This window comes from Panthera tigris, chromosome A2 (assembly GCF_018350195.1).
Source record: "Panthera tigris isolate Pti1 chromosome A2, P.tigris_Pti1_mat1.1, whole genome shotgun sequence".
NCBI lineage: Eukaryota > Metazoa > Chordata > Mammalia > Carnivora > Felidae > Panthera > Panthera tigris.
This window is the reverse complement of record NC_056661.1, coordinates 153,270,014-153,414,192: the sequence shown is the minus strand read 5'-3', so window position 1 is coordinate 153,414,192 and position 144,179 is coordinate 153,270,014. Positions and strand designations below refer to the sequence as shown.

Sequence of the window (144,179 nt, the reverse complement as noted above, 5' to 3'; positions counted from 1 at the left end):
TCAGGTATCTCTCTGCATTCTCTGGATTTTATTCTGAGATCTGTTCAGACTCATATTAGGGCCCAATAAATATTTATTGAGTGATTTCATGTATTAGAGGGTATTGGTTTGCCAGGGCTGCTGTAATAAAGTGCCACAAACTGGGTGGCTTAAAACTGGAAATTTCACAGCTCTAGAGGCCAGATGTTTGAAATCAAGGTGTCAGCAAGGCCACATTCCCTTTATGTGCTCTCGGGGGAGGATCCTTCCTTGCCTTCCTCCTCACTGCTGGTGGCTCCAGGCGCTCCTTGGCCTTTGGCAACATAAATGCCTCCAACCTCCGCCTCTCCTCATCTTTAAGAAGACCAGTCGTTAGATTTGGGGCACACTGTGGGTGGCTCAGTTGGTTAAGCGTTCGACTCTTGGTTTCGGCTCAGGTCATGATCTCACAGTTTTTGTGGAATCGAGCCCCACATCGGGCTCTGTGCTGACAGTGTGGAACCTGCCTGGGATTCTCTCTCTCTCTCTCTCTCTCTCTCTCTCTCTCTCTCTCTCTCTCTCTCTCTTTTCTCTGCCCCTCCCCACTCGTGCTGTCTCTGTCTCTCTCCAAGTAAGTAATTAAACTTAAAAAAAAATATTTGGGCACACTATATATTAAAGATGATGTCATTGTAACATCTTTAACTGATTACGTCTTCTAAGACCCTATTTTCACATAAGATCACATCCCGAAGTTCTGGGTGGATGTGAACTTTTGGTGGACACTATTCAACCTATGACCACAGAACTGTTTCAGTTGCCAATTACAGAGAATGCCATCTGAGTAGGTTAAACAAATAAAAATGATAATTGGGACAATTAACAGGAAAGTGTAGGAATATATGGAACTTCAAGAATGGCTTGACCAAGGAGCTCGGTTTCCCTCATTCAGGTCTGTCTTCTGCTATGTTGGCCTCATTCTTAGATTTCATCCTGTGGCTTCTGGCAACTCTATTCTCATATCATCCTTCTTGGTAGCAACCCTGGTAAAAAGTATCTAGTACCTCTTCCTGAATACTAAGTTCAGCAAACATTTCATGTATATCTTCAACCAATCACTATGGCCAGGCCTGACTTTGTATCTCAGCTCTAGAGCCAGGGGCAGATCTAGTTCCAATGAAAGCACACAGAGAATGAAGGAGGGGTTTTCCCCAGAGTGAACTTGGGGTACTATTTCCGGAAGTGTGAGTAGGTGCTAGGTAGTAAAAAGTGTAGTCATCCACTAGAACGTTGGTGACCTTTCTCCATTGTCAAAGAGCTCCTGAAAGGCAACTCTGGTTTTCACATCTGTGTTCCTGAGCCCTGGATAGCAGCAGGCCCTCAAGTAAGTGTTTGCTGAGTTGTTTTGAATTTTTAACATAACTTAGTTTCTGAGGGCTTTATCCACTGTAAACCTGAGACCCAGTTCCTGAACCAGGTGACTCCACCCCATTGAACTACTTACTGCCTTTTGTAAAACCCTATCCAGGTATACCAGTTGGCCGTCTGTTATGAAATTCTTCTTGAAACTTAAAATTCTTCTTCCATGAAAGGGAACAGAAAAAAAAAACAAGGCTCATTTTGGGTCATCATGGCAGCAAAAAAACACAAGTAGTAGATGAAAATAAGGAACAAAGAAATACGTCTCCACCTTCCCCTTTTGTCCCAATATGCACACACAAAATCTCAGTGTCTACAGATGTGGAGTGCTGTTACTCACATACCCTGGAGCCCTGGCGGAGAAAACAAGATTCTGTGTTTAGGCACATGCCATCCAGTGGTTTAGGCTTGAAGTGTTGTACCTTGAACACCCACCGAGGGTGTCCCAAGTGCCAGAGGAGCCATTGCCCAGAGAGTGAAGTCAGACAGCCATTGAGCTAGATGAAGCTGGACTGTGTAACCACACCGTGGAGTTTAATTTGCTGACCTAGATGTAGTTTGCAGCCCACAAAACCTCATACCACAGCAAAGCTTTTCTTGTGCTGAGACAGCTGGCTGAGCACGATGTTGCAATGACTCAGTTCTTAGTAAAGGGTCTGAAGAAATTAGGGGCAGGGCTATGGCCCTGAGACCACAGCTCCAAGAGACCTTCCTGTTTATTCCAGGGCAAGAGAAGGGGAACCTTCTGTTTGTGGGCACTGGTGTTCATCAGAAGGGACGAGGCTGGGGCTTTGGGTTCAAGCTGTGTATACACGGTCCACACATGATGGTCAGACGATTATACTTAGACTGATCATTCAGACTTAACCACACAGGCCAAAAGCATTTTTGGAAAGTGGTCTTCAAACTACGTGAATCAAGTCATATTTCTCCTTGACTTCCATTTCAAAATTGGGACTAGTTTACATGAGGAAGCCTATTTCAATAAAATTAGGGTGGAAAACGTTGGGTTCTGAGGACTTCCCGTTAAACACAGCAGATTGAACATGTCCATCAGCCTCAAGCCTCCTCCCCAAGCTCTGCTAAGATGTGGGTAAAGAGACTTAAAAAAAAACAAACAAAAAAACCATATACCAATAAGAGAGATAAGAGCAGAGAGAGGGGTGAAGAAATCCTAGCTGAAGCCTATTCAAGGGAAATAAACTTACTTTGGATATAACTCCCTATTGTGAAATATATATCTAATAATAAGTTGTTAGACATTGTTACATTGGACAGTGTGCTCTGAAATACTCACCATCTTTGTATGCGTGTGTGTATGTGTATGTTGTTTCGGTGGACACAATTTTACATAAATTTACGCTCTAAAAAGAATACATCTTAGAGTGTGTTAGTAGAAAGAAGGGGAAGGAGATTTAAATACATCCATGTGAGTTTATAATATTTTTAGTATTTATGATATTTATAGCATTTAGTACTATAAATATAAGGATAGTATTATTTAGAGTATTTAGTATTTATATTTACTAAATACATTTAGTGTTTTAGTGTAGATATATATATTTAGTATTTAGTAGTAGTAGTGTTTTTTAAATTACTATTTGAGAGAGAGGGAGAGAGAGAGAAAGAGAGAGAGAGAGAGAGACAGAGAGAGAGAGAGAAAGTGCACAAGCGGGATAGAGGCAGAGAGATAGAGGGAGACACAGAATCCAAAGCAGGCTCCAGAATTTGAGCTGTCAGCACAGACCCCCATGTGGGGCTTGAACTCATGAACCATGAGATCATGACCTGTGCCAAAGTCAGACCGTTAACTGACTGAGCCACCCAATAGTGTTTTTAATAGTATGGTATAGTATTAGCATTTATAGTATTTTTTCAACCCTAGTGGTGCATTGGAATCATCTTTAAGTGCTTATTAAAAATGAGAATGCTTGTTAAAATATATATATATACATATATTTACATATATGTATTTACATATATACATATATATATACACACACACATACACACACACACACACACACATATATATGAATGAATGAAACACTAGGATTGTGGATGGCAGAATTGTCAGGAGTCTGGTTTTCCTTCAATTATTCATTTATTTGTTTATTTTTAAATTTTCTTCAATTTTTTGTTTTGAAAATTTTCAAACATATAGAAAAGTTGAAAGAATACAATACTCACCCCTAAACCTTCCACCTAGCTTTCACGATGATCCCATTCACTACATTAGTTTTTTTTCCTTTCTCACACTTTCTTTGGTTAAAAATCTTTTTTCTGAAATTAGTAAATTTCAGACATCCTGACATTTCACCCTTGTTGTGGGTTGACTTATGTTCCCCCAAAAGACAGCCTGAAGTCCTCAACCCTCGTACCAGTGAACGTGACCTACCTATAAGTAGCACCTTTGCAGATGTAATCAAGTGAAGGTGAGAGCGTACTGGAGTAGGGTGAGCCCTAAATCCAGTAACTGGTATCCTTATAAAGAGAGAGAGATTTGAAGTCACAGAGAGGCACAGGGGGGAGGACACGTGACTTGAAGGCAGCGATTAGAGTGAATGTGGTCCTGAGCCAAGGAACAACAAGGATTGCCAGAGCCCCAGGAGCTGGGGGGAGCAAGGAAGGATCTTCCCCCAGAGGCTTTGGACAAAGCATGGCCCCCGCTGACACCTTGACTTCAGACCTCTAGCTTCCAGAACTGTGAGAGGGCAAGGTTCTGTTGCTGAAAACCACCTGCTTGTGGTTATTTTGTTACAACCATTCTAGGAAACTAAGACAACTTCTACATACAGGTGTTACCAAAATGTGGGTATTTCACAGGAGTAAAGACATACTCCTCATAACCAGTACCATCATCACACCTGCAGAAACTAACAATACTTTTATAATATCCAGTCCATAATCAGAAGGATCTAATTGTCCTCCAAATATCTTTCGTAGATTTTTTTTTTTTTCGTTTTTGGTCAGAATCCAATCATGGTACCTTTTATATTCATTTGATTGTTAAGTCTTTCTAACCTCTTTGATTCTAAAGTAATCCACTTTTTTTTTAAATGACATTAACTTTTTGAAGTGTTAATGAAAAAATTATTGTCAAACGATAACGAAGATTATTGTAATAAGGGAGACAGATTGTGCTCAGCTCTGAAACAAGGACAGGCGGGGATTTATAGCCAAAGAGCAGGATGAGGGCATCGGTGGATGGACAAGTACTAAGAGCAGACATCAGGGGTAAGTGGGATTCTTGCTACACTGGCCTGAAATGACTCGCTGAGGGCAGGTCAGGGACTTAGACATCAAAGCTGGGCGGAAGACCTTGATCCGAAGTCAAGGGTGATCAGATGTCAAGGGTGGGGGATGATTTAGCAAGATTCTTTGCTAAGACTAGCTGGGCAGGCTCAAGACAGAGTGGGGACCAAATTCAAGTCCTAATCAAAAGACATTCAAAGGACCCTGACTAAAGTGTGGTCAAGGAGTGAGCCTTTGTCACCGGTCAGTTGTCTTATGGTCTGTTCCACATTGTGAGTTTATCTTCTTGATTTCTCTTGTTCCTCTATCTCCATCTTTCTCATGTGCTGGAATGTAGTCATGAGGCTTGGTTAGATTCATGGTAGTTACTTTGGCAGGAATAATTCACAAGTGGTATTGTGTATTTCAGATTATATTACATCGGAGGCACCTGGCTGGCTTAGTTGGTTGAGTGTCTGACTCTTGATTTCAGCTCAGGTCATGATCGAGCCCCACACTGGGATCCGCACTGACAGTGCAGAACCTGCTTGAGATTCTCTCTCCCTCTCTCTCTCCCTCTCTCTCTCCCTCTCTCTCTCTTTATCTCTCTCGCTGCCCCTCCCACGCTCTCTCTCAAAATAAATAAACTTAAAAAAAGATTATATTACATCAGAAGGTGCATAATTGTTGTACTATTGGTGATGCTCTGTTTGATTACTCAGTTAAGATACTGACTCCCAGATCTCTCTATTGTAAAGAGAAATTTCCCCCTTGATAATACTTGGGTCCTCTGTGGCAAAGTGAATATCTTACTGTCTAGTAAACTTTTATCCAGTGGCTCCATTGATAAACTTTGTATAAATCACTTATTTTACTGGGGGCTGCAAAATAGTGATATCCAATTCTATTATTCCTTCCATTTTTATTAGTTATTTCCCTTCCTTCCCCTCTTGTTTTGAATATCACTATGGACACATAGAGTTTGTTCTATTCCTTATGTTACCAGTTGTAGTCATTATTCATTTTGGTGCTCTAATTGTCCCAAATTTGGCCAGTAAGAATCCCGTCTATATCTCCTATGTTTTTCAACACTTCCTAGTCTTTTGGCACAAGTTGATGCCTCAGTTTCACTTTCTCTGCCCCAGACAGTGAATCAGCCATTTCTCTAAGGGACAGAAAACATGGTCATCCTTCTCGGTTACCCAGAAGTAAGGTGTCACTTTCCCTATCCATTTAAAAGAAGCTTAAGAATAGCTAATGGATATTAGGTGCTGTGTGCCCGGCACTTTGTTTTCCATGCATCACCTCATTTAATTCATGTGCCAATTCTTTATGGTAAGTACTCTTACTTATCCCCATTTTATAGATGAGAAAACTGGGGCGTGGAGAAGTTAAGCAAATTGTACAGGGCCACTCAGCTAGCAATTAGGGGAGTAAAAAATTAGAATTTAGATCATTCTGATTCTAAAATCAGGCTTGGAACCACCATGCTATATTGCCAGTTTTGCTACCAAAAAAAAAGAGAACTACTTAAAAAGAACGGAACTTCATAATATCTACACTTAAAAACAGAAGCAAAAACCATGCTTGGTGATGACAGGTATTAAGCAAAATTTAAAGAAGGAAATCCTTGATGGGGCACCCAGGTGGCTCAGTCGATTGAGTGTCTGACTCTTGATTTTGGCTCAGGTCATGATCCCAGGGTTGCGGGATCAAATCCCTTGTAGGGCTCCTTGCTGAGCATGGAGCCTGCTTGGGTCTCTCTCTCTCTCTCTCTCTCTCCCTTCCTCTACCCCTCCACCCCCCATTCACTCTCTCTCTCTCTCTCTCTCTCTCTGAAATAAAAAATTACATTAAAAATTAAAATTAAAAAAGAAATCCTTGAGAAATCTGGTACCTTTCTCATGATTTCTAAATTGCCAATAATCACAACTTAGCATAACCTGGGTCAGGCCTGGAACATGATTAGAAAGCTTTCTTACAACTCAACTCAAAGCCTTATCATGGAATGAAATAGAGCAGGGACTTTGGACCAGTTTAGTGTTCAAAGCCTTTCGAGCTTCCCTCACAGCTACCGGTGGTTTTCTCTGCTCCTGGGGTGGTCTATTCAGAGCTCAGGCTGTCCAGGTTATTGAAAGGGAGAGCAAAGGGAGGGAGGAAGGGAGAGCTGCTAGGATTATGTAACTGTCCCTTTTCTCCTGTCCCAGGGTGCTGGGAAGTGAGAGGGCAGCCGCCTGGAGGAAGGGGCCCCTTTCTCTAATCTGCACAAAGGTGCCTTATTGGCTAGCAGGGGCCCTCTGTGACTGAAGTTCTTCCTGTACGAAACTGACTGTTCTGGGTTCAAGGGCGAGTAACTCTCTATTATCTCTTAACGAGAGAAAACTTCCTCCTCCCCACAGGAATTTCCAGTTGTAGTTATTAGCCTAGGTGTAACCTGAAATTTCAATGTAATTACATTTCTCTTAGAGCTAAGGTTGCCCCTGGCAACCTACCAGTTTCCTGCTTTCCTTCTCGGGAGGAGAGTCTTTGGCCTTTTACTCCTTTTGTCCTTTTCCACTTTGACCATAGAGTCCAGTTGAACTTGTGTGTGGGGGGGTGGTGTTTAGTGAGGACGCTTAACCCAGGACACCAAGTCTCCAGCTTGTCCTCCCCCCACCCCCCAGCCCTGAGTCTTTGCCTGGGGCAGCAAGAGAGTGTCCCAGCGGTGGTGAGGTGGGTGGCAAGGAGTAACAGGGAGTGATGGGTGGGGGCCCATTAAGATAAGGAGGAAGAATAAACAGAAGCAGATGTGCCTTCAGCCCAGGTCTGCAGCCCACTGGAAAACAAACAGATGGCAGCTTGTCTCCAGGGCGGGGCCGGCCTCCTTGGAGCCAGGAGCTGGGCTGGGCTCCCTGGTCCTCACCTCTCCACTGGATCTTGTCTTCCTTCCCTGGGGACAGGCCAGAGGAGCTGTCCCTCCACACAATACAATATTCACATTCCATCTATTACCGATGCCAACGACTCCTCTCCATTGGAAAAGATGTGCACACACCGCCCGTCTGTGAACCACAGAGAGAGACACCGTACATATGCACACACTCTTCTGGACTGACATTCACAGCCCCGAGGTGACTTTAATGCCCTGGAGTGACGGACTCCTAAAGTTAGGGGCCCCTCCATAGGATGGACCCTCTGGCTGTAAAGTCCCCTGGCTCTCCAGGCTGTTTTGGGCTACCCACCCCCAATCCAGGAGGGATCAAAGATCCAGGAGGGATAGAAAGTCTGGACATTCAGGCTGTGCAGGGCTGGGGCTGAGGCTGATGATGCTCTGGTTCCACAGCAATGTTTCCCTTTCAGAAGGGACCTGAAACTGACTTAACATTCTCAGTTTTTAATATTACCTAAATAGGTGCAGAGTTAACCCTGGGTATTCACTCTCTGTGCTTGTAAGTAGTCTATAGTCATAAAACTGAAGGAGGGAGAAGGGAGGAGCCAGGGTCTTACGCTCCCAAACCTCAAGGATGTCTCCAGTAGGGGGTTTCTGTTTCTCCCAGACAGACCTGCTGTGACCTACTGTGCTCCCAGCTTCTGCTGGATGACCCCTGGGCTCGGGTAACACTGCCCCATCTTCTGTCCTAGTCTAGGGGGTGATGGTAGCTTCCTGCTGTTGCTCATTGCTGGTTTGCCTCACCGTCCCTACTGGAATTCTGGATTCTTCTATCCTGGCAAGCTTGAGGTGGGAGGCAGTGTTTCATAAAGGTGGGGAACGCAGGGGTCTTAGGTGGGATGTCCCCAAAGCCAATGCTAAGAAGGAGATTTGCAAGCAGAGAGTTTATTGGGGAGCATGCCCCCCAGCAGCAGCTCTTAGAAGTGAGGGAAGCAGAGGGATATGTTGACATGCAACAGTTGCAACAAAAACTCTGAAGCCAGGATGGCCCTTCGGAATTGTCCCAAATTGAGGCAAGGGATTTGATTTTTGTACCCCACCCCCACCCCAGCACGGCTGAGTTGGATGGGGGCCGCCCCAGGAAGGGGCCAGTGTTGGACATGGGGTGGCTCCCTTCAGGCAGGGCTATTCCTGAGGGACTGGCTGTGAGCTGTCATCAGCCCTGAAGGGGAACCTGGACAGAGGCCACAGCGTCCACTTCAAGTTCAAAGTCCACTTCTGCAACTTACTAGTTATGTGACCTTGACCCAATTCCTTATCTTTCTTTAGCTCTGGTTCAGTTTCCTTACCCGTGAACAGGGAAATTGTGAGGATTAGCTGAGACTGGTTCCGTGTTCTGTAGGGGAGAGAAAGTCTCCACCCCTCTGCTGGCTTCCCCCCAGGTCGCTGCTGTAATCTGTTTGGTCAGGATCCAGGATGCTGTTTCAGACACTTTTATGAGGGGGGTGGGGCTCTTGTGCAATAAAGGGTCGTGTGCCCAGGTGTGGCCTTTTCTCTCACTTCCTGCTCCCAGGGGCTGGGTGAGCGTCTCCTCACTGGGGACGGAATGAGGAAGCTGAACCCTGGTCCTGCTGCAGGCTGGCCTCGTTGCCCTCCCTCTTCTTCCTCCCTGGAGCACTGGCTGGTACAGGGAGCTGGGGAGCCAGAGCTCTAAATCCTGGACTGAAGCTGAGCTTCAGTCCTGTCGTTGAGCTCGGAGCCCTGTCCTGAGGTGGCGGTGCATCAGGCTCTGTGCTATAGAGCAGCACCCCAAATTTCTTCAGGGTCCCCCAGGTACATATGGAGACTTGGTATGAATTAGAAAAGGTCCTTCCTCTGGGCAGACACAGCCTCAGGAGTGCTCAGTGTAACAAATAGATAGTGCCTTTGTGTAAACTAGAAAAAGGCCCCCAGTCCTCTTTGTTCAACTTGAGGTGCAGTGCGCAACCTGCCCAACCCTATGGGGTGACCCTGAATGAAGGCTCCACTAGATGCCACAGGTTCTCGCCCTGCCTCTGCTTTGCCAGTTTTCTCAGAACCCACCAGATCTAAGGTGTAGCCCTGGATTCTAAACATTTTGTGTGGTTTATGCGCTTATTCTGGACAATCAAGTTCTATGCCAGAGAGCCTATCTCCCCACACATCCAACCTCTCTGCCTCAGAGCCTCTGATGCTACTTTCAGTGATGGCATTCATAGTTTCCAGTGGGTCCTGGAACTGCAAGGGAGCAGAGAGATTACTGGACATTGCTGAGTGGCAGGGACACAAAATCTGTTCCAGTGGGGACAGACCCCCCAGTCACAGAAGCACCCCAGCCCCGTGAGTCTGTCCCACCGATCAGAGCACATGCCTAGGAACTTGGGTCAAGCGTCTTGTCTGTGAGACATGTTGCTGGAGAGGCGGTGCGGGCAGAGCAGAAGTCAGGAGCCAGATGACTTCAGGCTAGATTTAGCTGGATTTGTTCGATCCAGAACCAAGTGTTGACTCGTATGACTTTCCTTGAAAAAAATCTATATGGGCACGATGGGCCTGCATTCCTTCATGGAAACACTTGACTGGAGCTGAGCAGTGTCTTCCTCAGTAGGATTGTAGGGGTGGCCTTAACCCTGGTTTCATGGGGGAAATGATATACTCCACAGTTAGCCCGAGTTTGAATCCTGGATCACTTATTAGCTGTGGGACCTTGAAAAAGTTATTTCTCTGTGAATCAGTTTTCCCACCTGTCAAATAGGATGATGATATGATAGTACCCATATTACAGGGTTGTTATAAGGATTAAATAAGTACTTACAGCAGCACATGGCACATAATATACATTAGCTATTACAATGACAACAGGTGAGTTTCCACTGAGTAGGCATTTATGTAATGTTTCCACGAACATCATTTTATTATCTTAATGACTTCCAGATTCCCAGTGACAGATTGTAGCTGGCCTAGAGGAACCCAAGTTGGGAAAGTCACTCTTTGATCGATGAGGCCCCCTTCCCCTGAGCAAGGGAATCTTCCAGACCTCCCAAGACATGGGTGGCCTATGGCCATGACTCGTGATCTTTCCTGCTCGGAACTCTGTCCCTTCTGGGGATATGCAGGGAAGCAATGTGAAGTTACGCTTCCTGTCAGCCACTTCTAAGAGCAAATCCTGATATCCCAAGGCATCCTCATTCCTCTTGTAAGTCGTTAAAATCTGTCAACAGCAGTCTTGGTTACTGGGCATTTTTATTTCCCGCCTGATGCCTGCTTGGGGTAATGAGTTCCATGAGCTTACCACCCACGGAGTGAAGTCAGATTTTCTTTTATTCTTCCTAAACAGAATTCTCTCAAGCTTTTAAGCAGGGCACCCTGGTCTAGTTCAGGATTTGGTGAATGCGTTCGTGACCAGCCTCACCTAACATTCATGATCAAACAGATGTGATTCCTTCTTGGCTTCTATCTTCCCAGATGGAAGAACCCTCAACATATTACTCTGTATTTTTATGGTAGCTTCCCTATTTCCTTGACGACTTTGGCTGGCCCTTTTTCTAGGTTCCCACTGTCTTTCTTGAGCTTTAGTAAGCGCACAGGACAGAAATCCCTCCCCCACCGCATACTGACCCGATGCCACATTCTGTTACGCTTGGATGCCCTTCCAGGTACCAAATGAGAATTTCACTTCAGTACATGCAAATTGCAGTCATTTTGCTGAAAACCAGAACAAGAGGGTATTGGGAGTTGGTGAAAGAGAAGAGAGTCAAAGCAGCAAGGAGAGCACAGCCAGAGGATTTGCCGTAGAGGTGTGGGAACAATAAAAGAAGGTGAGATCTTAGAACCCTGACTCAGAACTCCACCCCGAGGCCGCTGTACACAATCCAGTCCTTGCCCCCTCACCATGGCCTTGGGTGCCAGGCTGCATCAGTCAGAGGGATTTCCTTTTCTCAGTTTGCATGAAGCCATCTCATGGACCAGCGGCTGTCCTGCCCAGGATGGGACAGCTGTGTCCTCTAGAGGGGAGGGCAGAAAAAGCCAGGTCAGAGCAAGGCACTGGGTCCTCCTACTCTGACATAAAGTTCTTCTCATCGTTCATCCAGTATTTATTGAGCATCTCTGCGCAGCACTGTTTTAGGTGTTGAGAGGACAGTGGTGAATAAGACAGACATGGTTGCTGCTCTCATGGAGCTTACATTATAGTCAGGGGAAATAAATAAACAAGGTAAATTTAGACATCACAAGCATCACGATGGTCTAGATCAGGGTTGGCAAATCCAGCCCTTGGGTCAACTCCGGCCCTTGGCCTAGTTAGTAAGGCCCATGGGCTAAGAATCATTTATATATTTTTAAGGATTCTAAAACAATACAGACTTCTAGGAGGCATGCAAACCCTCATTATCTACTCTTTTTCATGACAGGAAAAGTTTGCCAAGTACTGGTTTAGACAGTGACTCAAGGTGGTAGGGTGGTCTAGTGACACATCCGCTGCTTCCCCAGCACCCCTCCAAATGTCTCAAACGCATCGTAGCCTTGAGATTTGGGTGGTAGCATGGGGCTTTCACCGCCTAAGCCTACTAATTAGGGTCCTTTGAGCACTGACTGGTTCAGGGTTACCCCAGTTAGTGTGTGGGATTCTCCTGGGCTAAGGGACTGGTTAGGTGAAGTCCGGACTTTCCTTTGAGTGTTGGAGGACAAGAATCTCTCTTTCTGGATGAGGTTGGATATGGATGTGAGGCCAGGGATTGCTGCAGCCATATTGCTGCATGAGCCATTTTGAGCATGAGGATAAAGGTGACCTGTTGAGGGGAGCACCCAGAGAATCACAGAAAAATCCTGACTATACCCTGGCTGGAGCCTGATTTTCTTCTGGACTTAGTTCTACAGCCAATAAACTCCCTTCAATGTTTAAGCCGATTTAGGTTTCTTGTTCCTTTTGACCAAAACATCTTAACCGATATAGATGGTCAAGGAAGAAGGAGGTGATGTTTGAGCTGAGATATGAATGGGAGCAAAGAAGATCTGGACGAAAAACCTTCCAAGCAGAGGAAAATGCAAATGCAAATATCCCAAGATGGGTACGAGCTAGGCACACTGGAGAAGTGGGAAGGTCAGTGAGCCATGGGGAGAATGGTATCCGGCGAGGGAGAGGAGCAGGCCAGGTCTGGCGGCCCAGGAGAGGAGCTTCGCTTTTGCTCTAAATGCAACAGGAACCCACTGTTGGTTTCTTTTTAAATTTTTTAAACGGATTTTTATTAACATATAGCAGTACAGTACACAAGGTTTAAGGGCACAGTTGGATGAAATGAACACCTACGCACATATACATAAATCTCTGTCACCCAGATCAAGAACGTTCTCAGCCCCCACAAACCATGTATGTAATTTAAAATTTTCTAGGAGCCACATGAAAACAAGTAAAAAACAGATGAAATTAATTTCAATAATGTATTTGATTTTAATTCAGTGGATCCCCAATATTCTCTTAAGGCATCATCAGTGTTAAAGGTGTCAGTAAGCTGTTACTTTTCCCAAGTCTTTCAAATCTTTCAAATCTTACATGGACAGCACATTTTGATTTGGACTAGCCACATTTCAGGGCTCAGCATCCACACACGGCTAGTGGCCACTGTAGGAAGAGGGCACGTCTAGAGAGTAAGGAAATGAAGCAAACATGGTCCACTGATCAGAATAGAAGTCATGTAAATGTAAGCCACTGACCTTATCTCGGTTTAGAGTACTGACTCTTTCATTTTATTTTAGTGAAAAAAAGTTCCCACCCATTCTCAGTTCCCTACCCTATATTCCTCCAAGGTCTTATACACGACACAGCATTTTCCTACCATCAGTGGTTTTCGTTCCCTTTTGGGCTCTCGTGAATGGAGCTGTCCTTCTGCTCATTCTCAGGCACTATTAAGTGTGGATAAGGAAGGGAGCCACAGCTGGTGACCCGTGTTCATCCCCCCGTTCTGTTCTTACCTCCAGGACTGGCTTTCCTGGCAGCGAGTCAATGGAACCCCTTCTTCACACACAGGTGTATAATACTGGCGCTCACCTGTGTTGCAAGGGGACGATCTGAAAGAGCAATGACTAAGAAATTAACCTAGTCCTTCTGGATTTCATTCTAATTGTTGGGTGTGTCCTGGGCGCCAGAATCATAAAGCAGGCCTGCTTTCCTTCCTTTGATGTATTTAAAGAGCCCTGGATTTGCAGCCACAACACTGAGTACTAGTCCCACAGCCATCACTAACGGCAGTATCACTTTGGGTGTAGGGTTTAGCTAATCTGAGCATCACTTCCTCTGCTGGTTAAACATGAGTAATAATACCTGTCTTATAGGTTACAGTGATTACCAGATAAATCATACAGTTTGAAACTGTAAAGCATTACACAAATACAAGACGCTAACCTTTACAGCAGGGAACATGATGCAGGACATACAACAGGCGGAAAGGCCCCTCTAAGATGCTCAGGGCAGGAAGCACGTTTCTTCCCCTCTGCCCTCTTGCCTTTGCTCTTTGCCCCCTCACAGTTTGTAATGGCGTGTGTGTGGCTTTACAAGCAGCAGGCGCTCTGATCCAAAAGAATGACTAATTGAACACGCTCCTGGTATTTTGGTCCTTCATACACACCTGTCCTGGGCTCCTGGAAAGGCAACCCCCAAGGGAAGCCTCTTGGCCAGGTGTCCGAAAACGTTTCCTCCGCAGGCGGGTGGCAATTCCTCCGCCGGCGGGTAGGTTTCCATTGGCTCCGGGGGCGGGGGAGGGGGGGTAGGGAAGGGGTCCCCTGCGTCTATCTTTTGTTGGCTGTCTGTAGCTGGGACCAGGAGCCACAGGCCCTGCGCAGTTCACGGCCCCGGAATCCCTGAGGGCTGCTGGCGCCTTTGCTGCCTCCTGTCCCCAGGTGGCCGGTGGGCGCGCCCTCCACGCCCCCTGGGCCCTTCCCGGACTGCTCTTCCAGCCCCAGGCCGGGCACCTACAGCGTCCTCTCAAATCGCCTCCTTGGGGGAACCGTCCCAGGCTAAACCCAGCCATTACCAGTCCCCTAATGGACACATTTCTGGTCCCCCGCTCAGAGGCGGGGCATCGTCCCCGAGCCACGCACACGAGCTCTGCCTTTGTCACTTTCTCAAGCTCCGCCAGCTGCGTTAGAATGCTCAGGCTTCTTAACTCTTCTCCCCGCGAAACACAGGTCGGAGGATGCAGTAAACCTCCTGGCTCCTCCCCGAAGAACTCTGGGACTTCAATGCACTGGGCCCCAGCCAACAACCGAATAAAGTGGAAAATTTTTTCATCACTTACAGAAAGTATTTTCACTCGGCAAAACAGCAGCTCCGGCCCCTCTGAGCAAGCCCGTTTTAGCCGCGCCGGGCAAGAGAGCACCCGTGCAGTTGGCGGCGCTTTCCGGAGGCTGCTCCAACCCCCCTCCCACTTCCCATCCCGCTGTCATTGTTCCCCCGCCGCTCCGGGCCGCGCAGCCCGCAGCCCGCACCCCGCAGCCCGGCCCCGCGCGCCCGGGCGGCCCCCAGCGCTCCGGACCGGCTGCAGCCGCCGCGGCTCGGGGCGCCCCTTCACCAGCCCGGGCCTCCGCAGCTCGGCGGGGGCGCGGGGGCGCAGGCGGGGCCCGAGCTGCCAATCCCCGCGCGGCGCACGTGCGGCACGTCTCCGCATCCGGCCCCCGCCCCGCGCGGGCTCCGCCGGGTTTTCGGGGGTGGGGGGGAGGGTGGGTCCCGAGACAACCCCGGCTGCGCCGGCGAGGGGGGTGCGCAGGGGGTTGGAGGTGGGACCGCGCGGGGGTCGGGAGTGTGCTCGGATTGGGGGGGGGGCTGGGCGGTGCGAGCGGCCCGGCGGGGGGGGGGCGGTCAGTGGGGTGTTGAGAGGCTGTGAACGCGCAGGGGGTAAGGGGGATGCCTAAGGGTCGATGGGGTGGGGATCGCAGGGGGCGGGGGAGTACTGCGCGCCGAGGGAGTACCCCAGGGCCCACCGGAGGGTCCGCCCGCAGCTCGACCACCTCCCTAACCTGTTAGGGGAGCGCCGGGAAATTCCCCAAGCCCTCTCAGCCCGTTTCTGTCCCTCTCTGTCACTAGAAAGTGAGCTACGGACGGGTGCAGAAGGGCCTGTTGTCCACCGCCAGCTTGGCCGAGGGCCCTAGGCAGGAGGGCGGGGGGCCGGCGAGAGGGGGCCTTCAAATGCTGGGCCCAGAGCACCTGTTCAGGAGACAGCAGATCATTTTAGGCCCCTTCTTCACTACCACCCTCCCCACCCCCGCCCCGCTCCCTCACTTCCCTGCATCCCCGCCGTCTCCGCCCCGAGAATAGGGAGCGTTTTATTTCTGGTTGTGACTTTGAAACGCAGCCATCCAATGTGTTAGCGTCTCGGCGGAAGCCCAGGAATCAGAGCTGTGGACTTGACAGAGCGCAGAGCGGGGCACCGCCTGCAGGGGACTGGCCGTCGCTGATGGTCCACTCCGAGATGGAGCTTGCCGATTGCCCCTCAGTGTGCTGGGAAGGAGGAAGGCGGAGGGGCCGACGGTCTGTATACACAGCGACATCTTCATTCCCCCGCTGTGCTGCTTGGACCCCGGAAAGTTCCGCGTCCCAGCGTGGAAGCCAGCTGGATGTCGCTGTACCTCGCTGAGAGTGCCCCCCCCCCCCCCCCCAGCTGCACCGCTGTTTTACCCTCCTTGAAAGGCTGTAACAACTTCCGGAAGAGGGACTCCCTTTGAAGTGTGGGCAGCATTTCGGTTCCTCTGACTTCTCCTTGTCTCCTTTGATGTGGAATGACGCCAGGCTTAGCAGAGACTGGCTCCTGGGGACCCATAGATCAAACGCCACCCCCAAGTTCACCTCCAGCAGGACGGACATATTGAAGGGCAGACTGAAATACTCTAGAATCTTAAAATTTTCCATTTCCTGCTGTTTTTTTTTTTTTAATTAATGCTGTTCATATTTTTCAAATGTATCATTCAATTCTTGATGCCTGTGAAATTACAGTGGAAAACCTTGGGCCCAAGTGCTTTATCTACATTATTTCATTTACTCCTCACAACTACTCTCTCCCATGCGGGTATTATCCCCCACTTTATAGATGGGGAATTGAAAGCCTAGCTGTCTGAGACCCTTTCTTCTTAAAAAAAATTTTTTTTAATGTTTATATATTGTAGAAAGAGACAGCGTGAGCAGGGAAGGGGCAGAGAGAGAGGGAGACACAGAATGTGAAGCAGGCTCCAGGCTCTGAGCTGTCAGCACAGAGCCGGTCGCGGGTCTCGAACCCAGGAACCCCGAGATAATGACGTGAGCTAAAGCTGGACACTTAACCAACTGAGCCACTCAGGCCCCACTCTCTTTTTTTTTAATGTGCTATTTATTTTTGAGAGAGAGCATGAGTGGGGGAGGGGCAGAGGGAGAGGAAGGGACAGAGGACCTGAAGCGTGGTCTGCTCTGAGAGTAGTGAGCCCCATGTAGGGCTCGAACTCATGAACTGCGAGATCATGACCTGACCCCAAGTAGGGCGCTCAACCAACTGAGCCACTCAGGTGCCTCTAGAGCTTTCCTTCTTGAGCACCTCCTCCGCTAAAAGCTAATTGGGTGAATCAAACAAATCGAAACCCACAAAGCACAACAGTGCCTGGCACACAGTAACTGCACAGTGAAAAGTTATTGATTTTTTGGATGACTGTCGCCATTACGAAGAATAAGCATGAAAGTTCTATCGTGATAGCAAGTTCTACAGCAGTCATAGGCAGTAGACCTTGATGCGTTCTTTCAGAAGCATTCAGGGTTTTGTTTTTCCCTGGTGAGGGCTGTCTCTAAATGGTATTGGGAATTGGACTCCAGAACAAGTTGCTCCAAGACAAACTATACTGAAGTTTTCCCACAGAGATTTGCTCCGGACCTGATCTGTCCTTCCTTCCCAACTGGAGACGTTAGCAAAAACACGTTAGCAAAAACATGCCGTTCAGACCTCAGCTGGGTGCTTTGATGCCCTGGAGTTAAAATGGAATGTGTGTGTGTGTGTGTGTGTGTGTGTGTTAATGACATGGAAATGGTAACTTGACTTTGACATTATTTACCAAATCATTTACTTTTTTAAAAAAGTGTTTTGTTTTTTTTTATTTTACAAAGTAATGTTCTTTTTTTTATTTAAAAAATTTTTTTTAACGTTTATTTATTTTTGAGACAGGGAGAGACAGAGCATGAACAGGGGAGGGTCAGAGAGAGGGAGACACAGAATCCGAAACAGGCTCCAGGCTCTGAGCTGTCAGCACAGAGCCCGACGCAGGGCTTGAACTCACGGACCACGAGATCATGACCTGAGCCGAAGTTGGCCGCTTAACTGACTGAGCCACCCAGGCGCCCCCAAAATAATGTTCTTAAAAAACATTTTTTTTTTTTTTTTGAGAGAGAGCACGCGAGCACGAGTTGGGGAGAGGCAGAGGGAGAGGGAAAGAGAATCCCAAGCAGGCTCCCTGCCCAGCAAGGAGCCCTACACGCGGCTCCATCCCACAACCGTGAGATCACGACCTGAGCCGAAATCCAGGGTCCGATGCCCAACCGCTTGAGCCACCCAGGCGCCCCTATGTTTTAAAAGTGCTGCTTTGGCGGGGAGAGGTCCTCCTGAAAGCCCCTGAAGTTAAGAGACTGACTAGGAATCATCTGAGCGGGGCAGTGCGGTGCAGCCTGTCCTGGACCCGGGTGTGCCCTGGGAGAGCCGGGAGGACGGCGAGCTGCCCCACTGCTCGGCGGTTAGCACGGAGAGGGGGCAGGAGCGACAGAAGCACTGATAACCGCACCGTGAAGCAGCCATGAGGCCTCTCTTTAGCCAAAGGCTGGGGGGAGGTCCAGCACAGCCAGGCTTTTGCTCTTAACACAAAAAGATAGAGGAACGTATGACGGAGTCACACGTGGTAATAATAAAAATAATAACAAATGGTATTTACTGAATCCCTACCATGTTCTGAGCACCGCACTCGGGCTTCACAGGCCTCACATCGCTGGACCCCATGAAGTAGGCAGGTGACTGTCAGTCTTCCCACTCGGCAGCTGGGAAGGCAGCTATAGGAAGGTTCAGTTGCCCAGGGCTACGAAGTGGCTCAGCCGGGGCTCCCGCTCGTGGCCGTGTCACCCAGACACGTGGGGATAGAAGCGCTTTGCTCGTTTTTGCTGAGATTCCGTTTCCGAGCCCTTGTGGTGGGGAAACTTAGGGGCTTCCTGGTCCGAATCTACCTGAGAAGAAACTTTTGAAAAGGAGTTGGCCGAATCAGAGGGAAGGGGAGAATAGCTAAGGGTCCCCTGGCCCAGCAGGGATCGGTGAGAGGAAGCAGGACAGATGACACCGTGGGACAGCGTCATGACTGGCATCGTTGTTGGAGGAGCAAGGGTCCTTCCCGTGGTATGTGTTCAGGGGAAAAGTAAGAGAGATGGGGGCCTTGGTGAGTCCATCGGGAGCAGAGGAAGGCAGGTGTCCTAGGAAGGGGTCCACAGTAAGAGGTGGGACCTGCAGGGCGGCCAGTCTGCTTCAGAGTATCCCAGTAACTCCTCATCTCAGTAACACGGTGGTATGGGTTCAGTCGTGTCCTCCTACCCGCTTCATACGTTGAGGTCCTAACTCCCAATACCTCAGGATGTGGCCTTATTTGGAAGTAGGTTCATTGCAGGTGTAATTAGCTAAGTTAGAATGAGGTCGTCCCAGAGGAAGGTGGGTCCTTGATCCCATATGACTGGTGTCCTTACGGAAAGGGGAGATTCGGACACAGACTCGACGCACAGGGAGAACGCCGTGTGGGCATGAAGGCAGGGATCGGGGTGAAGTGTCTCCCAGCCAGGCAGACCACCAGAAGCCGGAAGAGGGGCCTGGAACAGATTCTCCCTCTCAGCCCTCAGAAGAAGCCACCCTTGCCGACACCTTGAGTCCAGGCTTCTGGCCTCCAGAACCGTGAGACAGGGCATTTCTGCTGGCTAAGCCACTCCGTTTGCGGGACTTTGTTGAAAGTAATACAAAGGACAGCACATCGGCTGGCTGTCCTGGGTGCGTAGAGCCCTTCGGTTTTTGAAACCTTGCTTTGTAGAAGCTGAGAGGGCCTGTTTAAAAAAAAAAAAAGTGTTTTTTTAATGTTTATTTATTTTTGAGAGAGAGAGAGAGAGACACAGAGCGTGAGCCGGGGAGGGGCAGAGAGAGGGAGACACAGAATCCAAAGCAGGCTCCAGGCTCTGAGCTGTCAGCACGGAGCCCGACGCGGGGCCCAAACCCGTGAACCGTGAGATCTTGACCTAAGTGCAAGTCGGACGCTTAACCCCAGAGAGGGCCTGTTTTATAAAAAGTCATCTCCTCTCTCTTTAACATAATGATACATGTACATAGTTTAGAAGTAAAATGGAGGGGCGCCTGAGTGGCTCAGTTGGTTAAGCATCTGACTTTGGCTCAGGTCATGATCTTGTAGTGTGTGAGCTTGAGCCCTGCATCTGGCCTGCTTGGGATTCTCTCTCTCTCTCCCTCTCTCTCTCTGCCCCTCTCCCACTTGCACTCTCTCTCTCTCTCTCTCTCAAATAAACTTTTTTTAAAAATTTTTTTTAATGTTTATTTTTGAGAGAGAGAGAGAGAGAGAGAGAGAGAGAGAGAGAGAGAGAAACAGAGCTTGAGAGGGGAAGGGCCAGAGAGAGAGGGAGACACAGAATCTGAAGCAGGCTCCAGGCTCTGAGCTGTCAGCACAGAGCCTGATGCGGGGCTCGAACTCACCAACCGCGAGATCGTGACCTGAGCCGAAGTCGGACGCTTAACTGACTGAGCCACCCAGGCGCCCCTCAAATAAACTTTAAAAAGAAACTGAAATGGAATAAATATTTACCATCATGAAAAGGAACAAACACCCTTTGTCCTCTGGGCTCTCTCCTCTGAGGAAATGACTCTCAACTGGATAGCCTTTTTCCTGGCATTTACCTCTATTTTCCTAAATAATATGTGTATATTACTATTTCTTGATTTTTCAGTTTGGGACATTACCTGTTGACTTCCACCCATGGTAGCTGAGGAGATAGCCCCCTACCATGTCCGTCTATTACAACATTTGATGAAGTGGTCAGTGTACCCATCGTTAGGACTAGACAAATGTTGTCAGCCTCTGACCACACCCCTTTCTCCTACAACCCTTTTCTTATTATGGAGTTATTATCAGCTTTTTTTGTCTTTTCATCTGCCTGATTCTCTTTGACCATCTATGTTGCCCATATGCTCTGCCGTCTCTGCCATATCACTGTCACCAGGTCCTGTGCCCTTCATTTATCCCAGGCAGGGCAGTCCAGGTGCCAGGAAGGAGGAGGGGTTGTCTTTTAAAAGTGGCTAGCAGCTTTCTGGTCTTTTTTTTTGAGGTGGATGTTTCGATTCAACAAATACACTGTTCATCTCACCTGAGTGTAGAGGTTCATCGTTCTGGTTTCAGCACGTTAATCATCTGTTACGAGAAGCCAGGTCTGAATCCGGGGGAACAAATGACTGGAGAGCCAGTGATTTCTAAACTCACTCTTACAGAAACTGGTGTTTTTGTTGTCGTTGTTGTTTTCCCCTTGAGGGGGAAGGAGGTGGGTGGAGAAGGGGTGGAGATTTGCTGCAGGCTGCTTGCAGGAGATGGGGCGAGTGCAAGGGTGCAAGGTGCATTTTCTCCATCTCTGCACAGAATCAGCGCTGGTGGGTCACGTGGGGCGTGGGGGCCGTAGGGCATGGAGGTGGCCCCTCTGACCTGGAGACTTACAGCCTCACCATGGGCACTGTGCCATTAGCAGTGGTGGCCCTGGGGCTCTTAGTGGTGGTTTGGGGGCCATGGATCTCAGCCAGAGAAGTCAGGGCAGAAGGACACAGTCGTGACTGGGACTAATTAGGGAACCCTTTTGAGGACTCCCTGAAAGACCCAGGGGAAACTTTCAGGGATGGGACTGAGCACTGACATTCATCCAGCATCTCAGAATCACTGTGATTTGAAGTAGCAATCTAAAAGGGATCAGATTTCACCCCAGGCTGCTGAAAACTCAGTGCACGTGAATGGTTTCTTCAGAATGATTCAGGAAGACGGACTGGGTATTTTTACCCTTATTTTATGGATGGGGAATCAAAGTCTCAAAGAAGCGTGTCTTTAATTTTTTTTTAATGTTTATTTATTTTTGAGAGAGAGAGATTATTTATTTTTGAGCAGGGGAGGGGCAGAGAGAGAGGGAGACACAGAATCGGAAGCAGGCTGCAGGCTCTGAGCGGTCAGCCCAGAGCCCGGTGTGGGGCTTGAACCCATGAACCATGAGATCAGGATCTGAGCTGAACTGAGCCACCCAGACGCTACTTGAAGAGGCTTGGCTTTAAGCAAGAAATGGACTTGGGCCCCCAGCCCAGTGCTTTTCTATTTTCGTTGAACACAAAATTCAAGTTGCGGGAAGGTACGAGGGGACATAACAGGCCCATCGTACAATTCACTGGTCCTAGGTGCCAGGTATTTATTACATTCAGTATGGGCATCACATTTTAAAAGGCACAAGAGTAAACTCAAGAACTCTCCAGGACTTAAATAAGCTTCACGAAAGCAGATCAAGCCTGACCTTTTCAATGTTACCTCCCATTGCCCAACAAGACCTGGCACGTAGGTGCACAATAATTATTTACTGGACAAATGAATGAATCCTGGGGATGACGAAAGACCTAGAAACCAAGTCATTTGGGAGGTTGCTGGAGGTGCTTAAAGCACTGAGGGGAGGAGGAGAGCACAGGAGAACTGTCTTCAAGTATGAAAAGCCACCGCACGAAAGAGGGATCAGACTGATATGTGTAAGTCCAGATCAGAGACAGCCGGGGGGCAGGACAAGAGCCAGTGGGCAAAAGCTAGAGTGACACCAGTGTTGGCTTAGAGTGACAGGACAACTTATAACACTTAAAACTGTCCAAAGGGAAAATGGAATGTTAGGAGCGACCGTCACAGGCTCTGCTTTGGGAGGTTTCGCTGTGCCACTTGGGGTGCAGGCCGCTGGTGCTGGAGGGTCCCAGGGGCCCATCTCCCCACTCGCTCCTGTGAGACCAGGCTGCGGTGGTCTTCACTGGAACCTTCTGTCTGCCCCCAGGAAGAGCCAAAGATCTGTGGGCCCCGAGAGCCCGTGAGCCCTCCGGACAGAGTGGTGCCCCACCCCGGGGCCCAGGGTGGATTCCTGGAGAAAGGTGCTGGAGGTCGCATCGCTGGCGTCACCGGTGGAGACCAGCTGTGTCAGGAATTGCGTTGAAAAGTGAGCCCAGGGCCAGGCTGCTGGGAAAGGAGTGAAGACATGAAGAATGTCACTAAAGGAACTACAGGACTTGCTGGCTGATTTCATGCTGGGGGAAAGGAATCCTGAACTTTCCAGCCTGGTAGTTGGACCTTCACAGCAGAAATTGGGAAGGAGAGACGTTTCTCAGATACTGACCGAGACAGGTACCTTGGAACCAGCCCGGGGTCTGGGCGAGAAATGGGATGGTGAACTGATGCAGTGTTTGCAACCCGTCAGTGTAGACTGGACGTATGAAACCGTGTGGGCAGAGGGGCTCTGAGATGAGGCGTTGGACAGGGTATGGAGCCGAAGAACACACACAAAAGTCACGGTGTCCCAGAGCCCAGAGTCCCGGCTTCAGGCCTTTGGACACATCCCCGGCCACTGGAGTTATTAGTTTCCCGTTGGGTACTTTCTTAAATACCACAGGTGCTCCGCTGGGACCCCACAAGCCTGGTGTCTTCCCACAGTTGGGCATCGGTCTGTTTCCTGTCTTTCTAGCCTGATTCCCCCTGAAAGCAGAGCCTGAGAAGATGGACTTGCATGCGGGTCACCTCCCCTGGGAAATGATCCCGAGGAACTAGAGAGAGGACCGGGCAAGACACACAGGAAAGGGAAACGTCACCCCAATTGGCTTTGGGTAACCAGGGCCCAGTCCTGCTGGGGGTCTTCCAAGAAGCCGTGAAGACCACGCCTGTGACTTGTTTGCCCAAGCAAAGGGGGTGGAGCCTCCCCACCGGTTCTGGTTTCCTGGTAGTGAGAGCTGCCCCACGGTGAGTGGGTTGCGGCAGGTTACCGATTCCACAGGTGACAGTAGAGAAAAGCCGGGGCAGAAGGCAGGAGATCCGGGGCACAGCTGAGGCAAGGTGCCGTAGGTGACACCCTGTGTGGCTGGTTGCTGTAGCAACAGCTGGAGCGGAAAGAGGATGTGAGGCACGATGTCCCATCCCCGTATTCGGCATCACAGGGGGACCTCCCCCATCCATGCCTACACTACCCGGAAGCAGAGTTCTCTCTAGATTTTCTACATGACGATCTCCATATGCACCACAACATGCTCAGTGCCAGGGGCCTGGGCACCCGTCACCTGCCTCTGGACCACCTCCCATGTGGCTAATCTCCTCCACGGGCTGCAGCCTTAACAATTGAGTTGGTTGCAAATGATTAATGATTAGCTCAGCCTTGTCAGGGAGTAAACTTGCTTTTGGTTGAGTTTCCTAAATTCCGGGACCCATACACTCTCCCTACAGCCCGTCGGTCTCCCTGGCAGCTAGGAAAATGCACTAAGAAGCTGCTGGGTGTCTTCCCGCTGACAGGTGCAATCTCCCCACACCTTGTTCACTCCCAGCACTGGGGCTGGACCAGGAAGGAGGGGCGGACAGGTGCTGGAGGGACTGAAGAGCTAGTGACCTGTGACGGGCTGAGTCTCCCAAGATGCTTCTCCTCAGTGGGAAATGGATGGGAATTTCCTATATTCTGATCTCTTCAGGCAAGACTGAACTTATTGCTGTAATGGGAAACTCTTTTAGTGAAGGCTTGAGCATCCCATCCCAGCGATTTCTACCACTATTGGATTCTAAGCTCTTTATATTTACAGATTTGCTCTGCCTCACTCACGCTACTAAGTGTACTTTTACTGAATTTCTATGAACAGGCTAAGTAGTTTTATTTCCTGACTTCTTGTGATTTTTCAATGACCTCCGTTTGGAGTTCATGATCATACAACTGCAGGGGTTTTCTGAGGTTAAGAGAAAACAGCAGCTTGAAGGCTCAGGAGGTGGATGGACTTTGGGAGTTCTGGAAATAGAGCCCAGACGTAGATTTACAGATCCTTGATGAGCCTGGATTGGCAGCTTGGATGACCTGATCCTCCAAGGATGAGTAATGCTGCTAGATTGGTCTCCTGCCTCTGGAAACACAGCACACAGAAGCTTCGAGAGGATTGGTCTCCTGCCTCTGGAAACACAGCACACAGAGGCTTCAAGAGTGAGTGGAAAGTTGCTGGTCATACCTTCTCAGGTCCAGATATGCATTCCGGGCCGTATAGTTAGGAATCATCCTTATGGTTTAGAGAAAACAGTTGAGATTTCCTGATTTATATCAATTAGTTTAGATTCGGCCACAATAGCAGCTTCAAACAGACATATTAAATTGCTTCTCATGTACACAATCTAGTTCTAATATGTCAGCTTCAGCATTATCAGGGGTACAGGCTCTTTCCAGCCCTCTGTCTGCCCTTTCTAGACTGTGTGTCTCATCCTTCATGGTCCAAAACGATTGCTGGGGTTCCAGCCATCACACCTGACTTCTAAGCAGTAGGAGAGAAGAAAGAAAGAAGGCCCTATACCTTCTTTTAAAGACACTTTCCTGGAAGAACCGTACTGTTTGCTGATACTTCACTGGCTAGAACTTAATGGCCAGACCCAGCTGAAAATTAGTCCATTAGCAGGGGGTAATTCTACTTGGAATAAATTTGGGGTTCTGTTACCAAGCGGGAGAAACAGCATTGCTGTTAGGTTGGGCAGACATCTAGCAATCTCTATCAGAGAAAGCTGTATTTAGTAGCTGTGAAATAAACAGGTTTTTGGGATTTGTAATTCACTTAACTCTGTGTGGCACCGACCCTAGGCAGATCACTTTACTTCTTTGAGCTTCGGCATCTTCACTGAAAAAAGAAAAAAGTTAGACTTCCTGACCAATAGCCGTGGCTGTTAAACTGTGTTCCATGAAGTCCTGGGGTTTCTCGGAGGCGCCTCAGAGGCTAACGGAAGCACCTTGAGCTGAGACAGGAGAGGAGCCCAAGCCAGGACCTGCTCTTTTATTTGCTTTGTTGTGTTACCAGGGATCTCAGCAGTTGTAAAGTTCCATGGCCCCAGGGAGAAACTTCAGGAGCAATGGTGGAAAGTTTCTGGGTTTCAAGAGAAGCAAATTGAACAGGTTATGTGGGCTTAGGTTCTATGGTTCTAGAGATAGAGGCACACATTTCTGTAATTCAGGAAACCCAGGCTCAGCTAAAAAGCTTGGTAATACTTTTATGATTTTGTAGGTAATGAGACATAATTTTCTTTTTTTTTAATGTCTATTTATTTTTGAGAGAGGGAAAGAGGGGGAGGGGCAGAGAGAGAGGGAGACAGAGAGTCCCAAGTAGGCTCTGTGCCGATAGCACAGAGCCCAACGCAGGAGCTGATCTCACGAACTGTGAGATCATGATCTGAGCCAAAACCTAGAGTCAGACGCTTAACGGACTGAGCCACCCAGGCGCCCCCAGACATAATTTTCTTAACTCGGGGACATTAGAATATATTTCCTAAGGGCTGGAGTGAAGAGACAATGAACTTTGGAATAAGATCCAGGCTTGTTCCTCTTCTGTTTTTTGCTGCTTGATACTCAGCCTCTCTGAGCCACAGTGTGCTCATCTATAAAATGGGGATAATAATGTCCACTTGGAGGGCTGCTGGGAGAATTGAATGTAATTGAGTATAGGAAGCTTAGGCCATGAGGAAGTGTTAGTCTTCTTCAGTGTCACCCGTTGAGCAGAGGGTCCCATACTGCCTGGGGTAGCGGGGAGGGGGAGCAGAAGTGATTCAGCCAATTGGTTCCTAAGGCTCAAGATAAAAATGACGACACCCACGGTACCTGGGTGGCTCAGTCAGTTAAGCGTCTGACTTCAACTCAGGTCATGATCTCACAGTCCGTGAGTTCAAACCCTGCGTTGGGCTCTGTGCTGACAGCTTGGAGCCTGGAGCCTGCTTCGGATTCCGTGTTTCTGTCTCTCTCTGCCCCTTCCCTGTTTGCACTCTGTCTCTCTCAAAAATAAATCAACATCTTTTAAAAAAATGGTGACACTGGACCCGGGAGCATCACCCTGATGGTGTCTAGACTGAGCCCCTATCCCGTGGGCGTTTGATGTTCCAGTGCCCTAAAACCAACCAAGTCGCCCTGCTGTTGTTACTCTCTTCCCTAAATCATTAGTCTTTCCCTCTTTACTGGCTTTTCCCCCTCACCATCCATTACATACTTGAGGTCTTTCTCATCTTGAGACAAAATTCCTTCTATTTCTAGGCAGATGACTGTCAATACCTGTGTCCTTCCTCCTTTCGCAGCCATGGCGTTGTCTGCGTGAACCGGCTTCCCTTTCTCTCCACCTCTGCTCTGCCAGCTCTTGGGGAGGGGGTTTGTGCCTGACCTCTATATTGAATCTGTTCCTGCCAAGGTCATGAACATCCCCAGTAACTGGCTTCAGTTCTGCAGCCTGAATGTCCCTAGTTCCTGTGACTTCCTGAGGTCACTCTTTAACAAGGGAAGGTTCAGCATGCAGTTGTAAGTAGAATGTATAAGTGGGGTGTGAGCCCCAATGTTTCCGAGGGAATGTGGTGTGTGTGTGTCTTTAAATTTTTGCAATTTTCTCTCTTAAGTGTTCCCGTCCCAATTCCTGTGGCTGGTCTCAGCCTCACTCTCTGATGCGCGTTATCCCAGATATGAACTCACCTCTTGTCTTCATACCCAAGGACAATGCTCACCCAGTGGCGCTGGGTGGAAGGGACTGTTATTAAAGTCTATAGATGCTTCCTGGGAATTATGGCACGGAGAGCATGAACACTGAGTATCTGAACCCACATTCCTGATGTCCGCTGTCCAGTGAGTCTGTGGAAACTCTTTCCAGCAGCCTCTCTTCTTGACCAGTCTCCTGCCCTGTTGACAGAGCCTTCTTGCTCCCCACGTAGAATTTCCTCCCACATTCATTAGCTTCCCTTCGTGTCAAGGTCCATCCCAGAGTCCTGTCTCTGAGGTCACCAGGGTACCAAGGGCCCGTGAAAATAACCCTTACCTTTCACACTGGGTAATTCCAGTTCCCTTTTGACTCAACTTTCCTTTTGAGGTGAGGGTGGTGACGGTGGGTGCTGGGGGGTGAGCCTCCCCTGCTTTTACACTGTGGGCCCACGAGGCATCTTCCACACCAAAATGCAATCTCCCCTTGGGTCTCCACCTTCAGCCACGCAGAACACTGGCAGAAATTTTGAAGCCGTCTTTTCTTTCATGGAGTCAGTGGTTCCCAAGAATATTCCAGGCTTCTCTCCCCACCAGTAGCGCCTGTGGATGGAGAGTGGAGAGCTTTTCTAGGGCAAACTTGTGGGATTGAGGTTTGTTTGTCTTGTCTCCCCCTTGCATTTATGTGGCCTTTTTGCAGCCTTGACCCCTCAGACCACAAACTTCTGTTTGACTGATGCTCTCCTCCCTGGGCTGTTACCCCCTCATGGTCTGCTGTTTTTCCTCTACCTCCATGCCTGTTCTTTCTGTCTCCTCCTCTGGTGCCTCTCCTGCCTCTTTTCTTTTTTTTTCTTTTCTTTTCTTTTCTTTTCTTTTCTTTTCTTTTCTTTTCCTTTCCTTTCTTTTCTTTTCTTTTCTTTTCTTTTCTTTTCTTTTCTTTTCTTTTCTTTTCTTCTCTTTTCTTTTCTTTCTTCCCTCCCTCCCTTGCTTTCTTGCTTTTTTTCTCTTTTCTTTTAAAATGATTTCAGACTGAGGTGCCTGGGTGGCTCAGTCAGTAGAGCCTGCGACTCTTGATCTCAGGGTTGTAAGTTCGAGCCCCACGTTGGGTATAGAGATTACTTAAAAGTAAAATCTTAAAAAAAAAAATTCAGACAGAGAGAGTATATTTGCACAACCGTGCAAATCTACTTAACGCTGCTGAGTTGTACCCTTAAAAATGGTTAAGATGGGGGGCGCCTGGGTAGTTTAGTTGCTTAAGCATCCGATGCCTGATTTCAGCTCAGGTCACAATCTCATAGTTTGTGGAATCAAGCCCTGCATCAGGCTCTGTGCTGACAGTGCAGGGCCTGCTTGGGATTCTCTCTTTCCATCTCTCTCTGTCTCTCTCCAGCTTGTATATGTATGATCTCTCTCTCAAAATAAATAAATAAATATTTGAAAAAATGGTTAGATGGCAAGTTTAAAGTTATATGTTTTTTTAACCACAGCTTTAAAACAGAATGCTGTTTGAGGGACGCCTGGGTGGCTCAGTTGGTTGAGTGTCTGACTTCGGCTCAGGTCATGATCTCACAGCTCATGAGTTCAAGCCCCACATCAGGCTCACTGCTGTCAGTGTCGAGCCCACTTCAGACCCTCTGCCCCCTTTCGCTTCCCCTCCCCCACTCATGCTTCTCAAAAATAACTAAACATTAAAAAAAAGAAAAGAATGCTGTTTGAAGGCATAGTTACATTGCAAAGGGGAAGGAAGGGGTAGAGATGGAGGTTGAAGTTCTTAGAGAAACAACTAACAAGTCAGTTTTCAACTCCATTTAATAAATATTTAGCACGTAATACAACCTCAAAATAATCTCAGATTTACAGAAAAATGTAAAAGAATGCCACAAAAAATTCCAGTACACTCGTACCCTACTTTCCCAAGTGTTAACTTGTTTTATCATTATCCATCCATCCATCCATATTACTTTTTTCCTGAACTGTAGAGAGTGAATTGCAGACACAATTCTCCTTTGCCCCTAGATACTTCTATTGGTTTTTACTTTCAAGGGCATTCACTTACAAAGTACAATGCTCAAACTCAGAAAAACACTGATATTGTGCTGTTGTCTAATCTGTAAACATTATTCCAAATTTTTCTAATTGTCCCAAAGTCACATTAATGGTAAACTTTTTTTTTCACTTTTTTTTCCTGGTCCAGGTTTTAATCCAGGATTATACACTGAATTCTTTAGTTATTGTGGTTTTTCCTTGGTATCCTTTATTTAAAAAAAAAATTAATGTTAATTTCTTTTTGAGAGAGAGGGAGAGAGACAGAGTATGAGTTGGGGAAGGGGCAGAGAGAGGGAGACACAGAATCTGAAGCAGGATCCAGGCTCTGAGCTGTTAGTGCAGAGCCCAACACAGGGCTCAAACTCACAAGCCGCACGATCACGACCTGAGCCGAAGTTGGATGCTTAACCGACTGAGCCACCCAGGTGCCCCTTCCTTGGTATCCTTTAGTCCAAAACAATTTCTCAGCCTTTCTTTCCTTTTTTTTTTTTTTTTTTTTTTTTTTTTAGCATTCTCTACACCCAACATGGGACTCAAACTCATGACCCCAAGATCAAGAGTCATATACTCCACCAACTGAGCCAGCCAGGCACTCCTCTTTCTTTGTCTTTCATACTCTTGGAATCTTTGAAGGGCCTGCTTGGGATTTGAGCATGGGCTAGTTATTTTGTAGAATGTCCTTCAGTGAGGGTTTGTCTGATGTTCCCTCTTGATTAGACTCAGATCATGCATTGGGGCAGGAATATTACAGAAGTAATGTTGTATCCTTCTTAGTACATCATATCAAGAGGTACATGATGGCTATTTGTCCCATTATTGGCAATAGTTATGCTGATCACTTCTTTTTAAAGTTTATTTATTTATTTTGAGAGAGAGAGAGAGAGAGAGAGAGTCAGAGAGAGAGAGAGAGAGAGTCAGAGAGAGAGAGAGAGAGGAAGAGAGAGAGAATCCCAAACAGGTCCACATTTTCAGTGTAGCACCTGACAAAGGGGCTCGACCTCATGAACTATGAGATCATGATCTGAACCAAAATTCAGAGTTGGACGCTTAACCGACTGAGCAACCCAGGAGCCCCTGGATGACTTGGTTAAAGTGGTGTCTTCCAGGTTTCTCCATCATAAAGTTACTTTTTTCCATCACAATTAATCAGCGTCAGGTGTGGGAGATACTTTGGACTACGTGGAATTTCTGTCTGTCTCTAAATGCTGATCTTTCCTGGGCTCCATCCTTAGCCTCTGCTTTTCCCATTGGATCGTGTTCCTGGCTCCCATTCCTCCTCTCACACTGCTGAGTCTCAGACCTCTGTCTCCGGCCCACATGGCTCCTGGAGACACAGCTCCCTCACCGGATGCCCCTCAGGACCTCTCTCCCTGGCTGTCCTTCCCTGAGCCCTTCCTCCTCTATGCACTGATGTCAGCCCGGGCTGGAGCTCCCCTCCTGGACTTCTCCCTTTCCCTCAGCTTTGTGCACAATCTTAAGTCCTGTGGATTTTATGTTCCTCATACATTTTACTGCTTCCTTGGTTCAGGCCATTATCATCACAGCCTCAGAATCTTGCCACTGTAGCCTCTTCCTGCCAAGAACATTGCCTTCCCTCTGATTCATTCTCCATCTCCATCATGGGAAGCAGGGAGAGCTTCCCAAAGTGTGGATCTGAGCATGAAATTCAGAGCAGGTGAGATGGGTATTACTTAGAATCCCTCAGTGCCTTCACATCACCCTCAGGATACCAACCTACTCCTTCTTTTTTTTTTTTTTCCCTAAAGTCGTCTCCATGCCCAATGTGGGGTTTGAACTCACAACCCTAAGATCAAGAGTCACATGCTCTGCTGACTAAGCCAGCCTGGCACCCCCAACCAACTCCTTCTTGGTGGTCAGGCCTGACTACCTCTCCACCTGCCCTGGTCACGTTGATGATTTTCATTTCCCTTTTGAGTTGCTCTCTCTCCTTGACCTTTCACACATGAGATCTGGAGTGCCCCCTCCCACTTGGACTCATTCACTGGCTCTCACTGTCATTCAGGATTCAGTGTAGACTCACTGTGGAAGACATTCCCTGTGCCCCTGGGCAGGAGATATGCTCTTGCCAGGTGCTGCTCCCATTACCTTGAACTTGCCCCAACCCTACTGTGACGTTGTCTACACTGTTGAGATGAATTAGCTCTACTTTGATGCTTTCTACTGGGCTATGAGCTCCTCTCATCCAGAAACCACGTCTTGCCTATTCCTTGCTGGGAAACCTGAGCTAACATATTATCTAAGATACATGCTTTATAAACATTTGTGAATAGATAAGTTGGGTGAATGAGTGTGGGGGAGGGTGAATGAAGGCAGGACTCTGACATGACTGCAGGGTTTTATTGATCTAGCAAAAGTAACCAAGGCTCAGGGTGCCTGGGTGGCTCAGTTGGTTAAGCATCTGACTTCAGCTCAGGTCATGATCTCCCAGTTTTTGGGTTCAAGTCCCACATTGGGCTCTGTGCTGACAGCTCGGAGCCTGGAGCCTGCTTCGGATTCTGTGTCTCCCTCTCTCTGCCCCTCCCTTGCTTGTGCACTCTCTCTCTCTCTCTCTCAAAAATAAATAAAACATCAACAAAAAATTAAAAAAAAAAAGTAACCAAGGCTCTGGTGACTCAGATACTTGGGTTCTGGAGACAGGGTGGCCGGTTCTCAGAGCCCAGGTCTCCCAGGCCTAGGACACCAGGAACAAGATGAAATATTTCAGAGTACAAAAGACTTAATTAACGCAGGACATTCATCAGATATCCAAGGTGCCCGTGACCCAGGAGGACTGGGTTTCCAAGTTGCAAATGACTCCAAAGGAATAGGTTTCCAAGGCCCAGGTGACTCGGATAGGGTTGGGCTTCGGAGCTCAAAAGGGGAAATGATAGGTAAGAAAGCAATCAGCAAGGTTTCTGCCCAGGTGGCCAACCACATGGCTGAAACCCTCCATTGACTTGGCAGCCAGTTCAGCCTACAGTTTCCTAGGGAACCAAGGGCCAATCTGTAGTGCAGCTCGGCACGGAGCCAGGGACACTTTATGAGGGCCAGATGGCTGGAGTCCGGGCACTGTCAGTGCTGCGGGGTGGGTGGCTGAGGGTCCTGGGGGTAGGACTCAGCCCTGAAGCTGGGAGAGTCTGAAGAGGGCTGGAAACTCACATCAACCACACAGGCAAAGGGCATGGGAACAGATGAGACCAGAAATATGGGTCGGTGTTGAGAGCGTGGAGCCCAAGCCTGGTGAGCAGGCTGGAGCCAGGGGCCATTGCTTCCAAAAGTCAAGAAAGTGAGTTAAATAGGGACTCAGAGTGAGTGACCGACCACATGGTTGGAATCTGGGTCAAAAATATTATTTTGCCCCCTGAGAGCAGGAATCTTGTCATGACCTGGAACAAAAGAGTCACACAGGTCAGACTGAGAGACAGAATCAGGGGGGCTGCTTGAAGGTCGAGGTAATCGTGACTCATTGAGCCCTGGAGGAGAGTTCTGGTGAGAGCACTGGCCATACGGTTTTTAGTTTATTTACTAGGATTAATGGCTACATGAAGCCCTGATGGTTAAAAAAAAAATCATAAGGAATAAACAAGTGACCAGTGATGATACTAGGCATCTTTGCTGGATCCCTAGTACCCTGGACACCTAACCCGGCTGGAGAAGGTGGGGCAGCTTGTCTGGGATGGCCCCTTGCTAAGCGGACCTGGGGCAGCGAGGGGCTTCATGGGAAGCTGAGGAGCCAGGAGCGAACTTCTACCTGACTTGTCCTGAGAAGGCAGGAAATGACTAAAACTGAGCCTAATCACCAGATATCTTCTGTCTTGATTTTACTCAGTAGATATGCCGATGAAAGGCATTCCGAGCATGCGTGCTGGCGGTCTGGTAAGTTAGGCTGAGTTATATAACAGGGAGGAGGACCCGTTTGTGATATGTGGTTGGAGATGGGTGCAAAATGCTCCGTCTGTTGCATTTTTTTTCCCGATGGCAGCAAGAACTGGGATGTAGGCACATCTGGGCAGCGATCTGAGGAGCTAACGGACAGGTGGAAAGGCCAGGACCGCTTACAGTCAGGAACGTGAGCTGGAAGTGCAGGCAGGGAACCCCCGCCTCCAGCAACGAGGGGCTCTGGACTCTGAAGTGAGCGTGGGCCAGGATGCCTCTGATACGCGCGGGATGGGCTGGTTCAGCGCGTAAGGGTAGGGGGGCAGGGAGACAAGTCAGAGAACTGAGCAGACCGGGTACCGGGTAGGAGGCAGGCACGAGAGGGCAGAAGACACGTCAGCTTCTGCTACCATCCCAGACCCTGCCCGTGGTGCCTCATTTTCTGTAGCGTCGTAAATGACTCCTCTTTATGAGTTTCAAGGCTCCTCAGCACCACCACCATCATCATCATCACGGTAGCGTTGACTGAGCACTTCCCATTTGTTTAGTTGCCTCGCTTAGTTCTCATAAAACACTACTGGGGAGGAGTTGGAAATAGGTAAACTGGAGGCTCAGAGAGATTAAATGACTTGCTGAGGGTCCCTGTTATTCCGTCATCACCTTGTAAGTGGCAGAGCCAGATTTTGAATTAAGGTTTGACGGGTTCCAGACTCTATATCGTAGCCTAGAGGTTAGGAACCCCAGCTGTGGACACAGAGTCGCTAGTTGTGTGACCACGGCAACTTAGTTTTCTCATCTGTAAAATGGGGATGATGGTGACAATAGAACTACCTCATGGAGTAAGTGGGGACCTTAAAATATAACTACTTGAGGAACAGGGTTGCCCAGTGTAGCAGATAAAAATACAGGATGCTCAGGGTGCCTGGGTGGCTCAGCCGGTTAAGTGGCTGACTTCGGCTCAGGTCATGATCTCGCAGTTTGTGAGTTCAAGGCCTGCGTCGGGCTCTGTGCTGACAGCTCACGGAGCCTGGGGCCCGCTTCCGATTCTGTGTCTCCCTCTCTGTCTGCCCCTCCCCCATCCATGCTCTGTTCATCTCTCAAGAATAAATACACATTAAAAAAAAATTAAAAAAAAAAAACGGTGGATAATATTTTAGAACAGAAAGTCTTGCAATAATTGGGACACACTTATACTAACAATTATTCTTTGTTTATCTGAAGTTCAAATTGAACTAGGCATCCTGTGTTTTATCTGGCAACCCTGTCGGGGAGGCTCCCTCGGCTGGCCTTGACCCATCGCCTGGTGTGTTTTGCAGGACCCTCTGCTCCAGTGGGACTTGTTTCCTCCCTGGCCTCCCCGCCTCCCTGCTTCTGGTCCTGCTCTTACTGGCCCCCACGCCTTCTCCTCCTTTTCTCCTGGCCTCCTGAGCCTGTCTTTCCCTCCAGTTTCCTCCCGGGGGTCTTCTGAGACTTCACAGCATGCTCCCCCCCTAACAGATCCCACTGAGATCCCCACCATGCCATTTAGCTCCCAGGTATATGGGCCAGGTTCATTTGTCACTCTTCCAGGTGACTGAACCTGCTCTCTCTAACGAGGCTCCATGCACCTATCACAAAGGGCTCTGTCTTCCAAGACCAGAGCGTGGACAGGTGCCAGGAAGTCCTGACTACCGCAGCCGTTGCCCAAACGGACCAGAGGGAGGGAGGGAGGGAGCCGCTTCTGTTTTCCTAGCACGGCTGGGGTTGTACCGTCAGATCAAACCAGAAAGTTTCGGCATCTCCAGAAACCCCGTTCGGCCCTCCTTCCTCCCCAGCCCGCAGCCCGTTTCACTTCTCCTTCCCATGGAGGGTAGAGGCTTGGACAGAAGCTTGTTTTTTTCTCAGCCAAGGAGGTGGCACCCGGTGTGCCTCCCCTTCAACTGCGATAAGGAAGCCACAACCAGCCCGGGACCCTTTGAACGCGGCGAGAAGCAGGATGCCAACAAAGATACTCTTACACCTTTGCCACAGTGCATCTCAGGTGGCATCAGGTGTGTGCTGAGTGTCGGGGCCTGCCTGGCTTCTTCCCCTGGCCCTTGGGCCAGAGTGGACACACCGTGCTCTTGGATGGACACGCTGACCCTTGATACTCTGTCATTCCCACTTTTTGTCTTTTTCTTCCTCCCTGGCCAGGTGCGGGCTCTTGCAAAGGCATGATTCATAGGCTCCCTTGATTCATAGGATCCCTTGCCTCCCACACTTACCGTGCTGTGTTACTAACTCCATGCTTCTCAAACTAGTGAGCCTGAGTCACGGGGAGGGCTTGTGAGAACACATATCACAGGACCCCGCCCCTGGAGTTTCTGATTCAGTAAGCCTGGGCTGGGGCCCGAGAATTTGCATTTCTATGGAGTTCCTAGGTGATGCTGAGGCTGCTGGTCCCAGACCACACCGAGACCCACGGTCTGCAGATCTCTAGGTCAGCGGGAGTGGAGATTCCGAGAGGCCTCTTGACCCTCAGCTCCTGATTTTCAGCATTTGGGGAAGATGAGGCATCCCAAGCCAGCATGACGGTCCCCCGAAGGCCCCTTTATCATGGCTGGCATCCCTGTAGCATAAAGGACTTTGGTATTTGCAGGCCCAGTTGGTAATCCCGTCCAGGGAGGCCTTCAAGAGGCAGGGCCTTGTGAGGGACGCTTCTAGCTGAAAGGGCAAGTCTTTCCCACAACATGCTCATCATCCAATGTGGAAACAAATGAGAAGTACAAAATGAACAAATGATTGTTCATTATGTGACCGTCCCTCTCAGGAGTGGGTTCTGTGAATGCTCTTTCCGCCGCCTGCTGGGAGGAGGTGGCTGATGGCTCTGAGTTGAGTCTCTTTCCAGAAATTGCCGTCCTTGCTCAAGGTCACCCGCCTTCTCCCAGGACTTCCCACATCTACTGCCTGGCGAGTGCTGGGGTGTGGCTCCCTTGCCCCAGTGCTAGACACTGATGGGCCATCCCAGCTCCAGAGCTCCTTTCGGGGGAGCTGAGGCCTTTGTTGTGACCACATCACAGCCCAAAGCCTCCCTAGCCCCGTCCTGTTTCCCTCTGGCCCCACCAGCGATGAACCTTCGGGCATTCCCAATAACCTTCTTGTCTGTCTCAGAGCCCGATTGCCTGGGAACCTGAGACCTAAACCTGTTTGTCCCTAAATCTGGGGAAGCTAGAACAGATAATAAAATCTTCTAGAAGTTAGAGGAGGGTGTTGTCGTCAGCACCTGGTGCTCACCTGCAGGAGGAAGTAGACGGCTGTGGCGGAGTCTGACTGCCTTTCCCCACCTGCTCTTGTAACCTTGGCAGCCTGCTCTGAGGTCCCAGGCTTGCTCTCTCCAGGCCTTTGGCCCAACTTGTCTGCTCACCCCCTTCCACTTGGACTCCTGTTCCCTTCACACCCTTCCTCAACCGTGACCTTTGGTCATTCCCATAAAAGCCACTCAGGTAGACGCCATCTTCAAGAAGAAATGAAAAGAGGGGCACCTGAGTGACTCAGTCAGTTAAGCATCCGACTTCAGCTCAGGTTATGATCTCATAGGTTCATGAGTTCGAGCCCTGCGTTGCGCACTCTGCTGCTAGCATGGAACCCACTTTGGATCCTCTGTTCGCCCCCTCCTCTCCCCCTCCCCTGCTTGCTCTCTGTCTCTCTCAAAAATAAATAAGCATTAAAAAATTGTTTTTAATACAAAAATAAAAAAATATTTTAAAGAAAGAAACGAGAAGAATGTCTGGCAAAAAAAGATACTGAAACTCTGTGGTGAATCTTGGTAAGGGTCCCCTCTAAAGTGCTGTGAGTGTTTGTGAAAGCCAGGAGTGCCTTAAAGTTAAGGGTGAGGTACCCAAAGGACTTCTAGATGTAAGGATCCTTGTCCTTGAGAAGAAGGACTTCTGGGCTCACCTTGGGGAAGTCCCTGAAGGAAATTAGGATAGTAGTCACAGGGGCCTGCAGCAGGCAATCAACAAACACTGGGGGAGGAAATGGCTGCACTGAGCATCTCTCTCAGTCATTTCTTAACGAATAGCACTGATGCTCTCAGCACATATTGGGACTGTAAAAATATTCCCGCATTTGTACAAGGCCTTTGCAAGCCATGACCCTTGATGACTTTAGAGGCCCCCAAGTCCTACGGAAAAGGAAAGAAGGAGGCCAATTTGGAAAGCATATCTGAAAAGGAGTCATCAAATACATCCCCTGAAAACATTCGTAACCCTCCCACTGACGGGCAGACGTAGGCTCTTCTCCCTTTGGGTGGGCACATCCCTGAGTGCCCCCCTCTAAACGCCAGGCCCTGCTGCTCCTATAGCTCTCCAGTGTGCATAATTCCTCACCTGTCTCCCGCACAGCCTGTGAGCTCCTTGGGGTCAGGGGCTGTGTGTGTCCTTATGCCCCCCACCCAGTGCCTGCCACACCGGAGGGACTTAATCGATATTTAGTGAGTGAGCAAACAAATGACATGTATTTGTTCTAGAAATAATCTAGCATGGGAAAGATAGGGCAATCAATTTTAGTTTGGACAAAACCTCATTCTGCCGAAATCCTTGAAGGTGATGAAAAAGAAACAAAAAAGGCAGAAATTTATGTTAGTGGCAGCACCAAAACAAGACTAATTAGAGCTGTGGGAGAAAAAAAGAAAAAAAAAAAAAAGATGTTCTCTGTGAATCTGGGTTCATTTTATTCTCAGCTCCTTTTCTGGAAATCAGGGCTTTCTGTATCTTTTTTGAAACAGTGGAGGACACCGAGTGCAGAGAACATAATGACTTTCTTTGTTTTACTGGAAGGCTACTTTCTCCCCCAGTTCTTAGAGTTTGTCTGATTCTTGCAAATAGGCACAACTTAGATTCCTAACGTCTTGTAGTCCCATCCGCAACAAGAATTCAAGAACATGCGATTATCGAGTCAACTGATAGTTTTAGAGTTAAATCTCAGATAAGCTCTCCTTTTATAGTTATTATATAAAGCATTCTAAGAGCAGCAACCTATACAGAGTCCATTTTCATGTTCCCAAACATCAAAAGGATTTTAATTTTTTGAAGGCCATTTTTGTATCTTTCCCATTTAATATAGTTCTCTTTCCTCCAAGTTTCCCCGTCCCCTTCCCCCCATCAGCAATGTTTTGTTTTGTCACGTCTTCAATCTTTCATAACAATCTACAACTCTACCCTCAAAATTTCTTTAAATGAAACCAGGTACTCCAAAGAACATTCGAGAAAGGTCTGAAAAATAAAATAATAGCAGTTCAGATTTACTGAGATGTACTGAGCACAGGGACATTCCAAATGCCTTACTTACTTGGATCTTCACAGCAACTCATGAGGTAGGTGTTGCCAAACTCTGCCCCCCCCTTACACGTGAGGGTCTTGCCCAGGGTCACAACAGTGTTAGGTGGTGGGGCCAGCGTGCAAACTCTGGTGTGTAACTTTCTGAGCCCGTGCCCTCAGCCAATGTAACGTCCTGCCCAGCAGATTCTCTGACTGAGACGAGAAAGAGGGAAAAATGGGGGGCTCTTTCTCAGGCCCCGTCAACGAGAACTGAGATATTATTACTGCGTAAGGTGCTCTCCTGTGGTCGGCTGAGCTCATCAGATCTGAGGCTGCTTGGCTGTCTCCAGCCTCAGGAGCCCCGGTGTTCGATGCAGAAAAAAGGGATCTGGTTCTTTCTCTCTCTCTCTTTCACCTCCATTGTATTCTGTTGCTATCTATCTTAAAGCTTCTTGGTGGGTTCTTACCAAAAGAGGATTTCTTCTACTTCCGCTTCATAGACAGTTGAACTTCCTTCTACCCCTTATCCTCCCCCACTGCTCCCAGAAGCGATTGAGAGGTCAGAGGCCAATGACAGGAGTCAAAGGTCATCAGACTGGCCCCTTAAATGGTTGAAGGTCAGACAATTGAAGACTTAAAGTATGATAAAAATGTGTGCATCTGTGAACCAATTAATTATCGGGCCTCTGTCCCTGTGGTGTGAGTGTAAGAGTGTGAGTGTAAGACACCCCAGATCTGGTGTTGGCAAAACTACCAAAACACTGGCTAAAGGTGAAACCATCAGGGAGAAACAGAGCTTTCCAGAAAAAAATTTGGCTTCTCAGAGACCTTCTATCTTCTCCTTCTCCTTCTCCTTCTCCTTCTCCTTCTCCTTCTTCTCCTTCTCCTTCTTTTTTTTTTTAGAGAGAAAGGAAGATAGAATCCCAAGCAGGCTATGCACCTCCAGCATGGAGCCCAACACAGGGCTTGAACCCATGAACCATGAGATCTTGACCTGGGCCGAAATCAAGAGTTGGGTGCTGAACCCACTGAGCCACCCTGGCACTCCCCTTGGTTCTATCTTCCATTCACCAATTATAACCAATATTTGTGTTGGGCCTTTGATGAGCAAGGCACAAGGAGAAGGGCGTGAAGCACGTTCTATCCATGATAGCAGGACACTCGGGGTGTCTCTTTCCTCCTGGGGTGTAGCGGGGCATCGCCTTGGCAGGACCAAGCACCTCTGAGCTCTCAGATCAATTCTCCCCTCCTTCCATTAGTCATTTCAGACCAGACTCCCTTAGCATGCAACCAGATGCTCTGTTTTCCTTTTCTGGATAGAAAGTAGTCTTTGTCCTGGAAAGAGAGGCTTTGGGGCCTGCCAACTGAGAGCAACTCACACCTCAAAAGCAGATCAGGTTTGGGCTCTGTGTTCTGACTCCGGTTGTCCACACTCCCTAAGTAACCTCCCTGCTGCAGGAACTTCCGTGTCCAGCATCTGCATAGGGGCAGGGTACTTCCCTCTTAGAATCCAAGAGGATTCGTGCGTGCGTGGTCCCAGAATGATTTTAGCGCCAATTCACAGGTCTTCATCCAAAAGTGTTTACTGAGATGGTTAATAATAATGATAATAATAAAAGAGTCATAAATGGATTTATGGAGAGAGTAATATATTCACAAAAAGAGGAAGATTACACAGCCAAAGGTGTGGCCTCCTTTTGCTTTTCCTGTGATATAAACAGATTCATTTTAAAATTAGACAATAGAGGGGCGCCTGGGTGGCTCAGTCGGTAAGCGTCCATCTTCAGTTCAGGTCAGGATCTCGCAGTTTGTGAGTTCGAGCCCCGCGTCGGGCTCTGTGCCGACAGCTCAGAGCCTGGAGCCTGCTTCAGATTCTGTGTCTCGCTCTCTCTCTGCCCCTCCCCTGCTCATGCTCTGTCTCTCTCTGTCTCAAAAATAAATAAAGCATTTAAAAAATGTTAAATTAGAAAATAGAAATGCTATTTGATGAACATGAGCTTAGATGAACAAAGCACTCCTCATAGCATGATGTAGAAATAAACTTCTGCCTTGAGCTATAATGGAGCCACAGGGACTGGATTTACCCTCCCACCTAAAACAATTGACAAACCAGACAAGATGTATAAGAGAACAGTTTTCAGACTTTGTACAACAGGCAATGCAAAACAGTGATCCCTGAAAGAATTGGAACCGATAAGGGGCACCATTAAATTCCCCCAGATTACTACCTGGAGAGAGTGTCTGCCTGCCGTGTAAGGATTCTCAACAGAGCCTAGTGGTGTCTTGAGTTGAGAGAGCCAGTGTTGGAGTTTGGAGAGGCCGTGATGGTTAATTTCATGTGTCCACTTGGATAAGCCACAGTACCTAGAGAGTTGGTGAAACACCATTCTAGATATTTCTGGGAAGGTATTTGGTATGGACTGAAAATTTGTGTTCTCCTAAAAATTCATAAGTTGAAGCCTTAATCCCAGTGTGGTGGTATTTGGAAGTAGGGCCTTCAGAAGAATGGAGCTCTCATGATAAGATTAGCACATGAGCATGCGAGACAATTTCTCTCTCTCTGCCGTGTGAGGACACAACAACAAGGCATCCATCTGCAAACCGGAGAGCAGGCCCTCACCAGGGACCGAATTGGCGGGACACTTGGTCTTGGACTTCCCAGCCTCCAGAACTGTGAGAAGCAAGTGTTTGTTGTTGAAGCCACCCAGGGATGGTGTTTGTCATAGCAGCACAGGTTGACCAACCCAGCATTTTTTGGAATGGGATTAACATTTGAACCCGTGGACATCACCTCCATAACGTGGGTGGGCCCGATCCAATCAGTTGAAGGCCTTGAGAGAAAGACTAACTGCTCCAGAGGAAGAGGGAATTCTGCAAACAGGCTGCCTTCGAACCTGAGTGGCAACATCAACTCTTCCCTGGGTCTCCAGCCTGCCAAGATTTTCTATTTGTCAGCCTCCGTAATCAACAATCAATCACCCGAGCCAATTCCTTAGACTGGGAGCCTGCTGCAGTCTAACAGCAGGGCAGTGTGGATCAGTGAGGTGCTTTAGGAAGATGCCTCAAGCCGAACTGGAGGAAAGAGGGGCTAAAACTCAAGGCATCCAGGTGTGTGGTAAGAAGGAAGGAAAAGTGTGGGAGGGAGGCAGGGAAGAAAACAATTTTAATTTCTTTTTATTAATTTTTTTATTTTAGAGAGATTAATTAATTATTTTTATTTATTTGTTAATATTAATAGTATATTATTATAACATATTACAATATAATATGTATCGTTATTAATATATTATTACTTATTAATTTTGTATGTTAGGGATGGGGGGGGCAGAGAGGGAGACACAGGATCCAAAGCAGGCTCCAGGCTCTGAGCTGTCAGCACACATACAACTCATAACCTGTAAGATCATGACCTGAGCTGAAGTCAGATGTTTAACCACCTGAGCCACCCAGGTGCCCCGAGAGAGAGAGAGAGAGAGAGAGAGAGAGACAGAGACAGAGACAGAGACAGAGACAGAGAGAGAGAATCTTAAGCAGACCTCATGCTCAGTGCAGAGCCCATGCGGGATCAGCCCTGAGCTGATACCACAGCCCTGGGATCATACCTGAGCTGATATCAAGAGTCGGATGCTCAACCAACTGAGCCACCCAGGCTCCCTGAGAAAACAATTTTAAAGAAAGATGGGGCTCCTGGATGGTATAGTTGGTTAAGCATTCGACTTCGGCTCAGGTCATGATCTCGCAGTCTGTGAGTTCAAGCCCCGCGTCGGGCTCTGTGCTGACCGCTCGGAGCCTGGAGCCCGCTTCGGATTCTGTGCCTCCCTCTCTCTCTCTGCTCCTCCCCTACTCGTGCTCTCTCTCTGTCTCTCTCTCTCTCTCCCTCTCAAAAGTAAATAAACATTTAAAAAAATTAAAGAAAGAACTCGTAGGGCCTGGTAAAGCCTATTTCTCATTCACGTGACTGGGATGAGGGCGTTAAAGGCGGGGTGGCAAAGCTCGATGGAAATCCAAGAAGATAAGGGTTGAAGGTGCACGACTGGAAGACGGGTGATGAGCAGGAATGAGGAAGAGAAGCGGCCGTGTCTGAACAGGGATGGAGACTGAGGTCGGCTCGAAGCCTCCGAAGGGGCGCTCTCTGAAGGGAGGGGAGGTCTGAGGTGTGCAGAGAGTGGAAAGCAAGAGGAGTCGGCAAAGACCAGGCCCCAGAGCAGGTGCCGCCGAGAGAGGGCCGTGCAGGCCGTGGTTGGTTGAATTACGAAGAGAGCAGGGGCTGCCGCAGCCGAGAGGATACTTCTTTTAGAGAGTGAGTCATCATCGCTGCCCGGTGTTGCAGAGACTGAGAGGAATGAGGACGGGCAGAGGGCCCTCGTTTGGCACACTTGGGCCTTGGTGCCCTTCCTGGAGCCCTTTCAGTAATTTCCTAGTGGTGCCAAGCACAGCACCAGGGACCGGAGAGGAAACAGAGGCTCCGAAGTTCCTCGTGGGGGGAGGGCACTTGGGTCAGTTCCTTCAGGAGTGACAACCCCAGAAGCAGCTTATTTAGGATTCCTTCTGTTTTTGTTGTCGTCGTCCCGTGTCAAACCTTTCTTGAGCAGTTACTGCCGTCAGACACCCCGCTAGGCGGTGACAGGGAAACTTGGGCTTTGCAGAAAGAGAGAGAGAAAGGGGCTAATGGGGAGCAGGGAGGGAAGGAGGCACATGGGGGGAAGGGGACGAAGGCACAGAACAGTTGGCCAGAAGAGGGAGAGCAAGGGGGGTGAATCTCGGGTGGAGGGCACGGAGGGCCAGCCTGCTGCTGCTGAATGTAGAGACGCACAGGTGGTCTGGGAGGGGACGGGAATCCAGGGGGTGGGCGAAGTGTGGCCTCCATCTGCCCTGGGGGTCTCTGTGAAGCCGTTCCCACCTTTGTCCCAGGCGACTGTTGACCGAGTCCTAATCACTGCTCACTGAACGCGTGGCTGTCCTCTGCCTGTTCAACAAGTGCTGTTTGTTGATCTGGCAAAGGGGACTTCTGATTTCTGGCCCGAAGGTATCCCAGGATGTGAGAAAAAGGTATGTTTGCGGCTGGAGAGAACTCCTCATTACAAAACTTCCCTTGGGACATGGAATTTCAATGTTTTCTCACTGAGGGGACTTTGCTCCTCGTTTTCCTGAATGACTCAAATGTTTGCTTCAGACAATGGCAGAGTATCTTGCTTGAATCATTGGATTTCTGTTATTTTTGTAAGATGTGGGTGGGCAATATGACTCAGTATTTTTCCAAGAGATGTGAAAATTATATTGCCTATTTTGGATCATTTCATGCTGAGATCTGGAACATTTTTCTTGACTTTCAAATCTTGAAGCTTGGGGAATTTTTGTTTTTATTTTGCCTTTCCATCATTTCAGATCTTTCCCAGACAGAAATTTAAGGGAAAACTACTTAGCAATGGCTCTCAGTGATGAAATAGACTTTGAATTATAATAGTCGGCATTTCTTAAATAAAAGATTTGCTAAATCCAGTGATGTGGTTGTCATGTTGATTGTGAAAAAAATTGGAGAATGTGGGGGTAGTGGAGTCTTGAAGGTTGTTTAATTTTTTTTTAATGTTTATTTCTTTTTGAAGGCGAGAGAGATAGAGCATGAGCCTGTAAGGGGCAGAGAGAGAGGGAGACACAGAATCGGAAGCAGGCTGACAGCTCAGAGCCTGACACAGGGCTTGGACCCACGGATTGCAATGTCATGACCTGAGTAGAGTCGGGCGCTTAGCGGACTGAGCCACCCGGGTGCCCCGAAGATTGTTTAACTTAAAACCTTGTCTAGTGCTTGAATAGCCTCAGACTAGTTTCCCAGCTTCTGCTTGGGCACCTGTCTCTGACAATTGAGTTCTGTGAAGGCTTCAAGTGACGGAGAACTCTTCGGGTACCAGGCAGTCCCACTTTGGCACAGCACTTTTCACACTGTCATCACCTGCCTCCTCGTAGCTTCCAGACGTGAAGTCCTCCTTATGATCCCATTCTCTGTGAATCTCCTGAATAATTCTGCAACAGAATGATAGTTTTTGAAATACTGCTATATTTTCCTTTTTGATAAATGAGGTCTTTTTTCCATCAGTCTTATTACTATCAGTGTTAGGACAAGAGGCTGAGCTTAGTGTCTCCCGAGAAGGTTAGCGTTAAGGGGTAAATTGTGTCCCCCTCCCCCCCACCAAATTCACATGTTGAAATCCCAACCCTAGTACCTCAGAATGTGACTGTATTTGGAGATAAGGTCTTTAAAAATGATTAAGTTAAAACAAGGTCTTTAGAATGGGTCCTAATCCAATCTGACTGGTGTCCTTCTAAGAAGGGGTTTTTTGGACACAGAGAGACACTAGGGCATGACAACACAGAAGGACAACCATGGGAAGGTCCAGCAAGAGGACGGCCATCTTCAAGCCAACAAAGAGGGCTGAGAAGAAAACAAACCTACCAACATCTTGCTCTTAGACTTCTAGCCTCCATAAGTGTAAGAAAATTCATTTTTATAGTTTAAGGCTTCCAGTCTGTGGTATTTTGTTGTGGCAGCCCAGGCAAGCTAATGACTTTTTGGCAATGAAGAATGAGAAAGACATGCCCCTAGGGCAGTCTCTTTCAGAGAGAAATATTAGACGGGGAGGGGCGCAGTCCTTCCAGCATGTGTGCGTTGAGAGCCCTCCCCCCACCACTGAGTGAGCATTAGCACAGAGCGTGCAGAAACATGTCAGATGCTAGAGCTCTCAATGTCCCTCACCCCATGTTCCCAAGCCTCGAGTCAACTCTGGTGGGAGCCACTGAGGGGTGATGGAAGCATCCAGAAAGTTCTGGAACAGAGGTGGATTTACCCTGAGGTCCATGAAGCTTTAGCTTCAGGGGCCTCCTACTTGCTGGAGCTTCTCCCAATGTCTTAGGAGGGCTCTAGCAAGGTATTCACATATTGTGTTTTGGGTTTTTTTTTGTTTATTTATTTTTGAGAGAGAGAGAAAGCTCATGCAAGGTGGGGAGGGGCAGAGAGAGAGAGAGAGAGAGAGAGAGAGAGAGAGAATCCCAAGCAGGCTCCACACTGTCAGCTGCGAGCTTGAAACGGGGCTCAAACCCATAAACCACGAGATCATGACCTGAGATGAAATCAAGAGTTGGACACTTAACCAACTGAGCCACCCAGGTGCCCCTTCACATTATCTTGTTTTTAACAAATTTGCAAAAAAAATTTTTTTTTTGGTATTTTAATTTATTTTTTTATTTTACATCCAAGTTAGTTAGCATATAGTGCAACAATAATTTCGGGAGTAGATTCCTTAGTGCCCCTTACCCCATTATCCATTTAGCCCATCCCCCCTCCCACAACCCCTCCAGTAACCCTCTGTTCTCTATATTTATGAGTCTCTTATGCTTTGTCCCCCTCCCTGTTTTTATATTATTTTTGCTTCCCTTCCCTTGTGTTCATCTGTTTTGTCTCTTAAAGTCCTCATATGAGTGAAGTCATATGATTTTTGTCTTTCTCTGACTGACTAATTTCACTTAGCATAATGCCCTCCCGTTCCATCCATGTAGTTGCAAATGGCAAGATTTCATTCTTTTTGATTGCCGAATAATACCCCATTCTATATATACCACATCTTCTTTATCCATTCACCCATCAATCGACATTTGGGCTCTTTCCATACTTTGGCTATTGTTGATAGTGCTGCTATAAACATTGGGGTGCATGTGCCCCTTCGAAACAGCACACCTGTATCCTTTGGATAAATACCAGGTAGTGCAATTGCTGGGTCGTAGGGTAGTTCTATTTTTAGTTTTTTGAGGAAGCTCCATACTGTTTTCCAGAGTGGCTGCACCAGTTTGCATTCCCACCAGTGGTGCAAAAGAGATCCTTTCTCTCTGCATCCTCACCAACATCTGTCGTTGCCTGAGTTGTGAATGTTAGCCATTCTGACAGGTGTGAGTGGTATCTCATTGTGGTTTTGATTTGTATTTCCCTGATGATGAGTGATGTTGAACATTTTTTTTCATGTGTCGGTTGGCCATCTGGATGTCTTCTTTGGAGAAGTGTCTATTCACATCTTTTGTCCATTTCTTTGCTGGATTATTTGTTTTCTGGGTGTTGAGTTTGATAAGTTCTTTGTAGATTTTGTATACTAACCCTTTATCTGATATGTCATTTGCAAATATCTTCTCCCATTCTGTTGGTTGCCTTTTAGTTTTGCTGATTGTTTCCTTCGCTGTGCAGAAACTTTATTTTGATGAGGTCCCAATAGTTCATTTTTGCTTTTACTTCCCTTGCCTCTGGAGACGTGTTGAGTAAGAAGTTGCTGCAGCCAAGATCAAAGAGGTTTTTGCCTGCTTTCTCCTTTAGGATTTTGATGGTTTCCTGTCTTACATTGAGGTCTTTCATCCATTTTGAGTTTATTTTTGTGTGTGGTGTAAGAAAGTGGTCCAGGTTCATTCTTCTGCATGTCGCTGTCCAGTTTCCCCAGCACCACTTGCTGAAGAGACTGTCTTTATTCCATTGGATATTCTTTCCTGCTTTGTCAAAGATTAGTTGGTCATATGTTTGTGGGTCCATTTCTGGGTTCTCTATTCTGTTCCATTGATCTGAGTATCTGTTCTTGTGCCAGTACCATACTGTCTTGATGATTACGGTTTTGTGATACAGCTTGAAGTCTGGGATTGTGATGCCTCCTGCTTTGGTTTTCTTTTTCAAGATTGCTTTGGCTATTTGTGGTCTTTCCTGGTTCCATACAAATTTTAGGATGATTTGTTCTAGCTCTGTGAAGAATGCTGGTGTTATTTTTATAGATGTGGCATTGAATATGTAGATTGCTTTGGGTAGTATCGACATTTTAACAATATTTGTTCTTCCTATCCAGGAGCATGGAATATTTTTCCATTTTTTTGTGTCTTCTTCAATTTCTTTCATAAGCTTTCTATAGTTTTCTATAAAATTTTCTATATTTTTAAAATTTATATTTTATATTTATATTTATATTTAATTTTTTTTATATTTTTATATTTTTAATTTAATTTATATTTATATTTATATATAAAAATATAAATATTTTTAATATTTATAAAAATATAAAATTTTTATATTTTCTATAAAATTTTCACCTCTTTGGTTAGATTTATTCCTAGGTATTTTCTGGGTTTTGGTGCAATTGTAAATGGGATTGACTCCCTGGTTTCTGTTTCTGTTGCTTCATTATCGGTGTATAGAAATGCAACTGATTTCTGTGCATTGATTTTATGTCCTGCAACTTTGCTGAATTCATGGATCAGTTCTAGCGGTTTTTTGGTGGAATCTTTTGGGTTTTCCATATAGAGTATCATGTCATCTGCAAAGAGTGACAATTTGACCTTCTCCTGGCCGATTTGGATGCCTTTTAGCAAAAAGATATTTTGACGGCAGTTGGTTAAAACTGACGTCTCTTTCCACTCCAGTTTCCTCTCCGTCACATGTACCCTCCTGGTGGGTTGTGGAGGAGTGGTGCCCCGATAAGGAAATTTGAATTGGGGTTTCCTTTTGTTTGGGTTTGTGGGACAGATTTCGATAGGTCGCAGTCAGTTCTGTGCGTGGTTATGCGACAGCAGAGCGAACCTGGAGAAGGAGCGGCTACCAGGCCGTGCTAGGAAATGCTTAGAACCAGGTTGGTACCGAACGCTGATTTCTGTGGTATAAATGCTCCCACCTACTCCAAGCTTTTGGTGTCATCACTGTATGCGGGGCGGGAAGAGTATATACCATCGTCTAGTATAGGCACCGTATGAATACAGTAGATGTAAATAACTCCAAGAGCATAGTGATAGTAAAATGTCATGAAATAATTAGGAAAGGATGTGTTTTGAGTATTTGTTATCTTTGTTTTTAGCATTATTTCATTATACGTTTATGTTATTTAATTTTTAAGAATGGCTATGATCAACAACGACCTCCCAAAATTCCTGAAAGCTAAGAGTCGGCGCTGGCGAGCCAGAATGAGCCAGCCCCATCACAGCGCTGAATACCAGGAGCACTCCTACCGCCACTATGTTGATTCACCCCGTTTTATGACACGAAGGTTCAGGGCAAGAGCTGGTAATTTGATACGAAATATGTGAATAAGGGAGAAGAAACCGGTTTTTTTAAATGTACGGAGCCAGAGGCCAGTCAGTGGAAAATTCTTTCAGTCATCGGGTATGTAAGCTTTACACAAATGATTTGGTTTTCATCAATGCCTAGTTAAAAGTTCCTGCCTAGGAACTTGCTTATCAAGAGTGTTCTTGATAATGCAGGCTATAGCATCATAAATGCCCCATAGATTTTTTTTTTTAATTTTTTTTTAACGTTTATTTTTGAGACAGAGAGAGACAGAGCATGAACGGGGGAGGGTCAGAGAGAGAGGGAGACACAGAATCCGAAGCAGCTCCAGGCTCTGAGCCGTCAGCCCAGAGCCCGACTCGGGGCTCGAACTCAAAGACCGCGAGATTGTGACCTGAGTTGAAGTCGGACGCTTAACTGACTGAGCCACCCAGGCGCCCCAATGCCCCATAGATTTAAAGGAGAATTTTGATGGTGTATGAGTTATCTATTGCTGTGTAACAAATTGCTCTGAAATTTAGTGGTTCAAAACACAAACATCTATTATTTCACAGTGTCTGTGGGTCCGGAATCTGGGGGTGGCTTAGCTGTATCTTCTGGCTCAGGGTCTGTCACAGACTGCAGTCGAGGTATTTGATAGGGCTGTAGTTGGCTTGATAGGGGGGTTGATTCTGTGTCTTTTCTTTTTCTTTTTAATTTTTTAAAGTTTATTTATTTATTTTGAGAGAGACAGAGACAGCGTGAGTGGGGGAGGGTCAGAGAGAGAGAGAGGGAGAGAGAGAATTCCAAGCAGGCTTTGCACCGTCAGCACAGAGCCTGACGCAGGGCTCGAACCCATGAAATCATGACCTGAGTGGAAACCGAGTCAGACGACTGACCGACTGAGCCACCCCCGTGCCCCTGATTCTGTTTCAAGCTCACTTAAGTGGTAGTTGGCAGGATATAGTTCAACATAGTTTGTTGGACTGAGGACCTCAGGTCCTCACTGGCTTTTGATCGGAGTCCTCCGAATGGAAGAGCCTGCTCATTCTTTAGGTACTATTTACCTGAAGCAAATACCTCCATCCAGCCATGTGAATGAAGTCTGTAGTGCTCAGAGATTTTATTTTGCTTTATTTTATTTTTAAGTTTATTTATTTATTTTTAGAGAGAGAGAGAGAGACAGCACAAGTGGGGAAGGGGCAGAGAGAGAGGGAGGGAGACAGAATCCCAGGCAGGCTCCATGCTGTCAGCATAGAGCTTGATGTGGGGCTGGAACCTAAGAACCATGAGATCATGACATGAGCCGAAGTCAGCCACTTAACCAACTGAGCCACCCAGGCGCCCCCAGAGATTTTTAAAGTAGCATGTCCCCCTCTGTTGAAAGCTGTCTAATGAGGCTTACTTCTGCTTGGGTCAGCTACTCTTAATACTCACAGTGTGGTTCTCAGGCCAGCAGCGTCGTATAACCAGGGAACTTGTAAGAACTGGAGAACCTCAATGCCCACCTCAAGCCTGCTGACTCAGAATCTGTGTTCTCACGTGGCCCTCAGGTCACGTGAGTGTTTGCTAAAGTTTGAGAAGTTCCGTGCTCCACCATATCACAGGGCTCTTTCTGGCCATTTTGTTCACTAGAAAAACTGAAGTCTTTCAAAGAGCAGATAAGGCCTGTGTCATCTGCCCCTACTCTCTTACCTCTCTTATATCCTCTCTTACAAGACTCCCTTTTGCTCTCTCCACTCCAGCCACTGGGTACCTGGAGCTTACTCAGTGTATTCCTGCCCCACGGCCTTTGCACTGGCTATTCTACCTGGAATACTTTCCCTCAGCTATCCCCATGAGCACTCCCTTATCACTTTCATGTCTTTGGTTATTTAGTCACTTTCTCAGCGAGGCCTTCCCTGGTCACCCAATCCAAAACTGCCATACGCCCACGCATCCCTTGACCTTTCCCTAATTGAAGTTGCTTTAGACCTTACCACCTAGGATGTGAATTTCCTGTACTTGCATGTAAGTTCAGTTTTTTGTTTCTTTTTCTTTTTAAGGTTCACTACTGCATCCCCGGCTCCTAGAAGAGGGTCTGGGACATGGTCGTAATGAGTTATCTTGATCTACCAGGCTAGTAACCAGGAAGAAAATCAAGTTCATCGAGCCATACTGGCTCCTGCTGATCCCTATCACTCTCATTTCCTTTCGTGATGAACTGATTTTTAATTATAGAAATAATGCACACACATAGCAAAATTAGAATGATACAGAAAAGTAGAAAATGAAAATATAAAACGAAAAATAGACATTATATTTCCTTGCCAAACTACTCCCTCAGTCTCACTCTTCAGAATTGTCAAGAATTCCTGTTTAAAAATGTTATGGTGGTTATCACAGAACCTGAAATAATTTGCTTATACCTTTGTTTTTTGGTTAATCAGAAAGCGTCTACTAATGCCTTGCTATGAAAATGAAGAATCTAATACATCTTACAATGCCACCTACTTTCCCTACCAGTTTTTATTCGATATATTATTTTAGTTCTTTAGTTTTCCTATGGGGTATTTTACAATTTCAGATAAAATACCAAAACCTTTATTTCTGGATGTATCAAATTCTGGCAGATCCAATGGGCTCTCTGCTTTTCTTATCTGTCTCTTATTTCCTTATGTGACTTTCTTTTTTCTTACATTACCAAGGTTTACATTCAGTTCTGTAATCATAATGATGGTGTGTGTGTGCGTGCGTGTGTGTGTGTGTGTGTGTGTGTTTTGACTATAGATTTATTCTACAGATAAAAATCATTAAAAAAGCCATTATAATATTATAATTATTTAAATATTATTTACCACTGAACCACCAATGATTGGCTCTATAGAAAAGGAATGGAATCCAATGTCACTAAATCTTAGAAGTTTCAAGAAAAATTGCTTAAGCATCAATACCTAATGTATCCCATTTTCTTTTCATCTTCCTTTACTTCTAGGTCATTCCCAGCTACCACTGTGTCTGGTATTTCAAGCCACTTTATTTCTTGGAGTCCTGATTTATTTTTCTGGAAGCTCTAAGTTGTTTTGAAAGCTACTCAAATACCATTTTCATGTAGGATAGGTGTCAAATAAATTTTCTAAATTCTTACAAGTCCCAAAACATCTCTATTTGCCCTTCTACTTAGTCAACAGTTTGGCTGAGTATAGAATGTTAGGTTCAAAATCTTGGCTTCTCAGAACTTGGAAACAGGACTGCCTTTATTGGCATGAGACCTGTGCTCTCCAAGAAAGAAAATAGCATGAAGTATTATAAGCCTTGGTAGCTGGGAAGGACCAGGAAATAAAGGAAGCACAAAATAAGAGGCCCCCGTACTTAGAAGGACCCTGTGCTTGGAAGTGCCCACCCTCCCCTGTTTGGTATAAGACTCTCCTGTCACCATCTTGAAATTCTTAATACTTTTTTTATCATGGAGTCCCACATTTTCATTGCCACTGAACCCTTAAGTTATGAAGTTGACCTTGCTTAGAAGACATTCAAGCATCTAGCAATCTTGGTAAGTCTGAAGTCAGACTGATTCTTATTCCTTGGTAAGTAACATGCTTCTCTTTCTGGAAACTTTCCATGTACATACACATAGATATTTTAATCTGAATTTTATTAGGGATTTTCACCAAGATGCACCTAGTTCTGGGTCTTGTTACACCGCGCTGGCCTGGCATTCTGTGGGCCCCTTCATTCTGAAATCATTCATTCTTAAGCTTAGGGATATATATATATATATTGCCTTGTTGTTTCTGATTTTTCCCCCCTTCTCCGTTTGCTTTCCTTGAAGAACTTCCATTTGATGAACATAGGACTTCCTTTCTCTTGTGTTCATTTTCCTTCACATATCATGTATTTTCTTGTCTTTTGTATCATGTCCTGGGACATATCCTTGGGTTTATCGTCCAGATCACGAATTTGGCCATTAATTTGTTCATTCATTATTCTGCTCATTCACTTTTTTTTCTTTTTTTTTTAGTTTTGATAGTCATGTATTTTAGGTTCCTCAAACTCTGTGAGAAGCTGGACTCCTTTGTCATAGCAGTTTGCTCTCGTTGCTTGACGTTTTCTCTCGTTTCTCTGAGGCTACTCACCAGAATTAGGACAAAAATACATTTCTCTTCCTGAATTATACTTCTTTTAGGGTGAGTTGTTTTTGTGTGTGTGTGTTTCACGTTAGTCCTCCTCTTTTATACCATGGATTTTCTTCACATGCCTTTTCGTCCCTTCACATTTATAATACACGTTCCTGTGGGGCGCCTGCGTGGCTCAGTTGGTTGAGCATCCGACTTGCGCTCAGGTCATGATCTCGCGGTGGGAGAGTCTCCCGTTTTGTGAGTTCAAGCCCCGCATTGGGGCTCACGGCTGTCAGCGCCCAAGCTGTCAAGGCAGAGCCAGATTTGGATCCTCTGCACCCCCCTCCCTTCAAAAATAAATAAACATTAAAAATTATACAATACACGTTTATATATATAAAAATAGAGACGTTAGTGTGAGGCTGCTTTGGGGTTTTCCTGCAGTTGATTGACGTGGTTCTTCCCTGTATGGGAGCCCTGAGTGTGGGTTTTAGGTCAGTGGGTGAGGAATATTTGCAGGCATTCTGCTGGTCAGGATGTGGGCAGCGGGCAAGCAGGTTGGGGACCTCCTCAATTGTCAAAGTAAGAAGAGCTTTATTCTGGGAAAATAGCAAGTTAGCGTGTTTCTATCCTTGGCTTTTACTCCTGCTTCTTCTCTTCCTTCTTTTTCCTGGCATCTGTTGTGGAGGCCTGGAGTTAGTTTTAGCTGTGCTGCGTGTCTCCCGGCCCTCAGTCCCCTTATTAAGAGCCCTCCTGAGGCACGTTCCCTGCCGGTTTTCGTGTACTTTTTTTTTCTTTTCTGTTCAAGTTTGTATTTAAATTCTAGTTAATTACCTTACAGTGCAATATCGGTTTCAGCAGCAGAATTGAGTGACTCATCACTTCCATACAACACCCTGTGCTCATCATGACGAGCGCCCTCCTTAGTCCCCATCCCCCCACCTAGCCCACCTCCCTCCAGCAACTTTCGGTTTGTTCTCTGTCGTTAAGTGTCATGGTTTTGCCTGTTTAGAGAGCAGTTCCAGCTTCATCCCGGATTCGAGGTTCTCACTGTGGTCCCAGATTCCCTGTAGCCGCAGCAGCAGCTTTATCAGGAAACTGCTAGAAATGCAAATTCTTTGCCCCACCCTAGCCCTACTGAAACTTTGGGGGTGGGGCTCAGCGATCTAGGTTTTAACAAGCCCCAAAACAAGCCCGGTAGTGTGACACCTATTGGCCTAGGGCGAAGCCACCGCTGCCAGCAACTCTGTTTCTGAGAAGGAGAGGGGAGGGTACACCTGCTCCAGCTGGTTCTCACGTTCTTTAGTGAGTTGCTTTGCTGACTGTCCCATGGCTCACTCCTCTTTAAGTGTATTGACTGGTGACTCATTATTACTTTTTGTGGTGTGGTTCCTTGTTTCTTTTTCAATCAAACCCCATCTGCTTTTAAAAAATTAGCAATTTAGGGGCGCCTGGGTGGCTCAGCCGGTTAAGCGTCGGACTCTTGGTTTCTGCTCAGGTTAGGATCTCAGGCTTCGTGGGTTCAAGGCTCACATCCGGCTCTGCGCTGGCAGCGCGGAGCCTGCTTGGGATTCGCTATGTGTCTCTGTCTCTCTCTCTCTCTCTTTCTCCCCCTCTCTCTGCCCCTCCCCGACTCGTGCTGTCTCTCTCAAAATAAATAAATAAGCTTAACAAAATTAGCCATTTAGGGGCACGTGGCTGGCTCAGTCGGTTAAGTGTCCCACTGCGACTCAGGTAATGATCTTACCATTTGTGAGTTCGAGCCCCATATCGGGCTCTGTGCTGACGAACCCAGCACTGGACACTGACAGCACAGAACCCTGCGGGTGCCCGCTCTCTCTCAAAAATAAACATTTAAAATAAATAAAAAATGAGGAATTTTGTCATAATGATATAAGTAACAGATCAAATAGTACAAAAGTGACTTGCAATGAAAAAAGCAGTCTTCTGCTAACATCACTACACCTTGCTGCCCTCACCCATGCCACCCAGACTCATTCTCTACTGGCAACTGTTGTGAACTCTTTCAGCCTCTTTTTCTGTCATTTACCTCTGTATTTCTAAAAATTTTTTAAATGTTTCTTTATTTTTGAGAGAGCGAGAGCATGTGCGAGGCGGAGGAGGGGCAGAGAGAGGGAGATGGAAGATCCAAAGCGGGCTGTGCACTGACAACAGAGAGCCTGATGTGGGGCTCGAACTCACAAACCACAAGATCATGACCTGAGCTGAAGTCAGACCTTTAACCGACTGAGCCACTCTATAACTCTATATTTCTAAATAACATACTTATAGGGCTATTTCTCAATTTATCAACTTTGAATATTACCATTATCATGACCTGAGCTTAGATCAATAGTCTGATGCTTAACTGACTGAGCCACCCAGGTGCCCCTATATGTATTAGGTTTTTTTTCTTTTTAAATCAATAACCAGACTTTAAATAGGATTCACTACAGAACCTTATAGTGTACTGTTTTTCGTTTACAATTTGAGTTTGTCCTAATGTTAAAATCAACCAATTTTTGAATTTGCTTCTTTTTCTTTTTTTTCCTTTCTAAGAGTTTATTTATTTTGAGAGAGAGAGAGAGAGGAGAGAGGGAGAGTGAGAGGTAGAGAGAGAGAATCCCAAGCAGACTTCCCACCATCAGCGCGGAGCGCGATGTAGGACTTGAACCCATGAATCGTGAGATCATGACCTGTGCCAAAACCAAGAGTTGGATACTTAACTGGCTGAGCCACCCAGAAGCCCCTGAATTTGCCTATTTTTTTTAGTGTTTATTTATTAATTTTTTTCCCCAAATGCTCCAATATACTTGTCACACTCATCAGTTGTATTTTGTTTGTTTAAAATACCATTTCAAGCCATTTGTCAGTTTCATTGTTTTTGTTTTTGTTTTAATCCCTGGAGACCTTCCTCTCCTAGCTGTCTGCCTTTCCCATCTGACAGGTTGCTTTGCAGGCTTCTGCTCAGCTACACTCCTGGGGTTTCCCTTAACCATTTTCCCATGTTGCGTGAAACTTAGCAGGAAGTATTTAAGCAGGTCAGCGCCAAGTCATTCTTCCTTGAATTGTATGTCAAATTCCTGGCCTTCTGGCCTAGTCCCTGTGATTAGGTCATTCTTTTGATGTATTTCAGACAACATAGGCCTAGTACCTAACTTTGCTCTAGTCAGTTTCCTTGCCTAGGGAAGGTCACCCTAACCCTAGACCCCAGTCCCAAGAAGTGGGGGGCGGGGGGCTGTTATAGGTGTTCACAGACTTACTTGATGCCAATGGGCACCTCTGATTCTTGAGTTTATTATTCCTTAGATTCCACATTATTGGGCCATCTTCAACATATAGAGGAAGATACTGTGAAGTCATACAGACCTGGGTGAAGAGCTCACTGGCTCCTCTCACTTGCTGCCTAACCTTAACCTGCACATTAAGCCTTATTTTCCACATTAGAGAAGTCTGAGGATCATCCTACTCCCATTAAGATTGTTGAAGACATTAAATGAGAGAATGTATACTAAGCAGCCAGGATAGTTCCTGCATAGAAATACTAGCTCTATTCTCCATGCCCTATTACCTTGTCTCTGATCCCACAGTAAACAGCTGTCTTTGCATTGCCAACTGGTTTTACTCTTTCCTCTGGGCAAACTGACCCTCATACATATGAACCTATGTCTGTCTCTGGAATCACCTACCCCTGCCTCTCTCATACTTTGATACTTCCCTTTGGCCCACTCAAAAACTAAGTCTAGTTTTAAACAGAGAACCTTTCTAGTCTTCCCAATCCTGCTACAAATAAGTCGGGTCAAATCAGTACTTAGTTCCACATGCCATCTTTTTTTTTTTTTTTTTTTTTTGGCAGAGAGTATTTTCTAGCTCAAAGATGTCTTCTGGTAAGAGTGATGAAAATGAAATAGATAATTGGGCAAGTTTGCTTTGTCATCTGTCAATATTACACCATCAGCCCCAAGCATCCTGCCTATGCCTTCCTTGTTCTTTTCTCACTCTTTTTCTCAGAGTCCCTTTAATTGTCTTTAACTTTTTTTGGCAAGGCCCATCCCATCCCATGCTTTAATCTTCCTCATATCTTTTATACAAGTCTGTGCTGCAGTTCTGTATTTGTTCTTGATTGAATGTCCCTTTGTCCAACTTCTCTGAAAGTCTTGGCTTTCCAGGGCTCCTTGTGTACCACACGATTAGCCCTTTGCTCACTATTTTTACTCCTGTAAATTATAAGTTACTTAAAAGCAGGAGCCATTTGTATATTTCTTTCATTTTTCTCCATGACATCTAGCATACTGCCTTACATGAAACAGACCTCAGCAAAATCTTATTAACCCCCTTTATTTTTGTTATTATATGCTCCGGTAATTCTTAGTGCATTTGTTAAAAGCATCTTTAAGGCTATTCTTTCTCAAACATGTGGAAATGCAAACTTCTTTCCCATAAATGGCCCTAAATATTAAGGCTTACTGTACATTAATTACCATTTTTAAGTACTGAAACAAAAGAGACCTGGGAATTCTAAACTCTATCTCCTATACTATGAAGAAAGATGTTCAGTGGCATTTTACAGTTTTTGAGCAATTAGAAAAAACTAAGGGGCGCCTGGGTGGCTTAGTTGGTTGAGCATCCAACTCTTGATTTCTGCTCAGGTCATGATCCCAGGGTCGTGGGACTGAGCTCCACTTCGGGCTCTGCTCTGAGTGTGGAGCCTGCTTGAGATTCATTCTCTCCCTCTCTCTCTCTCCACCCTGCTTCCCTGCTTACCCACTCGTACTCTCTCTCTCTCTAAGAAAGAAAGAGAGAAAGAAAGAAAGAAAGAAAGAAAAAAAGAAAGAAAACAAAACATAACTGTAACTTCAATTTTGGTTTTATTGTTAATTTCTCAATTAGGGTTTAGAGAGGAATAAATCTGTGGGACAATAAACTCAAGAGGCAGGACTCACAATTGAACTAAATTTATAGACTTACTAGGCTGTAAATATAGTTACGCATAGGCCATAGGTGATATATGAGGAATTTAAAGACAATGAACAATATCTGTACTTATTACATATATATTTAATGCTGCAGTTTTCAGGTCACAAAAGAATTACCTGTCATTTGGGGTCAGTTTGAAAGAGATTCTTTGCATTTTAGAAATATTTATGTATAGGTCTTTAGGAGTGACTACTGATTATTATCAATCAGAAATGAGGATGAATTACCCCTGAACTAGGAATGGAAACAAAATTTAGTAAGAACTTGTCCATAATTTTCTATTATGGTATTTATCCAGTTTTTCTTTATATCTGCAGTTTTGTTAAACATACTGCCTTGGGTGCTTAAAAAGTGTTTGTGGTTGTTGGTACACTAGTGTTGGTACACTGTCTTATTCAATCCCTTTTAAAGATATACAACCTGACTTGTTTACTAGTAAGCACTATCTTGATTATTTAATTTGCTTCTTATAGCCTGAAAACTCTAAAACCAATATCTATATCTATATCTGTATCTATATCTATACTTATAAATATATACATCTACTTGAGATATATATATATAATATATATGAACACAGTAAATGTATATATATATATATATAAGTATATGTTTACTTGAATATATGTATAGTATATATGTACTTGATATATATGTGTAGACACACACACACACACATATATATATATATACACACACACATATATACATACATAACATACATACATACATGTGTACATATTACTTGATAGATACATCTACTTGCAGTGAGAGTAAAACTTCCTTATGTTGCTTGGAAAGTAAATTTTTAATATTTCAGAAATAGGGACGGTGAAGGACATAGAGCTTCTTTCAATGTTTGTCTGCCCTTTAGAACTAAACATGTCCTGATCTATCCCAGTCTGGATTAGCTGACCCTCCTACGTGCTGCTACAACTCTTTGTGTTTTTCTCCACCACAACACTTACCATAATGTGTTATGGTTTTTTTTTTTAAGTTTATTTATTTTATAAAAGAGAAAGAGACAGAGAGAGAGAAAATCCCAAGGAGGCTGCATACTGTCAGTGTAGAACCTGACACGGGCTCGACCTCACGAATCATGAGATCATGACCTGAACTGAAATCAAGAGTTGGACACTTAACTAACTGAGCCGCCCAGGTGTCCCCTGCTGTAGTTTTATATTTACTTGTTTATTTATTTATTTTTTTACAGTGAGAGCCCACTGGGGATAGAGGATGTGTGTTTCATCCCTGGTTTTCTTAGCAACTATCAGATGTATGTAGTAGCCAGTCACTCAATAATGATGAATGAATGGATGGATAAAATAAGTTACTTTACTTTTAAATTTAGCCAATCCCTCAGGCTAATAATGTTACACATATAGACACCGACCTGCATACTTTTCCAGACTTAATCATTAGTAATATGTTGCTCACCCCACCAGGCATACCTTCTTAAACTGCATCAAAGTGTCACAGAAATCAGAATGGGAAAGCATGATCTAGTGCCCTGCGTAGCTATATTTTAGCAACTGGGTTTGTATTTGAAACATGGAGACCTTGTAGGTAATGTACACAACAGTGTTTTGGAATAAACTCTATTTTTTAGAACAGTTTTAAGTAGTACAGAGTTTCCATATGCAAATACCAAGTTTTTCCTATTATTAACATCCTACATCTGTCTGATACGTTTATTGTAATTAATGAACTGATATTGATACATTATCTTTAATTAAAGCCCATGATTTATACAGATTTCTTTAGATTTAATCTAATGTGGTTTTTTTTTTTTTTCCCCCTGAGGATCCCATCAAGGGTACCACATCACATTTAATTGTCACATCTCCTTAGGATGCTCTTGGCTGTGACAGTTTCTCGGGTTTTGCTTGTTTTCATGATCTTGGCCATTTTGGGTAAACTGGTCAGGTACTTTGTAGAATGCCCCTCTGTAGGAATTTGTTTGATGTTTTTCTCATGGTTAGACTGGGGCACAAGTGGAGTTTTTTTTATAAGGATCTAACATGGTGGTTATCAACTTTTTTCTGCTTCCATGTTGTACACATGTGTGGCACACACCCATGAGTAACATCTCCCACTAGATGACAGATGGAGGGGTGGAGGCACAGTGTTAGGAGCACTTCGAAAACTTTCTGGATGTGCATATAGATAGTCTAAAAATGTGCCACTCCCTGTTCCTGTTTAGAAGAGCCATATTTGGGTTTTAGAGTTTAATGAAATAATGGTCCTATAGTACTTTGCTCTTTGGAAGACAGGTGAAACTCCAGAAGGCATTATAACAAGAAAAGAAACTGTAGAGATATTCAGAATAGGAAATCATTGACTACATAAGTATCATTTAACTTCTGAGCAGACTCAGGAAAGAGGCTGTATTATTAAACTTATGAAAAATTACAAAAATACAGAAAAGTTGAAAGACTAGTCCATTGAACATTCATGTACACATCATTACCCAGATTCAACAATGGCTAACGTTATTGTACTGTCTTCATTCATCTCCATCTTCTCCTTTTTTTCTAAATCTTTCAAAGCAAGTGCTGATGTCATAATGCTTCACTTTTAAAATATTTATTTATTTATTTATTTTTAAAAATAATGCTTCACTTTTAAAACCTCAGCATGTCTTCTAAAAATGAGGACATTCTTCTTTTTTTTTTTATTTTTTTTTAACGTTTATTTATTTTTGAGACAGAGAGAGACAGAGCATGAACGGGGGAGGGTCAGAGAGAGGGAGACACAGAATCTGAAACGGGCTCCAGGCTCTGAGCTGTTAGCACAGAGCCCAACGCGGGGCTCGAACTCACGGACCACGAGATCGTGACCTGAGCCGAAGTCGGCCGCTTAACCGACTGAGCCACCCAGGTGCCCCGAGGACATTCTTCTATAAAACTACAATACCGCATCACACCAAAGAATATGAATGTTTTCTTAGCATCATCTAATGCCCAGGTTATATTAAAATGTCCCCAATTATCCCCCAAACTGTCTTTTATAGCTAGTTTTTTTGGAATCAGGATCAAGGTTCATGAATTGCGCTTGGTTCTTTTCGTTCTTTTTTTTTTTTTTATTTGAGAGATAAAGCAAGAGAGAGAGCGCATGAGCAGGGGAAGGGTAGAGGGAGAGAGACAGAATCTTAAGCAGGCTCCATATTCAGCACGGAGCCCGATGTGTAGGGCTGTATCTTACAAACTTACTTGGCTGTGGGAACCCTGCAGTCCCCAGAATATTTCTTAGTGTTACTGCTCCACAGAATCACCATCAATGGGATACCTCTCACACTTGATACATCTGTCTTTGTTCAGGAGCCTTGAGGATAGGAGACCCTACCTACCCCTACCTTTGAGGGATGGGACTTTTATGTACCTTGGCAGGTTGATGAAGAAAACAAGTTGGGATAGGTAATTTCTTTCAGGACCCCAAATAAATAAATTGCATAGGACAAATGGTCTATAGCCTTCACCACCATAGAAGCATCCAGAGCTACTGCTAAATATTTTACTAATATCCCTTCTTTTGTTAAAAAATTTTTTTTCTCATTATTCAATTTTTTCCTGTAAGTATATAAAGTTTTGGGAAGCAGGCTCTTTCAGTTCCTGAATTTGTAAGAAGGAAATTATCCCCTAGAAAAAAAAGTATGGGTACTGGCTGAATATCTGGGTAACACACAAGTAGTATGCAAATTAAATTTTATGTATATAAAGGTACACAGTATCATCAGGATTGGGGGGTGGGTTTTGAACAGCATTTTGAAGAAAAAGGGAGAGAATAGCAGACATGATCATGGAGCTAGACAAATGTTGGTAGTAGTAGGAAGCAGAGTTGTTAGGTTGGAGAATATATTTCTTTTCACAGAAATGAGGGTTTAAGGACAAGTGCAGTGTTAAAAACAACCAACAGAGCAGCTTAGGTTTGATATGAAAAGTAAAGGTCTACTTCAGGTACTAGGGTATCTGCAAAGGAGAAAAAGGCGGAGGGAGCCCCACAGTCATTGCCGACCAATGCTAGCAGGGAGCTGGGTGTCTTTCTTCAAGATATTTTCTTTCGGAATTTCTCTCCCCCTTGACTTGGGATAATACTCTCGTAGGCTTCCCTTCTAACTCTCTAGATGCTCTTCAGTCCTATTATTGTCAATAAACAAGTAAAATAATTATTCATAGTTACAGCTAACAGCTATATGGGTTATTAGGCACTAAGAATTATGGCCAGCATTTTGTTATCTCCTTTAATGAACCCAACCCTGTGAAGCAGTTATTCTTATCATCCCCATTAAAATGAGAAAACTAAAACCCAACAGTACGTTGTCACAGAGATAATAGACTGTAGAATCTATGCTCTTAATTACCATGCATGGCGCTTGTCACTAAAATTTTGGCATTATTCAGACGTGTGGCCTTCATCCCTTTCTTCTCAAGGTCAAATACTTGTGTTTACAATTTCTTTAACCTTTCCTTACAGATCGTATGCCTTATAGTGTTTTTATTCTTGCTGATTTCTTGATGTACCTTTTAAAACGTTGCATTTCCAAACTAGACACTCCTCTAAGTAGGCCAGGAAGAAATACACAGAAATGATGTTAGTATACTTCTCATTGGATCCTATCAGCTGGGGCACAGTTTTGATTTGTCCCATTACCAATGGCCTTTAATCACTTAAGATGGTGTCTGCCAGACTCTCTCCACTGTAAAATTACTCTATTCCCCTTCATAATGAACAAGTATTTTGTGGGGACATAATCTGAAAGTATGTAAATATTCCAATCTTTTTCAAATTATCAGTTTATGTTATTTACATCTGTATGGTTTCCTGTGCTATTCAATAGGCTATAATACATTATTATCATTTTTTATTTTGAAGCTGGATTTGTCAAAGATTTGGCCAGTGGGACCCAAGTTGGCCTGTGTCCATTTAACATGCCCCATTATTCTTTGAGCATGTCCTTATTTTCTGGCACAGCCTGAGGCTCCAGGCTCATCCTGTACTTCTCTTCTCCAGTCCTGAAATCAGCCAATTTGCCAAAAAAGAAAAATAAGGAGAATGGTAGAGAAGCCAAGATCTGGGGGCACCCGGGTGGCCCAGTCTGTTAAGCATCTGACTTCGACTCAGGGCATGATCTCACAGTTCTTGGGTTGGAGCCCCGTGTTGGGCTCTGTGCTGACAGCTCAGAGCCTGGAGCCTGCTTGGGATTCTGTGTCTCCTTCTCTCTCTGCCCCTTCCCCGCTTGTGCTCTGTCTCTCTCTCTCTCTCAAAATTAAATAAACATTAAAAAAAAAAAAGCCAAGATCTGGACTAGATGTGCTCATTGTTTTGTTTTGTCACTACTCCCAGACTCTCTCAGTGGACAGAGTATATACTACTTAAACACCTATATAAATAATTGACACCTCCATTGTCAGTCCACTACCAAAAGGCTCATTCTAGTTTTCTTTCCATATATTTGTAACTCTCTTCCTTAATAGTGAGACATATGATTCCCATTTCCCTTATTTACTTATTGGATCAATACTCTTATATATAACCAATCTCCCACCACCAATACTGCCCCCTCTTCTGCTTGGCTGCTCTCTTCAACCTACCCAGGCTGATTTCCCAAGGTCAGATAGCCCCTCAGCAGGGAGAGGAGAGCACCCTGCACCGGACCAGGTCCCTGTGTGGATGCCCTTCTCACCCCAAATCCAACATGACAGCTTTGGCTGCCTCTCCTTCCCTTACACTCGGCTGTGCTATCCCCTAACAACACACATCCTCTACAATGTACTTGTAAAAATACATCATCTGGCAGACCCTGGGTGGCTCAGTCAGTTAAGCATCCAACCTCGGCTCAGGTGGTGATCTCCCAGTTCGTGGGGGCTCTGTGCTGATCGCTCAGAGCCTGGAACCTGCTTCGGATTCTATGTCTCCCTCTCACTGCCCCTCCCCCCCGCTCGTGCTCTGTGTCTGCCTTTCAAAAATAAGTGAACATTAAAACAAATTTAAAAATACATGATCTCTTTTGCTTGTTATGAAAACTCTGTGAGGTAGTATTACTATCCATAATTTTTCTTTGAACATATCTCCAAGGGATCTAGTTGAAGAGAAATGGAGTGACTCGCCCAACGTTGCACAGCTTATATATATGTAGGGTCTGAGTGTGGGGCTTCCACTCCATCATGCCTCTAAACATATGCCAAAATTACAGTAACTTTTTTCCTTTTTCTCCGGTATAAATGTTTCGAACGCATTCACTTTGTGGTCAACTCTGATTTCCAGGTGTTTCTTTGCCTGCAAAATACGTGCCAGGTAGTGGTGTGGAAGAAAAAGGATTGGCGCATAATCAAGAAACTGAAAGTTTAGCTCTAGCTCCGATCGGTGAGACTTCAGGCAAATTACTCACTTTCCTCGGTTATAGAAAGTAGGTTAGATCAGCGATTCTCTGTCGGGCTGGCTGAGATGGGAGCCATAGGGCTTTCCCCATGATAGAAATTACTACGAAATTCAGCTACAAATATCTGATTCAATAATCCTTAACGTGCCTTCCAATTCGCGTAGTTATGATTCCAAAGCATTCTTTCTCTATTCAGTACTTGTTAGCTGTTTTTATTCTTATCAATCTCACCTTTCATTCAAAAATATTTATTAATGGCCTGTTACGCGCCAGGTACCGTATTGTCTGGTTTTTTTTTGCAGTATTCCTTTCCCGAGGTGTCACTGTCATTTAGAATTTTATCCTTGTCTTCCGAACTTGGGACTCGAAAGCATTCGCATCTACGTCGTGTTATTTATAACACGCCAGAGTCCTTTCCAGTCCTTTCTCCACCCAGCACACTTCACGCTGGTCCCTCTCGGCTCGCTGACATTAATGAATTCCTCTTGAGAACCACCTCCTTCACCTATCAGCGGCTCCATCAACACTAATTCCCTAGCTGGTCGGTGGGAATTGGAGTGGGACGTTTTCGGGTCTGAGGAACTCCCCAGCACACTCGGGCACCTCGGCAGGGCTCGGCGTGCTGTTAAACCCTCGGCTCCGGCCCGCAAAGGTCGCAGGGAGGCTGCTAATTGCCTAAGGATTCTCCCCTCGTCGGGAGGTGGCCCTGGCGGGGCTCTAACTTCCTCGGTTTCCCTTCCCGGCGCACAGACGCAGCGTGTGCCGCTCTCCACTGCGCAGGAACTTCCCCGGCCTCAGCTCGCACTCAGAAACGCCGAAGCCGGCTTTTCGCACGCTCCCGCCGTCCTCCTCCTGTGGCCGCGCTCCCTGCGCCGCCGCGCGTGTCCTCAGGGAGCCTCTGCCTCCCTCCGCCTCCCCCGCCCCGAGTGCCCTTCAGCGGGTCCCCCCCCCCCCTCCCAGCGCCCCCGCCCGGCCGACGCGAGGGGAACGGGGCGCGCGCGCCGGCGGCGGGACGACGTGCGCGAGACGCACGGCCCCGCGCGGAGCGCCGGAAGGAGCCGGGCCGGAGCCTCGCGCGTCGTGCGCGCGCCGCCGCCCGCCCCCAGGCCCCGGCAGCGACCTCGCGCGCGCGCACTGAGGCGCCGCCGCCGCCGCCGCCGCCGCAGCCGCCGCGGCTGCTGCTCCGGCTGCTGCAGGAGGCGGCGCTGGCTGGCGGCTGCGCTCGCTCCAGTCGGCGAGCGGAGCAGCGAGCGAGCGTGTGTGTGTTTTTTAAAGATGGCCGGAGCGGCGGCGGCGGTGGCCGCGGGAGCAGCAGCTGGAGCCGCCGCGGCAGCCGTGTCGGTGGCGGCTCCGGGCCGGGCCTCGGCGCCCCCGCCGCCCCCGCCGGTGTACTGTGTGTGCCGGCAGCCGTACGACGTGAACCGCTTCATGATCGAGTGCGATATCTGCAAGGACTGGTTCCACGGCAGGTAAATAAACCCCCTCCAGCCCCGCCGCCGCCGCCGCGGACGGCCACGGGCCAACCGCCGCCGCCGCCGCGCCGGCCGCCCGCGCCCCCCTCCGCCCGGCCGCGGCGCCGAGCGCCGAGGGGCCCCAGCTCCGAGCCCCCGGCCCGGGCAGCGGGGCGCGCGGGGCCCCGGGCTCGCCGGGCGCTGGGCGGGCTGAGGGGGGCCGGTGGGATCTCCCGGCCGGGAGAAGAGTCGCCACAACAAACGGGAACAAAGGGGGCCGGCCGAGAAGTTGGCAGGGGGAGACCGGGGCGAGGGGACGCGGCCGGGGCAGGCGCCGGCGGAGGCGGCGGGCGGAGCGCCGGCGGGGCCCGCCGCCCCTCGCGGCGCCCGCAGCCCGGCCGCCGCCCCGCCCGCCCGGGGCTCCGGCCCGGAGTCGCCGCCCGGCCGGCCGCCCTGCTCGGCTGGCCGCAGCGCCTTCCTTCCGGGCGGCGACCGGCTCGCCCCAGCTCAGGGTCTCCAGAATTTGCCCTCTTCCCCTCCCCCTCCGCGGTCCCCGTCGCGCCCCCTTCCCCGGTCTTTATCAAACTTCCTCGGCCGCGGGACACTGGGACGGGGGCGTCGGCAGCGCCAGCCCGGCGAGGCTCCGAGGAGTAAACAGAGCAACAGATGAGGCACTCTCGGGGACTTAAAAGATGCCAGTCGGAAGTTTGGGGCCGGGGGTCCCGGGCGGGGCGGCAGGTCGGCTCTGACCGTGCCCCCCACCCGCCGCCCCAGCACACCCGGTCCTGGCGGGGGTGGAGTGGTCAGCGGGGCCCGAACGACAGCCTCTGGTCCCCAACCCCCTGAGTCGCCCCCGCGCCGCAGCTCAAACTTTACAAAGAGTGAAATTTCCCGTCGCCCAAGGAGCCGGCGACACCCGGACGGCCGGGGGCTCGCATCCGGGGGGCCTGGTGCGGGCGAACTTTGGCCGGCCGGTGGGCACTTTGGGTCGGGTGGCGGGGGCGGCGAGCGTCGCCCTCTGCCTCCGCAGCCACCTGCGTTTCGGGTTTGACGTTTGTGAGAGCTCGGGCCGCCTCCGCCGCCAAGCCGTCGACTCGTGTGTTTTGTAATCAAAGTGTGAGGCTAATAAAGGGCGGCGCCACAGCCTCTTGACTCCGGCGTGGGAGGGATTCGCAGGCATTTAAACAAAGAAACTAGTTGGGGTTGGGCTCCCAAAGTCCTTATTTGGGTGTTGTGGCAAAGCCTGCGGTCACCTTTAGGTGAAGCAGGTTACGCGAGCACCGTTTGGCGTTGTATCTTGGCGAGAGTACGCTCACGGCTAATAGCAGATATGGTGACTGTGATTGTAGGAAGTGTCCTTTGATTGACAGCAGGACATTTAAATACAGCCTCCGCTCCCCCTCCCCAATTTTACAGAAACACTGCACGACCAGGCCAGATGTCTTAGTCTCCCTCTACTGGCCCTGGGAGAGAAAACCGCTTCTGTTACAGCGTTCTTTGCAGTGTTTAGTGCTAGGTACAGTTAGTTTTACTTCATCTTCAAGTAGTTTTATTTAATCAGGTTGCACAATTCTGACAGCGACAACAATGACCACCCCCCCCCCCCTGCCAAATTGTCACTGTAAAAGAAGGACAGCGTCCTAATTTTGTATATCAGGTAATCTTTCACAGTCTGGTCTATGCTAAGGGAATATTATTACAACTTTGGAACATGTAATTAAGAATAAATTACCCAGCCTTCTTTTTTATTATTCCAAAGCGATTTTTTTTTCTGTATTTTGATTATATGTAAAGCCGAAATTTGAACATACCAAATTTTGCCAGTTCTATTTCTATATCCTCTGTTCCCATAACATATTCTAGGCAACCGGAGTAGATTATCCAAAAATCTAGGTTACATATAGAATAAAACCAGGATCCCTGGTGATTATGTAAATAGTTACTTTTTTCAAAAAACTATTTTAGCTGCATAAGAAATTTGTTCTATTGTGCGATGTAGAGATGTGATACATTAATAAATTTTAGACTAGAATTTTCTTAAATCTTAATTTAGGCAATTTAACACTATAGCCATGAAAAGCTGCAGGTAGGTTATGGAGAATTTTGTAACATTTAAGTATAAATTTGAAAACAGAAGTTTGAAGGGAAAATAAAGAGGGCATATATTGAAGGAGGGAGAGTGAGACCAAAACATAAATTTATCACATAAATTTGTGTGACTTCATATCTGTGGAAGTGACTCTGAAATGTTTTGTTTTGTTTTGTTTTTTGACCAGCAGTCCTTGAGAATTTTAATGTGGTTCAGATGTCACAAGTTAGAAAATTTAGTAATAACGCCCTGCCATGCAAAAGCAACATCTTCTTAGCAAGTTTCTTAATCAAGTATGGGTAATTTGAGCAACATTTGAGAAAATAATGTTTATTGTACCATAAAAATGAGTGGTGGTTTTCTTGAACACCTCAAAATATTCTTTATGTATTAATTATTAAACAAATAATCATTTGCTGAAGTGAGAATTGGCCACTCAGATACTAAGGTATAGTTTTAATCTTCATGCTCCGCTTTCCTTTGGTTTCCAGGAGTGGTCTGTCTGCAGAGGAGGAGGGAGTGGGAGGGCTGATACAGAGAATTACCTTTACCAGGATAATTTCTTGATGATTTTATTTCTTTAAGTAGAAGAATTTTTTGAACTCAAGGGATCAGTGTTTTGGTATAAATTTGAGTTTACTCTATCTGGAGTTTCTGACATCTGGAAATCTGAAAAGTTTTTGCCCTCATTTAGCCTGACAGGGAGAGAGAGGCCCTTCCTTCATGCCATTTCAGCCAGGCTGCAGAGTGGGTGGAACCAGCTTCCTCCACGTTTGAAGCTGTTGAACTACCGTATCCTTGGTGTTCAGGAATTCTTTCACTCCTCCTCTGGCTAAGCCTTTTTTCTAAGTGGGCGGGGAAAAGAACACTTGCCAGGGTACAATGTGTAATTGATATCCTAAGGATGGTGAGCTGAAGAATTAACAGGATTTTCTTATGAAGGTTCCTTCCAGCCTAGAGATGGAGTTCTTCCTCTCGGGAGTCCTTGGTGGAAGTAAGACAATGGAAATCTTTCCTGATAATGTCTCACCCCCTGATCTCTAGGCTCGAGGTCTTTCACATAGTACTCTCAATTTCATCCTATACAAAACTGCGTCACTGCCCTATTAAATTGGATTATATCTTCTGTCTCCCCATAAGAATGTAAACACCTTTGTTTACTAGTCCTTTTAGTGTTGTATTCTCTTTGATTGACAAAATCAATATGGAAAAAATGGGGAGTACAGAAAAATATCAAGAGTACGAAAGTACCCATGTCTTCCAGGGATTACCACTATTTTAACATTTAAGGGATATGCATAGATTTAAAAAACTGGAATTCATTTTATTCATTCCACTGTTAACTTTGCTAACATATGTTTTTTCCTGTGTCTGTGATGTTCTTTAAAAACAGTTTCAGTGGCTGCATAATGTTTAATTTCATAGAGGTACAGTATGTTTTCACATCATTCCCCTTTTAGTTTTTTACCTTATTTACTGCTACTACTTGCAATTCCTAATGATGGATGGTTGACATCCTTCTAAACCATTGTGAGCATCTCTAATATGTCCATAGAATAAATCACATGCATTAATACATGCAAAACACTTAGAAGTCTGGCACTTGTAAGTATCCGATAAGAAATTTCCTTGAAGTAGAATTATTCGTCTCAGGGCACAGATATTTTCAAGCTTCTGGTGCCTGTTGCCACATTGTCCTCCAGAAAGGTTATTCCAGTTTACACTCTCACCAGCACTGCCCACTTCTAGTTCCCTGTGTCATCCGTAGTCTAAAGTATTATTAAACCCTTCCCCCAGAACCAATCAAACATTTCGCCAGTCTGCAGATAATATTTCCACCAAAAGACATACCGAAGATTGTTTGCAGCTGTACTATTCATATTATCTCCAAACTGAAACAGCCTGAATGTCATCAACAGTGGATTTGATAAATTGTGGTATATTCATAAGAGAGAGTGCTACCCAATGATTAAAAAAGGAATGCACTATTGATGCATGCAATAACATGGGCAAATGTCACAGATATAAAGTTGAATGAAAGAAGCCAGGCACAAAAGCAACTACTGTTTGAACCTACTTATATGAAGTTCAAGTACAGGAGTAATTGGGTGAGAGAAGTCAGACTGGTGCTTACCTCTCTGGGGCTGTTTACTGAGAGGAGACCCAACCAAGAGAGCTTCTGAAGTTCAGGAAATGTGTATCTTGATCTTGGGTGGTGGTTACATAAATGTACGCAGTTGTAAAAATTCACTGAGATGTATGTGCACTGGAGATCTTTCTTTTTAAGTTTACTTATTTTGAGAGAGAGAGAGAGGAAGGGAGAGAATATGAATGAATGAATATGAATATATACTGGGCAGGCTCCACATTGTCAAGGGCAGAGCCTGCCCAGTGTAGGGCTCGAATCCACCAACTAACTCGGAGATCATGACCTGAGCTGAAGTTGGATGCTTAACCGACTGAGCCCCTTGGGCTCCCCTAAATAATTGTCTTTTTTTTTTTTTTTTTAAACACGAGAGAGAGAGAGAGAGTGCACATGCACATGAGTGAGGGGCAGAGGGAGAAAGAGACAGAATCTTAGACAGGCTCTGAGCTCAGCGTGGAGCCCAACTTAGGGCTCTATCCCATGACCCTGGGATCATGACCTGAGATGAAGTCAAGAATCAGCTGCTCAACCAACTGCACCACCCAGGCGCCCCCTGCACTGGAGATTTTTTAAAAACGATTTTATTGTTGAAGTGTACTTCAAAATTTAAAAAGTTAGTAATTTGCCAATTTGGTAGCTGATGTATGGTATTTTGCGATTTTTTTTCTTGTCCCCGTCTTTAATGGGATTGCCGCCTGTGTTTTATTGTTGAGTATGATGTTGGCTTTGGCTCCGGGTTTGTGGTATGCGTGGTGCTGTTCTTGGTGCTAGGAGTATAGCAATGAAGATGATGTTCCTTGCTGTCTTGTAACTTATATTCTAGTGGGGGAAGATAGATGAGTATATATTACAAAAGAAAAGGAAATTGACCTAGGAAAAAAGAAAGGCTGGGAAGTAGTATAAAAGGCCGCTTTTATATGGTGTGATTATGGAAGGCCTTGAGGAGACATTTGAACACAAGAATATTTTTTATTTTGCTCAGGTATATTTTGAATAGAGGAGTAAACGATTTGACTTAACCTTTAAAAGCTTCATTCTGGCTGCTATGTGGAGAATAGACAGAGAGGCAAAGGTGACAGGCAGACCAGGAAGATGGCTGTTGTAATCATCCAGGTGAGAGGACTTTAAAAGTTGGAATCAATTTTGGTAATTTTCAGATGTCATAAAAGAATGAATGAAAAGCTTCGTTTATGAGAAAAGAAAAATTTTATCTAGAATAGTGCTATTTGGTAGCAGTTTCTCAGGTCCTCACCTGAAGTCATCGGAGTCCTGGAATTCACTCAGACACTATTGAATGCTTTATACCAAGTGCTAGGCACTGTTGTGTTAGATGTATTAATTAGCTCATCTATTTCTCATAGTCACCTTGCTGGATAAGGGTTATTGTTATCCTTATTTTACAGATGGGATCTGAGGGTTAGAGAGGTTACTAACTCTTCCAGCGTCCAAAGCTAGAAGGTCTTAGAGCTAGCATCTGAATTCAGGTGAGCTGACTCCTGAGCTCGCTCTCTTGACCAGTAGTGGGCGGTATTGGGTTTCTTCCCCCTTGTCTGTTTTTATCCTGGGATGGGGTGAGGGGGGGCATTGGTGGAATAGATGGAACAGTTTCCAGAGAGATACATCTATAAACATTGTACTTTTGTTTTTGTTCTTTATTAAGTTATTGTCTTTGGCATGAATATATTAAAAACGATCATAACTGCTTTGGGAGTGGCACTTATAAAATATTTGAGAAGTTTTATAACTTTGTTTTCACGCTTGTTATAATGGATTTCTTATTTTTATTTACTTCTTTATTTCTTGTTACTTTATTACTTTTTACATTAGGGATAAAAATTATTTTTAAAATTTATTTTATATATCTTCTTAAAGGTGAAATTACTTCTAGTGTTACGACATAAACTTACCAGGTGAACGTGTATTTCCCTATAAGAAAATGAAAAGCCCATTTGAGGAACTTATCAATATCTTTTTTTTCCAAAGTTTTATTTATTTATTTTGAGAGAGAATGAGCATGCATGCGCATGAGTGTGTGTGTGTGGGGGGGGGGGTAGGGATAAAGGGAGGGAGAGAGAATCCCAAGTGGGCCCCAAGCTATCAGTGTAGTGCCTGACTCAGGGCTTGAAATCATGAACTGTGAGATCATGACCTGAGCTGATATCAAGAGTCAGATGCTTAACCAACTGAGCCACCCAGAAGCCCCCGCCGCCCCCCACCACCCCGCCACTTTCTTTTTGAGATGACAGTTTATCATAAGAAAATATATGAGCATTCTTTTCATGTGTTTGACTTATAAAAGTGAATATATGTGTACTTGATTTTGCTATTGAACAAAATCTGTTTTGATGTGGGAGTCATCTCAGGCTGCTTGGAGGCAGTGACATAGTTCTCTCATCAACTTTTTTTTTTTTCTTTTTTTCTTTTTTAACTCTCAGTTTGGGGAAGATTTCTGCTTGGTATGCTCTCATATCCTGTGTTCTTAGGTATGAAATTGATTTTACTGAATATCCAAGGGGAAGAATGCCTTTATATTTGATCTGAAATGGGGATTTAAGAATAATGGAACAGGTGTAGAGGAATTTGATTATGAAGCAAGCTTTACTTGGTTTGAGCAATTCAAACCCCACAATAATTTGCACAGCTTTTGAACAGTTGACCAGTGTTGATCTTGCAGCTGCTACCAAGTTTCTGATTCTTTTTGGAAGTGACATTTTGTTACTATAGTGATTGTTTACTTTTCCATTAATACTATTAGTATTATACTTTTCCATTAATTATGGTGTGAATTAATAGAAACTTGGATGATTTTTGTGTGTGTTTCTGTGAGTCCTGGTTCCTTTTATTGGAGACTGGTTTTTAGAAAGGAAGGTCTGGCATTAGATGGGCTTTTTGCTTGTAGGCGTTCTCCATGACCAAGCTAGGAAATTTATTATGCATACACAACTGTATTTGTTTCTGTTCCATCTATCTGTATGTTTTAAAACCTACGAGTTTTCATAATCATAACTTTGATGCTAATTTAATACTACAGAGTTCAGTTTAGCCTTCTCCCTTTCCTTACTTTTAACTTTTTTGTCCAGCAGTGGGTTGGACAGTCTAGCTCTTATTATCTCCAATATAGTTATGTTTTCTTCCATCCTAGTATATACATAAAGTAGTTCTAGAATTGCTAAACCACACTGTTGTCATAGATTTACTAACTAAATTATAGCATTTATTTGTGGTTCTTTTTGTTTTTAGCCTTATACCTACAATATCTTTAGCTTTATAATATCAAATATGTATCTATAATATCTAGCCTATACTTTCTAGCTATCTATAACATCTAGTCAAACACTGTTTTCCACACTTAGGTTCTGTTCTTTTATCCCCCAATTTAGTGTGTCATGTCATTTATTTGTAATACAGTTGGGTTTATATGTTACTATTTGTGTTGCATTTTGGTTTCCTCCCACATCCTGGTTGGTTTAATTGTTGGTTTATACTTTGAGTACGTAAAGTATTACCATGATTCTGAGAAGTCAGAGTTACGTGAAAAGGTGTACTCAGAAGGGTCACACCCTGTTCATCTCTCCAGTACCTTTGCATCTCTTTTCCAGCTACCTCTCTTTAGTTTCTGATTTATCCGTTGTGGAGTTTTTGTTTTCCCACAAAATGTGGGAAGATTAATGTGTATTTTCTTGTATCTATTTACTTTACACACAGGGTGGCTTATGATGAGTACTCTTCTTTGTTTTTTTTTTCACTTAAGAATACATACTGGAAATCATTCCATGTCCGTTCATAGAGCTCTTCCTTATTCTTTTTAACAGCTGTATAGTACTCCTTTGTGTGGATGTTCCCTGTTTTATTCATCCATTCTCTTGTATATGGGCAGTTAGATTGTTTATAGTATTTTGTGATTACAAATGGCTACCAAAAAAGTATAACCTTGTGCATATGTATTTTCATATTGTTGGAGGTATATTCAGGTTAGATTAGCAGAAGTAGGTTTACTTGGTCAAAAGATAAGTGCATATATTGTTTGTTAAGATTATCAGATTTCCCTCCAGAATTGTTGCACCATTTTGCAGTTCCACCAGCAGGATATGAGAGTGCATCTTTCCCCATGTTCTTGCCATCAGAATGTTGTCATGTTTTTTAATCTTTGCCAATCTGATAGGTGAAAAATAGTATCTCTGTGTGTTTCCCTAATTATAAATGAATTTAAACAACATTTCATATATTTGAGGGCATTTTCTTTTTTTGAAGATTGTTTATAACTTTTTCTGACTCTGTCAGGTTTTTGGAGCTCTTTACATTTTAGGAATGTTAGCCCTTTGTGGCATATGTAAATATTCCTTCCATGGTCATAGTTATTTTTATAATTTTGCCTGTGGTGATGTTTTTTATGCCATGCAAATGTACACACACACACACACACACACACACACACACACACACACATCACATATATAGTCTTATTTACCAGTCTTTTATTGGTTCTGGATTTTGAGTCATAATTAGCAAGCTTTTCTCTACCCCAAGGTTAAAAAGGATTTTAACGGTTTTCTTTGAGAACTTGTATGGTTCTTTGTTCTTTTACATTTATATCCCTAATACATTTGGAAGTTATTCTTGTATATGGTATGAAATAGGGATATAGTTTTATTTTTTTCTAAATAAATTTTCCTAACTGTCGCAGCACTATTTATTGAAAAGTTCTTATTTGCCCCGGTAATTTGACATGCTACCTTTATCAGATATTGAAATTCTGTATATATGTGAATCAGTTTCTCCCCTTTCTGTTATTTTCCACTGATCTGTTTATCTACTCTTATACCACTACCATACTTTTAAGTATGGCTTTTATTGTATGTTTTAAAGTCTGGTAACACCAGTCCCAGCCTTGCAGTTAGTTATTTTCAGTGTTTTTCTGGCTATTCTTGGGGGTGTATTTTTCCATATGAACTTCAGGAGCAACTTGTCTAATTTCATTAAAAGCTTGTTGATTATTTGAAAGCAAGAAACAGACTCTTAATTATAGAGAACAAACTGATGGTTACCGGAGGAGGGTGGATAGGTGAAATAGGTGATGGGGATTTAAGGAGTGCCCTTGTTGTGATGAGCATTGGGTGATGTATGGAGTTGTTGAATCACTACATTGTATACCTGAAACTACTATAACACTGTTATGTTAACTAATTGGAATTAAAATTAAAAGTTAAAAAAAAAAAAGGCTTGTTGATATTTTACTGGTATTACATTGAATTTCTAAATTAGGGAGAATGGACATTGTAATCCCAAGAACAGGGATGTCTCTTTATTTAGGTCTACTTAATGTGACTATCAGATAGGTTTAAATGTTTTTTTTTTTTTTTTCTGAAGATTTTGCAAGTTTATAAGTTTATTCCTATATATTGTTTTCTTTGTTACTGTTGTAAATGGGCTTTTCTCTATCATTTGCTTGCTAATTGGTTATTGGTTGTATATATGAAGATTTGACTTTGGGAGTTACTTTTATTTCCAGCTATTTTACTAAAAGAATTGTTTGAGTTCGTTGTATTATCAGTTCACTAGAGGTCCCTATCATACCTATTCTGCCTCTAAATGAATTCTCTTATCTAATTGTACAGGCTTATCCCACTTGCAATATTAAATAGTGGTGGAGATAGTGGACATCCTTTCTTTGTTCTTGATTTTAGTGGAAAGGCCTCTGTTTCTTCATTAAATTAGATACTAGCTTTAGGCATAATTTATCCTATTAAGAGTCTCTTAGGTTTTTTTTTTTAATGTTTTTATCGTGAATGAATATTGAATTTGTCAAAAGACTTCTTCAGCATCTATGAAGAGAACCGTATGCTTTCCCTCTTACATCTGTTAATATACACATATTTTTAAGTGTACCTTATCATTAGCTGGCTGGGAAGAATAGCCTTGTGGGAAAATATTCTTCACTACAGTGTTCAGTAGTGGATATTTAAGTTGTATTCCTGTGATGCTTTGTACTTAAGTTTAAAAATATTATTCTTATGTGGGTCTTGAGAAACTTAACAGAAAACCATGGGGGAAGGGAAGGGGAAAAAAATATAGTTACAAACAGAGAGAGAGGGAGGCAAACCACAAGAGACTCTTAAGTACAGAGAACAAACTGAGGGTGGAGGGGGGAGTGGGGAGAGGGAAAATGGGTGATGGGCATTGAGGAGGGCACTTGTTGGGATAAGCACTGGATGTTGTATGTAAGCCAATTTGACAATAAATTGTATTTAAAAAGAAAGATAAAAATATTATTCTTATCTAAATTTTAAAATACCACTGCTTTTGGTCATTTTTAGTATTAAACAAAATTGATGAATCGAAGCGACATAAAGGGACAGTTATACACTGAGCAACTAAATGAATATAATAGGAATCTCTAAAGCATTATTAATGATTCAGGAATATCTCTAAAGCAGCATTTTCTAATCTGTGTTTTGTGAACCCCCGGGGTTTAAAGTATCCTGGGAGTTTCTTTTAATTTGTCTTGGAAAAAGAGGAATAGCGTGTGTGTGTGTGTGTGTGTGTGTGTGTGTGTGTGTGTGTGTGTGTTTAATGCATTAGTTTGAGTGCCTCTGAGTGACATTCATAGGATAGTTAGTGGAAACCAGTTGAATGTTACCAAGATTGAGTTACTGGGTTGGCTTGTCATTCAGCTGAGTGCTGCTAGTTACCATGATGGTCTTGACTTTAATTTTTGTTTTTTCTAGAGAAGATTTCAAACATACACAAAAGTAGACCGAATAATACAATGTGTTCCCAGGTAACCATCACTATGCTTCAGTGATTATCAATTCATGACCAGTCTTGTTTCATTGAACTCTCCCTCTTCCCTTGCATTTTTTGTATTAAGATTTAAAAAAACTTTTAAGTAATCTCTCGCCCAAAACATGGGACTTGAACTTACAACCCCGAGATCAAGAATTGCATGCTCTACTGAACCAGCTAGGCGCCCCTGCATTTAGTTATTTTGAAGCAAATTCATGACAAATCATTTGTGAATATTTTAGCATGTGTATCTGTAAGATAAGGCATCTTATAGAAAAATACCGTATCACAACTAAAAATAATTGACAATTCCTTAATTTCATGAAATAGTCATTGTTCAAATTTTCACTTGTCTCAAAAATGTCATTAACTTTTTTTTTTTACTGTTTGTTTGAATCAGGATCCAAATATAGTCCACAAGTCTTTTAATCTGTAGCAGTAGTTCTCAACTGGATAGGTTTTGTCCCCCACCAGAAGATACTTGGGAATATCTAGAAACACTTTTGGTGGCACCGGGGTTTGGGGCCGGTGGATGGAGAGGGGGGATTGCTGCTGGAGTCGAGTAGGTAGAGGGCAGGGATGCTGTTAAACATCCGTGCACAGCACGGCCCCCACGAGAAAAAATTATCCATCCCTAAGTGTCACTAGTGCTGCTTTTGGAAAACCCTCATCTACAGATTTTCCTCATGTCTCTTATTTTCCCCTTGCAATTTGTTTTTGGTCAGCAGTGCTCTTTTATCCTGCAAAGTTTTCCACTTTCTGGATTTTGCTTATTACATCCCTGCTGCATCTTTTAACATATTCTTCTCTTTCCTGTAAATTGGTAGTTGGATCTAGAGAAGCTTGATCAGATTCAGTTTTTTCCCTTCAAGAATATTTTATAGGGGTGCCTGGGTGGCTCAGTCCGTTAAGTGTCCAACTCCAGTTCGGCTCAGGTCATGATCTCGTGGTTCATGAGTTCAAGCCCTGCATTGGGCTCTGTCCTGACAGTGCGGAGCCTGCTTGGGATTCTCTCTCTGTCTCTCCCTCTGCCTGTCTCTCTTTCAAAATAAATAAATAAATAAATTTAAAGAATATTTTATAAGTGGGAGGTATAGTCTTCCATCAGGAAGCATAAAATGTTTGATTTCTCTTTTTGTCATGTTTACTGCCATTGACCAATGTCAGTATCCATTCATTTATTTATGAGTGGTTCCAAAATGATGATAATTTACTTACGTAATTCTTTTTTATTTACTAGTTAGAATACTTCCATAAAGAGAAGATTTTTCTTTTTTTTTTTTAATTTTTTTTTTTTAAACGTTTATTTATTTTTGAGACAGAGAGAGACAGAGCATGAACGGGGGAGGGTCAGAGAGAGGGAGACACAGAATCTGAAACAGGCTCCAGGCTCTGAGCTGTCAGCACAGAGCCCAACGCGGGGCTTGAACTCATGGACCGCGAGATCATGACCTGAGCCAAAGTCGGCGGCTTAACCGACTGAGCCACCCAGGCTCCCCAAGAGAAGATTTTTCTTTATCTACCCCTTTGGTTACCTAGTGGTATAGTTTGTGTAGGAGAGGCGGAATTAACTGTTTCTTTCCCTTTATCACTAGTTTTGGAATTAATCGGCTTATTAGCATTCTTTATTGATTATTCGTTAAAGAATTATTTTAATGTATAACATTTATCAGCTTTAAGCGATATAGGGAGGTAAAAAGATGAATACAAGAAAGGGTTCATATCTCCTTTGACCACATACCCTGTAATTAAAAAAAACAAAACCAAAAAAATCTAGTGAGAAATTCAAGCAATATAGAAAGATGAAAAAATGAGAAGTGAAAATCTCTTGTCTCCTTCCTACAGTCCACTTCTCCAGCAGTAAACAACATTGACAGTTTTGAGTTACCATCCAAGAAGGCGGACGTCATACAGTACAGATGATTCTATACTGTGCTCTTTTTTTTTTTTTAATGTTTATTTATTTTTGAGAGAGGGAGAGTGAGAGAGTGTGAGACACAGAATCTGAAGCAGGCTCCAGGCTGTCAGCACAGAGCCTGATGTGGGGCTTGAACTTACGAACGGTGAGATCATGACCTGAGCCGAAGTTGGATGCTTAACCAACTGAGCCACCCAGGTGCCCCTGTACTGGCTCTTTTTCATTTATTAAAATATCCTGGAGGTTGAGGAGAGCTTTTTGTAACAGCATAACAGGTATTTCATTCTTCTTTAAATGGCTGCATAGAATTCCATTCTGTGAATTTCCCATAATTAACCTGGTTCTCTGATGATGGATTCTTCATCTGGTTTCTCTGTTTCTTTTCTTTCTTTTCTTCTTAGTACCTAACTGTGCTGTAGTAGATGTTATTTTTGTATGTTTATCTTTATTCTTGACAAGCATTTGGGTAGCCTTAAGATAAGTTCCTAGTGTTACACATTTTGAAATTTTTTTTATCTGTAGCCATATTTTATTAAAAAAAATTTTTTTTAAGTTTATTTATTTAGAGAGAGAGAGAAAGAGAACGAGCTGGGGAAGGGCAGAGAAAGAGGGGGACAGAGGATCCAAAGCGGACTCTGCTCTGACAGCAGAGAGCCCTATGTAGGGCTCGAACCCACAAAATAACGGGACTGTGACCTGAGCCGAAGTCAGATGCTTAACTGCCTGAGCCAGCTGGGCGCCCCTGTAGTCATATTTTAAAATTTATGTTCTAAGGGGAATGTTGAGCACAACCAGGAAGCAGAAGGAACACTGATACTAAAATATAAGTTTGGTGAGCTTAACCCTACTAACTATGCAAATTTAACATACTAATTTACCAAGGCAGTAAGTTGCATTCATCAGCTAATTCTAATAAATCAAAATCAATATTAGAGAACATACAACGACATATCCAAATTGTATTGCATGATGGGGAGGGGGAATAAAACATTTTCAGAATGTTTTGTGAAGAAGTGCAGAACTTCTCTTCCTTTGTAATTTAGAAGTATAGTTTTCCTTGAGCTCAAAACACAGGCATTTCAAATATTTAATATTGATTCCCATTTATCAGTTAGCAATCATAACAGCCTGACATCATGTGCAGTAAATTATGACCTTGTTCAAGCTGGGAGAACCTATACCATTGTAGATAATTTGGTGGTTTTTTTTCTTTTTTTAATTTTTGTTCATGTTTGTTTATTTTGAGAGAGAGAGAGAGAGAGAGCGAGAGCGAGCATGAGCAGGGGAGGGGCAGAAAGAGAGGATCCTAAGCAGGCTCCATGCTGTCAGTGCTTAGCCCGTCATGGGGTTCCATCCCGTGAACTGTGAGATCATGACCTGAGCAGAGTCAAAGGCTTAACCAACTGAGCCACCCAAGTGCTCCAATTTGGTGTTTTGTTTTGTTTTGTGTTTTTTTTTGTGCACAAGCTGTTGTCAGATAAGCAGTCACTATTTGACAAAGAAATTGGGATAATGTCCACTGTGGTCCTTTTGATTTATATAGTGTTTTATGGATACTTTAGTATTAACAAATATAAAAAAGAAAATTAAATGGTCCTGGGGATCTGCTTGGAGGTCCTGGAGATATTCTTACTGCTCAGGAACTCCACAGACTATTTAAAAAACAATAGCAAAAAAACAAAAAACAAAAAAAACCCCAACAACTCCACATGAACAAAAGTCAGAACCGAGTGAGTTTGGATAGCGTCCTAATTTAGTAAGTGACAAAGTGTGGGACAAGGCACCCTGGAAGCAGAGGCTTTCTGGCCAGTTCCCATCAATGACGTCAGAAACTTTCTGTGGCCTTCTGGGGAGGCCACATCAGAGCCTTCTCCCCCCAGAAACTGCTTTGTGGGTTCATGGGTTTTTCCTCTTCTCTGTGAGCTCCCACACTGCCTCACCTATCACATCACACACACTATATTGGAGACATGTGGTCAGTCCTTTTTATTTCATTGCTTTCTGAAGGAATTGTGGGGTATAAATAGTTTCATCTGCAGATTAGAGGAATTTGAGTCTTTTTACTTAATTTAACTTGTCACAGATATGACTCATATTTCTCTCTTAGAGTCTTCCCTATTTCAGTACTTTTTTAAGGCTGATTTTTTGTGTGCCTGGTTCTTTGAGTCACTTTCTTTTTTTTGCTAGGCTGTCCTTATTTTCTGTATATCAAAGGATCAGATCCCATGGTTACTGGGAGAGCAGAGTCTCTTCTGTTTGACTCAGGGAATTCTTTCCCCAAACCTGCTTTTCCAACCATCCAAATGCCAAGTAGCCTGTGCTGGCCTCCGCTCCCGAATTTTCTTGTTCTTGCCTCTCCCTTTGTGGGCATCCAGCCTGTGGTGGGAGAGACCGGATCCCCTGATGTGAAATCTTTTCGGTGTCCTCATTCCTTGAACCCCTTGTTCTAATTGTTCATCCACAGCCTTTCACACACATCTTTTTCTCAGAATCACCTTGTTGGGGCTGCTCGTCTCTTCGGGAGTGTTACCTGACCCAGGCAGCTTCTCTTACTTCCTGCCAGTCGCAGAGTGCTTGTTTCCAGCCTTAGTCCTGGCCCCAGGCCTGCTGCATGGTTCTTTCACCAGCTCCATGCTTGGAGAAGTTCTTTTGTTTCTCTGGACACAACAGAGGAAGATGATGGCACGGCTTTTTAGGACTTTAAGGTCAAGTGGCATTAGGATATGGGTGACTTTTCTTCCCTTTCTGTCTCTTCCTCTCCACCACATCAGTGAGTTTTCGTCTTATTGATCACCATCACGGTTTCTGCTGTATCTGTGTACTGCAGTATTTATTTAACATTTTTCTTTAAAACAGCTTTAAATGGATTTTGGCTTTTTAAATTTAATTTCGTCCTGAACAAAGGTGTCTGTTAAATCGCATGTTTGCAGTACTCACTACATATTTGAATTTTTGTGAGAAAAGATGTATGTATTGAGATAAAGACTCTTTATCACAGAAAATGTGTATGTGTAAGATTGACAGAAGGGTGGTGGTGATTGATGACAGGGTAATTACAGACACGGGGAAAAAATATACATTTCCTAAATTTTTTTAAATGTTTATAGAGAGAGAGCATGAGCGGGACAGGGGCAGAGAGAGAGACACACACACACAGAATCCAAAGCAGGATCCAGGCTCTGAGCTGTCAACACAGACCCAGAAGTGGGGCTTGAATCTATGAACTCTGGAATCGTGACCTGAGCTGAAGTTGGACGCTTAACCGACCGAGCCACCCAGGTGGCCCCAAGAATACACATTTCTTTAAGGGAAGTAAAGGATAGAAGAAGAACTTAACCAAATGAGAATGGCTTCATACAGCAGGAGGCCCCGTGGCAGGACAAGCCATCCTGGCCTTCAGTTCTCGTGAATGTGTCCTGTTGCCGATGTAACGCCATCTGGGAACTGGATCCCATCAGGTTGTCCAGCCTTTCTAACGATGGTGGTGGTGCTGGGTGGGGTTCTCTGGATTCCTCCCTGATTTAGCGGTGGCCTTGCCTGCCCAGCGAGTAAGAGTAACTGCTCTGAACCACAGCATATCCCTTAGCATTGAGAGCAAGACAGGGTGACTTGAAGATCAGCTGCTCAGATGTACCATCTTCCTAGGAGGCTCTCAAGCCACTTGATGCAGGTTTGCGTAACTACACTTTGGTAGACCCTGAGCTGGGTCAGTATAGAGTCACTGGAAGCTGTCTGCATACCCACTGGAAAGAAGGGATCTTTAAATGAGGACATGTAGCATATCTGTTTTGTCAGAACAATATGTATTCTTGAAATAAATGACATTTTTTCCTCTGTAGTGCTTTTTATTCTAGTCATTGTTTTTGAGGGGTCAGTGCGATACATCTTGTATTCAGTCATTTGTATGTGAGCCACAGTTGCCGAAGTTTGCTGTAGTATGGAGAGATCTCTTTTCAGATTTAGGAAATTTCTGGAAATGTAACTTTCCAGAAAGAAAAGGAAACTGCCAAAGTTATTGGGAATTATCTTTAGGTATATTAGATCCTGTCCCTTGTCATCTGTTCAGGGACCTGGCTTCAATAATTGTACCCCTTACCCCATATTGTTTTTTCTCATTAGCAAGTAGTATATAACCTTCATTTTTTAAAAATGAAGAAAACATCCTTAACCTGACACTCCCCCTTCGTCTGCAGCCCCCATTTCTTTACTCCCTTTACAGCAAATTCATCAAAAGAAGTGTCCATGTTCACTGTTTCCAATTTTGTTTTTGTTCTTTTTCTCTATCTCTTCTTTGCTACTTAAGGTCCCATTCTCTCTGAACCCAATCGGGCTTTCATCTTTACCACTCTGTGCCAACGGTCTTGTCAAAGTTGCTGGTGAGCTTCCCCTTCTGTGGCTTCCAGGGAATCCTTGTGCTGGGTTTTCTCCAGCAAGTCCTTCTTATCTTCCTGATCTTTTAACACTGGAGGATCCCAGGGTTTAGTCCTCAGTAGCTCTCTTTTTCTAGCATTTATCTCATCCGTGACTTCAGCTTTCATCCATATGTGGATGATTCCTAAATTTTTATCTCCTTCAGAGACCTCTCCCCTGAGCTCTAGTCTTGAATATGTAGTTGCCAACTTTATGTCTCTACTCGGATGAGTTGTAGTAGTAGTCATCCCGCCCTCTAGTGTGTCCACAGTTGAACCCAGAGCTCCCTTCCCAGTCAGCCCTCTCCTCCTCCTGCTGCCTTCCCGGCCTCTGTCAATGGCAACACTCCTTCAGGGTGTTCAGGCCAGAATCGTTGGAGTCATCCTTATTTCTTCTCTTAGACTGTGTTTTAAATTCTCCAGCAGAACGCTGTTGGCTTACCTTCATGGTCTCATCCCTTCACATCGCTCCCCTTACATAAATTGAGGTTATTGCAGTAGCTTTCTAACTGGTCCCCTTCCTTCTGCTGCCATGGGAACCAGAGTGACACTTTTAAAATATAAGTCAGGTCTTGTGACTCTTCTGCTTGGAACTCTCCAGAGAGTCCCATCTCCCCCAGAGTAAAAGCCTTCTGTGCCTCTAAGAACACCATGTCCTCCACTGCTCCTGGCCAACAGCGTCCCTGCTTTCTTGTTTCTTACACAGGCCGACTTGCCTCAGGGCCCTTGCATTTGCTTTTACTTCAACTCAGAGCATTCTTTCCTCACATACCCCAGGGTCTGTTCCACACTTCCTCTAGGTTTTTTCTCATTGTCATCTTTTCAGCAAGGCCTTCCCTAACTATGGTAGTATAAGATAGAAAATCCCTTACCCTCTGGCACATTTTTTTCCTCTGCAGCACTTGACCTCAGACATATACTGTATGGCTGCTTGTTTGTTTTTCTGTCTCCCCAAATAAAATGTAAGCTTCAGGAGTGTAGACACTTGATTTTCTTGATTTTTATCATTGTTACATTTCAGGTGTCCTGATAGTGCTTTGAATGAGTGAATGGCTGAGTCATAGAAGCCATTCTGGGTTCACTCTACGGTATGGAGTTTATCCCTTGATGAAGGAAAGAAGATGTCAAGTGTGTCTTTTACCCACGTACGGTGTTACGGCTGCTAAACTAACAAACCGGTGTTACGGCCTGCACCTCCACCTGCTTGTATTTCTTTTTCTTGCTCTCACCTCCCGTGCTGTACATTGCCCTCGAGGGGTCTCTTTGTGACTTAATCTCTTCTATCTAATCCCAGCTTCCTTTGTTTTCTTTTCTCATTCCTTGAGCCACCCCTCTCCATAACCCCTTCTGTATGCTCCTTTTTCATCCCCCTTGTTCCCCCCTCCCCACGTAATTTAGTGTAGCACTTTCCTCTTAAGCAAAAGTCTCTGGAAATTCCCTAGTCATCACCATGATTTCTTCTTTAATTTAAAAACAGTTCCTGGGGTGGGGTGCCTGGGTGGCTCAGTAGGTTAAGTATCCGGCTTCGGCACAGGTCATGATCTCACGGTTTGTGGGTTCGAGCCCCGTGTCAGGCTCTTTGCTGACAGCTTGGAGCCTGGAGCCCGAGGCTTCAGATTCTGTGTCTCCCTCTCTCTCTCTGCCCTTTCCCTGTTCATACTCTGTCTCCCTCTCTTTCTGCCCCTCCCCTGCTCACACTCTGTCTCTCTCTCAAACATTAAAAAAAATAAAAAAATAAAATACAATAAAAATAGTTCCTGAAATGGTACTTTTTTCTGTGGAACCTCTCTTAGGATAGCTAAGATATTTTAATCCCTTTTGTCTAAAAGATTGCCCTCTTTCCATCTGCTCCATGTTTCGTTCTTCTACATAATGGTCCAGTCTCATAAGAGATTCAGGGTAGCTGAGCCCAGAGCTGAGACTGCCCTCAGTGGTGGAACAAAATTTGTCTTGAAAATTCATCAACTTTATGTATGTCTCTGGAGCTGATATATAATATGCTGCTAGGAATGATGATTTTCCCCTCCGGAGAGCTGCCGAGGTCCAGTGATGGTTCTTCCCCTCCTACACAAATCAGTTGTGAATTTCTTCATCAAGTTGGACAAATTTTCTTTAATTTTTGTTCAGAAATATTACTTATTAATATTACTTAATATTACATATTAGTATATTGCATATTACTTAAGTAATTAATATTAGTTATTAGTATTACACATTAGTGTCTTTTACTTAATTTATACCTAGTTACTTATGATAACTTTATTATATTCTACATGTATACTTGTTCAGCATTTGTCCCCGAGAAAATGGAGGAATAATAGGGAGAAGGGGGAAGAACTCCATGAGTATTGAGATGAGCATACACGTACCAAGAATGAACAAGTAGGTGCGCACACGAATTTTGCATATGTAGCAGGCTCTGTAGGAGCACTACCCTTGTTTCCCCTGGCTCTCAGTGTTTCAGTCTATTTCTATTTGTCTTTATCTCCCTTTTTTTTTCTTAATTTTTTAAGTTTATTTCTTTGGGGACAGAGAGAGAGAGAGCGCGCGCGCGAGAGCGCACCGGCGAGAGAGCGAATCCCAAGCAGGCTCCACACTGGTGGAGCCCTACACCGGGCTCAGACTCACAAACCATGAGATCATGGCCTGAGCTGAAATCAGGAGTCAGATGCTTAACCGACTGAGCCACCCAGTCGCCCCTCTGTCTTTATCTCTTGAAGACTTCTTGCTGAAAGCACTTGAGACTTGGCCCGAGGACTTTCTCCAGCTGTAGGAGCTCAGCACCTTGCATTTGAAATAGGCTGGAAGAAATGCTGGGAAGTTAATGCCCGGAGGATAGCCGTCACCATTGTCTGTTGGGAGACGGGATAAATAACCTTGCTTTCTCTTCCTTTGGATGGGACCATGTCCCTACTACACAGTCTTCCAGCTGTCCCGAAAGGGGTGAATGCTCATTAGGGTTTGCACTGTGGCTTCTTCCTGTCCCACTTTTACACTCCTCTGCTAGTGCTGCCTGCGATCACTGCCATGTGAACATCTGCATTCAGGTTTGTGTATCAGGATCTGCTCTTGGGAGACTCCCACCCAAAGCCGTAGAAAATTATTAATGAGAAGAAGGGTCATAAATGAGAGATACTGAGTTTGAAAGTAGAGTTTGGATTCCCTTTATTAAATAGTAAATAACAGGGGCGCCTGGGTGACTCAGTCGGTTAAGCATCCAACTTCGACTCAGGTCATGATCTCACAGTTCATGAGTTGGAGCCCCGCACCGGGCTCTGTGCTGACAGCTCAGAGCCTGGAGCTTGCTTTGGATTCTGTGCCCCCCTCTCTTTCTGCCCCTGCCCTGCTCATTCTTTGTCTCTCAAAAATAAACATTGAAGAAAAATTTATAAAAGATAAATAGTAACGGATTTTTTACCTGATGGTCATATTTGTGTATTAATGCCTGTATAATAAGTGTGCTTTCATTTACTTGTATCTGTGTGCAGATGCACTGGGAAAGTTACCTGTAAAGTACAACATGAAAGCCACTTACTTACCTCATTGAATAGTTTTCTGGTCCTGCTACCTTAAAAAGATGTCTTGTGTGATAAGATTTGACTTTGAAGTTGTTTGCTACTGTTTTAATTTATTTCTCCCTTTCTTTATCCTTTCTGAATCCCTTTTTCAAAATGCTAGAAATATTCTGTAGTGGTAAGTAACCTTTGGCATGGGTCCAGTTGCAATCAAGTGTTAACATTTCACAGATTAATTACCATATAAAAACTAGCAGCCATTTTGCTATCTTTGAGGAATGATGTGGTCTACTGGAATAAAATTTCCCTACAACTGAAGATTCTCCTTGTGAAATGTAGTTGAATGTCCTCAGAAAAGTTGCTCTGGAGATAAAATTCCTCATATGTCAATTATTTTTAGAAGGATTTTGGTGGGCATATTATGCTCTACTAGAGAATACTGCACTATTGAATTTTGATGACTAAGCATCACGGACCTGGGTTCGCTGTGCCGCATGGGCTGCTGGCGTGTGTTGGACCGTTTGTGCACTAAATTGCCTCAGACCGGTGGTATTTATTGGTAGTGTTTCATCTCCTAACTTGCTATACTTTCCTGCTAGCTCTTACATTCTGCTCCTGTTTTACCGTGTTTTCTTAACTGGAGAGAAATGTAAGATTTCAAGTGGAATCAGACAACGGGTCTTCTTAAATTGCCCACTCTGTCATTGTGCTACACTTGTGACAGGATGAGCCCGGCCAGGAATGGAATCAAGCTCTGCCGAGGGATTTGGCAGTTACCGTTTCAATAGGTCTGGCAGGAAAGGTTAGAATTTGTAAAGTGTGCTCGTGACGCTGGATAGTAGCTTGGAATGCAGAAGCTCTGCCTGGTGAATGAGGGTAGTGCTGGCTCACAGGTAGTCTGACCCAGAGGACACGCAGACGGCTGGGGTGGCGATAGGCTGTATCTTGCCTCTGAGGCAGTCTTATTTGACCATGGAATCGTTTTGTGAGGAACCTTACCTCCTGTGGGACGGTTAAGACATGCTCTTTTGGAGACTGCTGTATGTGCAGTCTTCACTTAGCAAGGTTCTGATAACGCACAGATTTCAGTTACCACGTGAAGGAGAACTGTTATTTTACCTCCCCGGTATGCTGACACCTGTCTTCGGGCTTGTCACCACATGGTTGCAAGAGAGCTGGCGAAGGTCTTCTTAAGAGCATCCAAAGCAGGAGGGAAGGAAGGGGTCAAAAGCAGTCTTTCTGTCACGTGGCCTTCTCTTTTATGAAGGGAGAAAAACCTGTCCCTGAAGTGCTCTACCATACCTGCCTCTCCATCGTACCATCGTCTTGACGAACAACTGTGAATAAGGTACTGCCCTGGCCTCCCTGCCAGGATTTTACATCCGCAGTTCCTCAGATACCATTGCTGAGGATTGCGCTGAGCTGGCTGCAGAAGAACCACCTGGGGAACTTGTTAACAATAAAGGTTATTGGGCCCCACCCATTAACTTTTCCCTGTAGATCTAAGGTGGGGCTCAAGAATATGTTTTTCGTTTTAAAAATAAGCAATAAGCAATGCGCGGGCGCCTGGGTAGCTTAGTCGGTGAAGCATCCAACTCATGTCATGATCTCGCAGTTTGAGCCCCACATCAGGCTCTGTGCTGAGAGCTCAGAGCTTGGAGCCTGCTTCAGATTGTGTCTCCCTCGCTCGCTCTCTCTCTCTCTCTCTCTCTCTCTCTCTCTGCCCCACCTCTGTCTCTCAAAAATGGATAAAAACGTTAAAGAATTAAAAATAAGCAATGCACGGCACAAAAGATTTAGAAAGTTATATGGTAAAAAGCAATTCTCTCTTTCCATTCTGCATCCATTCTGATTTCTTTCCCAGAGGCAATCACTTGTACCAACTTTTTGCATATTGTTACAGACTTATACTCTGCACGCATTTGCAAACATGCATGTGTGGTTGGTTGGCCGGGTGGGGGCATATTATACAAATCTGCACCTGGCTTTTGTTTCTTTCCAGCATATCTTAAAGATCTTTTTCTCTGTCTCTCCCCACAGAGCTGCCTCATTCTTTTGAAAGGCTGCCTCCTAGCAGCTTATAAAAACCCTACGGGGGATTCTATTGTACAGCCAGGTTTGGGAGCCACAGATAGTCTGAATGTTAAAGGAGGTTAGGAAAAGTTTTCTTGAGATGTTAATGCTTTAAATCTTGCATTCCACAGCAAGGGACTAGACTCAGCAAACATTTTGTGTACTTCTAGATTCAGGTTGCTTTAGAACAAGTTTTTACATAATGTTTACTTGATATGGTTATTAGGTAAAATTTGTCAGTCAAAAATATACTAAGGCAGTAGTATTATATGTATTATATATATAATATATATAATATATAAGGCATTATAATATGTATATAAAATATATAAGGCATTATATACTGATACGCATACTGATAACATACTTTTAAATTCCTTCCTTTATTAACTTAAGAAAATTGCCAAGCAAACCTTTATGAAATTGCTAATGTTTATCCTTTATTGACATGGCAAGTTTTTTCTCCCCCCTGAATAATTTACAAAGTTCTTACATGTTCACATCATATTTGCTTTGGGATGGCGTTTATTCGCTGTTTCACTGGTTACAAATAGAAGTGCAGTATAGTCTAGCTCCATGAAATAGCAGATCCTCAAATAGCGGATCCGCTGGGCGTTGTCTGCATTATAGCTTCCCTTAGTCTCTGCAGACATACAGAGCCAGACAGGCAGAAAGTAGTTCGCCAAAGAGAAGCAAGACTATTAGCCCAAGAGGTCGAATGGCTAGTGGAATGACCACAGGCTGGTGAAAGGCAAATATGTTTCGCTGTTTGGGTATTTCGGAAATCTTAAACACCTTTTCTTTCTTTCGAACATTCTAATAGAAATTATTACCTTCGTGAGAGAACAGTTTATTTGTAAAGATCCATTTCACCCATTTACCATTTACATTGCCTGCTCGGTACTTAGATGTCAGGCAGTGACAGGCAGAAGGAACATGTTTTTGGCACTCAAGAAGCAAACAGTACAGTGTGTCAGCATTTAAAATGTATTCGATGTATTCGATAGGTTTCACAAATTTACCTTGGAACAAATTTTGTTAGAAGCTTGTTAACAGAATGTCCGGCTTTTAAGGGGTGCGTTTTGTACCAGCGAGCACACCTGTTGGGTCTTCAACCTCCCCTTATTTTTCTCTCATGTTCTTTGTTCTGTTCTTCAGTAACATAGATGTTTTCATCAGCTGGTTGGAAATAAGTTGGGAAGCCCTGGAACAGTTGGAAGCATAAGCCAGCTGTTTGAGGTAGAAAAAGTGTCTCATTTTCTGAGATTATTATGAACTGAAGGAATTTGGTTCATAGCATGCACTTCATTCAAAACCCTCGTTAAATATAGTTAAGCACATAATATGCCAATAAATAGCTTTAATATGTCAAAAATAAAATCTCCCCAGCAGTTGAAATATGCCATACTTGACTTACAAAGAAAAGCACTTAATTTTATGAAAATAGCTTTACATGTCAGCAAGAAAATAATAGAAGTTGGGCTTTTTCTGAACCACAGATTTAATCATAAATTACCATTTTGAATTTCATATGTGCAAATTATAAATTTTTACTTTAGCTGATATCTGGTAATAATCTCAGGGTTAACACACTGCACAAAATGTAATTTAAAAATGAAAGTGCCTGGGGCACCTGGGTGGCTCAGTCGGTTGAGCATCAGACTCTTGATTTCGGCTCAGGTCATGATCCCAGAGTTGTGGGATTGAGCCCCCCATTGGGCTCCGCATGGAGTGTGGAGCCTGTGTAAGATTCTCTCTCTCCCTCTAAAAGAAAGAGAGAAAGAGAGAGAGAGAGAGAGAGAGAGAGAGAGAGAGAGAGAGAGAGAGAGACAGAAAGAAAGAAAGAAAGAAAGAAAGAAAGAAAGAAAGAAAGAAAGAAAGAAAGAAAATGCCTATTGGCATCCTTGTACTTTTAGTAAGAATGTCAGCCTATTAAGCCAATACTAGTTAGCAAAATAAAGTTTTTGGACCAGCAAAACTAATGTTCTACAGTTTCATTCTAAGCATTTTATGTATATTAATTTTATTATTAGCTCTATGAGGGAAACAAGTATCATTATCTCCATCTTTACAAATAAGACAAAAACAGGCAGAGTCAGTTGCTCAAAGTCGCACAACTACTTAAGTGGAGTAGCCAGGATTCTAATATAGGCTGACTGAGTCCAGTCAATGCAACCATCAAAATCAATCAGAAATTGAAAACAAAGTATCTCCCCTCACCCCCTTAAAGAATGGCCATTTGAATAGCTAAGTGTTCTCTGAAGAGACATCGGGAAGAAAAAATATTAAGCCAAGTTTCCTGCTTACGCTCAAACCTCATAAATAAACCCAAAGGTATACTAGCTATGACCGCTCTGATAGAAATGTAATAATATTAATGGCTCCCATTTATTACTTAAAATATTTACAGTGCCATTGCTTACTATTTGCCAAGCCCTGTGCCTTACAAATGTGTTTACACACATTGTTGTATTTGATCCTAGGGGAACTCCTGCCCAGAGAGATTAAGAAACTTGCTCAGAGTCAAAACTACTGGAGCTAAAATCAAACCAAGCCTTTCTAATTCCAAAATCCGTGCATCTCACTGAAGCTAGTCCACACTTGTTTATCTTGTGGCAAGGACCTAGGCCGGGTAGATATTGCCTGGCTTATCGCTGTCCCATGAGCCCACTGACCTCAGAGCTAGAATCTAAAAGGAAATATGAAGGCGGGTTATAAACTATCTTCTATGTTCCTGGAGGTCATTCACTTCAAAGGCTACTTCCCAGCCTCTTTGATGATAGTGTGGGGCTTTGGAGGTCGTAGTCGAGTAGTTTGGTGCTTTGGGTGAGAAGGTGGAGTTTTGATACACAGGTTAAAACTTTTGTAAGGAAGGAAAATTTTAAATGAATGAATTTCTTTACTAGAGCCTTCTATCATCCAAGAAAGGATGAAAAATCTACTAATTCATATGTTGAAAGATCTTTCCCTTTTTTACCAACTGTTTGATGCCTTTAGTTATTGTACCAAATTCTTAAAAAAAATTAAAGCTGGATGGACTTTTTTTTTTTTTTTTTTTTTTTTAAGTAGGCTCCATGTCCAGTGTGGGGCCCAATGTGGTGCTTGAACTCAGAACCCTGAGATCGAGACCTGAGCTGAGATCAAGAGTCGGGCACTTAACCCACCAAGCCACCCAGGCAGACACCCCAAGCTGAATAAACTTAAACAAAAGTTGCTTATAACTTTAACACAACGTATTAGTTTTCAGATAGGTATTCTGCATAGTTAATAATCAGTAGAAATTTGCTGGGATCATGGTGGTGTGGGGACACTGTGCTTAGCCAGGAGAAATCTTGAGCTCAACTCGGGAAATAGAGTATGTAAAATAGCTCAATATCAAAGTGTGAAAATGTAGCAATAAAATGTTGAAGGACTTTCTGTGGGGCGATCCAGTGAAGTTTCACCGAGAAGTTGGAATTTGAGTTGAGTCTTTGAAGACTAGGTAGTGTGGATTGCTTGGTGAAGAATGGAGAGAGAATTTGAAGCAAGAGGAATAATATCTAATGAAGTCCACAGGACAGTAAGATCTTAAAGAATTTGGCCACCCACCCTTCCAACCACAAGAGTAGAGAATATAAATGGGAGCATTATCTAAGAGGAAAAAAGAGAATGCGTGGCAGATCCTACGGAATTCTGGTTAGTCATTAATTCAATTCTGTTCTTGTCAAGGGTCCAAAAAAAAAAAAAAAAAAAAGCCAGCTAAGCAACAATTTCAGAAGATTAAGACAATAGAAAGTGCTAAAGTTGTCACTGTCCCACTCACCAAATGGCAATAGGGCTGTTCTTCTATAGATGGAAGCTATTCAGCAAAGGTCAGATTGTCACCCCTATAGAAAACCACCCCCAACACATACACACACTAGTCTAATAAACATTTAACGTTTTGCTGTTAGGAAAAAGGGCGATTTGTATATGAAGGAAAGTTTTATAAGAGAAATAAGTGGAGAGACTAAAGGGTTGACAGTGATTCTTACAAAATTTGCTTTCAGAATTCTGCATTTTGTGTGTCCTACTCTATTTGCTTTTAACATACCTGTTAAAGCTGTAGTGATTCTAGAATTCTCTTAATGTAGGGTAAGAAGTGGGAAAAGTTATCCCTCCTCTGGGAAAGAAACTGAAATGTATGTAGTAGTTCCTTTTACTGCCCTTCATAGATCTGAAATAACCTTCTTGGTTTGGGAACATTTAATTAAAAAAAATTTTTTTTTTAATGTTTGTTTATTTTTGAGAGAGAGAGAGCAGTGCAAGCAGGGGAGGGGCAGGGAGAGAGGGAGACACAGAATCCGAAGCAGGCTCCAGGCTCTGAGCTGTCAGCGCAGAGCCTGACATGGGGCGTAAACTCACAAACTATGAGATCATGTATGACCTGAGCTGGAGTCAGATGCTTAACGAACTGAGCCACCCTGGTGCCCTGGGAACACTTAATTTTTTGTGTTTAATTTGATTTTTTAAAATGATATTTTATATGATTAAAGAGATTTAAATAATTTATCAACTTACTGCTTTAGTAAAAAAAATAGTGTACCAAATTTACTATAAAGTTCTGAAATTAAAAAAATTTTTTTAAATTTTATTTATATTTATTTATTTTTTTGACAGAGCTCATAATTTACTGGAAATATGGCCTGTGAAACCATTACAATCCAAATTGGTAAAAGATATATTCTGAACTTTATAACAGAAGCTATAGAAAGGAACAAGAAAACCTAACTCGGTTGTCAGCTGTGATTGGAGTCAGGCAGGCAGTGATGGTCCACAAAGTGGTGATTTCTGAACCGAGTTTGAAGCACAGGTAGGAGTTAGTAGATCAGACACATAGTGGACGAGAGTATAGCTTCACCTCATGCAGACATTTAGCTTGCTTGATAATCATGAGGGCACATAAGGTAGTGAGAGGTTCTTCAGTAAAATGCCATTTATAATGTTTTGGTTTATTTTTAGTTTTTATCTTGATAAAAACTTAAAATTCTTAGACTCTGAGAAAAAAATTTTTTTAAATGTTTATTTTTGAGAGAGAGAGACACATGTGAATGGGGGAGGGGCAGAGAGAGAGAGAGGGAGACACAGAATCCAAAGCAGGCTCCAGGTTCTGAGCTGTCAGCACAGAGCCCGACGCAGGGCTCGAACTCAGGAACCGCGAGATCATGACCTGAGCTAAAGTCAGACGCTTAACCGACTGAGCCACCCAGGCACTCCAGGTTCTGAAATTTTAAAATGAATGTTGGTGAAAATGTTTTGCTAGTTGGTGAGAATTGTCAAAACCTGAAAACATCACTGACATTTTAGTGTAAGAGATTATATTGGGGAGGGGGGTGAAGAGTAGAAGCTGGAGAGAGGAACTAGGGATCTTTGGGGATTATTAGCTAAGTTTTGCCTAAAGGGTCCTAAATTAGTTCAAATGGCCCTATCTTCTTCCCTAAGCCTTGTGGGAGTCACCCTTATTTATGTATCTTAGCTATCGATAGATGAGTTTGTGTTATATGTTGAGTTAGATTTTCCAGGACATTATTTTCTTACTTAATTTGGTGTAACCGTCACTATTTAAGAGGAATGTGGCCATAGTCGAGGTATGACCTGACAAGTCTGAGTTTCTGGAAGTGTCAAGTTGGCTTCTGTGCCTTTGAGTTTCTCTTCTGGTTGGAGTGTAGCCTCTACTGCTGGCACCTCACGAACCTCCCTTTCGAGGCTTGGTTTGGAGCTCTGACTGGATACAGAGAGAGCTCTCCCCCATCTCGCTTGCTTCTGTGCTGCATCTCAGCACGCTGCCACTGCCCGTAGCACTGTCGGAGAATCTGCTTCCTTGGATGTTTCAAGCTCTAAACGTTCCGCTACTTGAGCATAACCTCTGCCCCTCGCGGATCGCTTGCTCACGGCCTCCGCTGAGGCGCATAGGACCACACTGAGCCGCCTCAGACCATCTGACCATTTTTTCGCTTTCACTGCCTTTTCCCGTCTTCCTGCCCCTTTTGTCCAGCTCACACTGCAGCGTCCATCATTATGTTAACTTCCTTGGAAATACCCTCACCTCTCTTTCTGGTCTTTGTCCACAAAACCCCAGCTCTGGACAGGCCCACTCTCCTTCTTTGGGCCTGTGTTGAACACTGCCGAAAAAACATCGCACACATGGGCAGAAGTGGTTTTACTTGGAATTTGTGGTCACAGACCTCAGGTGGACTCTCAACACTGCCTGGCAGTGTGACTGTGTTTCTTGGTCTTTCCTTCTTCGGGTCGGCAATTTTATACTTTCTTCCCTAGCTCCTCACACCTCACGCCTTTCTTTTCTCACGCTCTCCACACTCAGCTGATTATCTCACACCAGACTAAGCTGAGAAAACCGAAGCCTTCAGGCTGTAGTGTGATGTCCAATTTATCAATTTTTTCCTTTGTTCCGTGTGCGTGTGGGGCTGGATTCAAGGCATGAAGATTTACTCCTCTGCTTTATTTGAAGAGTTTTATAGTTTTAATTTTACATTTAGGTGTATGATCCATTGGAGTTAATTTTGGTATACGTATATGGTGAGGTCCCAATGCATTCTTTTGCGTATTTGTTCATTTCAGGAGCATTTGTTGAAAAGACTATTCTTTCCCCATTGAATGGTTTTGTCACTGTCGTCGAAAATTAGTTGATCCTAAAAGTAAGGCTTTATTTCTGGGTTCTCAAGTCTGTTACATTGATCTGTTGGTCTGTCCTTATGCTCCTACCACACAGTCTTGATTGCTGTAGTTTTATATGTAAGTTTTGAAATTTGGAAGTTTGGATCCTCCATCCAATGAATTTTAACCTTTTCTTTGGGTTATAGAAACCTTTTTGGGTATAAGAAACCGTGGGCCCAGGACATGATACATAAATACGTAGAAAATTTTACATAGAATTTATTTTATTGAAGTGGAAATTTATAGTCTTTCAGTTAAAAAAAAAAAAAAAAAGCTTTATAGGGACACCTGGGTAGCTCAGTCGCTTGAGGGTTTGACTCTTGATTTTGGCTTGGGTCATTGTCCCAGGGTGGTGGAATCAAGCCCTGCGCCGGGCTCTGTGCTGAGTGTGGAACCTGCTTAAGATTGTCTCTCCCTCCCTCTTTCCCTCTCCCCTGCTCACACACTCTCTCTCTTTAAACAAAAAAAAAAACAAAAAAAAAGCTTTTTAAACAATTAGCATATTCACCTTTTGCTTTCTGTGGAAATAAATGAAATAAATTTAAATTGGACCAAAAAAAAAATAAAGCAATTTTCAGTCTGCTCAAAAGTAAATTGCACTTACCTGATTAAGGTACATGGATTGAGTGTTTGAATGGCCTTGTCATGTTATTTATTTATTATTTTTTTAAATTTGTGTTTTTGAGAAAGAGAGAGACAGAGCGGAAGTAGGGGAGGGACAGAGACAGAGGGAGACACAGAATCCGAAGCAGGCTCCAGGCTCTGAGCTGTCAGCAAAGAGCCCGACATGGGGCTTGAACTCACGGTGAGATCATGACCTGAGCCTCAGTCGGATGCTCAACCGACTGAGCCACCTAGGCGCCCCCGTCATGTTATTTTTGACAGCTGGTTTTAACTTTTTTGTCTTGATTGCAGCGAGCTCTACTCAGAGTCTCAATGACTTTATGGTAGCGGATGTACTGGATGGAGTTCACACATGAAAGTAGGCTTGTTTGCGGATATTCAGAGATCTCTAAGATTTTTTTTGATATTTTGCTATGGTCGTTAGATTGCTACATTTCAGAGTTTTTGTTGCTTAATTTTTTTACGTGGTTGTAAAAATAAGATAGAATTTTATCCTTAAAACGTTTTAATTATGGGGGCATCTATGTGGTGTTTTATTTCATTGTTTAGCTTTATATTGTTTGTATATGGAAATGTGATTGCTTTTTATGTCCTGATAACACATCTAGCAACCTTCTTATTGATTCTTATCGTTTATGTATAGGTTCTTTTGAGTTTTCTGCATATGTAACCGTAGCATTTGCAAATGGTAGCTTTTTTTTCTTTTCTAATTCTTAAACCTTTTAACCTTATTTTATTACACCAGCTAATATTCACTAGAACTGGTAAGCCCAGACATTCGTCTTTTGTTCTTAATCTCGGACCAATTTCATGTTATTTGCATAGAATTTTTTAGAAGTATCCTTTAACAGATTATGGAAGTATCCTTCTAGTCTTGATTTTCTTAGAGGTTTTGTTTGCTTTTTAATCATAAGTAAATGTTGAATTTTGTTGAGAACTTGTCTTGCATTTTTTTTAAATGGTCATACGTTTTTTCTTTTAATCTGTTTAATGTAGCACATTTCACTGATTAAAATATTTAGTGTTAAAACCACCTTGCATTCCTGAGATAGGCCAAACTTGGTATTTGTATGTTTTCTCATAAATGAGAGTGGTTTGTAATTTTCCTTTCTTATATCATCCTAACTTTTAGTATCAAGTTATGCTATCCTAAGATGAGGTAGGGAGTAAGGCTTTTTGTCCTACCCTCTGGTGCAAGTTTTTTTTTTTTTTTAATTTATTTATTTTGGGGGGTGCCTGGATGGCTCAGTTGGTTAAGTGTGGGACTCTTGATTTCGGCTCAGATCATGATCTCATGGTTGGTGAGATCAAGCCCCGTATAGGGCTCTGCACTAGCATGGTGGAGTCTGCTTGGGATTCTCTCTCCCTTCCCCTCTCCACCCCATTTCTCCCCCTCCCTCTCCCCCACTCCCTCTCCCTCTCTCTCCCCCTCTCTCTGCCCCTCGCCTGCTGTCACACACTCTCTCAAAATAAATAAAATAAAACAACAAAAAAGTTTGTTTGGGGCGCCTGGGTGACTCAGTTGATTAAGTGCCCGACTTTGGCTCAGGTCATGATCTTGAGGTTCTTGAGTTCAATCCCCACATTGGGCTCTGTGCTGACAGCTTGGAGCCTGGAGCTTGCTTTGGATTCTGTGTGTGGCTCTCTTTCTGCCCCTCCCCCCCCCCCTCTCTCTCTCTCTCTCTCTCTCTCTCTCAAAAATAAATAAACATTAAAAAAAATTAAAAAACAAGTTTGAGAGCAAGACAGTATGTGGGTGCACATGCGTGGGAGGAGCAGAGAGAGAGAGGGAGAGAAAATCCCCAGCAGGCTTGCACTGTCAATGCAGAGCCCTATGCGGGGCTTGATCTCACCAACCCTGAGATCATGATCTGAGCTGAAATCAAGAAGCCAGTGCTTAACTGACTAAGCAACCCAGATGCTCCTCTAGTGCAAGAATTATTTACTCTTTGAGTATTTGATAGAATTTGCTTGTGAGGCCATCTGGGACTGGGTTTTTTTTTTTTTTTTTTTTTTTTTTTTTTTGGTGGGACAATTTTAAAAATTACTAAGTAACAGTTACAGGACTATTCAAATATTCTATTTCCTTGTGATTCAGGTTTGTCTGTCTTACCTATATTTTCTAGTCTCTCAGCATAAAGTTGTTCATAATACTCTCTTTTACCTTTAATGTCTATAAGAATCTAGTTTCTACCTCTTTTCATTCCCAGTATTGGTTATTCGTGTCACCTGTTTTTCTTAAACTTGCTAGAGGTTTTCCCAGTTTTGTCTTTTCAAAGAATTTTTGGCTCCGATGCTCTGTTGCATGGTTTGTTTTCTGTGTCATCAATTTTGCTTTTTTATTCTTTCTATTTATGTTTTAAGGCTTATTTTGCTATTCTTTTTGTAACTTCTTCAGGTGGATGCTTATTAGTGTATTGATTTCAGCCTTTTCTAATGCATGCACTTAAAACTGTATATTTCTGGGGCACTTGGGTGGCTCAGTCGGTTGAGCATCCAACTTCGGCTCAGGTCATGATCTTGCAGTCCGTGAGTTCGAGCCCCGCGTCAGGCTCTGTGCTGACTGCTCAGAGCCTGAAGCCTGTTTCGGATTCTGTGTCTCCCTCTCTCTCTGACCCTCCCCCATTCATGCTCTGTCTCTCTCTGTCTCAAAAATAAATACACATTAAAAAAAAATTAAAAAGAAATAAAAACACTTTACTTTGTAAGGGATATTAAAAAAAAAAACCTGTGTATTCTGTTTATAAATTCTGCATCCCACAAGTTTTGTTATGTAGCATTTTCGTTAGTGCTCACTTCCAGATAATTTCAGTGTTTCGTTATCTGTTGACTTATGGGTTACTTAGCAGTTTATTTCTTAATTTCTAAGCACATGAAGATTTTCCATTTAGCTTTCTGTCATTGATTTCTAGCTTAATTGAACTGTAGCTAGAGAGTTCCTAATTTCAGACCTTCAGAATTTGACTGTGGTCCAGTGTATGGTAGCTTGTTACCAATGGTCCATGTATGCTTGAAGGAATGTGTGTCCTAGAGAGGTTGGGTAGAATATTCCATAAATGTCCATTAGTTCATGTTTTTTTTTTTTAATCCTGCAGTTCAAATCTTGTGTATTTAGATTCTTGTTTGACCTGCTTATTCCATCAGATACTGACAGAGGTGTCAAAATCTCCCAGTACAGTTAGTTGTTCCTGTTATTGTCCTCCTGGGGAACTGAAAGTTTTAGGCTTTATCGCATATTTTTTACTTTAGATTTTGTGTTGCTTAATTTTAATATAGTGTACTTTCTTTTGATTACTGTTTTCATGGTATTTATGTGTCCATCCTATTACTTTCAATCTTTCTGTATTCCTGTTTTATGTATGTCTCCTGTAACTAGGGAAGTCCAGCCAGGTAATCTGTAGCTTTTAATTGGAACAGGTTAATCCATTTTCATATAATGTAATGACAGAGGTCATATATTTTAATTTATACCTCCATCTTATTTTGCTGTCTCTATTTCTTTTCCTCTTTTTTTTCCCCCTCCTGTTTTTGAATTGATTTTTTAAAAATAAATTCTTATAAATTCTATTTCTGCTTCGGTACTAGTGTGGAAGCTATACTTTCTTTAAAAAAAAATTTTTTTTAATCTTTATTTATTTTGAGAGAGAGACAGAGTGTGAGCAGGGGAGGAGCTGAGGGGAGGGAGACACAGAAGCCAAAGCAGGCTCCAGGCCCTGAGCTGTCAGCACAGAGCCCGACGCGGGGCTCAAACTCACAAACTGCAAAATCATGACCTGAGCCGAAATCACTTAACCCACTGAGCCACCCAGGGGCCCCTGGAAGCTATACTTTCTATTTCCGTTCCTTTAGTCATCTCTCAAGAAATTCTAATAGGCATTCTCAACTTAAGGTGATGTTAATCATCACCTTTCCTGTCCTTCCAGGATAAGTGCCTGAAGAGCCTGTAACTCCTTTTGTCCTTTCCTTACTCAAGTGCTGTTGTTATGTGTTTTAGTTCTCTCTATATTTTTAAATCTCACATGACATTATTTTCGGTAGTGAGTCTCCATGTAAATTTACCCATATATTTATTACGTTTTTTAGCTTTTCACTTTTTTCTTGCATCCAGACCTCTCTGTGATCATCTCCCATTTTCCAGAAGTATGTCCTTTGCATTTCCTGTGCTGTGGGTTAGCTGGAGGTGAACTCTCAGGTTTTGGTTCACTACAAATCATTCTCCCCCCTCCTTCTTGAAACATATTTTTAACTGACTACTAAGTGCTAGGTTAATAGAATGCTAGGATATAGGAGGGAGGGAAGAGGAAGAGAAGAGAAAGAGAGCATGAGAGCTCTCTAGTCTCTTCTAAGGACACTGATCCTGTTGCATCAAAGCCCCACCCTTATGACCCCATTCAGTCTTTATTACTTCTTAGAGGCCCTGTCTCCAAATACAGCCACGTGGAGGGGTTAAAGCTTTGGCATGTGAACTTTGGGGGGACACAAACATTGAATCCACACTAGGTGACATTTACATAATGGTTGAGCTCTTATGGCTTATAATTATATTATTTCTGATGTCTCTGCTGTTAATAGTGAATCATTTCCCATGTATTTGGGCATATTTTTGCCCCATAATTATTTAGCAAGTGTGTAGGGAAGAGAATAAAATTTGTACATATGTTTCTGGAATCTACAAAATTTGTTGGTGAAGTTGTTGTACACTTCGCAGCTAAATTCTAACCATCTATTACAGTTAAGTAAATATTTTCAACTTATTTACATATTGATTCTATTTTTCTTTATCTTAGCTGTGTTGGTGTAGAAGAACATCATGCTGTTGACATTGACCTTTATCACTGTCCCAACTGTGCAGTTCTACATGGTTCCTCCTTGAGTAAGTACTAGAAGCTTAAATAAAAACTGAAGTTTAGAATTTAATGTGTACAGGGTGCCTGGGTGGCTCAGTCAGTTGAGTGTCCGACTCTTGATTTTGGCCAGGTCATGATCTCATGGTTCATGGGATCGAGCCTTGTGTCGGGCTCTGCACTGACAGCTTAGAGCCTGCTTGAGATTCTCTCTCTTTCCCCCTCTCTCTGCCCCTCCTCCCCTCACGCTTGCATGTTTTTTTGTTTTCTCTCTCTCTGAAAATAAATAAACATTAAAAAATAAAAAGAATTTAATGTGTACATGACAATATTTTAATAATACTTTCACTAGTTATGTTACATCCACTAAGAACTGTAGGGGATATTTTTCTGAAGATAATGAGAATGCACTTTCTGTCTGAACTATTGAATAACTTATTTCATAAGTCAAAAAGATTAAATGAAAAAATATTATTCTTAATTGCCAGTGCAAAGCCCCCAAACTCAAGGACATACATTCAAAGTTTTCAATTTGAGAAATGTGAAAAATTTGCTAATTCTAGAAACTGATATCAACTGCTTTTATCTCTTTATAAATAAATTTTAAAAACCTTTCAGTAATATTTGGGACAGACTTTAATGCACACACATGCATTATATTTTTAGGAGAAAATTAGGGCATCAATATGCTAAAATATTACTTACGTTTTCTGAATTTGGTCATCAGTTTGAGTATGGCCTAGAGTCCTGCCCAACTTGAAACCACACCCCGTCCAGTCCCATTCTGAGGAAGACCGAAGCCAGACCAAGTGTCTGCCTGCACTCTTCTGCCCCAGGGGCAGGACACAGGCAGGGAAGTTCACACATCCTCTGGGGTGTACCAGCGTCACACACAAAACGATATTTTACAGATGCTTCAGAAGAATAGACTGGAATGTTAATGGTCATTGTGCAGATGGAAAGTAGGGATAACGTTTAAAAGGTTTTGAAGGATGTTATAACTTTCTTTTGTAAAAAATGTAGACTACAAACTAGCATTTTTGTGTTCATGAGACTAGAGGGAAAAACCAGGCTTAATCATTTTGCAATAGGAAGAAAACTTTACCTGAACATACTTTGATACACACTTGAGTGAGATGTAGGTAACCTATCCAACCTTTTTAAATGCAGCTTTTTTCCTAGTATTTTTTTCTTCATAGAAATTTTTTTCTGAAGTTGTGGGCAAGTAATTACTTAAGAGAAACTTACTAGCAACTGACTGCTTATCTGTTAGAAATATTAGTAATTTATCTAGTCTCTTTGTAAGAGATTGAGAAATTTAAGCTGTAAGAATACATTAAAATATTTCCTTGTAATCTACAGGTTATCCATTTATTAGTTACACAGTATGAAATTTGAGGTTAACAAATTGGTAGAATTGTTAGTGTAATTGACCAGTTTATGGTCATAAATGTTTTTAAAAGTTCTTATTTTGTATAGCCGTGAAGTATGTGGCATATAACTTGTAATAATTATTGACCAAGTATAATTCTTAGAGGGAGTAACCAATACTGGGTTGTTATTTCAAGAAAGGAAACGGAACTAAAATTTATAACAGTTTTAGTTCAGAATTCAAGTATGTAATCCCAAAATGAAATAATTTGATTTTAATTTCTATGAAATACCAGTGGGTTACTATGATATTTGATGCACTCTATTTTCTGTTTTTCCTATGTGATTTAATTTTTTAAAAAGCTTGTCATCCTCACTAAATTGATTTCACAATCCATAATGGATCACGACCTGCACTTTGAATAACGATGCTTCAGAGAGAAGCTTGACTACTGCCTGGCCCTGGCCTATATGCTTCTCATCCTTGAATAACATAAGGTCAGGCATTGGTTATCTTCTGGGCAAGAGTCCAGCTCTGAATACCCACAGGGAAAATGCCCAAGATCCAGTAATTTGTTTTATCTTGATCTAAGGCTCATTTTCCCCACCCCCTCACCCTCCACCCTCAACTTGGGTCATCGCTTTTGGCCTCTTTCCCTCTGCTGTTAAGCCTCTCTTGCTGGCTACCTAGGGCTTCTGTCTTCTCAGAATTCCCTGGGAATTCTTATTATAGATACTATTAGTCAGTATAATACCCACTTGGTATAGTGAATTTAGACTTGACCCTTTTAATGGGAATCAGGAACTCTATTCAAGGGCAAGTATCAAAAAAGCCCAATACTTAAATACATACCTCAGTGCTCCTCAGGCACATGGAAGCCAAACTCAACATTTTCTCTCCCTAGGACCACTGCTAGAATATTCCTTCCCCTCAGATATTCAGCCACCTTCTTGCAGTGGCTGATTTTATGTGTTAAGCCTGTTGGCCTAACAGGACATTTATAGCATTCTGTTAACATCATGCAAGACTGCTTATTTAAAAGGAAAGAGAAGTAATTGGCAGCTCATGGGATGCCCCGGACACTGTGCTAAGAAGTACTTGACCTCTGTCATTTCCTTTGATATTTGTAACACCTTGATGTGAGAAAAATATTATCTAACCAGCTCTTTCACGTAGCTGTTTGGTAGAGCTGGGGTTTGAGCTCATAGCTGTCCAGTCCCAAATCTGTTCTAATTCTAATCTGTTTTGCCGAAATGAAAATTAAAACAGTGTAATACCATAGTTTACTTATCAGATGGGCAGCCTTTTCTTTTTCTTTTTTTAAATGATGATGCTCACTGTTGATCCAGGGTTTTGAAATGGCTGCTGCTTATATGTACACTGGTAAGAATATGAGTCACCTACTGCTTTTCTGGTAAGAGTATGAGTTACCTACCACTTTTCTGGAGGCAGTTTTGCAGTATGTAGCAAGTATCTTCATAATATTGAATCTTTCTTCTAGCATTTCTAAGAATTTATCCTGAGGAATTAATGAGGGAAACAGATTGATGTATATGAATATTAATCTTAACTTTGTTTGAAGAAAGATTCAGAATGAGCTAAGTGCTTAAGAATCAAAAAAAGGATTATAAAATGATGCATCTACATCTACGTCTTAAAATTCTAGGCTGCCTTTAAATTGCTTTTGAATATTTAATGAGAAAATGCTCCTGATAGAATAAGAAAGGTAAGCAGGATGAATATCATGATCCCAGTTGAAAATAAAATGGGGTTATGAATCTATATATATGTAGAACAGAAGCCTGAAATGAAACACCCTTGAATTTTACAAGTGATTTAAATGAGAAAAAAATAACACACGAAGGATACTAGGAAATGGTATTTTCTAGGAAGGTTGCTTTAAGATCCTCAGTTTTTCTCATGAGACTTTTAAAAAATGGGATTTACTCTTCTCCATGTTGAGGGTCTGACTGCCATGAATTACTTGGGAATCTTGTTTTAAACTCTTAGATATGAATAAGGCTTATTTCCCCCCCCATTGGGTATTTAGTGTGACTTCTTATCCATATGAAGATCCAGTATTATTTTATTATTATGATCTTTGTAAGGTGCAGGTTTAAAATAACTTAGATTCATAGAGTTGCCCCCGCCCCATGTTTTATTATGACATTGTTCTAACATACAGGAAAAGTTGAAAGAATTTTGCAGGAAGTACCTCCAAACTCACCATCTAGGACTCTGTTAACATTTTACGTTATTTGCTTTACTGCGGTCTGTGTAACTATCCCACTGTCTATTTGTGTATCCACTTTTTTTTTTTTTTTGATGCATTCTAAGCTGGTTGCAGACTTCAGTACATTTCCCAGAATCATGAAGGTTTTAGGCTTAAGAGTGATTTTCGAACTTAAAAAAAAAAGATAAAAAATTGACATCTTACACCGGTAGCAACAAAAGGGGTGTATGTGGTGCTGCCCTGGTGGAAGCAGAATGAGGTCTGGAGTTCCCTTTTCGGCCTCTTCTCCATCTTCTGCTTTATCAAGGGTTTCTTGACACAGTTTGAAACACAGCCCTCCTGCCTTCATTTCCACTTGAGAAAACTGGACCCAGTCATGTTCCGTGACTTGCCCAAGGTCGTGGAGTAAGTCATGGCTGAACTAGGAGTCAAATCCAAGTCTACTGATTTTGATTGCCGTGACTCTTGAAGATCGTAGCCGCCCAGAGCTGTAGCATCACAGGATCTTGGCGTTAGAACTAATCATAAAGTTATTTGTTCTGTCATTCCTCTTGTTTTCCTTTAATTATGATGTAGCCACCTGCTCTTCTTTTGTGGCAGTGTAAGCATGCTTATTTGGGGAATAGATCTTGACATAAAAGAGAAGGGAGCTGTGCTGTTGGAATAAATTTCCGATGTGGGATCAAAGGTCCTATCCTGAGAGGATGACTTGGATGATCCGTAAAAACCATATTATGACGTAATGGTCTAGTGAAAATCATGATTTAAAATAATTGTGATATTTTATAGTATGTGTAAATGTGGCTATTATAATGGACTCCCTGCTAATTTGAATTTGTTGCTTTCATTAAAAATTTTTTTGAAATAAAAAGATTTTTAAAAATCCACAGTTAATTGCCTATAATTGCAGCATTACACAAAGTAAAATTTACCTCTTCAGCGTGGAAATGCATTAAAAAGCAGGTGTGTTTGTACTTAAACAGTTGTTATTTCTGATTATATAGAATATAACTTTTAGAAAGTGCATGGTATCACCAGTTACCAAAACTGTTTTCTTTTTCTAATCTGAAAATCCAGTGAAAAAGAGGAGGAACTGGCACAGGCATGACTACACCGAAATTGACGATGGCTCCAAACCAGTGCAGGCTGGGACCAGGACTTTTGTTCAGGAATTACGTTCTCGAGTCTTCCCAAGGTACGGAAACTTGTTGTGACCAAAGACAATTGGAGAGAGTTACCTGGTCACGTGACATTATCGAAAGCAATGTTTTCGAATTTCGGGTTGCAACCCCATTCTCAGATTTTTACCTTTTTTTTTAAATTTTTTATAAATGAAATAGAAAATATCGGCATGTTGTTAGCAACAGGAATAAGTAAGTGCAGTTTCACGAACTATTGTGTCCTGTATGTGTACTGGGTCACCTTATAAAAATATATTCACTGTTGATCTCTGTCCAGAAACTCTGAGATACACTAAGCCTGGTGCTGGGTTCCTTCTGCTGTACAGCTGCTGCTTCTCTTTCTCTTTTACCTCATCTCTTCTGATTTTCAAACTCGGGTTTTTTTCTTAGGTTGTTTGCATCTCTCTCTCTACCCTAGGGCTACCAGAGGGACCCATAACCATGGCTTGGCCTCTCTGGGGGCACCAGGACTGGGCTTCTTGATTTTTTAAAGTTAATGGAAAGTGTTTGACTTATCTGTGGCTCAAAGAGAGTCAAAAGTATGATCCAGCTTTGAATCATGCTAATTGAGATCATTTCCTGCTCGCTGCCTGACATCTATTTAAAGTGATAATGCTTAATAGCCTTTTACACAGATCATATCCAGGCTTGTGAAAGAGGGGAAGCACGATTTAAATTTAAATCACAACATCACGTGCAGCCTATTATGGAGTTATTTCAGATCCTGTGACTATAAAACCCTTGACGTTGCCTCACAGCCTTTACATTCCGGTCTGTCCCCTTCCCCTTAATCCTTAAACAGAAACCTAGAATTGATACGTGCCTCGTGTTGGCTCCCTCAGGTCTACTGAGGTTTCCACAGTGGTTTCCACGTGACTTTTGTGATATTAAAGTCCCTAGTCTCAACATTACTCTTTTCTCAGTTTCAAAGGGGTTAGGAGAATGTTTGTTTTCCTTGATTGGTTCAGAGTCTAGGGCCAGAGTTTCCGGCCTGGGCCTACGGACTGGCTTCAGAGAGGCATGTGAGTTTCTTACAACTGTATAAACAGTTCAGTGTCAGTATGTGAATGTACATTTTTCAGGAAGAGGAGCCATAGCTTTTATTTTTTTCGAATAGGTTTGTGACCCAAAAGAATAGTGTTAAAAATCCTGGCTATGCCGGTGGCTTCTCTGCCAAAGTAATCACTAACGAGAGCAAGTTATGGAGATGGTCACAGATGTCTAAATTGTAATTACCATTAATTAAAGGTCTTTGGTTTTCTTTTGTTTAACTCTGTAAACCTTCATATCATTTAAAACCAGAGAGTGACAATAATTAGTTAAGTTACACATACTTGATGTGATTAACACACCAAGTGTATAAGATAAAGTGAATGGGTTATCTTTCTCCTCCCCTATTTTAAGACTTAGTGTAAGCCTTTTGTCTACATAATTACATTTAAGATACTTAGGTTTAGGAGCGCCTGGGTGGCTGAGTTGGTTAGGCGTCTGACCCTCGATATCGGCTCAGGTCATGATCTCATGGTTTGTGGGTTTGAGCCCTGTGTCAGGCTCTGCACTGATGGCGTGGAGCCTGCTTGGAATTCTGTCTTTCCCTCTCTGTCTCTCTCTGCCCCTCCCCAGCTCATGTGTGTGTGTGCTCTCTCTCCCAAAATAAACTTATAAATAAATAAAATAAAGTATTTTAGTATATAGATGTATGAATATATAAATATATATGCATCTAATTTTTTAAATGGGGTTATGTTATGCAAATGATGTGCAGCTTTTTTAATTCTATTATATTTCATTTGTGTCTTTCTCTATGTGTACAAAAATGTACCTCCCTCCTTAACTGCTGTGTAGTATGCAGTTGTGTATATTCGCCATAATTTACTTAACTGTCCCTCTGTGATACATGTGTAGTTTGTCACCAGTTTTTTTCTCTTGCAAATACTAGATTTGAATAGGTTTAAAAAAAAAACTATGTTTTTAAGCACTTGTGTTTATGTATTTTTGATCGACAGGGGAAGTAAAACACCAAACGTTAAAGATCAGGGTGTACAAGTGATTCGAAATTCTCCTTTAGGTTGGAGTTCAAGGAAGTGTTTGATTGTCAGAGGTTGGGGAAGGAGGGAAACTGGGGGGTGGGGGGGAGTAGAAGGTAGTACAGAACTCAGTGAGTCCGGTGAAGGAGATCTACACCCTCCAAATGTAAGACTATCCAGGAAAAGTCTATCTCATTTTGGGGAGCCTCAAACCGACCTTTTCTTATTGAGAGGGTGGACAGAGCCAGTAATTCAAAGAACTGGTACCTCTTGTCTTCTCTTTGACGGCTAAGCCACAGATGACATCAAGACGGTTAAGGTCTCGTTGTGTAAATGGAAACTCTTGTGATCTAACCTATAATGCAAGGGTTGCACTTATTTGAATGTACAGCAGCTGCATTCTGGGAGCAATTGGGAGATAAAATCTAGAACTTCCCTTAAGGAGATCTTCAATTTATGGCAAGAGAGAGGACAGTGAAAAGGGGCAAACCACACTTAAGTGTAACGCCTGTGGAGTGTTAATCATCAGAGAGGGCGTGTGGGGTTATCCTTTTTTAGTGGCTTAAGGTGACTGCTTACTGGAACTTATGAAATACTTGTTGTACCAGATAATTTAAGTCAGGAGTTCATTCTGGACGTTTGTCTCAGTGGGCAGGGACTGTGAGAGCCAGTCTGCCTGTGTTGTGCAGCATAGCAGTGAATTGTTCTGTGGCCATGAGACTTTGAAATGTCTGACAAGTATTTATGTAGAATTTTATAGCCAGATAGAATCTGATCTGTTTTACTTATCCTGACACTGACTTTTATTCTGATGTGCCCCTTCCCTTTTGCTCTTCTGATTTCCTACACGACTTGTGTTGAGTGGCTTCTGATCTAGTTACTTTTTTAAATTCAGCCACTCATTACAACAAATTGTAATCACCCTATTATTATATTCTCTCTTCTAGCATAGTTTTCCTAAACATTTACATCTTGAAATATATATATTTTGCTGTAATTTTTTTCTCTTGTGTTAGTGAAGGCATTTAATACATCTGTATTTTTCCAATTATATGTATTGGACTAATGATGAATTTCACTTTAGGATAGTAAAAGAGACTTTATAAAAACATTTTTTATAGAATGGACAGTTCGGTATGACAGGTTGAGAACTGCTGATATGGACAATAATGCAGTGTATGAATTGACCCATTACCAGACTATTTTTTTAAAGCTGAACTTAACAACAAAGATGACATTTTATCCTTATGTTTTCCTTAGTGCCGATGAAATCATTGTAAAGATGCATGGCAGCCAGCTGACACAAAGATACTTGGAGAAACATGGATTTGAAGTTCCTATTATGGTCCCCAAATTAGATGACCTGGGACTCAGGCTCCCTCCACCTGCTTTTTCAGTCATGGATGTGGAACGCTATGTAGGTACGCACTTGATTCCTTTAAGTACTTGGGAAAATGCGGTAAAAGTAATAGTGGTATTGTCCTAATAACATGAGAAGTTAAGTGAGGAGGTGTTAATTTAGTTCAGTTTTCTGGGTCAGGAAAAGTGAAATTCAGTATCACCTATATTGAAAACTATTTCTTCTCAGCAGACCTACAATTACCAGGAAAACAGAATGGAACAATGTATCTATTCTTATTTCCTCAGGCTCACCATGCTGCTTTTTTTTGTCATCAAATTTTCTGGTACTTGCTTAGGAAAAACCGTAACTGAGGTGTAACTGTAAATACTAAGAAAGACACTGGGAAGCCGGACGGGTTCATTCAGAGAGGAATCTCTGGGTCCTGGTGTTGTAGTGGCCTCCTGTGTGTAGAGAAAGACTAGAAAAAAGAGGAGACCATTTTCAAGGCTGTTTTTCTATTAACGACTTGATGATATTGCCACTTAATGATGTATGGACTCCATTTGTGATGTTGAGGCCCAGAAAGGCTTAAGAAACAGGAGGGAAAACCATTTATGTCTTGCCATCTTCTTGACATTTTCAGTCATTTTGTTCCTTCTCATCATGCTATTTATAGATAAAACTGACTCTGTAGATCTCATTCCTTGTCAGCTGTAGATAGAGATTTTTTGAGGGTTAGATCTCAAATCTCCCTTGACTCAGAATTGTACATTTACTGTGATACATTATCTCCTGAGTCTGAAATGTCTGAGGACTTCTTCTTTTATTGAGCCGCTGGTTGACAGTTTTTATTGATAACTGTTTCACCGAGGAAACCCGGTTAAATGTCATGACTTCACATTCAGCTAATTTTTTTTTTTTTAAACGTTTATTTATTTTTGAGACAGAGAGAGACAGAGCATGAACAGGGGAGGGGCAGAGAGAGAGGGAGACACAGAATCTGAAACAGGCTCCAGGCTCTGAGCGGTCAGCACAGAGCCCGACGCGGGGCTTGAACTCACAGACCGTGAGATCATGACCTGAGCCGAAGTCGGACGCTTAACCGACCAAGCCACCCAGGCGCCCCACATTCAGCTAATTTTGAGTTATTTGATGAATCAGGGGAGGAGGCTGAGGTTTAACCTGAACCTGTTTGCATAAATAGCACCGTAGAGTCAGTGGCTAGTGTACTGTAAGTATAGGAAAAAATATTCAAACGACTGGATAGCTTCCTTTTCAGCACTGTAAGATGCCTTGGTTAACAATCATATTGCCTCTGAAGTATAAAATAAAGTCTACTAGGTAATACTTTAAAGTTAAAGTAAGAAAATGGCATTTATTTGAATTCTTTTTCAGATTGGTTATTGCCGTGTTTTGAATTCCGCTTGTCCTGTAGCACATTGCAGAACTGGTGATGCTTCCCGGGGGGACAGTGCACTGGTGTGCAGGCAACACCTCATGGTTTTATAGGAAAGTTATAAATTAATCCCAATTCATAACTCCTCTCACACGCACTAATAGGAACTGAGTTTTGCCTCCTAACCACTGGCTTTTTTCTTGAAGCAGAATATTAGAAGAGGAGACCCTACCTGGCAAGCAGAAATTGTCTGTTGTGGTTACCTTGCTCACTAATTCCGCAGAGACTGATTGGTTTTTCTAAATGATAGAATCTTATAGAAGATACTTCTCATAGAAGTTACAGAAGCGAAAGGAGGAAGTCAGTCTGCTCATTTTATGCGTGAGGAAATGGAGAATCCGAGCCTGTGGTGCACTTTGCACGTACCAATAGAATGCGTTTTTGTCAGTATGAGCTGCACACGAAAAATCACTAGCGTATGGAAAACTTTGTAAACATTTAGGTTTTCACACTCAGTGTTAATCAGCAACTCTGTCTTCATTGCTTTATTCTTTCCCTCAAAAACTGCCCCCTTTTTCAGAAGTTCCAGTTGGACTTAAAAAGCAAGAATACAGGCAGATTCTTTGTCTAGGCTATGTAGTTTTATAGCTGGCTGAAGTGAATATGGTCTTTTAAATATTTTTGTTTAGGGCATCTATTGATGTAACTCTTAAGCCCGATAATAAGACTATAATTTTTCTCTGCAGGTGGTGACAAAGTGATAGATGTCATTGATGTGGCAAGGCAGGCAGACAGCAAAATGACACTTCACAATTATGTTAAATACTTCATGAATCCTAACAGACCAAAAGTGTTAAATGTGATCAGCCTTGAATTTTCAGATACAAAGTGAGTAGTTCTGGACATTTTGGTGTAGTCTTCTCAGTGTTAGCTGAATGTAGTTAAATGATACATTTATTTTAGTAAGAACTATAATTATTACTTCTAAAGTGGTCCAGTGATAGCAATGTTGTGCATTTTGCTTTGGCACACACAGAGAATATTTAGAAATATGATGAATTTTAAACTTTATTGGTGTTAACCTTGAGTTCCAGTTAATTTCTTGGTTTGGGTTGAGATGGGGGATGAAATTTTAAGAACTCATTTGCATGACGTGGGTATATGTATATGCGTGTGTTTGTTTTTTTTAAAGGATGTCTGAATTGGTGGAGGTCCCTGATATAGCCAGAAAACTGTCCTGGGTGGAAAATTATTGGCCAGATGATTCAGTTTTTCCCAAGCCATTTGTTCAGAAATATTGCTTAATGGGAGTTCAAGACAGCTACACAGATTTCCATATTGACTTTGGGGGAACTTCAGTTTGGTACCATGTCCTCTGGGTAAGATTGGTATATTTCTCTGTTCCCTTATTGCCAGAAACACATAATCTTGTTTTTCCAGGAATGCATTCGTTTGCTATAAATGACATTTGTAAAGAGGGAAGTTTTTGTGCTTTTTAAGTAGGATCTGTCATTTTACCTTTAAGTATTATGTTGTTGGTTTTTAAGTCTCAAGTAATGGAGGGGCCACCATGAGTTTTTAATTTATATTTAGATTCCTTTTTTTTTTTTTTTGTCTCCATCTTATAAGTTGGTCTCTTTTAGCCTTTTGTCTCTGTTTCCTCTTTCTCCTAGTCAATGATCAGTTAATCCCTGAATCAAATACCTGATTATAGCAAAATTACAGTAATAATTGCTTCTGATCTTAAGGGCAGGCCAGGACAGCTAGTTGGATAAATCGGGAATGCCCACAAAGCTGCTATTTTTTTCTTGACAGCTTATATTCACCTTGCTTTAGCTAGAATTGCATTATTTGGTACAGTAGCCACTGGCCACACATGGCTAAATTTAAGTAATAATAATTAAATACAATTTAAAATTCAGTTCCTTATTTGCACTAGCCACATTTCAAGTGCTCAGCAGCCACATGTGGCTTATGACTCGTGTATTGGATAGCACAGATAAAAAACATTTCTATCATCACACAAAGTTCTGTTGGACAGTGCTGGTCGAGAACCACATCTTCATCTATATACAGTGCCTGTGCATCTGTGATGCTCTGGACTGTACTTGATGCTGTGTCCTTGAGCTTCTGTTCCTTTTCTCTAGGAGAAGGCAAAGGGTTAGTTGATGAAATGAGGTTTATTTACAGGCCTTTAAAAATAATCATATTGTAGATCTTAGGGGCAAGGGCAGAGTTTGCAGAGATGCCTCTCTGTGACCTGGGCCTGTTAACATGTATTTACTTGCATACTTTGAAAATGAGATCAGTAAGATGTTCATGATTCTTTACCCTCCTCTCTTCTAACTGCTTCTCCGATGCTCTCTTACTGACTTCTCGGATTTTGGCGGGGGAGGGGAGGAGTTTTAGCTTTTGTGAAGATGTTTATTAAGGGCAAGAGCTATTGATCAGGTTTGTGAAAGGTGTCCTTTTGAGCCTAAAAAAATCTGATAATTATGTAATTTAACTTAGATCGTTGTACTGGAAAATTGCATCACTGTAGGGCGTCTTAAGAATGGTGCTTTTTTTTTTTCTTCAAAAATAGTGTGATTGCTTCCTTCTAGGGTGAGAAGATTTTCTATTTGATAAAACCAACAGATGAAAACTTGGCACTCTATGAGTCTTGGAGTTCATCTGTGACCCAGAGTGAGGTGTTCTTTGGAGATAAAGTGGATAAATGCTACAAATGTGTGGTAAAGCAGGGACATACATTATTTGTTCCCACAGGTAAGGCTTTAATCCCATTCCCGTACCCCATGGTTGATACTCAGTCACATGAAGCTGGCTTTTTATTAGAACCTCTGGCTTTAACATGCTTGGAAAGTAGCTTTGCATAGCCTGAGAGATAATCCTGATTTTAGACTTTTCACTGCTTTGTCCGTTAGAGGGCTTCTCTTGTAGTTAGGACCTGTTTCAGAATTGTGTTTTTTGTCATTTGCCTTCATTTTAATTTTTATTCAGATAAAACTCACAGACCATGATATTTATCCTTTTAACATATAAGAGTGAGTGGTTTTTAGTCGATTAACAAAGTTGTGACCCATACCACTTCCAGAACATTACATCACCTCAAAAAGAAACCCTGTACCAATTAGTTGGCATTCCCCATTTCCCCCCCCTCCTCTGAGCCCCTGGCAACCACTTAATGTACTTCCTGTCTCTTTGGATTTGCCTGTTCTGGACATTTCATATATAATATGCGGGGTGTATGGCCTTTTGTATTTAGCTTCTTTTAGTTAGCATAATGTTTACTAGGCTCATCCATGTTGTAGCACATGAGTGCTTCATTAGTTTTTATGGACAAATGATATGCCACTGTATAGATATACCACATTTTGTTTATCCATTTGTCAGTTGATGGACATTGGGTTGTTTCCGCTTTTTGGCTATTATGAATTGTGATGCTTTGAACATTTGTGTAGAAGTTTTTGTGTGGAGCTATGTTTTCATTTCTCTTTGGTTATATATATACCTAGTAATGGAATTGTGGGTCATACAGTTTATGACGTTTAACTTTTTGAGGAACTGCTAAACTGTTTTCCAGATGGTTGTACCATTTTACATTCCCACCAGCAATGTACACATGTTCTGATTTCTCCATGTCTATACCAACACTGTAATTATCTTTTTTATTTTGACTGTTCTAGTAGGTGTGAAGTAATGGTATCTTATTATGGTTTTGATTTGCATTTCCTTAATGAGTAATGATGCTGAACTTTTTTCTTGTGCTTAATGTGGCTATTTGTATCTCTTTGGAGAAATGTCTATTCATATCCTCTGCCCATTTTTAAGTTGGGTTACTTGTCTTTTTATTGTTGAGTTTTAAGTGTTCTTGATCTATTCTGTGTACTAGATATATGATCTAGATATATCCAGATATGTGATTTGCAGGTGACTCTCCTATTGTGTGGCTTATCTTTTCACTTTCTTTATATGTTCATTGTAATGTCCTTTCCACAAAATGTTGAAATTTTGATGACACCCTTTCAATTTTAATTAGTCGGCTCTATATTGCTGCCGAAGGCCAAGTCTGCTGTAAGAATCTGGGCTGCTGTCCTGGGACATTCTGGAGACAGCGGGTATATTTTGAGGGACCCTGGGAAGGGACTGAATACCAGCCTTAGCTATAACCTCAAGTATAGGTATCAGGTCAGTCACTTTGAGTTGTGACTGAATGCAGGGTATGGACTCTCCAAGCCAGTGGTTTTGAGAAGTATGTTTTTCTGATGTGGGTGACCTTCCTTAATGGCTGCAGAGTTCACGGGGATCTGTCGCCGCAGGTCTGGCTTTGTTGCCTTGCCTCTGGTGTGTATAATAATAAATATGTATTGAATAAATGAAGAATAAATGCTTAGAACTGCCAGAATTTAGAAATCTCGATGTGTATCAATATTTTTATTGTGAGTGGGTTCAGCTCCTCCCTTCAGTCCTCTTCCCAGGGCACCCTTTTATAACAAATATTTTGTTATGCCCTCTTCAAAATCTTGAATTCATATTCTTTGATGATATAACCTCCAATAACCAATAATTTCCCCCAAAATGTAGTGCTCTAACTAGAATAGAAAGAAGAAATTAAAAAGTAATTTATAGTAAAATACAATTTTATACGTGCCTGTTCAGACAAGTGTATGATTGGCAACTGAAATTCTTTAGCATTGGTGTAGATTAATGGTTCTCGGATATCACTGAGCATTAGAATCACCTGGAAGGCTTATTAAAACTCAGATTGCTAGGCCTCATCCCCAGCAGTTCTGATTTAGTAGATCTGGGAAGGGGGGCTGAGAATTTGCATTTCTAACAGGTTCCCAGTTGATGCTGATGCTGCTGGTCAGGGGACCACACTTTGAGAACCATTACCGTAGGGACTGTTGCTTTTTTCCAGGGTAGCTGGCAGCTGATAAACTTTCAAACAAACTATACTTTCCTTCAATTTACAGAGTAGGTTGTATTCCTGGGAAATTGTGCCAAATGTGCAAAAAATACTGTTTACATATATCATGGACTTACAGTTTCTAGACTTAAACAGTTAATGACAGATTTTGTACCTGTGTGAGTGCCCAGGAGAGAGTCCTGACTAGTGCAGGACAGGACAGTTTCTTACTGCGTGGAGTGGCCTGCTCGTTGCATCCCTGGCTCTCCTTCATGAAATGACAGTAGTGCCTCCTGATCACTGAGACAATCAAAAAAGGTCCTCCAAACTTCCCAAAACATCCTTTATAGGCAGTGCTGCCTCTGTGGAGAACCACTGATGTATAGGATTCGTAGCTGACAAAAATTTCTAATTTGTGATTTCAGGGTGAAGCTCAAGGCTTTGTGTGCCTTTGAGCACACAAATGGGCACCACATGAAAGTCTTTAAAGAAGTTTTTTTTGGGGCACCTGGGTGGCTTAGTCGGTTAAGTGTCCGACTTCGGCTCAGGTCATGATCTCCTGGTTTGTGAGTTCGAGCCCTGCGTCAGGCTCTGTGCTGACACCTCAGAGCCTGGATCCTGCTTCAGATTCTGTGTCTGCCCCTCCCATGCTCATGCTGTGTCTCTCTGTCTCTCAATGATAAACGTTAAAAAATTTTTAAATGAAAAAAAGAGTTTTTTTCATGTTGGGTTGCAGCATGATGAGAGATCAAAAAATGAAAAATATAAAGAAAATGGGTTCTATTTTAGTAGCTGATTTTTACGTGCAAATGTGTGTATATATTTATATTTATATCAAGGCTTTATGTTCAGCATATGTATATTTCTTTCAAAAGTTAGGCATCATCTCTTAGAAATGATTCTTACTTTCAAAACATTTTTGTGGGGAAAAAAAAGACCTCACTTTGATTGTCAACATTTATATTTATAGGACCATAACCTTCCATAATGAAATGTGGGTGATCTACCTTTATCTTCTTAGAGCCAGGCCTCCAGCTGAGTTCTACTCTTGCTCCTCTGCTTAGTCCCTAAGGCACCACTCCTTTCAGGATGACACTAGAGGAGGGACGTGCTCAGCCAGTCCCAGGTTCATTTCATAGACATGTGCTCAGCTCATTCTAGCCACATTTGACTACTCTCGGAGTAAAATCTTCAATGTGAAGTTGGGTTGTGTTTTTAAACTAAAAAACGAAAACGGCAACAACCACAAAAACCATCACCTATCCTGTACCATGATTTTGTTTGGTTGGATCGATGCGTTTGTTTCCTCTAACTCAGCACAGAATCTGGCATATAATAGGCATTTAATGGATACTTAAATGAATGTATCTGTAGATCATAATAGACATTAACTTCTCTAGCCCGGGCGGAGTATGAAGTAAACTGATGTTGATATTGTGAGTTTCTTGTCTCCCAGATAGATAGCACATTTGTTTGGTTTAAATATTGAAAGATCACTGATTTATGTTCTTTTAACTATTTCAGGGTGGATACATGCTGTGCTCACATCTCAGGACTGTATGGCTTTTGGAGGGAACTTTCTGCACAACCTTAACATTGGCATGCAGCTCAGGTTTGTGTCATCAGTAATTTAAAGGATCTTTTGTTTTTTCTTAAATAGGGCATTGTTTTAAAGTTTCCAAAAAATAAACTCAGCAATATATTTTAATTGAAATCTCACGAAGAAAGGCCCTGAGAAATTATTAGAAATAGGACCTTTCAACAAATGTATTATCTTCAAATTTTGTCAGGAAGGTTCCTTGATGCATTTCAACTCTAAAAACAAAAAGAATCATTTATTCAGTTTGAGACTAAATGTATCCCTGAATTTCAAAATTTTATAAAAGTGGGTGGGTCCTCTCCTTTGACTGTTTTTACAATAAGGGAGATGAACCAAATCCCTCAGGCTCAGGTGTGACGGTGCTGGGGGAAAGTAATTCTAAGTTAGTATTGCTGAACACCTGCTTTAGTTTTGCTGTGGGTAAAGGATTAGCAGCTGTTTCCCCTTCTGTCTGAGAATTTGACCTTTGGATGCCTCTGTTCCCCTTGGTAGCCTGAAGAGAGTAGAATGTTACCAGGCTACATTCACTGCTTATGGTAAAATGATTTCTGATTGAGTAACTGCATCACGACTGGGAGAACTAGAGATACCTAGTAGGAAGCCATATCTTTGGGCTTTCCTGAAAGTGGTGACTTTTGTAATTTGGCATACCCACGGGGAACTTGAAAGCTATGTGTCCTTGGAGTTACTACAGAAATACTGGCTCTTACGGGTCAGGAAGCTCTAAGCCAGGGCACCTTACACACCTGTCAGATGTGAATCTTGTTTCTTTACCTGAACTGTCCCTGGGGGAAAGATGGCTCCTGGCTATATGGACTGCTGCCAGGACTCCCAGGGAAGACTGACACTGTGACAAGCTGTGGTTCCTGTCTTCTCACCTTGACCAGCGCCGATTGTGTCCTTGAACCTGAATGCTTAGTAGAGCCTGAAGAAAACTCCCTGAGTGGGTGTTGCAGTGTTGTCCAACACAGGGAGCTCTCTTCTAAGCGTACTAGTTTACTTATTACGGTGGAACCCTTATAAAATTCCTTCTACCAAAACTGGGATACAAATTCCGAGGTTCTGATCTTCTGGAAGACCGGTGTTATTCTTCAGTGTACTTTTGTTAAGGTCAGTCAGACCTGGATAAGATCACAGTTCATTCTTACTCAAATGAAGCAGTGCTTAGTAATACACCCTACTTGATAGGGCTTATGTGTTGTGACCTGCTTGCTTTTATTTTCCTTGAGTTGGTTGCCTCCATTTAACTTTGAAATGCTAATATTAATACTAAATTTCTTCAAATTTTATTTAGGTGTTATGAGATGGAAAAAAGGCTAAAAACACCAGATCTTTTCAAATTCCCTTTCTTTGAAGCCATATGTTGGTTTGTAGCCAAAAATTTGCTGGAAACCTTGAAAGGTAATTACTAATCTTCACATTATGATGTATGATGTTTGTAAATTCCACTGAAAGCCACTGAGAGAAAAGCCCTTTTTTATTATGGTGTAACTGTTGCCCCTATTTGGCTTTTTAAATGCATGATTTCTCCCTGCCAAGAACCTTTTTAGCAAATCGGAGTCTCTAGTCCGTGGCCTTAAAAATCAGATATATGAAGAGCTGTAGCAGAACAGCATAGGTTATACTGAAAAATGTTCATTTCACCTTGGACTCTAGTAGCCTGAACACACTGTCAGGCATGTAAAAGGGCCTCCCTCACAAAAATGGAGTTTAAGCTAAGAGACTGTTACTGTAATGTGAATTTTTTATGTCCTGAAAGAATCAGGTAGCACCTGTTTCATTGCCCTTAATGACGATTTGGCTGGCCAGTTTCAGGTCCCTGTTAGCACAAAACAGCTGAATGTCAAGCTATGAGTCTGTTGTTGAAAAAAATGTTTTTTGGGAAGGGGAAATTCTTTTATTTAAACTTAGAAGCTACCAGGCACCTGGGTGACTCAGTCAGTTAAGCCTCCGACTTGGGCTTAGGTCATGATCTCACGGTTTGTGGGTTCAAGCCCCACGTCAGGCTCTGTGCTGACAGCTCAGAGCTTGGAACTGCTTAGGATTCTGTGTCTCCCTCTCTCTCTGCCCCTCCCCTGCTTGTGCTGTCTCTTTCTGTCTCTCAAAAATAAATAGATGTTAAAAAAAAATTTAATCTTAGAAGCAACTTTTGTAATGTGGAATTTCATATTTTGGTGTTATATCTTTGGTTTAATAATCTTTGAGCAGTCCAGTTTGACACAGATTGTCATGTCTACTTTTATCCATTTTCTCACTTGTGCTCATGAGAATACAGTTTGTCTGGTTTTTGTGTTGTCTGACTTTTCTAGTCAGTTTGTAAATTGTGCTATTAAATTAACTCTCAGAAGGGGGCGCCTGGGTGGCTCAGTGGGTTAAGTGTCTGACTTCAGCTCAGGTCATGATCACATGGTTGGTGAGTTCAGGCCCCTTGTCGAGATCCTCTGTCTCTCTATGTCTGCTCCTCCCTGACTTGCCTTCTCTCAAAAATAAATAAACATTAAAAAAAAATTAACTCTCAGAAAAACAGATAAAAACATAAAAGGTAGTCTGTTCTAAACATTTGTTTCTTTCTCCATTTAAAAGTTGCACAAGAATAAAAGGTAAAATGAAAAGAAACAATAATTTCCGAGGATAGAATGCACAAAATTAAATGATAAAACTCATTTATGTTTCTTTCCTCAAGACACACACACACACACACCCCACAACCTCCCTCTCTTTGAAAGGAAAAAAGAACAGTAGGGCTCCTTCCCACATTTGCAGCAGTGGAGGTAGATGTCTTAATGTGGTGCAGGTATACCGTCATATATATGATGGAGGAAGGAGACCATGGATGAAGAGGAATGGGTGCTTTCTCTACAAGACCAGTCTCCAGAAATGCATCCTAATCCTAAATCCCTGACTCATTGCGTGTTTTCAGGTTTTGGTGAGGCTGAGCCCCACCTCACCTTCAGTGAGCATGCCTTGATGTCTGGACTGCAGGAATCTCCCGGTGGACCATACATAGAGTTGCCGTGTGTGGTTTCCAGTAAAGTACTGGGTAGTAGAAGCCTACATAAATAGGAACACTTACAAGTACTTATAAAAATATTTATAAATGTCCTTGGTTTTTGGAAATAAAACCCTGTTACTGAACTCTCCAGATAAGAGATTGGCAGTTCAGTACTCAGAAAGTTCAGAGTCTTTTTCCATCTTTTCTCAGTAACATACACCCAGCCCTCGAGTGATGCTTTTCCTTTTTTTTTTTTTTTTTTTTAATGTTTATTTACTTTTGAGAGAGAGCACACAAGCAGAGGGGCAGAGAGAGAGAGGGGGACAGATGATCTGAAGCGGGCTCCGTGCTGACAGCAGAGAGCCCAGTGTGGGGCTCGAACCTGCGGACTGCAAGATCATGACCTGAGCCAAAGTAGGACGCTTAACCATTTGAGTCACCCAGGCGCCTCAAGTGGTATTTTTTCCTAATGTCCAAGAGAGGTTCATCAATCAGATTTTTGGAACAAATTAAAAAATTTATCTGAAAGACAAAATCTTGCTGTTCCTCTTGCACCCACAAACAGCAAATTGCTGAGAATATTGATTTAGCCTTTGTTTCAGGCCATTGAGAGTTCAGAAATACAGAGGTCTGATTGAAAACATGGCCCTGTACATTAAAGACTTAAAAAGATTTACTATAAACGGATATTGGTAGGTCAAGTTTTTAAATATTTTTATTTCATCAGTACAGGATCAGTATGGGATAGGATAGCCGGCAACACGAGCGAGGCCATCAAATCCCACTAAGGCTGGGGCCAAGTGGCCGTGTACCAATTGCTCATCATCCTAGGCATTCATCCTGGAAGCGGGAATGGTGGTCTTGTCACCCCACATTATGTTCTTTCACCCCTGACCTTTTAACTTGCCATCGTGGCCTGTTACTTACCAGCTCTCAGACTGTTATTAGGCTTATGTGATGGGTAAAATGAGGATAGATTGTATGAAACTTAATTGTGTTTAGTGTCAGTAATAATACAGCAATGAGCTAATTTTGGACTTGTGTAACTAAATTAGCCACTGGACAGAAGTAAAACCTTTTGCTTTTGGTTCACCTTACCCAAATTTTAGACCATATCATACATAAATAGAATATATTTTGTGCGAGTTTTAGATAATTAGTTTGGTTTAAAGACTCGGAAAAGGTATGCGCATGTGTGTGTGGTGTGTTTACCTTTATAATCATGAACTGTGTCATGCCTATAGCTGACTGTGTAGACAACACACCCTGTGTAGAGTGCATGAGCTTAACAGTTTAAATAATTACAAGGCTCACCTGGAGAGCATAAACAGCCTCGCCAAGACGTTTGAAACGTCCAGTTATTTTTCCCACCGCTCCCCCACCTTCCCTTCTAGAGAGAACCACTGTCCTGACTTTTGTGATAATCCTTTTCTTCCGTTTTATCACCTCTGTCACAAGTGATAAAATAGCGCAATGTTTTCCATTTTTAGAGTTCACGTGAGTCGATCCATAGGACATTATTTCGTGATTTGTCTCTTCCTCAGCACTGTGTGAGCTTCTTTTTGCCTGGAGCACCTAGTACAACTCCCCTTAAATGTAATTCCATTTCCTTTTCTTTCTTGCCTTTTGTTTCACCTTTTTCCTCTCTGGTAACTTGGAAGTTACGCACTCTGAGAGTCGGTGGTTGCTCAGCATCTGAAGTTAGCCCTTTTCTCCGTTGTAACTCCCTTCCCCGCTCTGCTTCCCTTCCCACAGAGCTGAGAGAAGACGGTTTCCAGCCTCAAACGTACCTGGTACAGGGAGTGAAGGCACTGCATGCTGCTTTAAAATTATGGATGAAGAAAGAAGTAAGTAGTTTTCTTTGGGGAAACGATGGCTACTGTTTCTATGGCAAGATCCAAAGCGCGAGTCCCGATGCTGCCGCGGCAGCACTTTGAGTGGCGTGGTCAAGGGAATGGACGCTTTCAGTACAACGTGCGTTCTATCATACGTGGTGCACAGATGTCCTGGCTTGTGTTTACGTTGATGAGGATAGAGTACCTAAGTACTTCTTTAATCTTTAGCCTGAAAAGAAAATAATTCAAATATATTTAAGATGCTAAGAAAAGAACATGCAGATACAGAACGATAATAAATAACTTTGAACTCGTATCGTGTGCTAATCGCTGTGCTTAGTCTTTATATCCATAATCCCATTTAGCTCTCAGAGCAACTCTGTGAGGCTGTGATGCTCTCCTTATCCCTGTCTTACATATGGAGAAGCTGAAGTTCAAAGAGTTGTATGTGACTTGCCCAAGAATACCGGAGGGTCTTGGACTAAAGCTGGGGCTCTGTAATTGCAAAGTACTCTTATCCATCTGCTAGACTTCTGTAAAAATGAAGGAAAAGGGAGGTCAAGGTTCAAGCAGGAGCTTCCATTTTCACGAAAATGTGGTTTGTTTACATTGGAGTCCTGCTGCCTCCAAGAGGTCATCCCAGATCCCCAATTGGAAGCTGTGTGTCCTACCCTTATGCTTAGTAGCATCTTTCTTATGCCGGTGGACTTCAAAGTAATGTCTGTAAAGTCACATATTCACATCCCCTTCACTAGGTTTATGAGCTTTTGAAGAACGGGGACTTGCCATCTTTATTCCCCTCTGTAACTTGACAGGCAACTCTTTAATAAGTGATATATATGTGAGCTGATGAAAATACATTCCCATATTAATTTTTTGAATGCCTACTTGAAATAAAAATTCTGCTCTTAAGAGATACCGGAGACAATAATTAATAGGTTATCCTTCCGATAATTTTTTTTCACTTCTTTTCGCTGTATTATCATCGCTACATACCCTCTAGAGCAAGGCACTGTGGAAGCATTCAGGAAAGAGAAAGTTGTGTCTTCCCCTGTCAGAGACGTCATCGTCTAGATGACACATAAAAGTGTAAATAGATTACAAAACCGTACAACCATATCATAACAAAATAAAGGATATGTTGCAAAAACTGTGTAATTTGTTTCCTGCTGAAGACTTGAGATAAGTTCTTCTCAAACTCCCGTATTTGTCAGAATCGCCTTTAGAGCTCTCTAAAAATAAACTCCCTGGATCCTCCCTAAGAGATACTGATTAAGTAGATTGGTGGTGGGATCTGAACCTCTGTTTTTAACAAACTTTGTAAGTGATTTTGATGTACAGTGAAATTCATTAATAAGTCCTGTTAATTCATCACATTCGAAGTGCTCTTTTAAAAGCATGATGTTTGCGTTTAACTGCCTGTTAACCTTGCTCTAGGATGAGAGGCAGCTTAGTCTAGTGGTCGGGAGCATGGACTCTGGAGTCAGATGTTTGGATTCAAATCTCAGCTATGCTACTAAGAAACTAGCGAACCCCTGTGCATTCTTTCCCTCAAATGTAAAGTGAGACTAGTACTAGCTCTGTCACAGCGTTGGTGAAAGGATGAATGAGTTAACACCCTCAAGCGCTTCACAGTGCGGTACCTTGCCTGGCACATAGTTAGCACTTGCGGTCACTGTTGTTCCTGGTTTGTTTTAACAAGTTATGCTAAAAGCAAGGAGAAGATGTAAAGCAAAAGTAAAAACTGGTTTATCAGATGCATCTGAAGAATCAAAGTGTTCTTAACAACAGTTAAGGTTTAGAAACAGACGTAAGAAATTATGGCAGTAGTTTGCAGTTGGATAGATGGGGTTTCTCAGCAATGCGTCTGTCCTACTGATGCAATCTTTTTCCTATTAGAAAAAAAGTTTCAAAAACTTATTCAGATTAGACCTCCTATAGGAAATAGGATTATTTTAGTGCCCTGTGTTCCTACTTACAAATCCTTATATACTATGAATTAAATGCTAGACTTTACTAATTATAGTAGTAGTTAGAATTACAGTGGGCTTTGAGGGATAGAGTACAAGGTTACTTCTCAGTGTAAAGCAAAACTCACTGTAAGATAGTCCATCTTTAACTCGAGTTAAGAGGATTTCCTGCTAATAAGGCTCTCCTTAAAGAGTATTATACCAACTCTGTGAACTCTGAGACCTGGCTTATTAGTATTTCGCTTAGAGAATCCAGAATTTGTTTAGTAAATTAGTTTTCACTTATTAAAGTGTAAATAACTTTGGTTGTCTTATCTTTGTTAATCCGAATCCAGCTTGTATCTGAACATGCCTTTGAGATCCCAGACAACGTCAGACCTGGACATCTTATTAAAGAACTTTCAAAAGTAATTCGCGCAATAGAGGTAAGAGTAGAAACTATCAACTGAATGCTTGGTTACTGTCTGCTTTGAGAAGCAAACGCAGCTACCGTGACGTTACAAACATTGGAAAGCATTTATACTCTTAGATGAAATAGAATGAGCTGTGTCTTGGAAGGAGTCTCAGGTTCTCAGGCTTCCAAGGTTCTACAGAGAAATTTAGAGTATTATATCATAATGAAGAAATAAGGAAGTGGTTACCAGGTTACTTGAATTTCTTCAGCTTACTCCAAGAATAAAAAAATACACAATAAAAAAAATTTCAGATCCCATTCCTTTCTGCTATGCAGAGATGAGTATGTGTTAAGTAATTAGAGGAAGAGACAAAATGTCAGGTGAGTCGAGCCAGGTCAGGCTCGTTGGGAAAGAGGGATGCTACTGGTGGGGAAAGGCAAGGAGACCCACGTGACTGAAGTATGAGAGCAACTTGGGTTGGTAAACCCCCCCTTGATAAAAGCCCATAAAATCTGAGATTAGTTGTTTTAATTGTTTAGTTAGAAAACTATTTTCGGTATTAAAGGGGATTTTAATTAAAGTAATTCTTCAACAAGGTGGTTCTGTTAGCGTCTCGCTCGAAGTGAAAGGAAATTAAGTGGAGGAATGGAGGCTAAGTGGTAATTTAACAGCTTAGATTCAGGCTGTGTTTGGGAATGGAAAGAGGTATACATCTAAGAAACAATGAAATGCTGTGTTTAATATCCTCGGATAGAATATTTTATGTAATTCTCAATGTGTTCTGATACGGTGGAAAAATATTTTCCGTTTTTAAAGAGTGGTGGTAATTGCAATAAAAAGATTTTATTTATTTATGCACAGAGATAGATTTTGAAATCAAGAGTCACATATATAATCTTAAATATATGTATAGATACATACATGCATAAATCTCATGTGTGATAACCAAAACTAAGAATAAACTCAATAAGAAAGGAGGTGTGGGTCTAGGGGCACCTGGGTGCGTCAGTTGGTTTAGCATCTGACTTTGGCTCAGGTCATGACCTCATAGTTCCCAAGTTTGAGACCTGCATTGTGCTCTCTGCTGTCAGTGCAGAGCCTGCTTCAGATCCTCTGTCCCCTGCCTCTCTGCCCCTTCCCCACTCAAGTGCATGCTTGTTCTCGCTCTCTCTCTCTCTTTGAAAAATAAATAAACATTTAAGAGATTTTTAAAGAAAGAAAGGTGTGGGTCTATATGAAAAACAAAAAACTATAAATCTTTAGTAAGGGAGGTGAAATAAAATTGAATAAATGTCATTTCTGAAATATTGTCAATTCCAAATTGATATTACAGATTTAAAATGGTGAGATCTATCTGGAAGAATAATTGGGCAAAAATAGCCAGCAAAGTGCTGTTGTTGTTGTTGTTGTTGTTGTTGTTGTTGTTGTTGTTTTTTAAATTGGAGGGTTGAGAGTATAGAAGGCAGCAAAATGACTGTAGAAAAATGTGCCAAGAAACTAAACAGGTATCTCACTAAAGAAGAAATAGAAATGGCCAATCCAATAAAAATATGAAAAAGATTCTCAGTATGTGAAAAAGTATTCAGCCATATTTTACCAAATAATTTATGATTCCAAATGATCGTTTATCTAATTGGCAAAGATAAAATTCTGTATTCTTGTCCTGCTGGTCAGGAAGTGTAAATTAGCTTGCGCTTTCTAAGTGGCATATCCCTTAGCTGAGCCCTTTCACTTAATCAAGTAAAGAAGAGGATTCTAATTAAACTTGGTATGTTGACCATGCCTACTTACTGCTCTCACCTCTTGGAGCCAAAATGATAGTAAAAGAATAAAAACGATATTCCTGAAGACAAGGAGAATAATAGAAATGAACTCCAGCGTGATTTTGGAAGCTGGAAAGAAGTATACAAGTGATCACCAATTTAACAAGCTTGAGAGAGCCAAAATCTGTGTGGGCAGTGGGTGAAGCCCAGAAGCAGGTCTTACTTGTACAGGAGAACCTTCAAAAAGCTCGGGAATTAGGGAGCTAGGACCCTCTGAATATCAGAGTGGAGGTGGGATTGAGAACAGGATTGATTACAGGTCTGTTTAAGAAATGAATTAATCTCCAAATCCCTGTCTTAACACATGTAGAAAACTAGGGATTTAGTGGTTTGCAAGGTTGGACTTGAGACTGGACTTGGGGACACTGAACCCAGCTGAGGGACGTGGGTACATACTGAAAACAAGAGGATTAAGTGACAGTCTACAGTGAATGATTCTTTTTCCACCCGACTCTCCAAACGCTGGCACCCTGGCCTATACCTCCCAGGCCAGGAAGAAGATCCGCTGATAGTGACCATTTGAAACCTTCCTGAATGGAACAACCCAGGCAGCTTCCTACAGTGAAACCCACCAATTGACAAAGCCCTACTTACACAGAGCTCCCAATTAGCTTTTTTCTTTTTACATACAGTAAAATGCACAGATCATAAAAGTACAGTTCGAGTTTTGACAAAAACAGGCAGTTGTGTAACCAATACTGCAACTGAGATATAGAAATCATTTTTGTCATCCCAGAAAGTCCTTTCTCCCCAATATAATCTGACTATTAAAAGCCACCACCATTCAGACCTCTGTGGCTCTCATCATGAATTAGTTTGCCTGTTCTTGAATTTCAAATAAAGGCGACCATGTAGTACATACTATTTTTGTGTCTGGCTTCTTTCAACTTAATGCTTTTGAGATTCATCCGTGTTGTTGTATCAGCCAGTAGCTCTTTTGTGGTTGCTGAGTGGTATTTCATTGAATGAATATACCATGATTTGCTTTCCATTCTTCTGTTGATGGATATTTGGGTTACATATGGATGTGGTCGGTATGAATTAAACTGTTATAAACAACGTTGTATGTCTTTTTGTGGTAAATATATGTTTTCATTTGAGGGGGAGGGTAAGTACCTGGGAGTAGAGTTATCAAGTCATATGGTAAGTGAATTTCCACTTTATAAGAATCTGTCAGACCGTTTTCCAAAGTGGTTGTGCCCCTGTCACCACTAAGGTATAGGACTTGTAGTTGTTCCATATTCTTGCTATATTTGGGGTTTTCCATCTTTTTAATTTTTGCTTTCCCAGAGATAGGAAATACTATTTCATTGTGGTGTTAATTTGCATTTTCCTGATGACTAATGATGTTGAGCACCTTTTCTTGTACATGGCTGTTTATATATCTTTTCTTATGAAGTATCTGTTGGAAGTTTTGCCCATTTAAGAAGTTATATTGTTTTTATTATTGATTAGTAGGAGTTCATTATATATCTTGGACACAAATTCTTTTTTTTTTTTAATGTTTATTTATTTTGAGAGGACACAAGTTCTTTTTAAAAAAATGTTTATTTATTATAAATAAAATTTATTTATTTGGGGAAAGGGCAGAGAGAGGAAGAGAGAGAATTCCAAGCAGGCTCCAGGCTCAATGTGGAACCTGATGTGGGGCTTGATTCCATGGCCTGGGACCATGACCTGAGCTGAAATCAAGAGTCGGATGCTTAACCGACTGAGCCCCCCAGGCACCGCTCTTAGACACAAGTTCTTTGTCCTTTGGCATGCCTGTGTTCATATATGATGAATATAGTGAATATTTACCCACAGCCTGTGGCTTATCTTTTCATTCTCTTAATAGTGTCTTTTTATGAGCAAAAATTTTTAATTTTGAAGAAGTCTAATTTATAAATTTGTTTTCTTTTATAATATTTTTTGTGTGTCCACTCTAAGAAATCTTTGTCCACCCCAAGATTTGAAGGTACTTTTTTTTTCCCTGGAAGCTTTTACATGTGGGTACATGGGCAATCTTGAATTTTCATGTATAGCATAAGTAAATTAAGGCATTATTTTCTCCCTATATATTTATCTAGTTCTCTTGCCACAATTTCTTGAAACCAATTAGCTTTTTAATTACGCTTTCTCTTTTGGGGTGTATGGGTGGCTCAGTTGGGCGTCCGACTTCGACTCAGGTCATGATCTTGCGGTCCATGAGTTCAAGCCCCACGTCGGGCTCTGTGCTGACAGCTCAGGGCCTGGAGCCTGCTTCAGATTCTGTGTCTCCCTCTCTCTCTCTCCTTCAAAACTAAACATTTAAAAAAAATTTTTTTTAATAAAGAAATAAATGCATTTTCTTTTAAAATGCATGGAGAACCAAGAAGAGTTTTGAAGGCAAAAACAAAAAATAAAAGAGAAAAAGAAAAAAAAAAGTATTTGAAGGAAACAACAACCAATAAACAAACAAATCTTTAGGCCCAAACCCAAATATAATTGATATCTTTGAGAGAAAAGAGTAAATAAATATTGCTTCCATGAGGAAAGAACAGGTGGCTATAACAAAGAATATTTAAAGAAGGAAGGAAAGGGGTTCTTGGAAATTAGAAATATAATAGAAACAATATTTAGCAAAATCACTGGAAGATAAAGTTGGGAAAAATCTGCCATAAAGTTAAAAAATAAAATTAAAAAAAAAAAGACCAAAGAGGACAGAACAATTAGAAGGTCATTTTACATAGTCACCATCAAAATAATAGAAAGTCCAGAAAGAGATAACGTAGAAAATAAGGAGATTATCAGAGGAATAATCCAAGAAAATGTTTTAGAATTCAAGGACACAAGTTCCTAGATTGAGACCCTACAGAATGCTGAGTCCACTAGGTGAGAAAAGACCTATGCCAAGGCCCATAGTGGTCACATTTTAGAATACATGTAGCGGAGTAGATTCTAAAAAGCATTAGGAAATAATGCATTAGGAATCAGAATAATATCAGACTGCTCAACAGTGACACTGCAGAACTAGAAGACAGTGAAGCAAAGTCTTTTAACATTCTGGGGGAAGAGGGTGAAGGGAGCGATGTCAGCCTACAAAAGTCTGTATTCAGCCAACCATACTTTAAAATAAAGATGACAAAGAGGCAGGATTTCAAAAGGTTTGCCTCCCATGTACCCCTTCTCAGGAAACTCTTAGACAGGTGCTGTTCCAAAAGAGAGGAAGTAAATAACACCAACAAAAGAAAGAGCTCTGGAATTCTTCCAGCAAACACGGAATACCTACTGTGTGCTGTGTCCATCTAAGATGGGTATAGAATACTGAAGAAAACAGAGGCTGTGCCCATATGGAGCTGAGTAGGAAGAGGTTAACCATAAATACTTTAATGTATCTGGAATTAACAAGTGCTATGAAGAAAAATAAAGAAGGGGAAAAGATAGAGAGTGACAGCCAGAGATGGTGGTGGGGGTTGCAGTTTTAAGTGGTGGAGTGAGAGCAGGTCAGGAAAGGTTTTTGATGAGCAACCAGCCAAGGATGGATCAGGAGAATGAAGGGCTCTATATTTGTTGTTTATCTGAAATTCACATTTAGCTGAGCATCTTGTACTTTAGCTGGTGTTCCTGTCCAGGAGGCATGTCACTAAAGAAAAATATAAAATTGATAGATTACCTAATGTGTTTGAATATTCTTCCAGTGGAAAATTTTAAGATCAGTTAGTGATAAGTACATAGAAAACAAAGCAGAGGGTGAGACAATTATAAATTCAAGGGAAAGACAAAGGATGTAAAAGAAAGGAAATGCAATAAATAAGCCGTGGCCCTCAGTCGTAAGTAATTTTCACGGAGTCCAGTTTACGGAAGGAAGAGGAAATAGGTGTACATTTAGGAAAAGTGTACAAGGATTAAAACTTCATCTTGCGTAGTAGGAATTCAGTAATATCTAAAGCTGAAAAATCAAGAAATAACACTTTAAACGTGATTAGAAATTTGTGGGCAAATAACTGAACAAACACCACCACCAGCACCAAAACAGCTGCAAGAGTTGCAAGTGCTGGGTATATGCCCCAAAGGATTGAAAGCAGGGTTTTCATGCACGTTCATAGTAGCATCATTTACGCAGCCCAAAGGTGGAAGCAGCCCAGCTGTCCATCATGGATGGATGGGTGAACAAAGAGTGGTATAGACATCACATACACACCGGGGACTATTACTCAGCCTTGAGAAAGAAGGGAATTCTGACACATGCTACACTGTGGATGAACCTTTAAGATACCGTGTTCAGTGAAATAAGCCGGTCACAAAGATACTACTGTTGTGTGGTTCCACTTACATGAAGTTCCGAGAACAGTCAAATTCATTGAGAAAGTAGAATGGTGATTGCCAGGGGCTGGTGCTGAGGAGGAATGGGGAGTTACTGTATTTGATGGGTACAGAGTTTAAGTTTGGGAAGATTAAGAAGTTCTGGAGGTGGATGGTGGTGATGGTTGCATCACAATGTGACTGTACTTACTGCCACGAACTGTACACTTAAAAACGTTAAAATGGTAAGTTACGTATATATTACCATATACGTGGTGCAAAATTACGTGGATGTCACTACAATAAAAAGAAACTTGCAAGTGGTTACCTCAAGAGAATGGGAATCAGGGATGGGGAAGAGGAGACAACTGCTTTTCATGATACGTTTTATAGAGTTAATTGTTAAAACTACATAGATGGGTGACTTTGGTTTAAAAAACAGTTGCTGATTTATGCAAATATGTATGTGTGAAAAAATGCTTATCATAGGAAAGAACTGGAAGCAGCCTGTAATAACTACCAGTGTGTTTTAGGTCAATAAATTATGCTATATCTATACAGTGGAACACAACCCAGCTTTCAAAATGGTATTTGAAATCAAAGAAATATGTTCACAGTATATTACATGGGGGAGTGAGGGGAATAATGGTCTCAGCAAAGCTTATGTTGAGTCTTAGGAGTTTTATGATTTGGTCTTTGTTTTTTACATGATCGAACTGAATGGTTTTTGTTTTCTAAAATGTTTTTGTGGCTGATTATTTAGTCAGGTATATATGGTGGCCTTGTCATAAAAACACTCTGAATTTAATTCTTAAAGGAGGAAAATGGCAAACCAGTTAAATCTCAGGGAATTCCTACTGTGTGTCCAGTTTCACGATCCTCAAATGAAGCAACTTCCCCATATCATTCCCGACGAAAGATGAGGAAACTTCGAGATCATAATGTCCGAACTCCTTCTAATCTAGACATCCTAGAGCTCCATACAAGGGAGGTCCTCAGAAGGTTAGAGATGTGTCCGTGGGAAGAGGCAAGTATTATGTTTCATTGTTACAGAAAGAGACTTGGCTGTTCCTGCAAGTTCTTTAGAAGGGTCATAAAAAGAAGAGTGTGGCCATTCTTGTTTTCTAATCTTTGCTTAGCGTTGTAGGGGTCAACAGTACTGATGCTTATGACAGGGAACAGGCTTCATTCAGCTTTGTAGGCATCGGTGTAGAAGTAGGATGAATAGATCTCATTTATCTACGGACATGTTTATTGAGTGTTTACCAAATGCCCTGTGCTCTTCTAGGCTCTGAAAAAGATACTGGAGTGAGCGCAACTTAAGTCTCTGCTATTGTGTGGCTTCCATCCTAGCTCAAGTTGGAAGGATGGAACATGAGGCATATACTAAAATGTTGTAATTTCAGATAACAAGTATTACGAAGGAAGCCAAAACAGTAGAGCAAGAGAATAAAGGGCCTGGGGCGTGGCTGGCTACTTTAGCCGGGGCCGTCAGAGGGCCTCTCAGGTGGGGTGGCATTTGAGCTGACAAACGCTGGAAGATGTCAGGTGGATACAAGGATTTGAGGAAACAGAGGGAAAAGCAATTACAGAAAGCCTATCCCTGACTCAACAGCACCAGCATGGGGGACTGTTGGACAGGAAGACGGTCAGAATAAACCCAGAGAAACTGTCAGAGAAATGCTGGCACAATGGACAAAGGGGAGAGGGCGGACCTTTGTAAAACATGGTAATGAGTTTGTGATGAGATGCAGATCACCCATCAATTTACATCTTAAGTAAAGGATAGGAATAATTTAAAATGAATAAGAAAGAAGTACTTCTGACTTAAAATATTTAAAGATTTTCCATAGGAATTGTAACAAATATTTTACATTTTTATGTAATTGTATTGATACTATTTTAAGCTTTTGTTGTTCTAAACCTTTTTAACCGATAGCCCTCTGGAAAAGACGTAGCTTATTATGAAAGGTTCTATTTATTACTAAAGAAAAAAATCACCACCAAAAGGAAATACTCTCTATTAAAAACCAGCTACTGTTGTTCTTTTATGTCACACAGTGGCCTTTGTCCCTTGTGATGGCAGGGTGGTGGTCTGTGAGTTGCTGATGGTGCCTCTTGGGAAGACTAGAGATTAGGTCAAGGATAGGATGACTGGGAGGGACTAGTGCTTCGCAGGAAGAAGCAAGGAAATGAGAATTAAAATACATTAAGGCACTGCTTTTCTAGCTTTTCAGCTTTCCGCAAGAGTGAAATATCTTTAAATTCACTTTATGTAAATTTTACATTCTGCTTTATAGAATGTGTTTTATTGTCGATGGCCCTACAGAAAGATAAACCATATTTATGCTTTGGTTTTAGGAACCACATAGCTTTAGTGCCACACGTTGTGTATCCCCTGGCCTAGGGGACTGCCTAGCACAGTTTGGGATTCAGGGCCATGGAGGAAGGTAGCAAGCAGTATACTGCATTTCTTTTGTCAGGCAGGCATGTTTGAGGGCAGATGCTAAGTTCAATTCTGTTTTTGTACTTTAAGGACATCTTGAGCTCTAAACTGAATGGAAAATTTAACAAACATCTCCAGCCATCTTCCACGGTACCTGAATGGAGAGCAAAAGATAATGATCTACGATTATTGCTGACAAATGGAAGGATAATTAAGTATGTAAAGTAGATCACAGTGTCATACAGATGAGTTTTCGGTGGATTCCCTGTGTTCATTTAATCCCTAGTCCATATTATTGCACGTCTGACTCAAATACAGGGAGAGCATCTCGGTTTTCCACTCCGACTGTAAATTAGGGGAGAGGGTATACTATTTGGCTGCATCGTTGCACTGTTTTGTGACTTGGTCGCTTTTCCCTCCACGTACAGGGATGAGAGACAGCCCTTTGCAGATCCAAGTCTTTATACAGCAGATAGTGAAAATGAAGAGGACAAGAGAAGGACAAAAAAGGCCAAAATGAAGATGGAAGAGAGTTCAGGAATAGAGGGGGTGGAGAATGAAGAATCTCAAAAACCACTTAACAGTATGTTTGTTTTAATGGTCGCTTTAAAGGTCTGCTTATTACCAATGTGATAATGTGTAAAGTATCTTGCTAACTTTAAGATTCTTAAATTCATGGCAGGATTGAAAATCGTCGTGTCCCTAATACTCTTTTGAGAAATCTGAAGTGTTTCCGAGTAGTTTGTCCATCGGGGAAATGTGGGTGCGGATGCCAAGTGAGGTGTCATGCACAGGGAAGGCATTTTTAGTGACAAGGATACGTGCTGGTCAGTGACACCTTTGTCTAGTGACAGTTTTTATCAAGAGTCACATGGAAGCCTGTGCGTTTTATGGGCCTCTACTCCAAATAATAAAATAGTCACCAGTTTAATACAGCCTCATAAATAATTTTAGCTAACGTGTGTGGTTTTCAGAATTAGGAGGCAGTACAGTTGGCTGGTCTGAAGCTGTTAGTAATCCATATATTGTTTTATTTGATTACCTGTTGACAGGACGACCTCTGCTTGGTTATTGTCAGCATGACAAATAGTAACACTTCCTCCTTCTTGAGATCGTTCTTGTTTGAATGAAGTCTTCATTTCTTAGCATTTTTCAGAGCCTCTGTGTACGCTTCCGTTTTAAAAAGTAGTTAAATATTTTGATAATGACAAGAAAAATTAACATCAAGTCTGTTTTGGATACGTTAGTTCCTGCTAATTCCAAGTAAATTTGGTGTGGCTGTGCATGTGTTCACACGCCAGGGGGAAGGCAGCTCATCGGTGGGATTAGCAGACAGTTGTCATGTGGTGATGCCACGTGGGAGAGAAGGGCAGTGGCAAAGCCTGGTTTTCACACTTCTTGAATTCGCTATCCACGTGAATGCTTTTTCGGTTTAGGAGAGTTATCTTTTTGTTTTTTGTTGAGCGAAAGAATGCAAAAGGGAAAGTGAAAAGCATCTTGTAGCTAATTTTAGCGTCGGAGGTTTTTTTCTGGAAAGAAATACAAAATTTCCACGCAAATGAGGACTATATCATCATGTTCAGTGAATGCCACAAACGTTTTAAGAGTACAGTTCAGTCTGTATCATGGTCAATTAGGGAGAAAGTCTCTGGGGGAAGAAAGAAATGAACAAAATGAAAGCAGTGGGAAAGGGGAGAGCGGGGCAGTCGAGATAGACCTGGAGGCTGGACCAACTTCAGGTACCACCTTGCTCATAAGCTTCCACTGACTTTCCTTTTTCCCTCTTCCTTTTCCTTTGTAGGGTTTTTTACAAGTGTGAAATCAGAACTCAGGAATCGATCATCAGAATATTCTGATATTTCTGATTCAGAAGACTCTGGACCTGACTGCACTGCACTGGTATGCCCAAACCCCTGTGACTACTGCAATCTTTGATGGAAAGATGAACACCTACTTTCCTTTACCTACGAGGAAAGTAAATGACAGCTTTTCCCAAAGCCCGTCTCCATGACCTTTGTGGACCCGGTCTTCCCTGTAATGGTGATTACACACATGCACGTGCACACATACCCCCAGTCACAGACTATTTACATTTGATAAATGTGGCTTTTGTCTCGTTTTAGAAAGGGTGGGTGGAAATACTCTTCTTATATTTCTCATAGGTTATATTTCATTTTACTTTAAAGAAATCCTGTACTGTATGTTTTTGTACTAAGGAGGTACGTACTGTAATTGCTAGAAACTTTAGCTGTCATATGAAATACAGAAATAATTCCATGATAATTAAGATTCTGACTTTGCCTAGACTGATAAAGTGTTTTTGGTTAGTACAGACTTACTCAGATTTCTTACATTATTTGCTTCCATTTAATTATTTATTATCTCAGAAAAATAATTTTACCACTGAAGAGTCTGAAAGTTCAGGTGATGAAAAGAAACAAGAAATAACATCAAACTTCAAGGACTCTACTGTGATGAGGAACTTTGTTCAAAAGGGCCAGAAGCCATCTAGGAATGAAATTCCAGTTAAAAGGTAGGCTTGGGGTGCCTGGGTGGCTCAGTCGGTTAAGTGTCTGACTCTTGATTTCAGCTCAGGTCATGATTTCACAGTCGTAGGATTGAATCCTGTGACAGGTTCTGTGCTAGGCATGGAGCCTGCTTGAGATTCTCTGTCTCCCTCTCTCTCCGCCCCTCCCCTGTTCATGTGTATGTGTGCTCTCTCTCAAAAAAAAGTTAGGCTTATTGATGGTAGTGGTGTTATTACATTGTGATATAAATGATATGAAAACATTTTTTTATTTTAAATTTTACCAAAAAGTGTCAAAAGAATAAATAAACTCTTGTCCTTTTACTTACCTTCTCTTTAGGGAATGTCCTACCTCGACGAGCACAGAGGAAGAAGCGATTCAGGGCATGCTGTCTATGGCAGGGTTGCACTATTCCACATGTTTACAAAGGCAGATACAAAGCACAGACTGCAATGGTGAAAGAGACTCTCTCCAGGATCCCAGCGGCTGCCACAGCAGTAACCATGAGGTCAGACAGGTGTATCGCTGTGACAAACCAGTGGAATGTGGTAAGAAACATAAATTAGTCTCTAAAATGTAACATGTCTCCCCCAACTAATAGCTCTGTAATCCTAGCTGCAGTTAAAGATTATGAATAAGAACTCTTGATCGGACATCTTTAGTTGGAGATGGTATTACGCTTATTGGCCAAAAAATGCATAATGTTGATGTATACAAGATGCAAGTATAAGAACTCAAAATGTAAATTAATGGCTGGAGAATCATGTTCACTGGCATAATCCTACCAGTTCTGTTGCAAGATAGTTAGTACTATTTCCCTTTCCTAAGCTGTTCAGAGTGGAAAGAATGTTGAGGCATCTCACATGGTCTGCTAGGCTTGAACCGTCAACCCTCTTGCCTTTCATGGGAGGGGAAACAAGTTTTGATCTCTTTCTGGTTGAGAATATTCTCTCTCCTACTTGAAAAAGAAGTACTGGGGAAGAGAAGACTCAGTGACAGTATTAGTGATGTTATGTAGTGTTTTTGTTCTCTGTGCCTTGGGGGAAGATTTTGTCTACCGAAAGTCTGAGGAAGACAGGGGGAGAAGACGGTACCACATTAGAACGAAATTCCTGTTGTAGAAATTGTGTTCATTCCCACCTAGTTGTGTGAATTGTCTGCCAGATACTTGACATACATTTCATTTAGTCCTTGAAACAACATTTTGGTGTATGTAATAACGCTTTTATAGGAGGAGGCAAGAAGACTTAATAAAGCTAAGTGAACTTGCCTGTACTTACAGTACTTACATAGCTATTATAGTATTACATAGCTATTATTTGTTGGTATTGGAATTTAAACCCAGGACTGTCTGATCTCAGAATCTGGGCTTATTGTAGAAGAGGAAACTGAGGTTTAGAGATAACTTGCCTGAAGATGCATTGGTAATGGAAAAACTCAGATTCAGGTCTGGGTTTATCTGTCTGTCCACACCATTGTGTCTCCTTGTAATTTCTCTGGTCCCTTGAAAAGAAGGCTTCTAGGAAAATACTGCGGAATTCAGGCAAACATATGCCTTTATTCTCTATGGAAAAATATACCAGTTTTAGAGTATGTTGCATTTGGTTTCTCATCTCCAACAGATGGCCTTAGAATTTGACTCTAGATCTTCCAGCATCTGGCACAAAACCTGTCATAGAAAGACAGTCTTGGAGAGAATTGAAAGGTTTAATGTGTTAGATTGTGAGCTGGTGGCTGTTTTATTCTTGGGAGGGAAACAAGTGTGGTGAAAGTATGTGCATAAGTACCTAAAGGGTTAACATACTGTTTTGTTTTTTGTTTTGTTTTTTAATAAAATGTCCACCTAAATGTACTTTCACTTTTAAACATTAGGCGAATTTTGTTCATTATGATCAAGTCTGTACGGAGGTGATTTAATTAAAACATCTCTTTAGGGTACCATGTCAAGACTGAAGATCAAGACTTGAGGAGTTCTTCCTGGAGAAAACAGTTGGATACCACTTCCAGATTTCATCTTCAGGTATGTGCCAGGCTTGAAACATCAAAAGGAGAATGAAGATTGTTATTAACTCTTTTTGCTTTCTATTTTTTTTTTTTTTTTTACTGCAACCAGTAATCAACTGTTCGATCTGTAAAGGTAAAAAAATACTTTACAGTTAAATGCACATTTAACAGCTCTCCTCCTTACGGGTTTCCGATGTAACAACTAATGCAAGCCATGTGGATATAATGTGATCTGGAAAAGAATAGTTGCTATAAGGAAAGTTAAAAACTCCTGACGCCAACACTTTTAAGTTATGTCTGGGTAGAGTGAAAGGGAAAAAAAGTACCATGAAGATCTCTTTTTAATCTCTGACAGTGTTTCTTGAACATTTTTAGATAGTAAATTTCTTTGAAATTTGATGACAGTTATAGATTCTCTTTCCAAAAAAATGTTCATCATAAATACTGATTTTTGCATAGAATTTTCTCACGGTTTGTGTCCCATCCTTAACCCCAGACCATCCACTGACTCCAGATTAGGAGCCCCTGCTCTAAGAGAAGAGACACTTGATGTCTTGGGATCCCAGTGTATTATTGCTTATACCAAACAAAATGAACCCAAAATAGCTTTTTGAAAAGCCACAGCCTTACCAGTAGCACCATACAAGGAAAGTGATACGACCTTTTGCTGCAAACCTTGGAAAATGACAGAGGAAGAATCAAAATTCTCATGTGGCAGAGTTGAGTCCCCTAACCTTCCCAACGCCAAGCATACTCTGAGCAGTGGATTTTATGTGTGGTTTTTATTTTCTTCATTTGGCTTATCCACATTTTCTAAATAGCTATCGATTTTACCATAAGAAAAATAGCCAAGTTATTTTTTTAAGGCAAACTTTCGTAAGTACAAGTTCTTTTAATAGAAGAATATGCTCCAGAATCAAAGGTCAAGGAAGGAATCCTTTAACTATTAGTAATTCACTCATTCAGTGTATGATTTTATAGTACCTCACTGGTCATACAATTTATAATTTGTTAGTATTATAGGATTCAATATTAAAAATAAGCTATTATTTGAATCTTTTGTTTTTTATATTTTTTTAATTTTAAAGAGAGAGCATGCGAGGGAGGGAAGGGGATGGGGGGGAGGAGGGAGGGAGGGAAGGAAAGAGAATCTTAAGCAGGCTCCACACTCAGCACAGAGCCCAGTGTGGGGCTTGATTCCACGACCCTGGGATCATGACCTGAGCCAAAATCAAGAGTTGGACTCTCAACTAACTGAGCCACCCAGGCGCCCCTGAATCTAGCTGTTGTTTTTATTGTTGTCTTTGAAAATAAAGAAGTAAAGCACATAATTAGCAAGATCGCCTTAGAAAATATCAGATTTCTTTTGCCTGTAAGCTAGAGAGGTTTTATAGAGAGCCATGTCAAATCATAACAATTGTTTTCTCATCCTCAGACAGATTTGTAAGACTAATTTAAAGCAAGTCTGTGTTTAATGCTGTTTTTAAAACTTATTTGACCATTACGGAATCAGGAATTTATTTTATATCATACACACATATACAACTGGTTGCATGAAACATCACATCAGATGTATGCTCTTTTCAAGTTTGTATTTTCCTTTCCTTTTTTAATTCTGGTGATGACCCTTTCCATTGGTTTCAAGACCTACCAGTCAGTAGCACTGTTTGTTTTTCCTAATGGTTCACTCAATGATCTTGAAGAGACTGAGGGAAGAATTGTTAGAGAAAAATCAGACTTGGGGCTCAGCATCCAGGGGCTTTTCTTTTTTTTTTTTTTTTTATTTTTTTAAAATTTTTTTTTTCAACGTTTTTTATTTATTTTTTTGGGACAGAGAGAGACAGAGCATGAACGGGGGAGGGGCAGAGAGAGAGGGAGACACAGAATCGGAAACAGGCTCCAGGCTCCGAGCCATCAGCCCAGAGCCTGACGCGGGGCTCGAACTCACGGACCGCGAGATCGTGATCCAGGGGCTTTTCTTAGCACACAACTTACATACAGTGGAGATGAAACTTAACAGAGGTTAGATTCTAAAAAAGATAGTGCATTGCACCATACATGGGAGCTGTGTTATGCTAAGGAAATGGTAGGTCCACATACCCCATCCCCGTGTTCCTTCCATGTCATACCATGGCACACGCACAGTGCCATGCTGCAGTATAATATACTTTATGTATTATATGTACTTATAGAAATATATACATTTAGGGAAAGAGGTATTTATATACATAAATTATAAGTGGGGTGCCTGGGTGGCTCAGTCGGTTGAGTGACCGACTTCAGCTCAGATCATGATCTCACAGTTGGGAAGTTTGAAGCCCTCATCAGGATCACTGCTGTCAGCACAGAGCCTGCTTCCTATCCTCAGTCCTTCCCACCCTGCCTTCCTCGCCTACTCATGCGTGCTCGCGCACTCTCTCTCTCTCAAAAATGAATAAACATTTAAAAAATATAAGCTATGTATATATAAATTATAAATTATGTAAATAAAACTATATATGTGTGTATATATAAATATGTAAATAAAAAAGTTTTCTTTTGGACTTAAGTTACTGTGCAAACTTCACTACTCGAATCCGTTCGTGCTGTTGGGTTTTGGAGTGACATGGCCATCCTGAAGGGGTGGTCTTCTGTGGCTGCCACATTTTACAAAAACCGCAGTTCTGTAGTCTATTTCTTCTCTCTCTTGACTTGCTATTGAATAGAGAGGGTAAATACCTCACTTATCTTAAAGGACTCTAAAAATCCGGCCTTATTTCCTTCCTTTTTTAGGATCTTAGTAGAGGCCAGAAATGCATCAAAAAGGAAGGTTCATCCGAAATCATTCAGAAGGTACAAAGTAGAAATTCTGTGGACAGCAGTGGCTCAAGCCCTCAAAATGGAAAGTATACGCAGAATTCAAGCTTGATTTCAGGGGCGTGCCAGATGAATAATGGCAGTATAAGCCCAGAAAGGCCAGTTGGTGAAACTTCCTTTTCAGTGCCCCTTCACCCCACCAAGAGACCTGCATCAAATCCACCACCTATCAGCAACCAGGCAACAAAAGGTAGGCTGAGTATAATTTTGTGTGTGGCGGTGCTGGTGGCAGTTTCGATGGCCTCGTATAGTGGTTTGCCCTGCAGCTGCTGACAGCCTGATGCCTGAGGGATGGTGCGGTGATGGCAGCTTGCAGAGGTTGTTGTGCGAACAGAGATGCCCGTGGGAACAGAAGGATACCTAGGTCGGCCGTGAGGATTGGGAGTGGCTTTCTGGAAGAGGAGGTGGATCCCGAAAAGGGAGGTTAAGGGGTTAGCCAGGCCGGGTTGGGGAAGTGACAGGGTGGACCACAGAGAGCGTGAAGGAGATGGGATGGCCCATGGTACAAAGGTGAGAAAGAGTGGGGGGGGGGTGGTATTTAGGGACCCACCGTTTTGTCAGTGAAGCACCGGATGACGCAGGAATCCGGTTAGAGCTCATGCTCAAGAGATCGGCAGGGATCAGACTGAGGGACGGATGGCCTGGTAAGTCCTGTGAAGGAGGTTGGCCTGTATCTCTCAAGGGCTGAGGTGGAAGTTTGAAGCAACAGGATTCCAGGAGCGTGACTTTGCCCGATCGGAACACCTAGAAGGCTTGCTTTCCGTACAGCTCTCCCTTTAGGTCCTCCAAGTGCTGTCTGTCGAGAATGATTTTCATTATGATTTACACTGTTGTTGGTGTTTTATAGGTAAACGTCCGAAAAAAGGAATGGCAACAGCCAAGCAACGTCTTGGGAAGATCCTTAAGTTGAACAGAAATGGCCACGCCCGTTTCTTTGTGTGACGGGGCTGCTGCTGTGGCCATTCTTCCCTTTGGAGACAGACTGGTTTCGGGGGCGCGGGAGCCTGGAGCTCCGGCCGGGCCCTCGCCTGACGCGGTTTGCATGTACAGTAGAGAACACTGCCTGAAGAACAAAATGAACCTGATGCTGCATTTTCACTGTGCCACACCCACTCAGCAATAACCGTTTTGGACCTGGTGGGGGAGAGGAAGAAGGAGGGTAGAACCTTAAAAAGAGACCTTGAACTGGGAAAGGTCTCTTGTCAGGGCTTGAATTTCATTTTGTTGTTGGTAGTGTCTTGATTTATTTTCAGTAGTAAGGTAAAGAATTATCAATAATTTATTTAACAGATTTTTTTTTTAAAGTTAACAGCTTTTAAATTCTTTCTTTTTTAAAGCTATTTATTTGGAAGATTTCTGGAGAAATATCTCACTAATTTAGATTTAAGAATGTGAAAGTTTTTAAATTATTTTTGATAGTGTGTATGTTACATGTGGGGAGGAGCCACAGTAACAGTAACTAGTCTGGACTCTTAAATTTGATATTCAGGTTAAAGTCTTAAACAGGGATTTGATGCATTAATTATTTTAAATTAAGATGTATATGAAAATCATTTTATTTTATATATTTCATGTGTTTTTTATAAGCTATTAGCTTCGCTTTTGCTAACATCCAAGGTGCATACTGTTATCCAGGTCGATTACCTTACATCCCACCTTCCCTCTGCACTCCCCATCATTTTGTGACGACACAAGACTCTTCTCTTTGCAGGGAAACACTTTCGTAGCCAACGTGTAAGAATTACATAAAAGATCCCACATTTCGCATTTCGTTTGACATTGCAGTTTTCTTCTAATTATATATAAATAGGCTTCTTGCATTTTCATTTTTGCTGATGATATCTGGGTCCCAAAGAGAACAGCTTTAATATCTTTTTCCTACCTTTGGGGAAAGGATCATAAGTTTGGTTAAATTGTCATGTTTATAGTTTTTCAAATACATTTGTAACTACAGAGGGCCTTCTTCATACTGCTGGTGTTGGAGGGCAGGACGAGCACCTGCCACAGAGGTTATATTTTATGACGCTTTTATTCCGTGTGTATCTAACTTGTTGGAAAATATGAGATATGGTTTGACTTAGTATATTCAAATCTGCATAATAAGCCGTAATATAATAGGACTATACTATATTAAGTTGTATAGAAGCAAGCATGTTGGAGTAGATCTTTTGGGTGTATGTGTGTCTAGTTTCTTATTTCTTAACTTTCTAAGGAATTATTTAAGATACGGATCTGGAGTAAAATGGTGCTTCTTGCAGTTTCTTCCGTATGTCCTAACTTAACCAGTGCATATTGAGATTAAGTATCTGGTCAAGCTTTAAGGAATCGTTTATCTCCTTTATGCACAGTTCTTACTAAATGCCAGTTTTCAGTTGCTCTAATAGCTTATATTTTCCCTTTTCTCCCCCATGGCATAAAAATAAGTGATTTCTGGGGGTGGGGTGGAGATATTCCCAATTCTGACAATAGAACATTTTACAAGTTTCTACAAAGAAAATATAGGCAAATAAGATAAAATTTATTTTTATGGAGAAGAAATATGGCCATATTGTGGATTTGTCTCTTTTTTACTCAGCAAGGTAGCAGGACATTCCCTTCTGTATTAAGTGTCACTTGAAGAGCTAAGAAAAAAACCTATACCATCATCTTTCATGCTTGTATTCAAATGTGTATTTTCAAAGAGAAATATTTCTTACTCTGTCTCTATTCCAGTATTTCATGGAATAAATATAAACTAGCTTATGAATTAGCCTTTCTGGTCCAAGCGACTGGACCAAAGTCTGGGTCTTAACTGGGTGTCAGGAAAAAGAATTGGTATGGAAATACTAAATGTCTATAAATGGCCTACTTAAACTCTGTCTACACTATGCCAAAACTAGTTAAGGAGATGGGTATAATCAGTTATTTGTTTGGTCATTGGATCTCAAGTTGTCAAAAGTTGGGGTTTGACTGATTCTCCTACCTCCCAATGTATTATTGTGACGTTTTGGTTTTCTGCAGACACCGTTTTAGTGTTAGAGTTCCCATGATTTTGTTTGGGTTTAAGAAATAAGAATTTATAATTTCTTCTTCCGGCTACATCATGATCTGGGTTCGTTTTCTTTACATTTTTCTTAGCTCTAAGTGTTTTTAATTACCTGACCTCTTTTCTTTAGCTATAAAAATGAAGATCGATTTATTTTTATGAATTAAAGTGGGGAGCAGTGTCTACCCTGTGTACTTCGGCCAATAAATACTAATTTTAAGTAGCCAGTATGTAAAAGTATTAAGTGAAGGTACTGTGGATTCATTTTTGGCACATTTAGCCCATTAACGGGCCAAGTTAAAACAACCAAAAAACAGCTTTCGGTAGTATGATATAACCACTGAAACAGAATTCATGTATCTTTCTCTGAATTGGTGAAAATTCAGCCTACTGGCCCAGTGAGTCTCCTAGTCAAAGGTCTTCTAAAGTTACTGGCTGTGATGCATCCTTTTATCTCATGGAAATGACTGAACTTTGAGATGACTGCAGCCAGGGTCTGGACTCCGCTGTAGACAACTTTTCATGTTTTCCTCTGTCTCCTTTATAAACCATACTACCACCCGGACACTGCAGCATAGACAAGGAGACAACAGTGGTGGCATTTAGCTGATCACATGCAAATAAATAGGTAAAAACAATTGTGACTTAACATACGTGATTTTAATGGTACTAGTAGATCATGGTTTTTCTGTATTGATTCAAATAAGTGACTTCTGTTAACCTGGGACCCCCTGTACTGTAACTCATAATGTCACACAACATGCTTTCCAGGATTGATTAACGATGTAAATAATACAAAGCTGGCAGTTGATAGTAGTTTGGCGTCCTAGAAATACACTGAACTTCGTAAGCATCAGTTAAGTTTTAAGCATACAGAGTTAAAAATTCTGACTGAAATCGCCTTGTAAACTCAGAGAAAACAAGCCCATCTTTATCACAACTTAAATACTTAGCTTGAATACTGTTCTGTTTTTTTAGTAATCCTAATTATTGCCTTTTAAATGAACTCTACTGTATTGACTCGTATACCAGCAGCAGGTATTTACGAAACACCTGTGTGCCCAGCACTACTTAGTACTGTGGGGGAATTTAAAGTTGAACTTGCGGTCTCTGCTCTTGAAGGTATCTTCTCCAAGAAATAAGCAGTATTAGTTTCATTTCTAAGCAAACTTATGCAAAAGAGGGCCCATGTATTTAAAAAAAAAAAAAGCATAACTTTAATAGTTTCAAAGAAGTGGAAGGTTGTTTTTTTTTTTTTTAATTTTTCAGAAGTTAATATTTTAATGTTGGTAGTAGAAAGATTTCAGAAGTTACTAATTTCATGTTGGTAGTAGAGGGGTGTGGTGTAACATGGAAGGGAGCACGAACCTGGGTTTTTGTCCCAAGTTCTACCGTTCATGCATCAGCTGTGTGTCCGGAAAGAAGTCACCCTTTCTGAGTCTTGGTTTTCTCATTTGTAAGTATGGACAAAAACGCGGTTAGGAAAAACATAG

At 42.6% G+C, this 144,179-nt stretch overlaps 1 protein-coding gene across 3 annotated transcripts; it reads left to right on the top strand.

Annotated features, from left to right (window-relative positions):
* The first annotated feature begins 65,133 nt into the window (after positions 1-65,133).
* Positions 65,134-142,840, top strand: KDM7A (lysine demethylase 7A). Of its 3 annotated transcripts, none has more exons than XM_042973562.1 (20): positions 65,135-65,413; positions 100,433-100,518; positions 105,172-105,289; positions 108,563-108,723; positions 110,787-110,928; positions 111,233-111,419; positions 112,644-112,806; positions 116,474-116,561; positions 117,844-117,950; positions 121,297-121,388; positions 123,682-123,771; positions 130,645-130,854; positions 132,364-132,488; positions 132,702-132,856; positions 134,075-134,172; positions 134,661-134,806; positions 135,141-135,349; positions 136,736-136,821; positions 139,578-139,851; positions 140,509-142,840. In XM_042973562.1, exons 1-20 carry the CDS (start codon positions 65,220-65,222, stop codon positions 140,601-140,603), a joined length of 2,826 nt encoding a protein of 941 aa, XP_042829496.1. In that variant the 5' UTR covers positions 65,135-65,219; the 3' UTR covers positions 140,604-142,840. The 3 variants fall into 3 exon arrangements, with proteins under 3 accessions (XP_042829505.1, XP_042829496.1, XP_042829498.1); XM_042973564.1 differs by lacking the exon at positions 65,135-65,413 and adding an exon at positions 92,963-93,159; XM_042973571.1 differs by lacking the exons at positions 110,787-110,928; positions 111,233-111,419; positions 112,644-112,806 and having other exon boundaries at positions 65,134-65,413.
* Positions 142,841-144,179: the final 1,339 nt, after the last annotated feature.

Excerpts from the sequence above, each read along its gene's own strand:
- KDM7A (XM_042973562.1), top strand. The coding sequence starts at position 65,220 with ATGGCCGGAGCGGCGGCGGCGGTGGCCGCGGGAGCAGCAGCTGGAGCC. Across the intron at positions 105,290-108,562 it reads CGTTCTCGAGTCTTCCCAAG|TGCCGATGAAATCATTGTAA; the intron begins GTACGGAAACTT and ends TGTTTTCCTTAG. Across the intron at positions 132,857-134,074 it reads ATCTCAAAAACCACTTAACA|GGTTTTTTACAAGTGTGAAA; the intron begins GTATGTTTGTTT and ends TTTCCTTTGTAG.